Source organism: Neovison vison, chromosome 8 (genome assembly GCF_020171115.1).
Source record: "Neovison vison isolate M4711 chromosome 8, ASM_NN_V1, whole genome shotgun sequence".
Lineage (NCBI taxonomy): Eukaryota > Metazoa > Chordata > Mammalia > Carnivora > Mustelidae > Neogale > Neogale vison.
This window is the reverse complement of record NC_058098.1, coordinates 113,397,340-113,541,518: the sequence shown is the minus strand read 5'-3', so window position 1 is coordinate 113,541,518 and position 144,179 is coordinate 113,397,340. Positions and strand designations below refer to the sequence as shown.

The 144,179-nt window shown below is 40.2% G+C and overlaps 1 protein-coding gene and 1 non-coding gene across 4 annotated transcripts; one reads left to right on the top strand and one right to left on the bottom strand.

The window, feature by feature from the left end:
• Positions 1-66,842: 66,842 nt before the first annotated feature.
• On the bottom strand, positions 66,843-123,026 carry ATL2 (atlastin GTPase 2). 3 transcript variants are annotated; one of them, XM_044261723.1, is made up of 14 exons: positions 122,873-123,026; positions 97,457-97,701; positions 83,119-83,253; positions 82,750-82,854; positions 79,196-79,246; positions 78,840-78,896; positions 77,132-77,224; positions 75,392-75,530; positions 74,501-74,628; positions 73,261-73,317; positions 71,456-71,527; positions 70,365-70,796; positions 68,647-68,661; positions 67,978-68,550 (listed from the first exon to the last, which is right to left on the bottom strand). In XM_044261723.1, exons 1-14 carry the CDS (start codon positions 122,988-122,990, stop codon positions 68,443-68,445), a joined length of 1,755 nt encoding a protein of 584 aa, XP_044117658.1. In that variant the 5' UTR covers positions 122,991-123,026; the 3' UTR covers positions 67,978-68,442. The 3 variants fall into 3 exon arrangements, with proteins under 3 accessions (XP_044117659.1, XP_044117658.1, XP_044117660.1); XM_044261724.1 differs by lacking the exon at positions 68,647-68,661 and having other exon boundaries at positions 66,843-68,061; positions 122,873-123,025; XM_044261725.1 differs by lacking the exon at positions 97,457-97,701 and having other exon boundaries at positions 67,998-68,550; positions 122,873-122,923.
• LOC122916568 lies at positions 107,750-107,932 on the top strand. The gene has a single exon (XR_006386226.1). It is a non-coding gene; the product is annotated as a U2 spliceosomal RNA (small nuclear RNA).
• Positions 123,027-144,179: the final 21,153 nt, after the last annotated feature.

The window sequence follows — 144,179 nt, the reverse complement described above, 5'->3', positions numbered from 1 at the left end:
TTTGTATTTAGGAATGAATGAGTACGCATGGGTGTGTTTGCAAAAGCATATTTGCTTCAAAACATTTTCTAGTAACTGCTGACAACAGCAACCGTAGGCCACTAGACACCAGTTCTCCGCATCTTGAAATGGACTATTTGCTCCCCAGAGCACCAGCTGTTATGCTCCACAGAATCATTCCGGGCCTCCCCAGTCTCTGAAATCTGCATATCTTAACTCTTCCTCTCTGGCCTCATCTGTCTCCCCAGCTTCCCTGCTCCTGTCACGCAAAGTTACTCAATACCCAGTAGGAGCTAACCAGAGCCAAGGAACCACGTTCCCACGGCTCCCATCTTGACATTCACTTAGTGTGGCTAGGTTCCTCTGCACTGCCACCCTGGGTCACAGAGAGGGAGAGATCTCCACATTTAAATCCCCAGCTTTGGGAACCAGATCATTCCTCCCCCTTTGTCCCATACCAGTCACTGTTGCACCTGATTGAACCCCTTCCCCACACATTGCTCTCTATAGCCCAAAACATGTGGTTTCTCTTTGTGACCAAATCTCACAGCAGACTGTATGCAATTTAGAAATATCACCAGCACTGCTTTAACTTTTTCAATCTATTTAGAGCTCAGGTTAAAATTTACCAAACTAGGGGTGCCTGGATGACTCTGTCAATTACGCATGTCTCAGGTCATTCTGGGATGGAGCCCCACATCAGGCTCCCTGTCAGTGGGGGGCCTGCTTCTCCCTCTCCTTCTGTCCCTCCTCTCTGCTCTCTCTCTTTCTCAAATAACTAAATAAGATCTTTTAAAAGAGAAAAAGAAATCTACCAAACTAGCTCTTTTATCTGCATTATCTTCCATAGTCTTTGCTCTTTAGGGCCTTATTTCATACCGTTTGATCCTGTGTAGGAAACAAGCTTTGTTTAAGACAGTCAGATTAAATAAATCTAGTCTCTCTATCTTCCTCTATAAAATAGTGATGACACTGATTTCCTGCCTCTTTAGGAGTAAGGAAATCTGTATAAAATTCCTAGCATAGAACCTGATTCACAGCTGATGCTCAACAAATGTTAACAGCAACCATCCCTCCACCCGCAGTGTGACTGAGATAAATTCAGATCAGCAAGTCACACTTTGGAACGACATTTCCCAACCTTGGGAGCAGAGAGCGGTCCCCTGGAGAGCTCTAAAAATTAGTTGTGTGGGAGCCATCATCCCCACCCCCCCCCGCAGCCGGGGTGCTGACCTCCTTTGTTGTTTGTTTGGATCTCAGGCATTAGCATTCCTAGACTGCAGCCCCCACCACCAGACCAGACATCTGGTTTCCTTCCTCTTGCTTCTCTCTCTGCTTTCCACAAGTCTGGGGGCAATTTGTTACACAGCAATAGACAACCAGTACATTCCTCATATCACAGCATGGCACGGTTATATCTCTTTCAGACAGATTTCCATTTTTGTATGACTTGTTTCCCAGGAAATAAGGTGGTCATTAAATTTGCATGACTGATAAATTAGTGTCTGGTTCTATGACTTTGATGTGTTGGCCTGCTCTGTTAACTGTAGTAAAAAGAAAAATGCATGCCTGAGGCCACTTGGCAAGGGAAGGAGGGGCACCTGTGCTACTCTGCGCCCTGGCCCAGGCTGCATGGGCAGGAGCATCCCACCTACAAGTTCCCGAGCCTGCAGGAGCCCTCAAAGGACCTGAAGTCAGTGACTGACAGGGCAGCTCAGACCCTGCTGTGGACTGAGCTCCTTAGAGGCCTGGGCAGGGTCCTGAGCAACCTGCTTCGGGAAACCCCCCCTCCCCCATCATATACCCACACCCGAGAACGACCCACTGGATCCAGGTGTCCATGGGGGAACATGCACCAAGCTGCCGTCCATCTATCCATCCATCCATCCACAGGGAGAGGAGAGGCACACCGCACCACAGGCCAGCTCTACCAGGCTGACTGCCCCTAACAGGCCATCACCAGTGAGGCCGAGCTGCCTCACTGCCACCCACTTCACATGCCACCCGACATGGCAGGGCCCACGTCACCCGCAGGACCAAGTGCATCTAGTGTGGCTTCTTTCAGAAGGCCTGCCCTGTGGGCCACATTGTTGAAGGCCCTAACCTTGAGTTCTCCATGGAGATCCACCAGGAGCTGCTACACAACGGGGGGAAGTGCCTTAAAAATGGGGCTTCAGGGGAGGCCAAGATCATGGCCAACATCCAGGCCCACTACCTCTGCTGTGGCCGCCCTTTACCTAGTGGCCCGCAACCCTGGCTGCCAGATAAAAAAAGCTCTGCCCTCGCCCCACAAAAAACCAATGCCATCTTTAAGCAGTCATTTCCTCTCATCAGTGGGGCCATCCTGAAGCTTCATCTCTCCTTTTTTAAAGATTTTATTTTATTTATTTATTTGACAGAGACAGAGATCACGAGTAGGCAGAGAAGCAGGCAGAGAGAGAGGGGAAGCAGGCTCCCCAATGAGAAGAGAGCCTGATGCGGGGCTCAATCCCAGGAGCCTGAGATCATGACCTGAGCCAAAGGCAGACGCTTAACCCACTGAGCCACCCAGGTGCCCCTGAAGCTTCATGTCTTAAGAAACAAAAGATGAACTCCCCTCTTAAGAATATTGGATAATCCTCAGTGGAAAGCTCACCATGGAGCCTTCTTTGTGTTCACTAGCCCCCTTCCTACCTGATCAATAAACACAACCGCAGATGCCCATGCATTCCTTCTGTTCTTGGAACAGCTCCTACTTCTTCAGGACAGCTTAGCTGACTCAAAACTCCCTGTGTTTCTTCTCTCCTGAAACAAACACAAATCAGTACTTTAAAAGAGATGTGTACTTACCATTTTTTTAAAAGAATACCTACGCATCCTAATAAACTGTTCGATTACATTCACCTTTCTATTTCATTAGAAATATATCTTTATATACTTATTGCTTTAGAGTATTATGATGAGTGTGTGGCCTCTCACACACCCTGTACCAACTTACCATCATCATATTCATTATTTGATGTTCACATGCCTTTTTTTTTTCCAGTCCCACAACTGGACTCAACAGACTTCCAAGAAATTCTAATTGCTTTGAGAAAGGAAAAATATTAAACACAACAGTCCAAGCTTCTTGTGTGTGTGCTGCAGAGAAGGGCCAGGCCTTTAGCCACTGTTGCTTGGTGCCATTTCAATATCAGACTGATTTTTCCCTTTGAAACTTGAAAAGTTGAAACCCACAGGGCATTATTTTAACCACTGTCTGTTCATCACACTGGTTTTTGCTGTGCAGCCATCAGTTGAAACGCAAATGAAGGTAAACCTTCTATTTAAATCCTTCTTCATGAAATTTTCCATTCATCAAATAACTGAAAGCCTAAACCACTGATCAGGTTTTAAAATTGTGATCAGGTTGTAAAATTGTGAAATTCTCTCAATTCTGAGAAGTAGTTTGAAATTACACTGAAAAATACCTTGCAGTCTCTTAGGAACAGACACTAACTGTGGTTTCATCAATATGCAAAAAGCTACAGAGAAAATGATGACCTTGTATCAGGTCAACCCTTCCTTAGAGTTCTTCCTTTTAGGGTCAAGGGGCCGATCTCATCACCCCACATGGTCCCCTCATGGCCAGGAAGTGCCCATTCACCTCCAAGTTTACATCCAAACAGTAGTTTACCATAGTATTCTTAATCGTGTTTTCTGAAAGAAGTACCTCAACATCGTATTTTGGCCCAAGATAACTACAAACATACAAAAGAAAAGGATCCCATATCATCTGGCCATTTATGGACATAGTACTTAGGGGGAAAAAAACTTGAAATTCTCTGTCTCATACATGAAGAAAGTCCTCTGTAAGAGCTCTTGTTGAATTATAGCTGACAATAGCATGGACAGCCCAGTAACGCCACGGAATTCTTTCCAGATCCAGTTTCATAATTCACTCTCTCCCATGTGTCCTCTTTTATTACATTTAGAAGACTTTCCTTAATAAGGGTCACTTATGGGATCTTAATTGGGGATGTGAGATGGAAAAAGCTTAATAGCTATTCCAGGACTTGGACATTGTAGAAAACAAATGCTGAATTATAAAAACTCAAAATTTAGCACTGAACAACTTCCTTGAGACACTAGACGTGCTGCCCCAGGAAAGATGCTTGCTCTCTCTGAGCCTCAGTGTTTTCAATTGTCAATTGTTCAATGGGTTCGGTCATTTGCAATCATTTCTATTATTTTCTAAAGTCCCTTTTAGGTATTGTGAGAGATGAATGGATGGATGCATGGATGGACAGATAGAAAAATGATTGATGGGTGGGCAGATAGATGGATGGGTCTCCTCAAAATCCATTTGTTGATGTCTTAACCCCCAGTAGCTCAGAATGTGGCTGTATTTGGAGGCAGGGTCTTTAAAGAGGTAATAAAGACACAGTGAGGTCATGTGGGTGGCCCCTGGTCTGTTAGGACTAGTGTCTTTATAAGAAAAGAAAATTAGGATACACACACACACACACACACACACAGAAGATGGTCATTTCTAAGCCAAGGACACAGTCCTCTAAAAAACAACAACAAAAAACCCAATCCTGTTGACACCTTGATCTTAGACTTACAGCTTCCAGAAATATGAGAAAATAAATTTCTGTTGTTTAAACAAGCCTATGATACTTTGTTATGGCAGCCCTAAAAAACTAGCATAGGTAGATGGAGGGATGGATGAATAGACAGACAGATAAATAGACAGACAGACAAAAGATAATCTGGACCAGAGACACCTATTGTTAGTAGATTCTGGTGTTTAGAGTGGGCAAACCAAATAAGAAACATCCCCTTTTGTAATGCTATCCTGGCAGAGTCAACAATCTCTGTAGATGTGTTATGTATTACAAACATTTTGGTTGCACTTTCAAAATATAAAAAGATAATCAGTTGTGAACCCCACGGCCCCACTTTTTCAAGCCATCAACTCTTTCTACAAGCTCATGAGAAAATTATGAAAACAGGAGACTCCAGAGTCATGAAAACTTTTTATTGCCAACTAGACCTTGGGCCTGAGCCTTAGCTGATCTGGGCTGCACATGTACACAGAAAGGACTTCTGCCCAGAAACCTTGAGAGCAGCAAGACCAAAAGCAGTAGAGGAGCCAATTTGGCCTCCTCCCTAAGGCTCACACTTTCACCTCAGCCTAAGGTCTAGCAATTTGAAAAAGTCAGGAAGGGTGAACCCACAGAACAAGAGGAACAAGATCTCTCCTCCCGAGGGCTGAGAGCAGGTTGGCCTGGGCTATCCTCCCCTGTGTTCTACCCTGTTCCTGCTTGGCCTTCCCAGAACAGGATGCTCCCACACGTAATACAGCCTTAAGCTCTTTGTACCCCTCGAGAGGCCTGGGAGCAAGATTCCAAATGTGAAGAGAAGGATCCAAGAAAGAGGCCAGAGTCAATGACATAAGTATGTAAATGCCTTTAAACTCCCCTAAAATCTCCCCAGTAGTAGCCTCCCCCTTGATATGGATCAACTCCTTTTTCCCAATCATGGAGCTGTGAGAATAGAGTAGAAAACAGAAGGAGCAACCTGGAATAACACTTAATGAATGAAAATAAGAGGTCATTACCAAGAGGTTTCACTACCAAGATGTCTGTTTTTTCACTAGCAAATATTCAGGGCCTCTTCAGGCCAGGCACTGTTCTAGGTGCCCATCCCACTGGAGCTTATACTCTGGTCCTGGTAAGGAAGTGAGAACAAAGTGTGGCACCTGAGAGCCTGGCAATAATGAATTGTCTTACCTCTCTTCTGGACTCCACTACCCCTTCTTTGAATCATTCTTTTCATGTTGTCTAACATTGGCATCCTCTGTCCATCTTTCCCTCTAAAGTCCTCTGGAAACAAGGCTATGTTTCATTCACTCGAGGGTTGTCAGTAGCTCCCAGCCCAATACCTACTCACATGCCATTGGTTAAATGTTTGTGGCAGGAAGAAAGGGATGAAGAACAGGAGGGAATAGGGGAATTTCTCATGGCTTGCTTCTGAAGACTTTTTACATGTTCAAGGAAGAATCAACTTTCAGTGATTATTGGTTAATACATTTTGAACTCTCCACCTCAAAACTGCCATATATGTATACTATGGACCAACCCAATGGAAATAGATGTACATTTTATATGTAAATGTCCTTTCTTAGAGCAGAGAATAAGTCAGCCAGGGGCTCTCAGAAACAAACCATACTTCTGTATCACCAAGAGTGATGATCTCAGCAGCAGCAAACTAGGGTCTTGGGCACTGCACGTCCTTAACATGGGAGACATTCATTGGAGGGGCTTTCCCAAGTGTTATTTTCACAATCAGATTAATATAGGGGATTTTCCTTACATTTGTGTGGAAACATTTTATCCTGAGGTAGAACATTCAAACTCCACCACTTACAAATAAGCTACAGCCTTTCCTCTAAGTTGTCCCTTGGCCTTCGATCTCATCCCAGCTGAAGCAACAAGTACGCTTAATTTTGCTTTGTTGTCCTTCTAATAGAGAAAGCACTTCAGGTCAAGAAACTGAGAGAATGTGAATGCTGACCCTATGTGTCTTTGATTATTTGTGGTTTCCTATGTACTTACCCTAGTGTGGACTTTCCCCCTACCCATTCCCTTAACCCCCAGGGGCTTAGGATTCAACCAAAGTATTGTTCTAGCCTTAAAGGAATGGCTTTATTACTTATTTAAAGCCATGAGAGGCCAAGCAGATTTCAACAACCACAGAATTCCATCAGGAGTCCACATTTCCCAATCACAAGTCTGAGGAGCTTTCCCGGGGCCATCGGGCACAATGCTGCCTCCTCAGAGGGCCCATGGGCCACCCGAGATGGATGGTTGTCTGTGTCACCCTTTTTTTTCCCCCAGCCAACTGTCTTTGAAAGAGAGAAAAAGAAAAGTTCTCTGAACACTCCCATTTCTTTCCCAAATATTCCGTTGAATGAATGCCTTATTAGGCCAAACCCAATGCTCTGAGGTAAGAGCTGAGTGCGGCATTCTGCACAAAAGGGGTCTCAAAAGAGCCAGTGGCGAGTGTGAGGAAAGCACACGTGAAAGGACTTGGCGAGGAGGTTCCCATCGGCAGCTGGGGGTCCACCACTGCCTCTCCCATTTGCAGATCTGGGCTGAGCTATGCATCACATTGTTCCTGTAAAGAAAAAGCGGCTGTTCTCCCTCCCTGAGTGCCCCTTCCCTGCTCCCAATGGCTGCGATCAACAGCCCCAAGACCCTAATTACCACAGCCTATTAGAAATAATGAGACTTCCATGGCAGAAGCCAAGGGTAAAAGCGACATCTCACAACACGAAAGGTTACTATCAACATATACTGCCAGTGAGTGCAAAGGGCATGTCAATTGGTGGCTCATTACCGCGGGCTGACCCATGGGGAAAGTGTCATTCTGCAGAGAGGCTTTCTCAGGATGTGGCAGCAAAAGTTACAAAAGATAAGGACTTGCCTGTGGAACACGCTCAACTAATGAGAGCTGGAAATTGTTTGAAACATCCCGATGACCTCACAGATGGGGGATGCTGATTAAGGTGGCTACATGAGGCTCCTTTCTTGTCTGACAGCCCATTGAGAAGCTTTGGTGAGATGTGACTAACCGGCCGTGAAGGTGTCTCCATCTTCCCTGACATGGTCCATGCTTTGGGCAAAACAAACATGAAAAATAAGTCTAAACTGACATGCATGTTTGAGTTTAGTTTTCAGAGACATGTTTTGGGAAAAGAGCACTGGTGGGGCTGTGAGTTAGGATTCCTTTATGGCGAAGAGGGCTTGTGACTACTTGCGTGACTAATCGCATGACTGCGCTGGGGGTGAGCCAACGGCAAATTTAGGTCTTGAACACTTGACAAAACAACTCTACTGTTCTGTGGGTGAAATTCTATGGTGCTTCATGTGTAATTAAATGAAAGTTTCACAAAAGTCTACACCTCAGTCATTCAATGCTGATATGTGGCACAAAGAACAGATTTTGGCACATCAAAATACAACCATGGAACAATAGGAAAATGAAACGGGATTTTTGTCTGCTTTGCCAGACATTTTCTGAGACAGAGACATTCAAAGAAGAAACCCAGGAGTTCTCTTGACCTTCATTTAGAGTCTGAGACTCTGAAAAGAGTTCACACTACGGATGCTCTGCCCCTTTCTCATTCTACAAATAAGGATGAGGGTGTACCTCAGCCTGTTTGTCTGAACTCCTTCTCTAGAAAACCCATAAGTAACACCTGCCCTTTTCCACCTCACTTAAAATTGCAAGAATCACTCATGTCTTGCAAAAATAGTCAGATCTCAGAAAAAGAGCTTATCACTGAATTAAATAAAGTTATACCAGGGTTTTTATAATGAGATTTAGGAAAATTTTGTTCAAGCATTTCTAACTGGTTGTACTAGTTACAAGTTGTTTTATAAGAAATAATCACAAAACATAGTGACTTAAACAACAACAAACTTGTATTATCTCACATAGTTTCTATGGGCAACCTCATACAGTTGCAGTAAGAGGTGGACCAGAGCTGTGATATCGTGTGAAGGCTTGTCTGGGGGTGAAGGATTTGATTCCAAGGTAGCTCACTCACATATTTGGCAAATTAGTGTTGTTTGTATTCGGAGGCCCTTCAGTTCCTGCCGTATCCTCTCAATAGAGCTACTTGAACATCCTTACCACACAGCCATTAGCTTCCCCCAGTGTGATAATCCAAGAGAGAGAGAGATAGAAGCCACAACTTCTTTAATGACCTAGCCTTAGAAATCATGCACCATCTTATCCACAATATCCTAGTGGTTACACAGCTCAGCATATTTGATGTGGGAGGGGACTACCATGCATATGAACACCAGGAGGCAAGAGTCTTTGGGAGCCATCTTGGAGACTAAATACCACCCCACTTTTTAAAATATTAAAAACATATTAAATGATTTAAAAATATATAAGGAATATGACTGCTGATCTAGTCACCCAGAATTCTACAAAGGAAACAAAACCAAAAAGTCTATGGTAAAATTTCTGAAGAAAATACACTCCACTCAACTAAAAAAAAAAAAAACCTTTTGTACTAACGTATACCTATATTTTGTGCCTGTAAGGCCAAAATGAAGAGATAAATTAAGACATTATTCAAGAGAAGTTAATCTTGGTAGATTTTTAAGAAACAAAGTTTTTTTGAAGCAACTCTCTTGACCCAAAGAGCAGGATTTTTTTTACCTAAAGCATCTAGCAAATTTTATATTCTCCCTTTTTAAGTGTATATCCATGGAGTGGTTTATAATCAATTATTTGCCAATGTACCAAGCAGAAGAGAATTCAAGAGGAACAAGGTGGTGAAAATCAAAATTGGCTAATTCATTTTAGGGAGACACATGTTCTTCACGGAATGGACTTCAAACTTCTGAGGAGTCCCTGTAAGTATGGATATGACCAAAGTTTATATATGTTCTATAGATAGGAGGACTAACCTGATTTATAAAATACATCAATATTTTATCTCATAAAAGAAATTCTTATTTAAGTACTTGATGAAACAGTTTAATGAATCAACTTTTCTTGTTTCTTTATAGAATATTATCTTGATCACCTAGTTCAGTATTATCACAAAATTAGATACGCCATGCTTTAATTTATATCAAATTCCTATTTTCTTAATAAGAACCACAACTTTCTTAAATCTCTTTTTTTTTTGTCTCCCACCGCAACTTCTCTGACTTAAAAAATGGAGAGCTATACCATGTTCAGAGATTAGAAAATGCTACATTATTTAAATGGTAACAATGCCTCAATTCTCCCCAAGATTCAATTCAGTCCCCATTCTTTTGTAGAAACTGACAAGCTAATTCTAAGATTCATATGGAACTTCCAGGAATGTAGAATAGCCAAAGCAATTCTAATAAAGAACAAAGTTGAAAAGCCTATTCTATTTGATTTGATTTGATTTTTTTTAAAAGATTTTATTTATTTATTTGACAGACAGAGATCACAAGTAGGCAGAGAAGTAGGCAGAGAGAGAGGAAGCAGGTGCCCTGCTGAGCAGAGATCCCAATGTGGGGCTCGATGCCAGGACCCTGGGATCATGACCTGAGCCGAAGGCAGAGGATTTAACCCACTGAGCCAACAGGCACCACTTGATTTTAATACTTACAATAAAGCTATAGTGATTCAGACAGCTGGGTACTATCTAGGGATAGATATATAGATCAACAGAAAAGAGTAGAGTAAAAAAATAGACATACTGATTTTTGACAAAAATGCCCAGACATTTCAATGGGGAAAGGAAAGTTTTTCCAGTAAATGTTCAATACACTAAGTATCCATATTTTAAAGATAAACATCAACCCTTACTGACTTACAATACACAAAAATGAACTAAAAAATCCTGTAGCTTAATGTGAAGCCTGAAACTACGAAACTTCCAGAAAACACGGGATATATTTAGAACTTAGGGCAGGAAAAGTTTTCTTATGACACCAAAAGCATTATCCATAAAAGAATATTGATAACTAAACTTTATCAAAATCTAAAACTTTTGCTCTTTGATCAGACACCAATAAGAAAACAAAGAACAAATACAACACTGGTAGAAAACATTCACAACACATCTATCTGATAAAGAACTTCCATTCAAAATATATAGAGAACTCTTATGATTCAAAGTGATATAACAGACTCTCCACCAAAGAAAAGATATAAATGGCCAATAAATACATGAAGAGATGTCCAACATCATTAGTCCTCATTGTAGCAAATGCATAACAACACAAAGTAAAACCACAGTGAGGTTCCACTACACACATACTGGCTAAGATTAAAAAGACTGAGCACACTCAGTCTTCGCAATTATGTGGAGAAACTGTAACTCTTACACACTGATGGTAGGAACATAAAACAGCACACCTGCTGCCAAAACAATTTGGCAGTTTCTTTAAAGTTAAATATACACCTACCATGCTACCCAATCATTTTGCTCCTAGGTAGGTAACTAATGAAACAAAAATGTATGCCCACAAAAAACTATACATGAAATTTCCTAGCAGCTTTATTTGTAATAGCAAAAAAATTAGAAATAATCCAGTTGTCCATCAAGAAGAAAATGGATTAATAAGTTATAGTATATCATACAAGGGAATACTATTCACCAATTAAGGGGATGATTTATTGATATACATAACAATATGACTGAATCTTAAAATCATTGTACTAAATGAAAGAAGGCAGGCAAAAAGAAAAATTTTTTAAAAGGCAGATGCCTGGGCTCAAGTTCCAACTCCATCTGGCTATGTAACATTGAGCAGTGTTCTACTCTACCTATTTTAGTTTTCTCACCTGCTAAATGTGAGTAATAATAATGATAATGATTAATAATAATAATAGCTCTTACTTACTGATTGCTTACTATCTTTCAATGTCTTCAGTTGCAATATGCCACTGAGTCCTCACAATTCCATGATATTTGAGATAATGCATGTTTAGCACTGACCACAGCACTCAACAAATGGTAGTTATTATTTTATTTTTTTACTACTTTCTTGTTAATAATAAATAGATAAATGTCAAGACCCAATTACATCTAAGGCCCTATGGAGTGATACAAAAATAATAAGACTGAGGCCCTATCCTCCAGAATCTAACAATTTGTGATTGGAATCAAACACATACACAGGTAACTGCAACACAAGGTAGCATTAGAAAGAAGCAAATACAATGTTGTGAGCAAGGATCATGGAAATTCCCACAGAGAAACTAGTGCTCAAGCTGGGCCTGGAAGGATGTGGCACCTTACCAGGAAAAGCTGCTGAGGGATGAAGAAACTCTGGAAATAACAGCATGAAGAGAGAAAGCAGGAGCATTGGGAACAACAGAAATTGGACAGTAGCGGAGCCCAAGTTGTGTGAAAATAAATGTAAGCAATGAGGGTCAGACCCCGGGAGAGCTGAAAATAGGAAGGATGTTTGGGCTGCAATCTGAATATATTGGGGTACTCTTGGATGTTTTGAGGTCACAAGTGAGATTATGGTGTGTTTTAGTGGGATTACTATGGCAGGGATATGGCCAAAGGAGAGAGGAGAGGTGGGAAGAGCTACTAGGAAGCTTCTGTGATGAACTAAATGGAGCCTGAACAGAGGTGGTGGCTGAAAGAATGAAAAGTTATGTAAGAATTAATTCTAAGGTAATATCAGATAGATCTAGTGACTAATTACCATGGACCAGAGGAGAGAAAGAAGTCAAAGGGATTCCAAAGTGGCAAACCTGCTTGACTGAAAGGAACAGGAAGACCGTTACTAGACATTCTGAAGTCCAGAATAAGGAAATATTTGAGCAGGATACAAGAAGCACTAATAACAAAGTGAAAAATAAATAAGTCTTGAATTGCATTCCAATTAACTTTTTTGTTCATAAAACAAAACACAACACCCCCTAGGAGGATGAAAAGCAAACCACAGAGTGGGGAGAACCACCTAACAAAGGATTCATTTTCAAAGTATATAAAGAATTACTATAAATCATCATGAGAAAAACAGACAACCCAATAGAAAACCAGGCAAAAATCCTCAAACAGCACTTCACAGGACGATATGTAAATGGACAAAATGAAAAGTTGCTCAACTTCATTAGTCATTGAAGGAATGCAAATTAAAATCCTAATGAGGCAGTGCCAGGGTAGCTCAGTAAGTTAAGCATCTGCCTTTGGCTCAGGTCATGATCCCTGAGTCCTGGGATGGAGCTCCCTCAGCCAGCAGAGGAGCCTGGTTCCCCTTCTCCCTCTGCATCCCCCTACCCTGCTCATGCTCTCTATCTCTCACTCTGCTCTCTCTCAAATAAATAAAATCTTTAAAAATAAATAAATAAGTAATAAAACCCTAATGAGATGACACTACACACTCTTCAAAATAATGAAAAAGAAATAGAAAATACCACATATTGGCAAAAAATAATAGACCAATGGAATTTCCATACATTGCTGGTGGAATTATAAGTTGGCATAGACACTTTAGGAAACCGTTTGGTGAACACGGGCACATAACAAGGCTAGCAATTCTACACCTAGGCATGAACAAGGGAAACACATACGTACACCAAAAAACAAACAAACAAAACCACCCAAACCCTTAAAAGAATGTTCAAAGTACATTATTAATAACAGCCTGAAACTGGAAACCACCTAAATGTCCATCAACAATAGAATGGATTTTAAGAATTGTGATCAAGATCAAAATCTTCTGCACAGCAAAGGAAACAGTCAACAAAACAAAGAGGCAACCCACGGAATGGGAGAAGATATTTGCAAATGACAGTACAGACAAAAGGTTGATATCCAGGATCTATAAAGAACTCCTCAAACTCAACACACACAAAACAGATAACCATATCAAAAAATGGGAAGAAGAGGGGCGCCTGGGCAGAAGAGTGGCGCCTGGGTGACCTGCCTTCGGCTCAGGTCATGGTCTCAGGGTCCTGGGATCAAGACGCGCCTCAGGCTCTCTGCTCAGCGGAGAACCTGCTTCCTCCTCTCTCTCTGCCTGCCTCTCTGCCTACTTGTAATCTCTGTCTATCAAATAAATAAATAAAACTTTTTTAAAAAATGGGCAGAAGATATGAACAAACACTTCTCTAATGAAGACATACAAATGGCTATCAGACACATGAAAAAATGTTCATCATCACTAGCCATCAGGGAGATTCAAATTAAAACCACATTGAGATACCACCTTACACCAGTTAGAATGGCCAAAATTAGCAAGACAGGAAACAACATGTGTTGGAGGGGATGTGGAGAAAGGGGAACCCTCTTACACTGTTGGTGGGAATGCAAGTTGGTGCAGCCACTTTGAAGAACAGTGTGGACATTCCTCAAGAAATTAAAAATAGAGCTTCCCTATGACCCTGCCATTGCACTACTGGGTATTTACCCCAAAGATACAGATGTAGTGAAAAGAAGGGCTATCTGTACCCCAATGTTTATAGCAGCCATGGCCACGGTCTCCAAACTGTGGAAAGAACCAAGATGCCCTTCAACAGACGAATGGATAAGGAAGATGTGGTCCATACACACTATGGAGTATTATGCCTCCATCAGAAAGGATGAATACCCAACTTTTGTAGCAACATGGAGGGGACTGGAAGAGATTAAGCTGAGTGAAATAAGTCAAGCAGAGTCAGTTATCATACGGTTTCACTTATTTGTGGAACATAAAAAATAACATAGAGGATATGGGAGAAGGGAGTTGAGGGAAATTGGAAGGGGAGGTGAACCATGAGAGACTATGGACTCTGAAAAACAACCTGAGGGTTTTGAAGGGGCGGGGGGTGAAAGGTTGGGGGAACCAGGTGGTGGGTATTAGGGAGGGCACGTATTGCATGGAGCACTGGATGTGGTGCAAAAACAATGAATACTGTTACACTGAAAAGAAATTTTTAAAAAATTGTGATATATTCACATAATAGAATATTATACAGCAATGAGAATAAATAAAGTATCTTCCTGCAAGAACTTGGAATGATATTATATGATGTTGCGTGGAAAAAGATAGTTGCAAAACAAATAAATATGATTCCATTTATATGAAGTTCAAAAACAGGAAAAACTAATCTATTGTGCTAAAAATCAGAATTGTGGATATTTTGGGGGTGCAGGGGAAAAGGACTTAGAAAAAATCAGGAAAGGTGTACCTGGGGCACCGGTAATGTTCTGTTCCTTGGTCTTTATGCTGGTTTTGTAAAAATTTTACAAAAATTTTTGTAAAAATTCCTTAAACTCTATGCTTATTATTTGGTGTACTTTTCTGCATTCCTGTTATACATTAATTAAAAATGTATCCCTGAAAAAGCAAGTTTGAGGGTTAGGTGATGTAGTTAGAATCAGAAATGATGATTTCTGTAGAAATACAGATGTTCCACAAACAGGAGATGTGGACATGAGTGGAGATAAATATACATGTGTCATTCATTACAACAGTCATAGATAATGACAAAGGAAAAGAAGGGAAGAAGCTAAAGAACAATCTTGGGAAATGTTTACCAATAAGTGTTGGAAGAAGAAAAATAGAGAAAAACAAAGAGGTAGGAAAGGGTCAAGAAATGCATGCACATAAACCAAAGCAGAACAGTGCTTCAAGGAGGAGAGGAGCAGCTCAGAGCAATAGCAAATATAGCACAGTGGTTTGGAGCATGGACTTTGGAGCCAGAATTTCTGGGTTCAAATCTTCCATTTCCTCTTCTGCCAAATGGAGTTACAAATGAATACCACCACATCAGGTTAGTTCATCTGAGCAATGCTAGCATCTACTTATACAGAGTCCCAAGAAGTGTGGGAAAGGCTTTAAGTCTTAGTAAGGCCTGCCATTTTAAGACCTGAAATGAAGCCATTTTTGGAGCGCAATGGGAGAAGGGGGCAGAAATATGGTAAGAAAGTAAATACAAAGAGTGCATCTGTGATGAACACCCAATGTCCCTAACACTATAGGTGGCTCTTCCAGCTTCCTAACATGACATAAAGAGTCTGATTAGTCTCTTCAGTTACCAAGTACTTACTTGTACTCCAGACAAGAGAATGAGGCTACAGGTTGGCCAGGGTCCCCATTAGACAGGGACCTTCAGGCATGTGGCCCAGGAAGAAACAGCGGTTTTCTCAGTTGGTTGAGAAGTTTGAATTCAGCATACTTATCTCCTAGAAATAATGCAGGGAATATAATTCCTGTTTCTCAGATTAAAAAGCCTCCCCATTAAACACCCATCCCAGGAAGGAGAGAGGAGAAGGAGAAGTTCTAAACAATTGTACATAAGAGCCAACTTAACTATTCTCTCTGAAGTTTCTTTTCCAGTTGTGCCATTGATTGGCAGTCCATGAAGTGAAACTAAGTTTTGCTGTAACTAAGTATTAACATATTGATGTACTGATATAAGTATTGATGTAACTAAGTACTGTTCCTGTCCTAACTTTCCTGTTATTTCCAAGGGGCCCTCAGCCACTTACATCAGTTCTTTCAAAAACACATCTCTGAATGAGATTCACTGAATTTCTTCGGTGCTTCTCTGTTCTCTGTGAGCAATCAAAGATATCTTTCAAAAATGTCTTTTTCGGGTGCCTGGGTGGCTCAAGCTGTTAGGGTCAGCCTTCAGTTCAGGTCACGATCCCATGATTGAGTCCCACATTGGGTTCCCTGCTCAGTTGGGAGCCTGCTTCTCCCTCAGCCTACCACTCCCTCTGCTTGTGCTCTCTCTCTGTCAAATAAATAAATAAATCTTTTTTTAATGTCTTTTTTAATGGCATTGAATTCCTTAAAATTTCTTAGATTCACTGAAATTCCTACATCATTCAGGAGGCTTTTGTGTCAATGCTGATAGTAACCAAAAAAAAAAAAAAAAAGAAACCTAGAATGATCATCTTCATCTTATATGCTGGCAGATGGATCCAAAGAAGAAGAAGAAGAAAAAAAAAACACTGGATAATAGAAATTTGCCTTTCCTGAAAGGTTCATTTGTGTTTTTAGAAATCTTGCTGTTCTAAGAGTTAGGGTAGGAAGGTTATCCCCATGATTTTGGACAAGTTAAATCCTTTGGGGTTTCAAGTAAGAATAAGACTGGACCATAGAGAACTCAAGTAGAAACCAAAAGAGATGATGTTATGAAGAAATTGCTACTCTGAACTTTGAGCATGAATTCCTATATTTTTTCTAGAGAGTACCAGGACCACAAATCATAAAACTTGATTTAAAAGATCCTTTGACCTGAAAAACTCCTTCCTAAGAATTTATTTTAAGGAAGAAGTTCAAGAGAGGCCAAACAAAAAGCTATATATGGGAAGATAATTTTTCAGTGTTATTGCTAATGGAAAAAAAAAAAAAGTGGGAATAACAAACAACCAATGGAACAAAGTTTTGTAAAATAGGAGGTTAACAGAATAAGTGTTAGTGACTTTTCAAATGGTAATTATGAAGTCTACAAACACACATGGAAATGTTTTCCATGTTTTAAAAATATATTAAGTTAAAAAAAACATAAAAATGTACATACACTGATTACTAACCTGTAAAAAATTATATGAATGTTGGCAAGAAATGGAAAGGAATATGTAAAAGTAAAAATTTATGTTAAGTAAGATTATGAATGGATCTTTTTCTTTTCTCAAAAATGTGCTAAGACTTCTGCTTCCAGAAAGATATAATAGATGTACTTTTCCATTCTTCCCACTAAGAACAACTAAAAACCCTGCACATTATATATAAAGCAAACATAAGAAAACTCTGAAAGGTAGGGAGAAGAAGGCTGCCAACTAGGGATGTTAAGATCCACGGAACAACATGGTGGTGGGTTCCACGAGTTCTCCTGGCTTCTTCTTGGATCCAAAGAAGCTGGCAGCCCAGAAACACCAACAGGTGCTGAAAACAACACAACACAAAACAAAACAAACACAATAGAAGACTGCTCTCTCAAGCCAATGGACTAGGGAAAAGGTGGCCTAGAAAGACAAAAAAAGTTTAGACAATTTAGATTAATATTGTTTTACTCCAGCCAAACAACACAGAAAAAGCTGTGGGCCCACCCTCATTCACACATGCAAAAGCTAAGTGAGAGCCAAGTCTTCCACTCTTGCCAGGTTATATCCAGGCTCCCAGAACTCCTGCTAGGGGTGTTAGAGAAGACCAGTACTTTAGGAAAGTGGTACTTTCGGTCTTGCTGGCCTATAGCAAACATTCCCTCCCCCCTTGTGGGGAGGCTTTCCACTCCCACCTGGTGGTAACATGACCCCTCTCTCTTCCCTAGAGGGAGGTGTCAGAGTCAGGTGGAGAGCCAGGACTTTAATTATCACCCAGGTGTAATGAGGCCACCCTTACCTAGTGTCACTAAAGATGATCTGGAGAGCTGGATCTCCCTCCCCTGTCCAGCAGCTATGAGGAGACATCCTGCCAAGTGCCAATGAAGGCTAAGTGGGGACTCTGGATGGTCTGGGGACCAGAGTGATGTCAGAGAAAGCCAGCTAAAACAGATCACTTAAATAAAATCCAGTGTCTCATAATTAGAAAATGTCCAGGTTTTAATGAAAAAAATCGCTCATCCTACCAAGTACCAGGAATATCTCTAACTCAATGAAATAAGACAATCAAGGCTGTCACTAGGATGAGAAATTGACTAAAATTATCTGACAAAGATTTGAAAGCAGCGTATGTACCCAGAAGAGCCACTAAAAGTTATACAAGTGATACACTTTCAAACACTATAGATAAATCACAAAACAATTCTTTAAAAAGGACAGAAAAATGAAAAACAGAGAAATGAGAAATGGAACAAACAGAAAGCAAAAAATAAAATGGCAGACTTAAACCCTAATAAATCAATAATTACATGAAATGTATATGGTCTAACTACACCAATTAAAAGGTAGAAATTAGCAGAGTAGATTTTAAAAACATGACCCAACTATATTCTGTAAACAAGAACTCACTTCCAACATTATAGAGGCAAATTGAAAGAAAACTGCATGTAAGATGTCACTAAACATGTCTGAGAATGGCTAAGAAAAAAAAAAAAAACCAGCAATGATGCCAAATATTGACAAGATGTGGAGAAACTGAGTCACTCACCCAGTACTGGTGGGAATGTAAAATGGCATGGCCACTCTGGAAACAACTTGACAGTTTCTGAATAAATAGTTTCTGAATAAGCATTTCATTTTCTTATAAAACTAAACCCTTTTCTTTTAAAACTGAACTTTCACAAAATTTAGTCATTGTACCCGGGGGAATTTAGCCCAGAGAAATGAAGGACATTTATACAAAAGCCCATATACAAATGTTTATAGCAGCTTCATTCATAATGCCAAAACTGAGGAAAACACATGTCCTTCAAAGGACAACCGGTTTAAAAAAAAAAAAAAAACCTGTGGTAAACCCATACTTAGGAATATTACTCAACAATAAAAAGAAACAAACTATTGGTACACACAATAAGCTGGATGAATCTCCAAAGAATTATGCTGAGTGAGAAGAGCCAATCCCAAAAGATCACATACTATATGATTCTGTTTATAAAATGACAAAACAACAAAATTACAGACCTGGAGAACGAATGAGTGGTTGCCGGGGATTAAAAAGGGAATGAGGATGAAAAAGAAGAGGGCATGGTCCTAAAAGAGCAACAGGAGAGATCCTTGTGGTGATGGAATGTTCTCGATCTTGGCTGTATTGATGTCATTATCCTGGTTGTAAGGCTGCCTTATAGTGTTTGAGATGTTACCTTTGGGAGAAATTAACTAAGGGGTGCACAGGATCTCTCAGTATTATTTCTTACAACTGTATGTGAATCTCTAATTGTCTCAAAATAAAAAGTGTTTTTTCATGTGTTACAGTCTTTTTTAGAGGAGACTCTTGATAGTTAAGAAAGTAGGTCTGAATCTTCAGAAATCCCCAAATACCAGAAAACAGACCTGGTCATGCAGGCTTTCTCCCACATCACCCTTCCCGGGGAGTCATGCATCCCCTGGCTACATCCTAGGTCCTCCCCACTGCATTTTCAACTTGTGCTGGAGTTTTACCCCTCCCTTGATGTTCCTTTCCACAGTGGGATCCTCGTGTCCCAAGTCACTGTGCCCGGGGACAAATCAGGAGCCCCGGTACTGCCTCAGGGAACAGCAGATGCCAGGTCCTGGGCTGCTCAACTCCACACCTCAGTAAAACACCCAACTGCTGCAAAGAATAGTAAGCACAGTAGTACTAAATGCAGGGATGCCAAGGGCACATCATGTCCTTTTTTTTTTTTTCCCCATACTAAAACAGATCATTGGTGTCTATTCAGATGTGCCAAAGACATATAGAATGCCTGGTAGAATCATTCAGATAAGCTAACAAAGGCCTTCCATTTATGGCACAATTTTCTTAGTCTGAAGTTTGCCTGAATATTTCAGTGGAGAGCTACAGCCACGATCTTTATCTGACTCCATTTGACTTAGAAGTTAAACACTGGGAATGCAAGCTGGTGCAGCCACTCTGGGAAACAGTGTGGAGGTTCCTCAAAAAGGTGAAAATAGAACTACCCTATGATCTAGCAATTGCACTACTGGGTATTTACCCCAAAGATACAAATGTAGTGAGTGATACGAAGGGGCACATGCACCCCAATGTTTATAACAGCAATGTCCACAATAGCCAAACTATGGAAAGAATCCAGATGTCCATCAATAGATGAATGGATAAAGAAGATGTGGTACAGGGGCGCCTGGGTGGCTCAGTGGGTTAAGCCGCTGCCTTCGGCTCAGGTCATGATCTCAGGGTCCTGGAATCGAGTCCCGCATCGGGCTCTCTGCTCGGCAGGGAGCCTGCTTCTTCCTCTCTCTCTCTGCCTGCCTCTCTGCCTACTTGTAATCTCTCTCTGTCAAATAAATAAATAAAATCTTTAAAAAAAAAAAAAGATGTGGTACAGATATACAATGGAATACTATGCAGCCATCAAAAATGAAATCTTGACATTTGCAATGATGTGGATGGGACTAGAAGGTATTATGCTAAGTGAAATAAGTCAATCAGAGAAATACAATTATCATATGATCTCACTGATATGCAGAGTTTAAGAAGCAAGGCAGAGGATTATAGGTGAAGAGAGGGAAAAAATGAAACAAGACAAAACCAGAGAGGGAGACAAACCATAAGAGACTCTTAATTTTTGGAAACAAACAGAGGGTTGCTAGAAGGGAGGGCAGAGGTTGGGTGGTGGACACTGGGGAGGGTATGTGTTGTAGGAGCACTAGGTGCTGTGTAAGACTGATAAATCAGAGACCTGTACCCCTGAAAGAAATAATACATTGTATGTTAATTTTTAAAATAATAATTTTAAAATATATAAAAAAGCAAGCATTAAAAAAAAAAAAAAAGGAGTTAAACACTCATCACAGCTCGCTAAAAGCTCCTATAGTGTTTTCTTTGCTCAGGCTGCCAGAACAAAAACACCAGACACAGGTTGGCTGATAGATGACAGAGATGTATTCCTCCCCCCCCAGTTCTAGAGCCCAAAGTGTCAGCGTGGTTGGGTTCTGGCGAAGGCCCACTTGCGGAATTCTCCAGATAGCTGCCGTCTCCCTGTAACTTCAGGTGGTGGAAGGGACTGGAGCACTCTCTCAGATCTCTTTTATAAGGACACTCATCCTGTGTCACTTGCTGAGTGATTATTTTTATAAAAGAAAAACCAAGAGCAGTGCCTTGCCACTGTCCGGACACCACAGTAGCATCCAGAGGGCTGAGACGCTCTGGAGGCAATTGGGAAAGAAAAAAAATGAATCTCCCTATGGAATCAGACCAGTGAGATGGGGGTCCTTGGCAAGAGCAGGATCAAAAAGACAGCTTAGCTGGCACCTGGTCCAACTGTACAAGGGGCCTGGGGGCTGTCAGTGGCTGAAGGCTCTCTGAGCACTCCCCCGATGAAATCCCAGCTGGACGCCAGAGCTGTTTTTTTAACCCTAACAAGATCTGTCATTAAACGTTACTGGAGCCTGACTTTGCCTCTTTCCCTCCAGGCCCTGCTAGTGGGGGTCAAAGGTCACATCATCCTTCAACACAGGCTCCTGGGCCCCAGCTTTTGTTCACCAGGCCTCACAGGGATGATGGGCAAGCTCCCTCCTAGCCCTTGGAGGCTACACAAGAAACCAGCGAACCATGGTCCTTAACGAACAGGGCCCCTCCAAGGCCAGCCAGCAACAACCACTTACGATATTTACAGCCTTCTGTCTGCACAGATTAAACACAGGGAACAAAAAATGGACCTCCTTTGTCTGGTAAACTTATGTCATTCCTCGTTAAAAAAAATTGAGAACAAACCTTGATTTTGTTGGGAAACAACGTTTGCTTCTAAAGACAGTCTTGGATGAGGCTAGGAGCATTTTTGGGGACAAGGACATCTTGTACAATATTATTAATAAGTGACTGTGTTCTGATAATTTCATAAACATCAGCTGTATTGTTTTCTAGCAACAGAATATACTTTGGCCAAGGGCACTATTTCTCACTTGTTCATTGGCAATTAGTGCTGTAAACAGATACCTTGTGGGAGCATTCCTCAGCGAAGAATCAACACCAAAGGAACAAGATCTTGGCAGCTTGAGTTATCACTTTTTGTTTGAAATGTGGACATTTTTCTAAAAATCCCTCGGGGCTTCGGGTGCTGAGGTTGAGGGAAGCGTTCTGTTCACTATCTGCAAACTGAGAACCATGGCTGTAGGGACAATAAATTTTGGCAGAAAAACCCTCTTCTTTTTCCAGAGAAAGCATATACATGAACCCAATATGTCCATTTAAACCCAGAGGTGCTTTGATTTAAACCAAGTAGGAGACCAAAGCTCCCCGACCCATAACCCTACTTCAACCCACCCCAGCCCCACTGCCCCGACCCACGGGCATTCTCTGAAGAGGATTTGTAGATCAGAGCTTAACAACTGCACATCTGTCAACTGTGTCTGGAACTAGTTGTCAGAAGACTGAGATGCCTCACTGATCATCAAAGTTTCAAGAGCTGGGGAAGGCTCCATGCTCTTCTGTGGCAGGCTTTCTCATCTAGTAAATGTGACTTCCTTATTCCACCTGCCCAATGGGGCTGTCATCAGAATGGAGGTGTGGGGGTCACTACTCATAATGGTTGTTGTATGAAATAACTTAATTGCGACATAATCCACATATAACTTCCCCATTGAAAGTATGCAACTCAATGGCTTCAGTATATACTATAACTATCACCACAATCATTATTAGAACGTTTTCCTCACTCCAGAAAGAAACCCCATACTCAGTGGTGGTCACTCCCCATCTTTCCCCAACACATGTTGCCTTAAGCAACCACCAATCTACTTTCTGTCTACATAGATTTGCCAATTCTGGACATTCATATAAATGGAATTAGACAATATGTGATCCATGGCTACTGGCTGTTATGATGTGGCTTGTTTTCAAGGTTCGTCACTATTTCATATCTTTTTTATTGCAGAATAATCTGCCATATGGATGTACGCGGTTTGTTTCACTGAAGGACATTTGAATTGTTTTCGTGTTTGAGCTATTATGAATAACGCTGCTGTGAACATTAAAAATTAAAAACACGAACAAGGTCTTGTTTTTGTGGACGTGTTTTTTCATTTCTCTTGGCTATACACCTAGGAGTAGAACTGCAGGGTCACATGGTAATTCTATGTTTAACTTTTTGAGGAGCTGCCAGACTGTCTTCCAAGACAGCTACACCATGTCCCATTCCCCCCAGCAGAGTGTGACGGGGTCCAATTTCTCCACATCCTTGCTAACACCTGTTAGTATTTGTCTTCCTGACTGTAGCCACCCATAAAGATGAGGTAAAGTGATACCTCATTGTGATTTTGACTCGCGTTTCCCCAATGGCTTGAAGTGTTGGGTATCTTTTCATGTGCTCCAATGGGTCTTTACATTTACTGTTTCCTTTGTCCAAAATGCCATCCTAGACACTAGCCAGGATAATGGCAGGCAATCTAATAGTGAAAGGTGTGCAGATACACAGAACTCTGCAGGCGTCCATTGTTTTCTGTGTCTGCCAAGTGTACTTCTTATTTGAAACCTTGAAATATTTTTACTAAAATTATGACAAAGATCTATCTCTCCCAGTATCCCCCCACCCTGTATTCCCCTTACTCCATTCCTATGCCTTAAATTGGGCCAAACTGTTGCAACAAGGCTTTTTCTACAAAATTCTCTGAAAAACAGATGAGCTCCAAAACCTAGCCAATAACTTAATTTTTCAGTAAATCCTAGCATACCAGGTCATCTAAATTTCACCAGGCTGCCACTCTGCCCATCCTGCAGGGTGTGATTCACATTGTCATCTGTGTGCTTGGAGCCCCTTGGAGTGGTGCAGTTCTCACCCTGTGAGGCAGCTCTCCCTTCCCCCACATACCTCCTACCCTGCAACACATACCTTTAATAGGAAGTGTCCTTGAGAGCTGTTGTTTAGCCAATCGTGGGAGTGATCTGCACTGATCTAAAAGGCATCTGCAAGGTGGCCAAGTCAGGTGAAGAACAGAGTAACAGTGGCCATCTGGAACTGTTCTGACCATCTAAATGTTGATTTCACAGACTTGCCTAGAGTCATGGTCACTCCTCTCAGTCACAGCTGGTTACTAAAGGCAGCGCTCAATAGCAGTTAAGAGAAAGAGCTCTTTCTGGCACTCAAGGAGTCTTCGTCCAAACTTCTCCCACCGCACACCAGCTCTGTGATGTTACAAAGACTCATCACTCTGAGTGTGTTTTCTCAATTGTAAAAACTACCAATATCTTGCTTAAAGGGCTGTGAGAATGAATAGAACACTATTTAAACCACATTTTGCAGAGTGCTTAGGAAATGTGGAATACTAGAAAGAGAACAAAGAAAGGAACAGAAGATATATTTGAAGTAATAATGGCTGAGAAATTCTCAAAATTAGTGACAGACACCACTCACAGAGCCAGAAAGCCCAGAGAACACCAAGGAGGATAAATATATGAAAATCTATACCCACACATATCAAACCACAGTAAATCAAAGACCAAGGGAAATTTTTGAAAGAAAAGAACACTTGACCTCTAGAGGAAAAAAGGTAAGAATTACACTGGACTTCTCTTCAGAAACCATGTGAGCAAGAAAGAGTAGAGTGAAATATTTAGTGTTGAAGGAAAAAACATTAACCTAGAATTCTGGATCCAGTGAAATTGTCACTGGATCTAAAAAGAACTCTCAGAACTCAGCAATAACTACCTCGTTAAAAAATAGGCAAAAGATCTGAACAGACACCTCACTATATAAGATATACAAACCTTAAGTAAGCATATGAAAAGATGACATTATATGTCACTAGGGAGTTGCAAATTAAAACAACAGTGAGATATCACTGCACACCAATTAGGATGATTAGAATATAGGGGGGAAAACATGACTACCAAATGTTCCACACAAATGCAAGATGTTAATAGGGAAACTAGGTTAGTGGGGAGGAATCATATATATGAGGCCTCTCTATACTATTTACTCAATTTTTTTTTTAATCTAAAACTATTCTAAAAGATAAAGCTATGATCTAAAATTTAAAAAAAAAAAAAACCACACACAATACAAGGTAAATTGAGACCACATGGAACATTTGCAGAATAAAAGAATGACAATGATCAAACAGATTTAAAGCCAGAAGAGACCTTAGATTTGGTCATTTGTTCTTCCAATATTTATTGACCACTTACAGAGGGTCACTCTCTGTGTGAGGCACTACGAGGACAATGAAAACGAGACATCCCCACCACAATACAATCTAAGTGAAAAACGCCAAATGACCAATTTTTGACAAGTACTTCTGTATGGAGTAGGGAGTAGAGAATGCTGAGAGGATAATCACTAAATTAATAACGGTAGTTATTTAGGGATGGGCTTTTGTTTCCTTTTACTGGTTCATATTATTTCATGGTATTTCATGACGAGCATGCTTTGCTATTGTAACTAAGAAAATAAAATAAGAAAAGTCATTTTCCTTTGATTCTATTTGGAGAATCAAATAGATTCACCTCAGAGAGTGCTCCCAGGTGAAGGTGAATTTGGAACCAGGATTGTAAAAGCATATGAAATGGAGCAGTGTGGCTGGGACAAGGTCCTTTCCCTTAGGAGAAGTACACAGTAAGAGAGAAAGTCCCCTGCACAGAAGTATTTTTGGTCGCCCAGAGGACAGATAGCAGTGGTTGCCACTCAGTGGCAGCAACACTTGACCACCATTAATCACAACCAAATTTGTGATCCTGATAGTTTTTGACACTTGTTAATTTCCGCTAAGTTTTCTCTACCACAGTGTTTTCCAAAGGTTATTTTATAGAAAACTAGTCCCCAAGATATTAGTAGGTGGGTTTCTGGGGTTAAATGCTTTTGAGAAATACTGGATTGAATAATGAATAGCACAGTTATTTATAGCAGAACATATCAAAGCCTTTATTATTCTATGGTACAATGTGTGTCTCCAAAACAAAGCATAGACTGTTTCCCAAATTTGTTTGAGAAAAAAATCCACTACCTGCACCACCACCTACCCACCCCTTGCTGTATTCATTTGTTTTGTGGAGGCAAGAGCATTTCATGGACTTGGTATCATCATTTGGTACCCATTTTGAGAACTGTTACTCTGCCGTATGCCACATCAGTGGTTCATGGGCCGTGATTTATCTTGTCAGTATCCCCTCATATCTCCAGCAGCTAGCACATAGATGGCTCATGTAAGAACTTGTCAAATAAAAGAATAATTGAATTTCATTAAGAAAAGCTGACTTGGAGGGGCGCCTGGGTGGCTCAGTGGGTTAAGCCGCTGCCTTCGGCTCAGGTCATGATCTCAGGGTCCTAGGATCGAGCCCCGCATCGGGCTCTCTGCTCAGCAGGGAGCCTGCTTCCTCCTCTATCTCTCTGCCTGCCTCTCTGCCTACTTGTGATCTCTCTCTGTCAAATAAATAAATAAAATCTTTAAAAAAAAAAAAAAAAGAAAGAAAGAAAAGCTGACTTGGGAGTGTGCCTGGCTGGCTCAGTTGGCAGAGCATGTGACTCCTGATCTCAGGGTCACTAGTTCAAGTCCTGCATTGGGCATAGAACTTACCTTAAAAAAGAAAAAGAAAAGGAAATGGAAAAGGAAAACCAACTTGCCACAAAGTTCTACACTTCTTATTGTTCTTCTGAGCTGTACTTTCACTTCCCTACAAAGAAAAGAAATCACCCAAGATCACAATGAACCATCCAATCTGGACAGTCCATGTAGGCATATAAGAAGTCAAAATCTGATCTACTCACCAGGACTCTCTCCCAAGGGTTCTGTCACTTATGAATGAAATTCTCTCCCCAGCTGAGAGTTAGGGGCAAACCAAGGCAGATGGCTCTGTGGTTTATCTTCCTAGCCACTTTCAACAAATCCATCTTGCTTCCCAGAGCCCATTGGGGAAGGCCTCCAAAGAAAACAGCCACTTGGATTATATGAGGGTCACTGCATGATTGTCAAAGCAATAAAGCCTTGCCTCTCCTTTTCCTCTTCTCCATCAAGAGGTTAGTGGGGACATGCTTTCCCCATCTAGCCTGCTAACAACTGCGCTGGAGGATGGCCTGCACATGGATTAGAACCAACTAGAGTCAAGAAGAGGTCACCCACAGTCTTATAAAAAGGGGTGTCCCTGGGGCTGACAGAGTGCATGTTCCCTCAAATACCTCCCTGCTGCCAAACGCTCAGCCCTGTGGTACTTGATGTTCCTATCTTCTGCAGGCTTCTGTCATTGAATGACCAAGGAGCTATTAGCTTTATTGTTTTTTAGAGGCTGAAGGAGCTCATTAGCTCCTCAAAATACAACAAAGGGAAACTCTGTTCCGCCAAAAGTTCAAGCCTAAATTTGAAATCTAAATACTGGAACTTATCAGTGATGTCCACATGCTACAAAATTATAACTTTCTTTAAAAAAAAAAAAAAAGAAAAAACCTGCTGGGGCGCCTGGGTGGCTCAGTGGGTTAAGCCGCTGCCTTCGGCTCAGGTCATAATCTCAGGGTCCTGGGATTGAGGCCCACATCGGGCTCTCTGCTCAGCAGGGAGCCTGCTTCCCCCTCTCTCTCTGCCTGCCTCTCTGCCTACTTGTGATCTCTCTCTCTCAAATAAACAAATAAAATTTTTTTAAAAACTCTGCTGACTATACTGTATTTAAGCAGAATTCCTTTTAAGTCTAGAGCCATTTTATTTTATTTATTTTTTTAAAGATTTTATTTATTTATTTGACAGACAGAGATCACAAGTAGGCAGAGAGGCAGGCAGAGAGAGAGAGAGAGGAGGAAGCAGGCTTCCCGCTGAGCAGAGAGCCCAATGCGGGGCTCGATCCCAGGACCCTGGGATCATGACCTGAGCCGAAGGCAGAGGCTTTAACCCTCTGAGCCACCCAGGTGCCCCTTCTAGAGCCATTTTAAACTCTCAAAACTTTACATATGCAAGAACAGCAAACTGAAAGCAAAAGTCACTAAGTTTACTCTTATTTCTAAAATTAATTTCAACCTTCCTTGTTTTCAGCACTCCTGCCATTGTCCAGACTACTAGATGCAGCTAGAATGAGGGATTTCCAAAGTCACACAGGAAACCTGGACTAAATTACTGAAGAAAAATATGTGCCATTGCTAAGTTTATGGTTTGCTTAAAGTACAGGTTAAAGCAAAGGTTATTAGACACTAATGCTGCACAGGTTTTCTAAATATTCTATATTGCCAATGACAGAGCCAGATGTGAATCACATCAGGAAAGACATGTGTGATGGCGTTTTCCTAAATGCTTGTGATGAACTGTAATTTGCAAAGGGGAAGATGGCAGCTATGTGGTGCCACAATCATTTCTTCCAAATACCATTTTCATCAGGGTATTTTCTCCTCAGGGACAGTTGCAACTCCCTTTTGTGTGAAATCTAAAAACCCTATTGAAGACCTCAGTCATCAGCCTGCCTTACCTTGACGCAATTGAAAGGGAGCCCTGTGCCCCTGGACAATCTCTCTACTTTCCTTCCACGTATTTGCTTAGGTGGCTACCTCTGTGGAACCCATGGCTCTAACATCCTTCAGAACCTCATTCAAACCTCATCATGTTCAAGGAGCCTCCCTGCCCCAGCCCCTCTCCAGGCTCATCATTCTCCTGTATTTGTTATTCCCTATAGTTATCTATACTTGTCCTCCTGACTATTGGTGGCTGCCACTGGAAAGCTTAGCATCGTATCTGTGGCCCCCTTAAAGCAAGTGTGTGGAATGGACTCCCTGGTGTGTATTTTCTTTTTTTTTAAGATTTTATTAATTTATTTGACAGAGAGACACAGCAAGAGAGGGAACAGAAGTAGGGGGAGTGGGAGAGGGAGAAGCCGGCACCTGCCAAGCAGGGAACCCAATGTGGGGCTCCATCCCAGGACCCTGGGATCACAACCTGAGCTGAAGGCAGACACCCAATGACTGAGCCACTAGGCACCCCGTATTTTCTGTCCTTCCTCCTTCCTGTCTTCAGGGAACAATGTATGTCGCCACCCTTGATCTTCCTTTGCCTCTTCATCCTTTCTAAGTGTTACCTTGTTCTAGCTTATCTATTTTTACATGATACTTTCCATCCTCTCAGGACCAAAATGGGAGTGTCCATGTGACTCTGCAGACTACATTAGCATGTGCTGTTCTCTCAGAATGTCCTCCGTGAGTGTCTGAGCTCCCAGCACTTTATATACTTTGCTGAGGAAAAAATTACCTCAGAAGGAAGTTATCTTCCTATTCTAATTGTTTTCTTGTATCTAGTTATCTTCAATATTCAAATTTTTGAAAATAAAAAATTTTTGCTCCTTTAATCAAAAGATCAAATGTGCAAGATGTCTCATATATGTATTATCTATTAACCAGAATTATCACCCTATGTTATACATGAAGAACCATGGAATCAGAAAGGTTAAGTGGTTAGCCCAATGTCACCCCGCTAAAAAGGTAGAGTAGAGACTTGAACCTAAGTCTACCTGATTCCAAATCCCATGACTTTGTATTTCCTCAAAGTGTCTAGCTCTGTTAACAGGCACTCCACGGTTTATACTAATTGATTGTTAAAGTATCACCAGGAAAACTTAATCCATAATTGAATAAAACACTGGAGGCAAAACTATTGCAAGTTGAACTTGTAAAGCTGATACAAACTGGCTTCATAAAGACTGTGAGTAGATCCTAAGCAGGTCTAGCTGAGAAAGACAAGTCAGATATACTAAAGTAAGCAGGGGGTAGGGGGTAAAGAATACAAGAAAGGAAACCATGCACTGATGTCCAAGTTTGGACACAGAGAAAGAATAGATGTGGCACACTGGTTTGGGTGTAGGCCCAGGGCAAAACTGATCCAGCTGTGCAACCGTCCCAGCAATTCTAGCCCAAAGCCTGGATTTCAATAAGGATAGCCTTGGTGGTTATCTCCTGAGGGAATCTGATAAAATGGAATAGACAGACTTTGCATATCTGAAGCCAGAATACAGAATCTTTGTTCACTAAGAATCTTTACACATGTTACCTTCTTGTAACATTTTCCCAACTCCTCCTATTCCATGTTTATGTAATGTTTACCACATGGTAGTACAAAGATGTGTCTACATCTGTCTTCCCCACGAGACCATCAGCTACTCAAGGGCCATAAAATAATCTTTTGGAAATATCATACATATGTCACTTCTTCCCAAACTGACCTAAAGATTGGATGCAATTCCAATAAAAGCCAAATAGAATTGTTGAAGAACTTGAAGAATTGTTGAAGAACTTGACCAATAATTCTCAAATTTATATGGAGGAGCAAAGACCTAAGAATAAACAAGGCACTCCTGAAGAGGACGATCAAGACTCATTACAAAGCTGTTCTAATGAAGACAGTGTTGTAGTAGTATAGTTATCGACAAATTGCCCATGGAATAGATTAAAAAGCAGAGAGGAGAGAGGGGGGTGGGTCTTTGAGATACAGGGGAGAAGACATTGCGAATCACTAAGGAAATAAGGATTTCATCAATAAGTGGTGCAAGGCCATTGAGAGGAGAGGAGTGGCGAGGAGAGGAGAGAGATTAAACAGAGAAAGGAAAGGGGTTGGGTCCTTGAGATACGAGGGAGAAGGCACTAAGGAAACAAGGAATGAATTCATCAACAAATGATGCAAGGACGATCGGTTTTCTGTATGGCAAAGAAATCCTATAATCAAATCCTGCTTCACACCAGCAGAAATGTCAGATCCTAATGGATTTAAGACTTAGATATAACCCGTACCCCTGGGGTAAATAATACATTATACGCTAATTTTTAAAAATGTGAAAAAAGAAAAAAAAGATATAAAAGGCAAAACAATGTAAGAGAGCATCTCCAGAATCTGAGAGTGGTGAAGATTACTTTAAAAAATACAAACGAGGGCCACCTGGGTGGCTCAGTCAGTTAAACATCTGCCTTCGGCTCAGGTCATAATTCCAGGGTCCTGGGACAGAGTCCGGCATAGAGCTCTCTGCTCAGCAGGGAGTCTGCTTCTCCCTCTGCCTGCCACTACCCCACTCTTATTCTCTCTCTCTCTCTCTCTCTCTCCCACTCTTTCTCTCTCTCCCTCTCACAAATAAATAAATAAAATATTTTAAAAATAATACTAATAAATAAAAAGTACAAACTACAGTGGCACAGTTGGTTAAACAGCCAACTCTTGGTTTCAGCTCAGGTCATGATCTCCTAGTCACGAGACTGAGTCTGCTTGATATTCTCTCTCCCTCCCCTTCTACCTCTCCCACTCATGCTCTCTTTCTCTAAAATAAATAAATCCTTTTTTTTAAGTACAAACTACAAAAAATAAATAAATAAATTCTGCTACATTCAAATTAAGAACATCTGTTTAACAGATTCCATGATGAAAGTGATCAGAAACCCCACAAACCCAGAGAAGATAATTTGCAACATGTATAACCAATAAAATGTACATAAAGATGATTTATTCTTTTTATCTTCAAAGTCTAATAAATAAATGAATAAAGCCCAGTAGAAAAATGAGCAGAAGACAGAAACGGGTTCACATAGCAGGACACTTTTCAGGCCCACAGATGCATAAAAGAACAGCCTCATTAGTAATCAAGGAGACACTAAGACACCATTACATTTCACCCAATGGATAAGCAAAAATTAATAAGTCTAACACTGTCAAAGTCTTGGTGACAGTGTGAATCGACCAAAATCTTTATATACTGTTGGCAGAAGCCAACTGGTACAACCACTTGGGAATACATAAGTTGAACACTCACATACTTTATAGCCGAGCAGTTCTACCTTAAAGAAATTCTTGCACACATGCCCAAGATTCATATGATTCTACTTCTAAATATAAATCCTAGAGAAGCTCTTGCACAGCATTTACATGCAGGAACATTCTTTTTCTTTTTTCATATTCTTTTTTTTTTTAATTTTTATTTTTTATTAACATATAATGTGTTATTAGCCCCAGGGGTACAGGTCTGTGAATCGCCAGGTCTACACACTTCACAGCACTCACCATAGCACATACCCTCCCCAGTGTCCAAAATCCAACCACCCTCTCCCTATCCCCCTCCCCACAGCAACCCTCAGTTTGATTTGTGAAATTAAGAGCCTCTTACGGTTTGTCTCCCTCCCGATCCCATCTTGTTTCATTTTTCATGTAGGAACATTCTTAGCAGCACTGTAATAACAACTGGAAACAACCCTTGTCTGAAGTGACTAGAGAATGAATAAACAATGATTTATTCATACACAAGAAAATGTGGGGGAAAAAGCAAGTGAAAAAAAGACTAGGTATAGTACAATACCATTTTAATTAACCAAGCAAAATTAAATAATACGTTATTTGATATTGTATACATATCTTTTTAACTTATCTTCTTAAACCAAGCATTCATAGAAATCAAATTCAAAATGTTGGTTATTTCTAGGGCATGATATAGGAAAGGAGCCCACCAACAGAAGAAATGGTATTAGCTGTGTTCTCCTCAAAGCTCACAGGTCCTCTTTTTGTTATTATAATCATCACTTACCTGTGTGATATTCATATTCTTTTGTATATATCAACTATTATGTAATAATAAAAGGAAAATCTGGTGGCCAGGCTTTTCTAAGAACACAGAAAAAAGATCCTTCCATAGTGCATGATTCTGCCTGTGCTCAGATTTGCCAGCATCCAGTGTTAGAGGCAGACAGGGCAGTGAGGTCATGCAGTCCCGTTGCTACTTTTTTTTTTTTTTTTTAAGATTTTATTTATTTATTTGACAGAGAGAGATCACAAGTAGGCATAGAGGCAGGCAGAGAGAGAGAGAGAGGAGGAAGCAGGCTCCCTGCTGAGCAGAGAGCCCGATGCGGGACTCGATTCCAGGACCCTGAGATCATGACCTGAGCTGAAGGCAGCGGCTTAACCCACTGAGCCACTCAGGTGCCCCCCGTTGCTACTTTTACAGATGAGGAAACTGAGGCTCAGAAAACACAAGCCACTGCTCCATGATCACCTGACAAAGGCAGGAGCCAAATCCAGGTTTTCTGACATTTCCTGCCTTAGACCAAGTTGCTGGGCCATACCCTTGAATCTGCTGGATAATAACAAGAAAACTCCAATCTCCTTTATCTTTGCTTCTCTGAGACTGACACAGGTCTGACAATTTATGGGCCCTCAATATATTTGTTAACTATGTATCACAGAATTCTTTTTTTTTTTTTTAAAGATTTTATTTATTTGACAGAGAGAGATCACAAGTAGGCAGAGAGGCAGGCAGACAGAAAGGAAGGGAAGCAGGCTCCCTGCTGAGCAGAGAGCCCAATGCGGGACTCGATCCCAGGACCCTGAGATCATGACCTGAGCTGAAGGCAGCGGCTTAACCCACTGAGCCACTCAGGTGCCCTGTATCACAGAATTCTTGATGGATTGTCCACAAGGTATCTCAAAAAGCAATACCAAGTACTTTCCTCTCCAAGGTCAATGCCTTCAAACCAAGATTCCGGGGAGTGAATCAGAAGAAATGATCAGTGACATGATCTCTGCAGCAGCCACGGATGCACCTCCCAGCCACCCAGCTTCGCGTGACTGACTTGTGTAGCTTAAGGTGCAGAATTCAGGAGAAAGGAGCCAAACCCTATGAATTGTCTTTGTTGCCTGCGAGACAAGGAGTTGCCAGGATCTGCGGTTTGGCTGTGGAATGAGCAGTGAAGCACTTTCTCTTCCATTATAGCTGCATAATACACTGGCTGATCCCATGCCAGGTTACTAAGTTCCTAGCAAGGCAGGGGTTTCCATGTAAACTTCACTGATGGCATCTCCAACCCCAGGGTTCCCTAGACCCTGATTCTGTGTGGTGAAAATTCCAGGTATAATTATTTTTCCTCCCTCATTCTTTCTAGACCTTCCCTATCACCAGAAGGCTGAGCCAGAGCCCTTGTGTGTGGAAAATTTGTAGTCAGCCTCCTTCTCCAGCTCCTGTCTAGAAGACAGCTCAGCATAGGCTCTTGATTAAAGCAAAGCTGTAGGACTGGCCTCCCCTGAGTGATGTTAGGGTCCAAGGTGTCTCAGGGTGCCAGGGTTTCCTGACTGCAGTTAACCATAGCCAGGATAGCAGACTTTACCTCAACACCTTCTGGAGTGTCCTGGGTTGACACCCCCAGAATTTTGAGTCTTCCCATCCAGAAACATATCTCTCCCTTTATTCAAATTCCCCCTCAATAAAACTTGTTATTTTCTTCACCAAATTCTATTCATTTCTCAGTAACTATATTCCTATGTATGCTCTGTTTGGGGTGACTCGGGGCAGCAATCTGACGAGATCGGGCACGTTCAGGGTGGTATGGCCATAGACTCGGGGCAGCAATCTAATGAGGGACGGTAACAGACTGCTTCTGAACCAAGGTGCCCGTTGGCTGCTAGGAGTTTCAATGATGACGTTAGCCAGGATGGCCACCCTTCATTTACTGAAAACAAACTACTTCTCTCCAGCGAAGAAGCACCATCTTCCTGCGATTGGGTTAAGACCTGGTACTTACTCGTATATTTCTGGTTTGTACAGGTCTTCCAAGAGTCCTTAGAGAGGACACTGACTACTGCAGTGGAAGCTAGAGCACGGTTCCTCACACTACAGTAATGCCAAGAGCAGATGTGGCCACCAACTGGTCACCGTCTTTGACCCAGGCTGCCTTGGTTACCATGCATAAAAGGGGCTGTGGGCAGATGGCAGGAAATGCTGGATTCTCAGCTGAGCTCCCTGGGTTGCCCTCCCTCTGCAGACCAGTGAAACTTTCTAATTTGCATTACCTCTCCTGTGCCTTCAGGATGCATGGGCTCTCTGGCTTTGAACCCAGTTCTACTGGGTCTATAAGGCATAATTTACAGATGATGCATGTATTTGTGCTTTTTGTTAAATTGAGTTTTTAATGTCAACACATTTGGGCCTACACTTCTGTTCTTTCATATTACTGATCCTGATGATCCACCTTTAAGATCTGATTTCACAGGAAATGCTATCCAGACACAGACAGAACACCTGTTGTGTGCAAGAGGAAGTCGTCATTTGCTAGACCTAGGAATGCAAGGGGCAGGCAGGAAGAGGCAGGGTTTCTGAAGCTGGGGGAGGTTCCCTAAGCAGCCCACCAGCATTTTGCCCTGCCCTACCCATGCTTGGCTCCTTTGCCTCTCTAAGAATGCAAAACAGCCAGCTCCTCTTGAACTGTTTTAATCTGTTTCATTCATAATTCCACAGAAAACTTCCCTTATAATTCACAAAAATAACAGTTCTGGTACTTTTCAAAAGTACCAGACATCAGGGTGGAAAGCGGAAAGAGTATTACGTATGGATTACAAAGAGCTGTTCCCAGTCAGACCTTACTACGACCACCTAAATGACCTTGAGCAAGTCATTTGACCTACCTATGCTTCATCTCATCTGAAAATGGGAACAGTAATACCCACCTTATACGACTGTGGTGAGGGACAGATGATTCTGCCAAGAGTTGTACAAACACTAGGTATTATACTTTTACTCTAAGAATAATAATAAATGTACCATAAATATCTTATTTCAAAACAAAAATTAGTGATTATATGCAGACAGAATATAAGAGGTTATGATAACATTAGAAAATCACAACAACAGGAGGGTATGTGCTTTGGTGAGTGCTGCGAAGTGTGTAAACCTGGCGATTCACAGACCTGTACCCCTGGGGATAAAAATATATGTTTATAAAAAATAAAAAATTATTAGAAAAAATAAAAAATTATTAAAAGAAAGAAAGAAAGAAAGAAAATCACAACAACAAAAACAATAATAATACCGGTTCATATTTCCTGAACACATACTACATGCCAGGCACTTTGCTAAAGCCTTCATATAAAATAGCTCTAATATTCAGACAGGTAATATTATTCACCCATTTTTACTGAAGGAAAAAACCATGCGTAGCACATTTTAGTAACTTTGCCAAGGTCACAAGTCTTCTTAGTGGCAGAGCTGGGATTCAAGCACAAAATGTCAAGTCTTGAGCCTTACTTGTTTCAAGAAGCTTCCAAACTATCATGAAAAGTAAAACATATTTGCAAATAAGACATAGTCACAAAATAAATAAATCAAATTCACAAATTTAAAAATAAAGAAAAGGTATACCATGGGTAATACCATTGATTACCCCAATATGTGGTTTGTTTCCTGGCTCTGGGTCTTTGTGTTCACAACCTCCCTTTGTCTGGAGCACATTTTTACTCCTCTACTTGTCAAAATACTCATACTTCAAGGCACAGATAATATGCTACTTTCTCCATGAAGTCTTCCCAAATTCTCAGTTCGCCTTCTCTCCCTCTGGCTCTTTGTTTATAAGTGGAGGAGGGGAAAGTATCCTAGACAGAGGGAGACATGGGTAAAGAGGGCCGCAGCCAAGAGACAAAGCACATATCTGGGTAATGTATTTTGTGCAGCTGGAATGCTGGCAAAGTAAAGGAAGACATTAAAAAGTAGAGGCTGAAGGGCTCCTGGATGGCTGTCAGTTAAGCGTCTACCTTCAGTTCAGGTCATGATCTCAGGCTCCGGAGATTGAGTCCTACGTCGAGCTCCTTGCTCAGTGGGAAGTCTGTTTCTCCCTCTCTTTCTGCCCTGCAGTCCTGCTTGTGCTCTCTCTCTCTCTCTCAAATAAATAAATAAAATCCTTTAAAAATAATAAAATAAAATAAAAGTAGGTACTGATAATTATCTCCTAGTATTCATTTGCTCTTCTTCCTTTTGTTAATAAAACCCCAATTTTATCCTGGCACATGGCTACCCAGCTAGAGACTACAATTCCCAGCCTCTCTTGCAGCAAGATACAGACATGTGACTAGGTCTGACCCAATGATGCATAATTGACATGACTTGCTACTAAAGCACCATGTAATATCCTGAAGACTAAGTCCCCTACCTGAGACTTCATTTGTTCCTTTTCCTCCCAGATGCAAATGGCAACAAGTACAGCCTTGAACTCAGATATGGAAGCCATAAGTGAAGGATGGCAAAGCTGCCCACCACACCTGGACACTCACCTCTACACACGTGACGAATGAAGAAACTTCTATCTTATTTATGTCAGGATACTTTGGGTTCTTGGGCAACCTCCAGAACCACAAATTTCTGCTGTCCACACCCTAATTAATACGGAGCCCAGCTTTATAGGGCTCTGATTCCAAACCAAATATATGGAAAATAGTTCACAGGCAATAGGAAACCTTTTCTTTTTTTTTTAACTTGAAACATCTGTATCCACACAGTGACCTGGTAGCATGGTTTATCTTTCTTAAAGAGCATTAATGTATTAAAGGTGAGCCTTCCTACCAACTGCATTTCCAAATTATGTTAGTTAGAACTTGAGGTCAGAATATGTTTGCCTGGATCACATAGCAGAGAGCTATACTGGCTTTATTGAGAGTTTAGCTTTCAAGACTATAGAAAAGGAAGAGGAAATACATGGAGAGGTGAGGAACATATGTGGCTGAGACAATTCCACCAAGGAACTATTTTCCCTTAGGCTTCAGTAAAGTGCTATTCTCAGTTATTCTAGAATAGGGTTACTCTAAGAAGAGCAAGATCTACACCACTGGTACCCAGCTAACATCTGCCATTTTACTTCTTCTATGCAGAACACAGTGAGCAATTAGACTGAGACCTAGAGTAAGATATCATCCATGTGTTTTTTAAAGAAATGGGTATTTCAGACAAACAAATTTTTCTGCTATCTGAAGCTTAAGTTCTCAACTGTTTTATCATTGGCCAACAATTAACTTTGTGCTATTGTTCCCAAGAGGATCATGAACAAAACCGAAAACACATGTACTAAATTGGTGGCAGTAATTATAAGAAAGTGGGCATCTAAATAATCCATCCTTTTTTAGATTGTCATTATAAAAAACACAAAAATAAGCATCTTCTAGAGAATCTGGGGTCAATCTATAGTTGTCCTGTTTGAGAAATTCAGGTATATGCAGCCAACATTTTGAGACATGTGGTCTATTAACCAATCATTGGTCTTTCATAAATCTTGCCTTATAAATATATGTTCAGGATATTATTCAGCATATGTTGTATGTTAAATATTTCTAATACAGTTTTATTCCTCATGGATCTGTGGTGAGGGAGGAAAACTTTAAGTGAAAAGCAAAAATGTGTAGTTCTCAAATCACACCTACATCAAATCAGCAAAAAGTCAGGATACTATTACTTGAAGATAAAACAGTCCATTGACTTATAGGGCACTTGCATTCTTGGAAAACTCAATGTATTTTATTACCATGTAAAAAAGTATTTGTATTTCTAAGTAAAATGGAGTTCACATCTACATTCAAGCAATTCCAAGTGGGTTTTTACACAAATGTGCAGAGAGATTAGAAAGTCGCATGGCAGATGTAATTGTGTTTGCGATATGCAGGAACGTGCTGTGCAGGGCAGGGTGACCAGCACCGCTGACCCCACCCACTAAAGGTCGTTAGCAGCCCCCATCGTCCCAGAAGTAAAAAATACTCCTAAAATTCTCAAAGTGCTCCCCTAAGGGGCAGTAGCGCTCCCACTCGGTACCACTGTCAGAATGCCAGTCTTCCTGGACTCACTTCCTGGGGCTATCCCACTGCACCTGCAGGGCCCCGGCGGGGGTGGGGGCATTAGAAAGCTGGCATAGGGGATGTGTTTAGACAAATTGCTTAGATCCAGCAGGTGCTAAGCCTAAGCGTCCCACCCTCCCAGGGAAAGGGTTCTCCCACATGGAAAGAGGCTGCACAGTGGAGCATTCTCATTTTGAGTAAACCTTCTCTGCACAGAGCCACCCAGCCCTGGCTGGAGGAGGCAACTACCCAAGTGCATTTTAGCAGCACTGATAAGGACCATGGCCCCCCAAAGCTCTTTTTTTCCCAGCCTAAGGGAGAGCCTGGCAGGTGATAGGGAATGTGGAGGCAGTGGGGGCTGGGAGGTAAGAGGTCTAATTCTGATAAGAAAAGAGGGGGCGGAGGGCAAGGAGACAGTGTGGACATGAGATGCCCAGTCTAGAAGAGTTAACTTGTGTCCTTTAAGGCGAGGGCATTTGTTCTTTGTTCTGCCCTCCTATTCTAGGGACAGATCTGGGTGGCCTATGTACAGGGAATATTTGCAAACAGCATGTCAAAGGAAAGTGGAAGAATCTTGCAACCCAAGATCCCCACAAAGAATTAACTCTCCAGTTAACTGTAACTCTACAAATAGTTTTGTTTAACTGAAACCATGTCATATCAAAGATTCAAATGTCTTCTAAGCTAAGCATACATATCTGCATGTCCTCAGGAAGGAGGGGACACAGGACTGGAGTGTCAAATAGGGGAATAGCTGTGAGGCACCTCTCTTGTCTTCCATGTTTTGCTCTGTAGTCACATTCTCAACTCAACTGCTATCCTTGGCATTCATTCAGCTCTGTTCAGGCTGGTCCCAGGGGTCAGAGCTGCCCTCCTGCCTTCCTGCTGATAGTCACTCAATCGCACCTCACCTTGGGAATCAGACAAGGCATTACACTTGGTTGAGGGGAGAGCAACTGCCTCAACTAGTGTATGAAATAGAACCCCCCAAAAGAAACCCAACATGTGTTAAAAACAAAACAAAACAAAAAAAACCCGAGTAGGAAGTGACTTGTCAAAAGGAATATAAAGCCATAAAGACTACTTAGTTTCCAGAGGCACCTGGGTGGTTCAGTAGGTTAAAGTCTCCGCCTTTGGCTCAGGTCATGATCCCAGTGTCCTGGGATTGAGCCCCACGGATTAAGCCCCACATCGGGCTCTCTGCTCAGCAGGGAGACTGCTTCTCCCTCTCTCTCTGCCTGCCTCTCTGTCTACTTATGATCTCTGTCAAATAAATAAATAAAATCTTTAAAAAAAAAAAAAGAAGACTGTTTAGTTTTCAAAACTCCTTGTGTCACCTGTAACCTTTCAAAAGAATACTTTACACTGTAGTTTTTTAAGGCCATTCATTCTTGAGATAGAACTATAATAATACGGAAAGACCTCTAAGGAATATTAAGTGAAAAAAACAGATTGTAGAACAGTATTTTTAGTATGATCTGATTACATATATCACTTAGAACAACCTTACTAATTAGGTTGCTTAGATCTCCCATATCCTTATTTATTATTATCTGCTTGCTCTATTTTTTAAGATCCGTCGGTCAATTCATAGAAAGACTAAACTCGGGTGCCTGGGTGGCTCAGTGGGTTAGGCTGCTGCCTTCAGCTCGGGTCATGATCTCGGGGTCCTGGGGTCAAGTCCCGCGTCGGGTTCTCTGCTCAGCGGGGAGCCTGCTTCCCTCTCTCTCTCTCTCTCTCTCTCTCTCTCTCTCTGCCTGCCTCTCTGTCTACTTGTGATCTCTGTCTGTCAAATAAACAAATAAAATCTTTAAAAAAAAAAAAAAGAAAGAAAGACTAAACTCATTTTACAGAAGGTAGAGAGGGGAGGAGTGTAGTCCACGTTACACAGGCTGGTACTGCCTCTTAATCTTTAAAGCCCTTTCCTTTCTTTTCACTTTGCTCAGATTTTTCATTTATAGCCTCTACTCTATATTCAGCAGTGTCTGTTTTCCTTCATGTTCCTTCCAATATAGCTTAATTTCAATCCTAGGGGGGTTTTTGCTTTTTTATAAAATTCTGGGCTCTGTGCTTCTTGAAGATAGATGTTTGGCGGCTTTCTCTATTTCTTTTAATATAATTGGTCTATATTGATATTCTATCTTTCCTTAAAACTTACTTCATAATTTTTATTATACCTGTTCACATTTCAGCAACTTTTGTTATTACAATCTATCAACCTATCCTTTGTATCTCTATTTTGGGCTTTTGCTTTGATTACTTTTGAAATTATTCCAAAGTATTTGACATCTTTTTTTTAAGATTTTATTTATTTGAGAGAGAGAGAGAGCAAGAGAGAAAGCATGAGCAGTGGGGGGAGGGTGCAGAAAGGCAGAGGGAGAGAGAGAAGCAGATTCCCCACTGACCAGGGAGCCCAATGTGGAGCTCAATCCCAGGACCCTGGGATCGTGACCTGGGCCAAAGGCAGACACTTAACTGACTGAGCCACCCAGGCGTCCCAATTTAGTCATATTTTTAAACTTTATTTTTAAAGGAATTTTTGTTCTGTTTTGTTTTGTTTCATTTTAATATTTTATTTATTTATTTGACAGACAGAGATCACAAGTAGGCAGAGAGGTAGGCAGAGAGGCAGGCAGAGAGGCAGGCAGAGAGAGAGGAGGAAGCAGGCTCCCTATTGAGCAGAGAGCCCAATGCGGGGCTCGATCCCAGGACCCCAGGAACATGACCTGTGGAAGTTTTTAAGTCCACAGCAAAATCAAGTGGAGAGTACAGAGAGTTCCCACACACTTCCTCTCCCCCCCGCCCCATGTTTGGCCTCCCCCACTATCAACATCCCACACCAGAACTGGTACATTTGTTACAACTGATGAACCTACACTGACATATCATTATCACCCAAACTCCATAGTTTAAACAGAGTTTACTCTTGACAGTGTACATTGTATGGGTTTTGACAAAGGAATGATGACATATACCCACCATTATAGTATATAGAATAGTTTCATTGTCCTAAAAATCCTCTGTGCTTCACCTATTTATCCCTCCCACCCCACCAGCCTCTGGCAACCACTCATCTTTTTACTGTCCATAATTTTGCCTTTTCCAGAATGTCATATGTATAGTTGTCATACATATAGTATGTAGCCTGTTCAGATTAATGAATATAAATAATATGGATTTCAGGTTCTTCCAAGCCTTATAATGGCTTATAGTCTCTTTTTTTAAGATTTTATTTATTTGACAGAGAGAGAGAGAGGCAGTGTAAGTAGGCAGAGTGGCAGAGAGAGAAGGAGAAGCAGGCTCCCTGCTGAGCAGAGAGTCCTACATGGGGCTTATTCCCAGGAACCTGAGATCATGACCTGAGCTGAAGGAACACGCTTAATAGACTGAGCCACCCAGGCACCCTAGTCCTTTTCTTTTTATTCCATTGTCAGGGTACACCATAGTTTATTTATCCATTCACCTACCAACAGCCATCTTGGTTCCTTCCAAGTTCTGGCAATTATGAATAAAGCTGCTATAAACATCTAGATGTTTATAGCACTGTGTCTAGGTGTTTGTGTAGACATAAATTTTCAACTTGTGTGGGTGAATAGCAAGGAGTGGGATTGCTGGATCATATGGTAAGAGTACATTTAGCTTTCTGAGAAACCACCAAACTGTCTCCCAAAATGGATGTACCATTTTGCATTCCCACCAGCAATAAATGAGAGTTCTTGTTGCTCTACACCCTCTCCAATATTTAGTGTTGTCAGTGTTTTGGATTTGAGGCATTCTAATAAGTGTAGTGTTGTTTTATTGTCATCATTTTTATGAGCAAGACTGCAACATTTGTTTTGGAGTGTGTACTTTGCTAGATACTTCTTTTTACTTTTCCTTTCCTTTTTTTCTCTTATAACATCTTTGTATAGTACATCCTTTTTTATTACCTTTTATAGAAATAGGTGATATTTTCCTGTATCAGCTTTCTGCTTTCTTACTTATGTTACTTCCCTACCTAAGTCAACCACTTAAACTGAAAATGACAGCATAGAAGGAAAGGAAAAAATGAGCCCCCCAATGTTCCTCTTCTTCTCAGGCCCTCCTTACTCATCAGAAAGCCAAAGGTTGAGAGCATAGATAGAATGTGTACCTATCAAGAAGTAAAGTGTAAACAGCTAATTTAGCTGTGTGCAGCGCTTCTACTGTTCTGGTTAAAACAAAATAATATACATGCACGTGCAAGCTACAAAATGTGAACTCTATGATTTGGGTGATTGTGCCTGCAATTTCGATGCTCTCATAGTTAATAACTTATTTTTTTAAGATTTTATTTATTTGACAGAGACAGACATAGTGAGACAGAGAATACAAGCAAGGGGAGTAGGAGAGGGAGAGGGACAAGCAGGCTTCCCACCGAGCAGGGAGCCTGATTTGGGGGTTGATCCCAGGATCCTGAGATCATGACCTGAGCCAAAGGCAGATGCTTAATGAGTCACTCAGGCGTCCCAATAATTTATAATTGACATTGCACAATATAAAGATGAATGGTAAAATTCATGCTAATAATATTAAATTTTAATTTTTCTTTACTTAGAATAACATTAAATAGTAATGAAAAAGATCACGACTGGTTGAGCGAACGCAGGAAAAAGTTAACACTTCATATTTTAGGACCTTGAAGAGTACTTTTCCCCTGATTTTTGAACAAGGGCCTTGCATTTTCATTTGGCAGTGGGCCCAAAAATTTATGTAGCCAGCCCTGCTCAGGAACTTAGTGCTAAAAAAAGGCCTTAGAGATGATCTAGTGCAATCTCTTCATCAGACAAGGAAGATGAGGCCCAGAGAGGTTAAGTAACATCTTGCTTAGAAACTGAAAGGGGGGTAGAATGAGAGGAACTTCTTCCATCCTCAGACCTTGAGGAATGAACTGGGGCTTCACTGAAATGTGCTAAATCCCCAGGGACTCACCCCTCTCTGCTCTGTCCCTGTGTAGGTTCTCTGGAACCCAACCCCACCCATGATGATCCTGGCTTCCCCAGAGCCAGCCTTGTCTTCAGGGCTGGAGGACAGTGGAGCCAAATCCCACATTCCATGTGCTGCTGCATATTCTGGCCACATTCCCACCATCCTGGATTATTCCCTAAGCATCATCACTTACATTCAATAGCCAGACCAAACCTTATGCCAGCCACCGAATGCCTCCCACCTGCTCTGGGCACCTGGGGACTTTCAGTGGACCTGTTTTCTATTCTCAAGAATATTTGGTTTGTGGACCTGTTTTCTATTCTCAAGAATATTTGGCTTGTGGACCTGTTTTCTATTCTCAAGAATATTTGGCTTCTAATAAGTCCACAAAACCTGTACAGTTTGGGAAATAAACTATTAGAGGTGGAGTTTAGGGGAGCATGGGGTGTGATGTAGTGTCCTGAACCTTCCTGCCTTAGACCAATTTCTTCCTTCCTATGAAGGCAACATAGAGAGGAGAAAAAGAGAGCAGTAGGAGAAGGGAACTGGGAAAGATGTGATGTGTTTTCCTACTGCCCTGGTGACATTCTTGCTGTAAGGCTTGGGAATGTTGACTTTGAAAGAACAATTTCTTCCCAAGGCAACTGATTAAGTCATATAACATTAGTCTTTTTTCAGATGTCCCATCTTCTGATAGTCCAGCCAGCAGCCCCCCACCCCCCACACACACTTAATTTTTTCTTCAAGGAATAAGAAAATAGGCATTTTTTCTCAAATTACAGTGAGATAATTTTACCCTCCCTTACAGTCCTAGAGCCAAGGCACTCCCAAAACACAGCAGAGCAATGTTTGAAAGGACACCATGTACCAGTTCATTGTTTTGGGTGTAAACACGATTTTTGAACTCCACCCTGCCTGCCTTCCACCTAAATTAAAACCCTAGAAGGATATTTTCTTCGAATGTTGTGTTTCCTGGGACTTCTTCGTGTTGCCTGAAAAGTATTCCTCTCTAACCAAAACATTTCCGCACAGACCACTGCGAGCGGTGGACTGCAGAAGCAGATTGGGCCCCTGGCTGCACAGCAGGGGAGAACGGCCTCCCACCCCAGGCCCAACATTCCCTCCACTAGCTTTCCAGCCCTTCGTGCTTTCTCAAGGATGGTCCTTCCCCTGCCACCAGCCACAAGGTTTCACAAAGAAAGACCACAGCCTCCACTCCTGGGCTGTTGGGAGGGGGGTGCTTCTGGCTCCACTTCCTGACCCTCTGGCCCTTTGCCGGCCCCACCCCTTCACTCATGGGCCCTCCTAACAGACCCTTTGCTTTGGTCTGATTGGGTCTTTCTCCACTGACTCCTGAGCGCACTTCATGTTCTCGCTCCTTCCTGAGCCTTCTCTCCGCTGGGAACTCAGTCCTACCGCCCTGCCTGGTTCTCTGACTCCTGGTCAGAACCTGTGCCACACGGCTGGCCCCACACAGCTTTCTCTTTGCTCTGAGGAATGCTTTAGAGCATTTGAGCAAGGCCTGTATTCTAGCACATCACCTTTTCCTCTGCCGCTTGCTTCGCCCAGACTGGAACTCAGGATTAATGACTTGTCTCTTCCGCCTCTTCCGCCACTTCCGCCCAAACGCCTTGTGCAGGACCTGCATGCAGGCCCTGGGGCTGGGATTGGCGGGGGGTGGGGGTGGTGGTTGGGTTTGGCCGTGTCAGGGACAGCTTCCCACTGTCAGCCCGGCGCTCTCAGTCAACACACCCGCACGAAGGCCCAGGTCACACACGTGCTGGTAACTTGGATTTCAGTTCGGTGCCTGTCTTCCAGGCGTTCCCAGCACCCCTCCTCCATCCCTGGAAAGGCCACCGGGAGGCTGTCACACCCCAGTGAGATCTAAGAAGCCACGTGGGCCACTCTGCCCAGCTGCAGAGCACCAGGGTCTGCTGGGGAGCTTTGAACAAATCCTGGGATTATTTATAATTGAAAGTCGGACTTCAAGCGCCTGCTGAGCCACGGAAAGGCTTTATTATTCTCCGCGCCCGTGTGCATCTTGGGGCCGGCAGAGCTGGAGGGGGGCCTAGCCCTCGCTCCCCTGTGGCGCTCACAGCCGCTTCCCATTGGCCTCAGAGCACGGGTGCCATGGGGGGAACCCGGGCTCAGGGACTGAAGAACCCCCTGCACCGCCCGGACACTCCTGATCTGGGTGGGCATCGCAGAGCCGAAGGGCCGGCTGGACTGGCTTCCCCCTGGCTTATCTCAGCGGAAGCCTGCAGCGTCTGTCCCCGCAGGGCTGGAGGCCACTGGGAGAGCCCTGGGGGTAGCCTGTGGTGGGGGTGGGGGAGTTTCTGTTTCCCTGACCTATGCCCTTGACCTCTAAGGCCACCCACAACTACTTGAGCTGCAGAGCCCTTTCTTCCAAAGACCTTACCAGAAAGCCAGCGAGGACAGCCCACCCTTGTGCCCTCCGGTTTTCCTCCCACCAGGCCAAGGTGTTTGCATTTTAGTCTCCTCCTTCCGCTCCCTTCCACTCCGGACCAGCAGAGGTACCTGGCACCTCGGCGCCCAGCGTCAGGGAGCAAGCCAGCAGGCAGCCCACACTTGCCCAGGCAGGAATGGTGTTTATGGAAAGCGGGAGAAGACAGGCCCATGGACGGCGTGCGTTAGTCAGTCCTCGTCCCTGCCAGGGGTAGAAGCCCAGTGCAAACAAGCTTCATTAAAGGGGGCTTTACTGGAAGGCTCCTGGGGCATCCGCACAGGTATCCCGGTTCTCGGTGAGAGAACTGGGCCTCGCCGCCATAAGGACCCCTCCCTCTGTCTCTCCTTACCTCCACATGGCTTTTATTCTCTCCAGTGGACATACGTTTCCTCAGCGTGACTGAAAACACAGCCTCTGGAACCCAGGCTCGCAGCCTCCGGATTAAGATGCTGCCACCCTTAGCTCTTCTCGGAAAACCATCCTCAAAAGGGCCTCTGATTGGCCCAAATTCAGTCATGTGCCCAGCCCTGAACCAATCACCATAGCCGGAGGGATGGACGCATGCTTACTCGGTAGCCAAGAGCGGGGAATGCTGGGATTGACAACCGCTAGGAACCCCAGGAGGGGGCACCCGGAGAGGTTTGCCCTAGAAAGAGGGGCACCTGTTAGGTTAAGGATGGTGAACAGCATAGGTTCTTTTTTTTTCTTTTTTTCTTTTTTTTTTACATTTTTATGTTTTATTTACTTATTTATTTGACAGAGAGAGATCACAAGCAGGCCTAGAGGCAGGCAGAGAGAGAGGAAGGGAAGCAGGCTCCCTGCTGAGCAAAGAGCCTGACTCGGGACTCAATCCCAGGACCCTGGGATCAGGACCAGAGCAGAAGGCAGAGGCTTTAACCCACTGAACCACCCAGATGCCCCGAACAGCATAAGTTCTTAACATTTTGACAAAGACTTTCTTGGAAACAGTGCCTTAACCAAAAGAAATGTTCCGAATGAGTTCAACCTCAAGCAGTGGGCCCAAAAAATTAGAGATTGGGGCAAGCAGAGTCTTGCCGAGGCTCTCAGACCACCCACCGAAGGAGACTTCCACACCGGTCCCTACACAACCTGAGCTAAACCCAGGCATTAGCTGGGAGCATGTGTGTTGCTTTTCCTTTTAAATTTAATTCAACTTGAAAGGGCTCTTCATCTTATCTTGTGCAAGTGAGCAAGGGAGAGTGTGTTGGTTCAGTGGTGCAATAAATAACCTCTCATTATGAGAAATGTGATGCCTCAGTCCACTAAGCCATTTGGTAACCATAATCTGACATTACAGAAGCTTTTCTTGAGACCAGAGATATCTGAGCCACTTCCCTTTTCAAACAACCGCAGCTAATGGCTTTGCGTGCTATTAGTGGAATGAGTCCAAGCTATCTTTGATTTGTGGCCACTTGATTGGGTCCTGAAAGCAGAGGCTCAGCTCTGTGAGGACGGATAATTGCCTGGGAACACTGCAGAAAGATACAATTCCTGTGGAGTCAGAGGGACCACAAATTTAGAGAAACTTAACTCCCCTGGAAAGATGAAAACATTTGTAAAGTTTTCTCACTCCCATGCTGGCCCCTTCCTCACTCTGATAGCTCACTTCAGCCCTCTCTGCCTCTCCAATTTTCCTGACTCGGGGAATGTTTTCTTAGAAAGGAGGGGTTCTTCTTGGATCCTACTACACCAAGCCAGAAGGCTTTAGAAAATGAGCCAGCTGTCCAGTCTGGCGAAGGGGATCAAACCTCCATATCCTTAGGCAAAATGTTAGCCCTCAGGGTGCACCTAAGCCTCTGCCTATGAATTTCAAACTGACTCCAGCTGCTACAGGGCAGTTAGAGTGGGAGGACAACAGTGTGTGTGGCCACAAAGTAGAGCTTCTCTTACTAATAGGAAGAGAGACGCCATTTTGCACAGCAAACTTGCATGACTCCCCACATGTGTCTGGGCTCACTTGCACACCCAATTTAGAAGCCTTGGTGCTCTGTGTTCTAGAAGAAAATAACAATAAAGCTCAACACTGTGCTAAGCATGCTCCCCAGGTTGAAAGAAGGACTACCAATGGGACAGCATTTGAGCTGGAAACCCAGCTTCATTTGCAGAACCAAAACAACCAAAGGTTATCTTGTGCTTAGAAGGGACTTTTTCTTTTGAATAAACTTTTGATTTTGGAATAATCTTAGATTTACAGAAAAGTTACAAATATAGCACAAGAAGTTGCCACATACCTTTCACCCACTTTCCAATAATATTAACATCTTCCATTATGCTTCATTTCTCAAAATTAAGAAACTAATGTACCATCAACTGAACTCCAGACATTATTCAGATTTTCACCAATTTTTCCACTAATATTTCAAGATATCACATTGCATTTAGTCATCATGTGTCCCTAGCCTGCCTGATCTGTGACAGTTTTTCGGTCTTCTTTTCCTTGTTTATTAAGACCTTGAAATTTTTGAGGAACACTGGCCAGATGTTTCATAGAATTCACTCCATTTGGGTCGTCTGATACTGTCTCATGAGTAGAGTAAGGTTATGGGTTTTGAGGAAGACTACTCAGACGTGAAATGTCCAGGAAACAGATTACTCAGAAGTTACAACCTGAGCTTCTGTCAAACCAAATCATAGTTTGTTCTATCTGTATTTTTAAGAGATTGTGTGCCAATTTGGTGCTGACTTTTTTCAATTCAGATTTCTAGCTGTTCTTAAAACCTAGAAAGAGCTGATGACTGGGGGCTCCCACGGCATTCAGTGGGCACTGAGAAGCCATGACCCCTCCCATGGCATGTGTCCTTTTTGGGCCCTACCTGTCCCATGGTCTCCCCAGCTCTATGGCCCACTATCTGCTGCTGTTGGTTATCAAATCCACAGTGTTGATCTTCTACACCAAAGAGGTGCTTTCTATATTTCTATCACAACAGAAGTGGACCCAGATGGCTCCACACTTCAAGAAAAAGAAAGCAAAAGCAAGAAATATGGAAAGGGGAATCTCAAGGAAACCGCATTTTTCTGATAATGGAAAAGAGCATGAATGCACACTCTGAAAACTACATGTGATTTTTTTTTGTAAAGATTTTTTTAATTTATTTGACAGACAGAGATCACCAGTAAGCAGAGAGTCAGGCAGAGAGAGAGGAGGAAGCAGGCTCCCCGCTGAGCAGAGAGCCTGATGCGGGCGGGGCTCGATCCCAGGACCCTGAGATCATGACCTGAGCTGAAGGCAGAGGCTTTAACCCACTGAGCCACCCCGGTGTCCCTACATGTGATTTTTGATGAAAATTTTCTACCTGACATAGATCTCACCATTTCTTTGGCAACAGAAAGGAGTGTGGGTCAAGAAGGAAACCAATTATGAGGAAAGTGGATGAGTTAGGGGAAAGAATGTTGAAACCTCCCCCGTGCTCTGACTTACTCCCAAGACCCTTCTATAGACCAAATTCATATCATTACACAAGGATGTCCCTGTCATCTAGCCACAGCCATCCAGTACAGTCTGCACAGACAGGTCTAGCCTGGACAGGGATTTCTAGTACCACCAATCCCACCCCAGGACCTGTGAGCAGAGAGAGGGTCTAACCATGTCTTCTCTATCCTTGCTAACATACGACTTGCTAGAAGCAGAGTCAAAGTCTGCCTGATTTTTCCTCTATTGCCCAACCCCGCTGTCCACAAGTCAGTCGTCCTTTACCATAAGAGCTAGAATTCTGAGCCCCAACCTCCCCACCCCAAGCAAAGTGACAACAGGTTCCTCAACTCCTCTTCCTGGTCCCCGCCCCATCACCCCAGCCTTGCAGGCTGTAAGATCTGGAGAATGTGAACACACCAGGCATTGAGGTAGTGACCAAGCCAATCTCCAAGTCTCAAGCACCCCACTCATGTAATGAGTTCTACCCAGTGTGTTGCCAGAGCAAGCCTGAAAGGGGAGAACTCATGTGAAAGGAGTGAGCACTGGAGCAGAAGTCAAAGGATCTGGACCAGGTCTGGATTGCAGTGCTGTGTAGTGTCAAGCAAATCACCTGACCCCTCTCAGCCCTAGTTATCTTAGCTAGCAAATGATATTTTTATCTGCCTTGCCAACCTCCTGATTTCTGTGATGTGGAAAGATGATCAAGCCACAGAATTAGCTTCCTGACTTGCTCCCTTTACTCCCAAGAGCAAATTTTATCCTTCTGTACTGTTCACAGCAGCCCCACTTTCTCTACCAGTGCACTTCCATCACATTCCCAATTTGTTTATGCACCCCTACTCCTAATAGAACTGCCTTGAGAACAACATACTCTTATTGGAACTTGGGACCTGGTACTGTGGTCCCTACTCCTGTTCTTGGTACAGGCCCTGTCAATGAATGTTGAGTGAATGAATTAAGCAAGCAAGCAAGCAAATTAACATAGCGTATATAAAAAGAACTTTGTAAACTATTGGGCCTTATCTCAACATGAAGAGCTAGCGATGGTACAGGGCTAGTTCCTGGGTAGCTGACCTGATCAACCAAGTCCCCTTCTTAGAGAACCTCTTCTGACCCCCAGCCAATGGTTATTACCCGACACTGCCTTCTGTTCAAAGCTGATTGGACCAATCTTTTGGCTGACCAGTCTGTCAATCTACTGGCTGAGAAGCTGCCATTCAGACTCTTCCAGTCTTTGAATTATCACAGGTATTTTTAAAATCTTGAAATGAAGGTAGGTGATTGAACAGAAGTGGTGTGTAGAGCCATGACTGGGGCAACCATGTTGGTCCAAGAAGCCATCAGAGGAGATGGAGAAATAGAGGTGAGAGAGAGCAGCTGAACCTTACAACTTACAGAGGGCAATCTCTGTTCCCAACATTCCAGTTGCATTTCCAGTCTGGTTGCAGTTTGTGTCTTATGCTTGAATGTTTAAGAGATTTTCCCTTGATGTTGTATAATAAGTCCCTCGTGAAAATTGGAGTATCTGTTCCTTATACCCAAATAATCTTCCATGTAGACACTGAGCAAACAAGACACAGTCTCTTGTTAACAGATACAGAATTACCTACAGGGAGAAGGAAAAGGACACAAGGCTAAGATACAAGCAGCTACCTGAGGCATTTACCTCAGATATTTCCTGTGGCCCAGGACAGACCCTGTATCCCAAAGTTGATAATGGGACCTCCTAAGAAGCCTCAGAGATACTTCTCTCTAATGGCGGGGGAGGCTGAGCCATAAGCCAGCCAAATATATATAGAGAGAGATTCCAAAGAATTAAGCATCAGCCTGGCATGTTATTGTTGGAGCTGAAGGCCAACAGTTAGCAGCCAGACCAGAAGTCTCCCGGAACACTGTGTGGCGATTGGCTGGCTCTGAAGGGCTGGGAATCCACCAAATCAGGAGATGGCTATGTTCACAATAGGCAAAAGTGCAAACAAATCAGATGAGCAAAGCGACAATACCAGGAGGAGACATAGCCAACTCTGGGCCTGGCTGGTGGATCCTGGTAAGAAAAGATTCCTCATCCAGGAACTGTAAGTAACTCAGATGGTGTTTGTCAGAAGATTATGAAACACTGTGGAACTTTTGTTTCCTGTAATTTGTCTGCCTCAGAAGATTTTCTTCTGTAAGAGGCAGAATCATTGATTTGGTTTGCCTGGGTTGAAAATTCTCAGGTTTCCAGAAGTTAAAACCAAAAGAATTGAAATAAGAGTCTCTATATTGGTTTTATCCTTATTCACTGAGAGCACTCTAATTTCACTCTTCACAAACAACCCAAATCTTATGCTTTTCCAAACACTCAGAAGTTGAAAATGTTAGGAAATGAGCATTTATTGAATACTGAACGTGTGTCAGGCCCTGAGCTAAGTACCTTTCATGAGTCAAGTGTGAATTTAATCCTCCCTGCAGGATCTCCAAAAGTTATTATACCCATTTCAGTATAAAGAGAAAACTAAAAAGTTTTCTTTAAATATTTTATTTATTTGACAGAGAGAGAGAGAGAGAGAGCAAGAGAGGGAACACAAGCAGGGGGAGTGGGAGGGGGGAAGCAGGCTTTTCCATGGAGCAGGGAGCCCCATGCAGGGCTTGATCCCAGTAAGCCAAAAGCAGATGCTTAACCAACTGACCCACCCAGCGCCCTGAGAAAACTGTAACTTAAAGAACCTAAATAGCTTGCCCAAGGTTCCACTTCTAATATGGAGCCAAACTGAGATTCTGACAACGTGTCAGTCTGTCTCAGCTTCCTGATCTTTCTGTGGCACAGACTGCCTCTCTGACTGGCCTTCCCAGGGCTTTAATAATCTAAGTGCTGTAAAGAGAATTTCTTTGGCTGATTATTGAGTCCTTGTTTCTGATCTAGTTTTTAATGACAATCTTGGTCAAGAATGTAGGAAAATATCGAAACCCTAAACTTTTATTATCTTTTTTTCTAACATCATTTAAGATTGTGAATCCATCTGGAACTTATTTTTGAGTAAGGTGTGAATTAGAGGTACAGCCTTATTTTGTCTTAACGGACACCCACATACACCTGGTATAGTAGATTTTCTTTTCGAAGCTTCTTTTTCCCACTGAATTGAAACGGTCACCTTTAGCGTTCATTACGTTTCCATATTCACTGGTTTTACTCCTGACTTTCTTCGTCCCACTGATCTATTCCAGCACCATTTTCCAGCTGTCTCAGTCTCGCAGCTTTAAGTTGGACTACCTGGTAATGCAAGGCACCCTTCTTAAATTCCTCTCAGGTGTTTATTCTTCCATAGGAACATTAATATCTTTCTGTCTACATCCCTCCATGAAGGAGGGATTATTATTATTACATTATCTGTGTCCCAAGATAATGATTTTTATTCCTTTAATTTTGAATTACACTTGTATATTAATATGCATCATTAATAAAGATTGACATTGCAAATTAAATCATATATTGGTATGTTTCCCCATTTTTCAATCTTGCCTTATGTCCTCTGACATGACTTTATAGGTTTTTTATTAAGATATGTCTTTTATGCTTCTCATCAGATTCATTCCTAAGTATTTTGCTTTTTTTTCTATCAAGAATGGGATTTATTTTTATTTCTAACTGGTTATGCTCATTAAGAGAAAAGCTATTGACCTTTTTACATGTTTATCTTATCTATACTAAATTCTCTTCATTCTAGTAGGTTATTAACATCACTAAGTTCTGAATGTATGTTTATAGGTCTGCAGAAAAGGATTATTTATTTGATTTTTCTCTAATACTTTACATAATTTAATGCTTTATTGCATCGGTTAAAAGTTTCAAAATAGCGCTGAGTGATGATAAAAGCGTTAGTGGTCTTCGTTCCTGATCTTAAAATGGCTTTACTATTTCAAAGTTTACTATTAATATTACTTGGGAACTACTTCTACCTTTTTTTCATGGCCTCGGATAGTTTAACCCACCACAGTCTCATAAATGCTGACACAAAACTCCTGGATCAGAGACAAGACAGTTTATTACAGCAATAGCAACAGTGAGAGATCCCAGTGTTTGTGCCAATCTCTTAAGCCCCGATTCCCACAGGGCAACATGAAGAGGGGAAAAAGACACCTGCATATGAAGTGGTTGGATTAGCAAGGCAAAACCCTGAGTTTAAGGAAACTGATTATTTTACAGTGGGCATGAAGCACTCCTGCTCATGGAGTGGGACATACTCTCTGTCTTCCACTGTTATAACTGCCCCTTACTCTGAAGGGATCATTTTCCCTTTCATGGTTGTTTACAATACAAACATCTTTGAGAACATAGTCCAGAACAAGGAGCAGTCAGGAGCTCATTCACGGATGTTCAAAAAGGTGAGAGACCCATGGAAAGTTATTTCCCAGTGACGGATAGCTGAGGCAAAATGGACAACACCTTGGTGCTCCTTAATTCTTAGGCAGTGGGCATATGAATACCATTACATTATTTCTAGCTTTCTTCTATATTTCTATAAACACCTGCTCCCACCCTCCAAAAAAAAAAAAAAAAAAGGAAAAGAAGCAAGAAGTGTCTAGTAATAGAATAGCTACGTCAAAATATGGTGAATGTTCAAAAAATATGAGTGACTTCCCTTTAAGGACACTGTGGAACCCCAAATTGGATGAACAGGGCAGTGCAGGGCCCTTCTAATTCAAAGAATCTAGAATATGAAATGGCCAAGTCTGAAGGCATTTCAGAGTTTACTTACCTACTCCTACTTACAAACCTTGCATTTCCCATCATATTCATAGGAAGGCTAGAAGACAGATGACTGGAAATCACACACACAAATTTTGAAAGAACTCATGGCTGGGATTATCCACGTTTCTTAATCTCTTTAGTCTTTCTTTAATGAGGTCAGTGGGAGGACTGTTATTTATGCTCCTAAAGCACTGGCATATGAAAAATGCCATGGGCATAGGAAAGTCAATGTGAGCAAGATAAACATGATGCTGTTCCACAGAACTTACTATCTTGTGGGGAAGATAAGTAATTCCACAGAATATGAGATGTGATTGGCTCTCAGATTCACCGGAAATTGATTTACCTCCCTCCCCTTCCACATCTACTCACCCACTAGCTCTCTACGAAGCCATACCCAGAGAGACTTGGGGCTGTTTTCTTGTGTTTGTCCCACCAAGTGTAACTGGAGGGCCAAGGAAACCGTAGGTTAATAAAAGATCCAATAAGGCAGTAATTGGGGAGCGGGGGGGAGGCTGTCTGCTCAGGTGATTCTAATCTGACTCAGATTTTCCTTTTCAAAGGAAATTCTAATATCTTCATACCTCAAATGAATACTAATTGCTTTGAAGCACCCACCAAATCTAACATAGCATTAAAAAGTCCAAAATTAGAATATTCTCTTGAGGTCTTTGCTCAAGATTTAACACCCCACATCCCTAATCCTTTCTTTTCTGATACCTCTGATACCATTCTTGTGGCCATTACAGTATGTAAAACACACATGCACACACACATTTGCTTTCTCTACATTTCTCAAATCTCCTCTCATTCCCTTTCAAAATCTGTGGATATAGACCTACTGTTGCCGAAATAAGAACAAGACTGGCTAATGGGCATCATGGTTTCTTTACCCACTCTCAATAACAATAAAAAAGCAACTACCGGGGCACCTGGGTGGCTCAGTGGGTTAAAGCCTCTGCCTTCAGCTCGGGTCATAATCTCAGGGTCCTGGGATGGAGCCCTGCATCGGGCTCTCTGCTCATCGGGGAGCCTGCCTCCCCCTCTCTCTGTGCCTGCCTCTCTGCCTACTTGTGATTTCTGTCAAATAAATAAATAAATTTTTTTTTTAAAAATGCAACTACCGTTCCATTGAGCAAATACCTAAATGAAAATTCATAGAAAAAATTAATATCAAATCCATCGAATAATCTTTATTTTTTAAAGCATTCAGAGTAGAATTCCTTCACTAAGCAAGCTTCTCTCGCAGCTCTTCCAGAAAAGCATTTGCACTGAAAGGTAAAATGCTTGGCTTTTTCTCGAATTTGTTACCAGCGGCTCCCCCAGTCAGGTAAGAAATGAACGGAAAACCAGATTCCAGTTTCCAAAGGTAAACTAGTAACAATTCTGCTCTGCAATACCAGAAATGCTAGGCTGCCACAGATGATTCTGAAAGACGGACTTCATCTGCCCCCTGCTGTACTCTAAGTGAATGACAGGACTTCCTAACCCCAGGAGATGGGGCCAAACTAGGCAGGCCCTGGTGTCCCTGGTAGAATACAAAGGCTGTGCCAAGAGGGCCTGTGCCTGGACTTCACCACTGTGCTCCCAGCATGCAGTCGGGTTGGAATATAGCAGGCACACAAAAGGTATGTGCCGAATGAGTAAACATACAGGTTAGGAAGATGGGCTTACATACTCTGCATAAGCCTCATACCAAGAGCATACTGGCCCAAGGGGGGGGGGGGGAATAGTGCAAATGTTTTGTGATTCTTTCCTCAGAAGTGTTTGAAATAAATTGGTAGCAATCAGCATGCCTATTGTTCTCTAATAATTCCACTGGGCTAAACAAGATAATAAAATTGGAATATTCAGGCTTTTAAGGGTAAAGGCTTATCAAATCCATTGAACATTAGCTTTTCTAAGTGTTACTGCTAAGAAATGAATCTTTGAGAGCTTAGGATCTAAAAGCCATGAGGTAAGTATAAATATAAATATAAATATAAATATAAATAACTACATTTTTTTCTCCAAGATGGCAGAACAAGTTGAGAGATCATAAAGTTCTCTCTGTATCTTTCACCCTTTTCTCCAGAGACCCCTGTTTCTAGCAGCTCTCCAGTGATCACCCATGTATCTTTCCAGGAGTAGTAAAGGCAAGGATGAGACAGTAGGCATCATCTTTAGTTGAAGATAGATCGGATATGAAAGAAGTCATGTTAGGGCTAAGATTTTGACATTCGATACACCTTTGCATCTACCCTGGAGAAGCCTAGGTTTCACTGAGAAGTCAGCAAGTATATGCACCACACTTCCACAGGCAATATAAGTGCGTGCCAATGGATGGGACATAGAAAATGTCCACGAACGAAATGTTTTCACCAGGGAATTTTTACCAGTTGAGAAAGGCACTTCACCAGTTCAGGTTCCTTATATCATATCACTAAGTAAGCAAATAAAATAGGGGCTAGGTGGAGGGTGAGCTGAGCTCATTGATCATGGCTACTAAGGGAAAACAGGATTGGTGCTACAGGAGACAGGAAGGAATGTTTGGAACCTAGGGGATCCTCCTTGCCCTACCTTGTTTAGGGGTGTAAGTTAACAGAGGTCTAGAGCAACTCTAGAGAAGTACAGGGCCACCAAGGGCGCAGGTCTCTCAGAATAAAGGTTTGTGCTGCTCTACCAGGAAAAGCCAGACGAAATAGTGGCTGATGGCAAAAGAAACACAGATTGGACAAATATCAACTATGGCCATTTTTCTCCATCTTTGACGAGCTGTGTGCATAAGCATGTGTGCTAATTCTTTCTTTTCTCTCTCTCCCCAACTCTTCTATATAGTCTCCACTGACTTATTTTACATTTTATCCATAGGTGATAGGGTATTAAGATGGGATTTTAAATTAAAGAATGAACATCAAACCAAAATCCTGAATTTAGAGTTTAGATGTAGTAATTTAAAGTTTAATGCTTCCCCTTTTGAAAAACAAGTACTACATTTTGTAAAAGAGATAGTTGCTTCGTGTGAAGTAGACTGGAGATTGATTTTTTCCCACAGCAGTTACTACATTCTAACAAACCTTACAACTCACTTTACTACACTTATTATTGTCTGACTTCCCGACAAAAGCTGATGTATTTGTCTCTTTTGTTCATTAATGTTTCCCTCATGCCTTTACCTGGGTCTGACATATAGTTCCTGATAAAAATCTGTGGAGTGAATAATTCGAATTATAGAATGAGTAAATGGGTTATCAAGCGAATGAACAAATATTGCTTCTACAACTGATGTACTACAACTACTACTACTTCCACAGCCCTCCTTCTTGGCCCTTTGAAGTTCACTGTCTGTATTCACCTTGCAAAATTCTGCCTGAGCAAGAAGTGAGAGTAAGAGCAGGAAGTTACTGAGCCAACAGCATAATGTTTCCTTATCAAGTATAAAAGGCTATTAATTCTCAAATGTAATTTTTTGAGAGGGGGATGGGAGAAAGGGAGGGTATAAAGAGGGTTCATTTGTTCATATTCAAAATGCCCTGATCAATGGAACCCAGTGATTCAGCTGAGATGCACAATTCTTGAAGGATTAAGAGACAAGGTAAATGGATCCTTCACTTTTGAGGAATCTGTGAGGTCTATAGAGCCTGTACCAGACAGTGAGGGTAATGCCCATGAAACATTAGCTCAACTTGTAGCGGATGGCCAGCAGCTTTGGCTGTATGAAACGATTTATAAGATTACCAGGAAAATTCGAATGTTGACTGGATATTTGACACGAAGTAATATGTTAGTCTTTCAGAAAAAATAAGAGTACTGTGGTTGCTAAAAATCAAAGTCTTAATGTTTTAGAGATACGTACTGAGGTATTTATGATTGAAAAACACAGTATCTGAGATGTCCTTCAAAATAACTAAGTCTGGGGGCGCCTGGATGGCTCAGTGGGTTAAAGCCTCTGCCTTCAGCTCATGTCAGGACCCCAGAGTCCTGGGATCAAGCCCCGAGTCGGGCTCTCTGCTCAGCCCAGGGCCTGCCGCCTCCTCTCTTTCTGCCTGCCTCTCCACCTACTTGTAATCTCTAATCAAATTAAAAACAAAACAAAAAAAAACCTAAGTCTGGGAATGGGGGAGTGGGAGTGCATAGATGGAATCAGACTGTGTGCTGGCAACTAAGCTGGGTGGTGGGTACACGGCAGTTCATTATACTGTTCTACTTTGTGTGTGAAAATCTTCATCTTATCTTTAAACATCTCCTTATTGACTTTTAAATTGACTTCTCATTTGCTCTCCTCCCCCTGGCACCACACCTCCTTAGTCAGGAGAAACAGAGTCCATAGGTACACACATTGACACCACAAACAACCCAGAAATGATATCCTGACATTTACTCAACAACAGCTATTTGCCAACACGCAAGGAGTCAACTTCCCTGGGAAATATTACTGAAGGCAAACCAGTGTAAAGCTTACCCAAATAACCTCCTTAATTTTTTTCTCCTCCCTGGAGCTGCTTCTCCACTATTCTACCTACATTGTTTTTGAAAGATTGAGGAGAGTTTTGCTTAATGTATGTATAGTCTCTTTTTAAGCATGCCAAATACTTTTAGTTAGGTATAGTTGACATAAGACTGTTCTTCTCAGTATTATCCATTTACTTCTCAAGACCCCTCCAAGTCTGTGGTATGAGGGTGTTTACATGACCACTTGCTGTGGCAGAGAGACCTGCAGAGTCCAAGAGCTCTGTTAAACAGCCTCACTCTAGGCTGCCTGGGTGGCTCAGTGGTTTCAAGCCTCTGCCTTCGGCTTGGGTCATGGTCCCAGGGTCCTGGAATTGAGCCCCACATTGGGCTCCCTGCTAGGCGGGGAGCCTGCTTCCTCTCTCTCTCTGCCTGCCTCTCCGCCTACTTGTAATTTCTGTCAAATAAATAAATAAAGTCTTTAAAAAAAAAAAAAAAAACAGCCTCACTCTGTATTTGAAAGGAGTGTTTACAGTTCTGACAATTCGAGTTGTTAGTAATACTGTGTTCTGACTCTACCAGGAACACTTCTCAAGTTGACAGCTGGCAGCTGAACAAAGAGAACCTGTATCCTTGGGAAGCTAACATGCTAATACTGGGAGACGTATTATATGCAAACAAATACATTATGTTACTGAAAAGAAAATGCTAAAACAGAGTGAAGCAATAGAGCTACTGGTATTAACAATGGTTAGGAGACATCTCTGAGGAGGTAACTAATGTTTGGGTTGAGATCCATAAGAAGGGAGACTGGACAAAAGAATGTTCCTCATGGAACAAGCATCGAAGCCCCGAGATCGTCTTCACGTGTTTAGGGGAAAAGTCAGTGTGACTGGAGCACAGCGACTGAGGAAAAGGGACAACGAGCTCAGAGCGACATCCATGGGCCAGCTTCTCAGCTAAGGTAAAGACATGAGTTTTATTTTGGCATTAAGGGGAAATCACTGGAGAATGAAACAGCACAGTATGACCTGATTGGCTTTTTAGAGAAGAGTGGTTCTGACCACTCTGGGGAGAATAAGATCTAACAGGGTGAGGAAACCAATTTGAGCTTATGACAGATGACTGTGTTATCACCGGAGTTGCAGCAGACAAACTGGAAAGAAATCAGATTCAGGGTATGTTCTGAAATTGGACCAAGAACTCAGGGTGGGCTGAATGTGGATATGAGAGAAAGAATAGAATCAAAAAGAGCTCTTAGACTAGTGACTGAGGCAAAAATGCTTTAAGCATACTCAGTTGGGGCTGGAAGAGATAGTTCTGGTCTTGGCATAAACTGAAGCGGACATACAAATGGAGATACGGTGTAGTTCAATAGAGTATGGTGGGGAATACAGGTTTAATAGCAGAATCACCAATGTAAAGATGGTGATTATGGGATCCAACAAAGGACAAGGAGTAAGAGAGAGAACAATGAGGTGAAATAATCACAAATGTATTTGAATGAAGGTATAGTCAACTATGCCAAATGCCACTAAGACACCGTACTTTAAGACTGACTGCTAGCTTTAAAGATGTCTTGTACCTTAATCCGAACTGTTTCCATAAACTGGTGGAGGCAAGCCAGCTTGGAGTCAATTTAGATGAGAAAGCAGAGGCACTGTGTGTATATAAATCTTCCAGAAAAATTTACTGTGAAAAGTAAAAAAATAGAACTGTAGCTAGAAGGGACAAGACAGGCTAAGGGATGGGGGGGGTTGTTTTTTGAAGTTGAGTGAATCTAAGGAATGTCTGAAAGCCAAAAGAAATGATGCAGTAGCAAAGAATTTGATGATGCGAGACAAGGAACAAAAAGGCTATTCGTGGGGCGCCTGGGTGGCTCAGTGGGTTAAAGCCTCTGCCTTCGGCTCAGGTCATGATCCCAGGGTCCTGGGATCGAGCCCCGCATCAGGCTGTCTGCTCCGTAGAGAGCCTGCTTCCTCCTCTCTCTCTCTGCCTGCCTCTCTGCCTACTTGTGATCTCTGTCAAATAAATAAATAAAATCTTTAAAAAAAAAAAAAAAAGGCTATTCGCAGGGTCTAAGTCCTCATGAAAATGGATTCCAGAGCGCACGTGAAGTGCAGACCTTTGATAGAACAGGGACACCAGCCATTGTGTAAGAGAGAAATACAGAATGATGCGGGCACATTCAGTCACACACATAGGTCAATTGTGGCAAGATAAAAATAATTGTCTTCTTGCATGTATTCTTCTTTATGAGATGTAAGGTGAAGTCATCAGTGCAGAATTAGAGTAGGGAAAGGGTTTTAATAATCTGAAGAACAAGAAGGTATACAATAGCCCCTCAACATACCAGAGACGTGTGGTGTGGTCAGGTTATTTGGCCGGACTGAGCACCCATTTCAGAAATGCGGTCATGCCATTTAAGAAACTTTAGCCACCAGGCTTCTGCCATCTTCTGTAGTAACATTCAGCTGCTAGAGAAGAGGTATGAGGAGTACCACAATGGTACAGTACCACAAGAAAGTATAAAAAGGAATGAGCATCGTGCTGAACCGATGCATCTAAAGAGGGTAAGAAGGAAGTAAGGGGGGGGTGACATGCACAAAGCAGCAGTGGGGCCAAAGGAGGAGATAGAGTGAAATAATTTGAGATGTCATGACAGGGAGTAATGGAATCGAGAAGCTGAAAGGATGACGGATGACTGCTGTCAAAAATCTAGCCAAAGTGTGGGGAAAACCAGCCTTGAGTGAGTTGCACCAGAGACAGTCTGGGAAAGTGGGAAAAAAAGGAAAACAGGTTTCAGTTCAGGAAGAGAAATAAACACACAGAGATCAAGTTTTAGGAAAATTTGCTAACAACAGACAGTGGATTATTACAGAGCACCAAGAAAGGGGCAAGAGAGCAGGGAAGGGTTAAGGCTGGGGTAGGTGTAGGAATGGTCTGTCCTACCTGCACAACAGAACCACCTGCAGAATGTTCGGGATACTGAGGCCTGGGCCCAGACCACCTCACAATCTCCCATGTTGTTGTGTCAATGAGGTTATGATCCTGATACAAAAATCAAAGTTGAGAACCACTGGCTCAAGTGGTATGTGAAGCGGTGTGGAGATAAATGACTTCATTTTCTGAGATTGAAGCGGGGAGATAAGTACTGAGGCATGATGGGGTCGGTCCTAGAAGCACTGGTGACAGGACGGTATTCTCAAGTACTGCTGGAGAAGCCAGAAGTTGGTACGAGACTCCCAGAGGACAGTGATTTTACCTCTAGGAGTTTGTTCCAATCTCCTGGTTAAGAGAGGTGCCTAAGATGCAGGTACAAGGTCATCCCTGCTGTATTATTAACACAGCAAAAATGAAAATGTCAAAAATGCAATGTTATGGAATGTGAAAGTGTCACTGTAAACAGTAACAAAATAACAGTAACAAAATAAAATGTAGCCAATGAAAAAACTTGCAATATGATTTACTGTCATGATAAAAGATTCAGGATATATTAAACAGAAAATGCAGTTTCAAAAAAAGCATTATGTATATAGCAGGGTATCCAATCAAGAGACCGACTTTTACACACAGAGAGGTAACAAACTGGAAGACCTTTAAGAAAGGTTATCAGTCTTCATCTCTCCCAAGTTCCAAGTACTAAGGATGATTTTTTTTTTAATTTTTGAAAATTTCTTGCACACAGTTTACATTGATAGAATGTAGGGGGGGTATTTTAAAGGAATGGGTTTATAATCAGTCCCAATTCCTACTATTTCCAAGGAGAATTTGGTCTATCTGGCGTAATCTGTTGCTTTTAAGTATTAAGAAAAATTATCCCAGGAGTGCCTGGGTGGCTCAGTTGGTTAAGCCTCTGCCTTCAACTTGGGTCACGATCTCAGGGTCCTGGGATCAAGCCCCGCATCGGGCTCTCTGCTCAGCGGGGAGCCTGCTCTCCCCACCCCCCGCCCGCCTGACTTGCTTCTCTGCCTCCTTGTGACCTCTGTCAAATAAATAAATAAATAAAATATTTTAAAAAAAAAAAAGAAAGAAAAGAAAAATTATCCCAAACTTGGAAATAAACAAAAGACAGTATACCTTGTCCTTTCAAACTCCTACCGGGGCACTATTTAACGTGCCTACCAACGGAATTTCTTACTCTAGGGCAGTGGTTCTTAAAATGTAATCCTAGGAAGATCCTCCTTTTCCAACTACATAACTATGTGAGGCCAGATTTTCTTCATATACTTCAACCAAAACAACATATTGCAACATACGAATGTGGAAGCTGATATGAGAATCCAGCTGTCTTCTAAGCCAGTTAAGTGTTCTATTTGCAAACATGTAAAATAATGCCTTTTTTCCCAGAGAGACAGAGGTATAGATGTATTCTCTCCATTTTATAAATGAAGCAGTGGAGGCTAAGCTGTCACGTAGCATTTACCCAAGTTCACAAAGCACGAAAGGGTGGCGCTGGGCCCAAAGCTCAGTTTTAACTCTAAGGTCCATCTCCTTTTCCTGAAATTAAAATGTAAGTATGCTTCCAAGTTTTTAGGTAGTCTTCACATTTTGTGACTAGAAAGTCTAAACTAATGCTCAAACAGTCCTCATCCCACCCACCTTAGCAATAGCCAAGCTTCCAGAAGTCATTTACCAGACTACTGGCCAAATAAAGGCAGTACATGGAGCATTAAAACAAGACAGATTAGGGGCACCTGGGTAGCTCAGTGGGTTAGGCCTCTGCCGTCAGCTTGGGTCGTGGTCTCGGGGTCCTTAGATTGAGCCCTGCATCGGGCTCCCTGCTTGGCAGGGAGCCTGCTTCCCCTTCTCTCACTGCCTGCCTCTCTGCCTACTTGTAATCTCTGTCAAATAAATGAATAAAATCTTTTTTAAAAATGTAAAAAATAATAATAATAAAATAAAACAAGATAGATCAAGAGCGTACATTTTCTATTCCTGCTTCCCAAACACCCTTCACATTTTATTATCTGACTCTCTCACCAATCCTGTGGTAGGGGAAAACTCCGAAAAAATAATAAAAACTATTAACAGCAACCCAAGGTCTAATGTTCTCTTCTCAATACCCCATCTACCCTCAGAAGAATCAATGCAATCACACGAGCATGAAGAATTACTGAGTAGCCTAGGAAAATTCCGTTACATGGAGGGAAAAACTTACAGGGTAATTGTTTTTGTGTAAAACGAAAATCAGGAGTATGTTTTATGCACATATAGACACATGTCAGTAAGCTCAGGAGTCTTTTCAACAGCACACCAAATGGTTACCGCTGAGGTGCACTAAAGAACAGGACAATTTCACTTCTTGTTTCATATGAGTAATATAATGGGTGATTTTCACCTTGTTTCTGTATTAATAAAACCGTGTTTCCTCCACCTTTTGGTGCTTTATAGAACACCATCAAGACAGAGCTTTTGGGGCGCCTGGGTGGCTCAGTGGGTTAAAACCTCTGCCTTCGGCTCAGGTCATGATCCCAGAGTCCTGGGGATAGAGCCCCGCATCAGGCCCTCTGCTCAGAGGGGCGCCTGCTTCCTCCTCTCTACCTGCCTCTCTGCCTACTTGTGATCTCTGTCAAATAAATAAAATCTTAAAAAAAAAAAAGAAAAAAAAAAAGAGCTTTCATCTTGAGTAGGAAGGTTACTCATCTGTGTCTGAAACTTCATACGGACTGAAACACCACCCCCCCAGGTGTGTAGTAGCATCCTCGTTTGCAAGCCTGAGCTACACCTGATACTTTCTTTGATAACGTGCTTTCCTACCAACGTCACAGGGAGGGCTGTCTTGCAAATGTTAAGTGGAAGCGCTTTCCTGGGCTATACAAAGGCTGCGATCCCCTCTTCTCAACCTTTCTGTACATACCTTGAGGCACTTCTGACCTGGTCAGCTGCGAGCTTTGGCTCCGAAGAGCCCAGAAAGTCACGAATCTAAAAGAACGAACAGGAGTTGCACTGCACAGAAGAATGTCAAGAGTTGATCAATTCCTCAACCTACTCCAGCAAAACCTTATCTGAAGGAGAAATCCCTAGGATCTAAGGCTTGCGTAGAGAAAAGTAGCAACCGTTCTCTGTGGAAAAGCCCTAATTCAGCTTTGTTTGCCCAGGAGGCCTATTGGAAGATTCCCCAAAGTTAAGTTCCATGACTGAAGCTCCAAACTGAATCCAAAAAAGTCATTTGGTTGGAAAACCCTGTGAGATCAGTCAACACTGGCCATGAGAAGATGGCTGCCAGAAGCACAACCCACTGCTCTCCAGGCAGATTTTTTATCATCCCACAAATATGACAGGAAAGGGAAATCAAGTACACAGGCTGACTCTGATCGAAGTTTGGGAATTCAACCACCAATAAAGGCTAACAGTGTTGAGAAGAGACCCAAGCAACCTCCACTAGCAGGTAAGCAGCTAATCAAAAAGCCAATTCCCTAGTTAGTTAAAAGACTAAGCAAGTGCTTACAAAGACTTTGTGAAAGGCCATTTTGAGTATTTATATAGTACACCACTAACAGCAACAGCCACACTGTTTACTGAAATTTTGTGGTATATATTTTTAATAGGTTCTTAACCAAGTTAAGACCAAACTTTTTAAAATCCCAAATAATGAAACAACATAACTAACATCAACAGCACTTACACCTTCAGCAAGGATGAAGCCCCTAGACTGTCCAATTCTGGAAATAACTACAGCCAAGTCCAAGTTATGAGTTCTCTGAAAATAAAACCCTCACAAGTGAAATAATGCTATTCAATTCTACAAGTAGAGTAAGTTCAGTGAAGTGAGGACTAGCTGTCTTCATGAGAAATGTATGACAGGAGTGCCTGGGTGGCTAAGTTGATTAAGTGTCCCACATTTTTTTTTAAGATTTAAAAAAATCTTTTAAAAAAAGATTAGCAAGAGAGAACACGAGCAGTGAGGGAGGGAAAGGGAGAAGCAGGCTTCCTGCTTGGGGAGCCTGATGCAGGGTCCATCCCAGAACCCCGAAATCATGACCTGAGCTGAAGGCAGATGTTTAACTGACTGAGCCACCCAGGCACCCAAGTGTCCCACTCTTGATTTCGGTTGAGATCGTGATCTTGGGGTCATCAGATCAAGCTCCACATTGGTCTCACTGGGCACAGAGCCTGCTTGGGACTCTCCCTCTCCCCCACCTTCCACCTCCACCCCCCAACCTGCTCATGTACTCACTCCCTCTCAAAATAAATTTCATATATATATATGACAAACTCAGTAGCAGGGTTGTGAATGATTGTCCCTTCCATAAAAGTAAATTATTTGTGTCTTAATTAGGAAGATAAATCACTTGTCATTAAGTATTTCTTTTAAAAACCTTCCATATTAAAAAAACAAAAACCTTCAATATTATATGGGTTACTACAAAACTGTTCCACAGAGAATATACTAACACCAAAGTTTCATCAGTCAACAGTTTTGAAAATGTCTTTAATCCCTTTTATTGCTTCTTACTTAACCATTACTTTCAGAGTCTTCCAGCTGAAACCCAAATAAGAAGAATTTTATCTTCTTTGCGGAAAACACATTCTCCAACAAGAAATACTAACAAATCCATGGTTGAGATTTCGCAACTCTTTTGTTTTTTAAAAAAGGTAAGCTCTGTGTTTTTAACTGCAGAAGAATTGCTATTATACAACAAACTTTTTATTTTTTCATTCATAAAAACAGTCCACAGCATTCATAAAACAGGGTGTTAGAAGAAATAAAAAGACCTTTCAAGTGGATTCTTTATGTTTTAAGAACAGATGAGTTGGTAGCAATTTAATACAGATGGAAACAAATACAATCCATATAAAAACAGGATTTGAAAGGAGAAGGGGAGGAGATTATACCAACCGAAGTAAATTTAGAGCTTTCAGGCATGCAACTCAACATCTGAATTTTCTTCACTTAAAAACCAAACTAGGTGCTTTAATAATAGGTGTTTATAAAGAAGGCTACAAAAATATTACAAAAATGTTAGCTTTACATATACCACGAAAAAAAAAAAAAGAAGAAAAAGAAAAGCAAAGAGAGAGAGGGACAAAAGAAATTAACAAATCCCCTGCTATACCTAGCCTAATCACAAGTTTTCCCCAACAGAGACAGACAAAGAAAAATAATTTTTACAAGCTTAGCTTTGGGTACAATACCTTAGAGCTCTCACTTGGGTGTTTCCTGCTCATGCTCTTTTCAGTATGAACAAACATGGTTTATGTAATGGAATACATACTTGAAGGATTCCTTAAAAAAGAATCACAAGTTTCATTTTATATATACAACAAATTTTTAATTATGTACTGAAAATAAATTACAGGAAATAACTTTAAAATGCAACAGAGGACAAAGTCACGATCAACATTCCCACTGAATTCCCTTGGGGATGGGGGTGAGATTGCAGTGCTCAAGGAAGATAAATATCACAAATATATCAAAAACTTCAAATTGTCTATGCATTCACACACTGACATGAGCCACAAACATTCCTTCACAGGGACTGTACTTAGCCTACCACAGAACCAGATTTTGCCATAAACTACAAAACTTTTAATACAAAATCGTATTTATATATTTATAATTCATATACATGCCCTATCTGTGATTTTAGAAAATAAAAGCTACACACTGTACAGACACTCTTAACTCATAGCTGTAGGCAACATTTTTGGATGGAATTTCTCCCCCAATAAAATTAATGGCATATTTTATGTACATGAAGGCTAAACTGCATAAAGACAGTTCAGTTTCCCAGATATGCATCTCCTTTTAGGGCAGGTTTATAAATTTAAAAAGGCAAGACAAATGTACACCTCAGAATCACTTTCTTAGCTACAAGAGTTGTCATGTAATTTCTGTGAAATTTCTGATACATGCACTTATGTAATACTGGTATTGAAGGCAATAAAGCAATATATACTTTTAATGTAGTGGCTCAATAAAGGCTTCATTGTCATTCTGATCTGATTCTTGATACAGTGATTCATAACTTCACTAAAATTAAAATTTCAATGGGATACTGGTGTTAGACTCTAAATAGATTTCTTAAAATATTTCCCTGAAATATCCTTTTACACAAGACAAATTTCACTAACATTAGATTAAAAGGAAGAAAAAAAATAAAAGAAACATGGCACAAATGTGCATGATAAACTAACGCTCCTCAGCCAATCTCCGTGTCTTAGGAGCCAAGAACAGAATGCTTAAAACCAACAAACAATTTTCACACTCTGTGGCAGCCATCTGTGAAGCCAGTTATACTAAACTACTTCTACAGTTGATTGTAAACTTTGGTTTATTTTTATTTGAGTTCTCATTGTACAGCAAGCATGAAAGAAAGGGAGAGTGGAGTCCATGAGGAGATGAACTGTCAGTCTGTCTTTAATCTGGCATGATGAGACACCTGGTCAGTCAGGCCTGCTTTGATAGAGTTTGTTACAGACTGCCTTATGTTTTCCTCCATCAAATTATCACCCAGGGGCTTCAATACCTGTGGTATGAGAAATGTGCAAAACAAATAAAAACATGAGGTAAAAAAAGAGTTACATATAAAAATAGATATAAAAATTCAATTCAAAGCAATGATGAAAATAACCAGGAATGTGGGAAATAAAAAGATGCTTCTCCCAAAAAAAGTTATGATGCTACAAATAATGCAGTTAGACATTTGATAATGCAACACAAACTACTTTTCTCCTAATCAAACCATTTACAATTCCTAGGAGACGGATGTGCAATTCCATACCCTATATGCAGCATCAAATCTGGTAAGTATACAGCATTTATGCAGACCGGCCCAGACGGTCCTGCTTATTGTCCTACATGTATAAGTGGGAACACTTCAGATAAAGAAAAAAGTTAAAAATACTGTCTAATTTTTCTTCTTGTTATTGTTGGATGACAGTCTCTGTCGCTGTGCTGATGAAAGAGCACGATGGACCATTCGACGTCTAGTAACTTCAAACAGTTTGGAAAACACCTAAAACATGGAGTGATTCGTTAGGACAATGACTGAGAGTGCCTGAAGTTAAAGAGTTTAAGACTAAAAGAATCTGAGACTTTGTGGGTTTCTCACCTTCCTGGGACTCCTCTGAAGCAAAAGAAAAGAGAAATGCAAGAAAATTTAGGCAAGGTTTGTTGACACAGCACAGATCTTTTCTGACCAGTGATGAACTTACCGTAACTACATTGAAAATAATTTTACACACTTTAGATTCTTCTATTTAATTGTTTTGTAATAATGGAACCTCTAAAGTCCTAGAATCAATGCTATATAGAAGGGGGACTGGCTTTCAAAATAAGACACTGTATAATGATTAAAATTCATGCTGCAAAAAATCAGTAATGGTCAAAAATTTTAAAGTAGGTAATTTTTTTAAAAAGTGAGGTTGTTGATAGCTTTTAATCCATCTTCTAGCAGAAGGTATCAAAGGGATATGAAGAGAGAGATTTTTTGAGATAAAGGGTTAAAGTTAACAAATATCCAAACACAAGCTTCCAAATCAGATCCGAATAAATCGAGCATTTCTCTGAAGAATAAATACAAAATCCAAATTAATATAGTGGGTCACTTTATAATAATGACATTATTATAAGAAAAGTCAATACCCAATCAACCTTCCTCAAAAAATGATTTTCTTCTTCAGTCTTTACATTTAAAGCCAAACCAACATGAACCTGCATTTCCTAGATCTTCAAATAAGCCCAATACCGCACTTGCCCAGAAATGGTATCTGAAAATGCCTATTATACTGTCCATCAAAATATCTGCAGCTTTCATCCTGATCCTCGACATGATGCTCAAGTATTTCAAAAATATCATTTTAATGACATCCCTGAATGGAATTTTCTGAACACAGGCAATTCCAGCACACAGTTGGCCAATATACAACATGGCTTTCCTTAGTAGATTCTTGTCAGGCCGGACTCTGAATTCTCAGAGTTTGAGGTAAAAGATTATGATTAAGAGAAGATGGTTGGGTGCCTTTGGCTCAGGTCATGATCTCAGGGTCATGGGATCGAGTCGCACATCGGGTTCTCTATTCAGTGGAGAGCCTGCTTCCTCCTCTCTCTCTCTGCCTGCCTCTCTGCCTACTTGTGATCTCTGTCTGTCAAATAAACAAATAAAATCTTAAAAAAAAAAAAAAAAAAAAAGAGACAGAGAGAGAGAAGCCGGTCTCTCTGTGGCACTTCGCTTTTTGTTCAATAATGTTTCCATAGCAGAGACGTCAAAATTCCTTTGGTAAAATAGCAGAGATGTCAAAATTCCTTTGGTAAAAGAAATCCCTATAGGATTGTTACTTGTGCATCAGTAAATCACCAATATTTTCATGGAAGGCAACAAACACCTCAATGCCATCCACTATTTTCCCTCAAATATTAAGCATGTATTGCTTCTTGCCAGTATTACTACGAAACTTCTTTTGCTTTCCTAAAGCACTACACTTTCAAATTTCTTTTCCTTACACTGACTAGATTTTCTTTCCTCTAAGAAAATAACCCTTAGATACTCTGGCCCTGCCCATGGTCTGGCGTCATCAGGCCTATGACTAAGAATCTACCCAAAGGATATTACAGATTTCAGCCAATCAAAGCACACTATAATTATGACTTGAAGAAAAAAAATTCTCCGGTTCATACTTTATATTCAGATTATACAACCAAACAAAACAGAAAACATCCCTTTCACATTCCTCATGTAAAGGAAAAGCAGGTGTGCAAATACTGCAGAAGGGTGGTAAAGTGTCACGGGGATGATATTAGTCACTGAAAAACCAAAAGATAGATACCAACCTGTTCCCATAGTGTTTCAGCAATCTGATCAATCATTGTTCCAATTTCTCTGAACTCCCCAGAGTATTTTACATATGCCCAAGTACAAAGAGATGTCAGTGCTAACCCCATGATAAGGTTACACAAGACGGCTATAGAGTTTAGGCCAATGAAGCCAGTCAGTCCTGAGATTATATACATAGCAAACATGACTGCAAACAGTGTGGCAGGAGTACGAGCAGCATAGAAGATATTTTTGCCATCATTGTGCTTTATAAAATTTGCATAGGTTTCTTCAATTTCAGCTTCAAGCTGGTCCTGATAACGATGGCAGAATTCATCTCCACCCATTTTCTTCACTGAACGAAACTGTTTAATCGCCACTTCCTTGAGATCCAGGTGTTTTCGCTCCAGATCTGAAGGTGCAATGTAAGGCTTGTCCCCACCACATACCTGTCCAGACAGGATTACAGAAGGACACATTACAGGCTAGAAATAATGCACACATGAGAGCAGCTCACTGCTCACAGTTTTTAGTCTCAAAAGTCAAGCCACCTATATAGTTAAGTTTTAAACTTTTTCAGAATACCTCATACATAATCATAACTTATTTCTTGTATGTTTAACTGACTCGGGCAAAATAAGCCTTCCAAGTATGACTAATACCAGTAAAGACAAAAACAATTACACTGTAATCTGCAGCTGACTTCATTTGACCCACCAACACACCATGAGAATACAAGAAAGACTGCTGGCAGAGAGCGGGTAAAAGAGAACACAGAAAAAAGGTACTTTAATTTCAAGTTAGCAAGGTTAGCAAAGAAGATGCTATTGGCCTTAAACTAATATTACATGAGAAGCTACTAATAAGAGTGCTCTGAATCATGTGTCAAAACTATTTTAGTACAATTTATGTAATAACTTGCCACCTGTACCCTGCACTCTAACCATGTGAATTATTTTCTTAGTTTATTTCCAGCAGAAATGATGAAAGGGGAATCAGTGAATGATGTAACGTGACAATGCATAAGGAACACAAATTAGCTCAATTATTTTAAAAGTAAAGATCCTCTATCTCAGTCTAGTGTCAAATTTAAATGTTGGTTACAAACCTGCTCCATACTTTTGCAATAGATCTCTCTTGCTCCTGCTACCGCAGCAAGATTATTAGCTTCAGCTGTTGCCTTAAAAAAAAAAAAGTGCCAATTTTATGCAAAAGATACTCAAAGGCTCTATAAATGCTGATTAACACAATAAATTATATACAATGAACAAGCCTAAAAATGAACCAGAGAAAACATTATCAACCTCCAGTTTTCCTTTCCAATGGAAGGAACACAAGTATAAAAGATAAACCAATTGCCTCTAACAGGACTTCTAATAGGACTATTTGTTTCACTTAGGTTTATTAAAATGGGTATGCAGGGGCGTCTGGGTGGCTCAGCTGGTTAGGTGTCTGACTCTTGGTTTTCAGCTCAGATTACGATCTCAGTGAGGGTCATTAGATGGAGGCCCACACTGGGCTCTGGCTCAGCGCAGAGTCTGAGATTCTCTCTCCCTCTCCCCGCCCCTCCGGCTTGTGCTCTCTCTAGAAAAAATGAATCTTTAAAGAAGAAAAAAAAAGAGTTTGTAACAAACACCACACATGCTCAATAAGTAATAGAAAAATAGACACAACCTTAAAATTTGTCAAGCCTCCAGATGTATAAAACCAAGAATTACTGATAAGCTTGACGTCTCGTATCAGTATTACACAAAGACTTTTTAAATCCACAAAAACTGCTTACTGCAGGACTTTTAGAAGAAAATACTGTTTAATCTACTATAAAAATGAGAAATTACCCAAAATGGCCAATCTTTAAAAATAGGAACTAAATATGTATCTGAAAAGGATTAAACATAAATGTGGGTGAAACATTAACAGTATGAACACATTGGTATAAAATTTACTAAGAACAGATCGACATGAATGTAACACTAATTATTCTTGATTTCTTAAATTAAGCTGTTTTATCTTTTTTCAAAAAATGAACTAGGTTGGGGTACCTGGGTGGCTTAGTCAGTTTAAGCATCTGCCTTCAGCTCAGGTCATGATCCCAGGGTGCTAGGATCAAGTCTCACATCTGCCTCCCTGCTCAGCGAGGAGCCTGCTTCTCCCTCTCCCTCTGCCACTCCCCCTGCTTGTGCTCTCTTATTCTCCTTGCCAAGTAAATAAGTAATTCTTTAAAAAAAAATAAATAAATTTAACTAGGTTAAAATAACACTGTCCCAAAAGAACACCTTAAAAAAAAAAAAAAAAAGATTTATTTACTTACTTGACAAAGAGAGAGAGCACACACATGTGCACACAAGCAGGGGGAGCAGTAGAGGGAGAGGGAAAGGCAGGCTCCTCACTAAACAGGGAGCCCATGTGGGGCTCAATCCCAGGATCCCAGGATCCCAAAATGAGCTGAAGGCAGATGCTTAACCAACTGAGTCACCCACGAGTCTCCAAAAGACACCTTTTAAAAAACAGGGAGGAAAAAAAAGGGGAAAAAACCTATATGCACTAGAAGCACCTCTAAATCATTAATATCAAGAGGAAAAATAAGCCTTATTTCAAACATTCATTGTCAAAGTCTCCAAAAACTGAATAAATCTGGTTTAGACAGGTCCATTTTTAGCCAACTCCTGTAAAAGAAATTTTTCTACACTCTTCCAACAACTGAAGAGAAGATACTGAGAACTCTTATTTCTGATAGCCTATGTGTATGCAAAGTCTGCAGTCATATAAAAACTTCAGGACCCAAGACATGTATTGCCTTAAATATTTGAAATTTATCTGCATGCAAAGAAGCATGATGCCATTTCCAGTATTTATCTCTAAACCAAAGACTTTTCTCCTTCATTATAAATTTATGTACAACACACACACTACCTGAAGCATGGACTTTGGATGTGGAAGTTCCTCTCCTTGATAAATTTTAATGTAAGCCTAAAATACAAAAGACATTATGTTGACAGGGCAAACAAATTGGCTCTACAGAAGGAAAGTCATTAAATATAAAAATAATTCATACTTTGAAAAGTCTAGGAAAAAAATCCTAAATAAAAAAATAAATTGAAAAATATAAAAGGAAAATGAAGACTGAAAAATCATATACTCTCATTTCCACAGTTAACCCTATTCTCAACATTATTAAAAACACATGCTGCAGCACCCTGAAATAAGTAATACATTTTATGTTAATAAAAAAATGTTGCAAGAAAATTGCTAAATTATATTCTAATGTTTCTAAATGTAATTCTAACAACATTCAAGTTGTCTCATAGTTAAAAGCTATATATACAATGCCATCTACCTTATGAAAAGAAATCCATAATTCTCCCCTCCTGCACTGTCTTAATTAGAAAACACTTTTACTCAGTATTTCACTTTGACCAAGTTATCCAGTTCAAGAAGAAAAATTACCTAATTAATGCTTTAAAAGTAAGAAGATGAAAGTTTTTAAATAGTTCATAATAGGATTGTTCATCTCAACTTTTTACTGCCTCTAAATTAATTCATAACTAAAGAAAACCAGTATGAAAGTTACCATCAACTGTCCAATAAATTAACAAAAACACACTCTTATGTCAATTGTTCCCTTCCACCTTCTGTAACTACTATGATTAAGAACGCTGACAATGGTCTTGCTCTGGTAAGCAAGCAATGATGACTAGAGAAGAGCACAGAGAAAGAAAAAAAAAATCTATGTGTAATTTACTTGAACTCAAAAACCAGTTTTGTACTTTCAACTGCTCTTATCAAATCCTCAAGAACTCAAGAGAGAAGGCTTCTATGAGAACTCAAGATACAAAATTGTACTCCCAATATCTATCATCATTCACAAATGATAGAATGATATTACAATTATATGGTGAAGGATCTTCTCTCTGTATCAGAGCTGGAGAAAAAGTAGGATAATTCCACAAACAAAATCGCTAGGAAATACAAGTTGTCTGCTATAATTTTAAATATCCTTAAAAAGTGATACAGTCAATTCAAAGCAGAAAAACAAACTATAAATTTCACTTTTTTGCTTTATAAAGATAAATACATATATGAACATACATATGAGTTTTAAGTCAGCGGTATTTCTAAATGAGGCAAAGTCATTTAGTGGGAGTTTTCCTACCTTAAAGTATTCTACAAGATCTCTACAAGTGACTTTAGATCCACTTATCTCTTTTTCTACCAAATTCTCAGGGGCAAGCAGCAATGGAACCAGATTTCGAAGCTCTCGTTTAAAGTCTTCATCAATATCTAGCAGACATGAGATAAAAGTCAACATGTTAGTCAAAAAAAAGGAGAATTAAAGGAGTCCCTATTGGTACGAGTATATAAAATTCTATTTCATGAAATGAAAATATACGGTATCTATTACTTAAGTAGATTCATTTAGAGAATCTCATCCAAAGACATCATATCTCATAGAAAAAAAATACACTCTGCTACTCCATTTTCCTCATACCCCAATAATTCTTTAATCTCAAATAAGAAATAGTGGACTACCAAAATAAATTTCATCTCCTTTTCAAAAGGCAAACAATTCATGAAATTGTACTAAATTTTAATACTAGAGTTTGTTTTTTCCAGCTCTACTGTGAAACTTTCATTATTCCTCCAGCCTTTTGCCATCACACTCCAACCCTAAAAAATATTCAAAAAACTGTATCATCCCTAAAACAGAAATCTGATTACATGAATATGATATACTGGTAAAACATTTTACAGACTGCAAACAGATGAAATACTGAAATACTCTCAGTCTTTGGAATTTTTAGAACAACAGTGCTGAGCAATAAACCACATAATAATAAAATACGCTAATCCATACACTAGATGTCTGGGACAAATCAACAGAATGCTAGACAGACCACACAGAGCATTAAAATCACCTCCTTTACAATGCATCAAAATGTCTTCCAGTAAAAAAAAGAAAATTTAAGGAACCATGTACTTCTTTTTTTAAACTCTCAGCCTCTAATATATAAGTTTTGATTTTAGCAAGAATGGGAATTCCCACCTTTCAATCTCCCATCAAAACTAGGATTAGTTGCAACTTTAAGACCAGGATGTGGCAAAAGGAAGCAACCAAGATTTGAGAAACAATTGTGAATGTGCTTCCTTACATTCTGTAGCTCTTCATGTTGATTTTGCTTTACCTGAGGGTAGAAAGAGACAAGGTGAAGGTGCAAACAGGAAAAAGAAGTTTTAAAGAAAATATACACACGCTCACAAGTGGGCACACTTACCTCAGATGCTACTCCAGATCGGAGTTTTTTGACAACAAAAAATTTTACTTAAGACCTATTTCTGACCACTTAGGTAAGACTCCATTTTGTCTTAAAACTAGAAAAGATGTTTTCCCCCAGGTAAGCTCCCAATGAATGAAACCTGGGAACTACCTAAATCTCCATCAGGAACAGAATGAAGAATCTGTTGTCTATTCATATAGTAGAATACGACATAGCAATGAGAATAAATGAATTAAACTACATGCAACAATATCTCAGAAACATAATATTGAGCAAGAAGCTAGACACAAAAGAATACATGTTGTATGAGATTCCTTTCATAAAAAGCAGACACAAAGCCTGTTGGCTGTCAGAAGAGAACTGAAGGGTTTAGGAGGTAGTGGATGAAGACTGGGTACTTCTGGGTGCTATTACATGGCTTTGTTCATTTGCATAAATTCATCAAGCTGCACAATTATGACCTGAACACTTTGCTGTATCACTTACGATAAAATCTTATCTTTGAAGTATGTAATTCTAAGTATGCCTAATAGGCTGTGTGTTAATTTCTTCTGAACAAACCAGAGGAAACTGATGACTGAAATTATCTCTGACAATAGGGTCTGGAAATGCCTTTCAAATATCCAAAAATGAAGAACTGGTTTTAATCTTCTTTTAGTAATAAGAAAATTATATTATACCCTATGTTTCTGAATGTGGTTGAAAAACTACATGCATCATCCTATAGGCAAACAAAATTTTATTTACCAAAAGAGAAGACCCTACTACTTATGAATTAAGGGATTTTCACATTAACTTTGGTGTATGTGAGTAGATGGGTATATCTTACCTGAGGGCTTCCCCAAGTACTTCTACAGGAGGATATGTTTAGGAACAAAGGGTCACGCTGGTGAGGTTATTTTCTAGGAATGCTTTAGTGTAGCATGTTGCATGGGCCAGGAGTCTGGGTATTTGGGTCCTAGTCCCAGTTACCAACAATTAGTTAAGAGATCAAAGGCAAGTCACTTTTCTAGGTTCAGTGACATTATATATCTTAAAAAGAAAACTGAATTAGATGATGTTTAAGATCCCTCTTCTAGCTCTATATGCTGTCACTCTAGAAAACAGTATTTTTTGGAGAAAGGACCTCACATTGTCTGTGTTCAATGTACGCACATGACATTATCCAGTCTATCCCAAATGTTCAGAAGGTCAGCTGGGCCAGAAAGAGACACGAATGAAAGCAGATCAAAAAAATTAAGTCTCCTTCAAACTTTTTTCCTTTGAATATTGATTTATAGTTGGTTCTAAGGAGAAATACTTGTTCCTTAATTTCTATTCAAGGGCACTGGCCTCTTTGGCAGGATACCAATTTACTGCTCATCAATTCTGTATGGAGCCACCTGGACTAACATATGCAATTTATGGTGGCGGCACTTAGAAACTGGAAGTCTAAGAGCAGTCCAGATGGCCCACTCCTTTATCTGGCTTGGTGCTTATGCTCTCTTCACTAGGAAATGGGGGCTTACCTGCAATCTCTTTTCAAGGAATTGTTTTCCACCTTCCAAACCATATGAATGTTCATAAGGATAACTCCAATCCCGAATTAAAAACATTAATGTCTACAGATAGAAAAAGGTAGAAATCATTTATTACAAAGTTTGATTTTTAAAAAAATCACTACGTTACCAATTTAATAATCATGCACTCCCCTAAATAATCCTTTACCAGAAATTATGATGACCAAATGATTAATGCTGCTCACAGTTCTAGCAAGAGCCTTCTTAAGCCTGTAACACTCCCACCCCTACACCAAGCAATTGCTTCCATCTGAGAACTTCATGGTATATGAAAAAGAGTCACCACAGGAAATAATACAGGTTCTTTAAAAAATGAACAAAAGCACACAGATCATAATTTTAAGTCAAGGCTGTATAACTGAAAGACCAAATAATCTATTTCTAGACCAACTGATTCTCTTCACAGAAATTTTACTCATATATGCTTATGTTTCTCAATCTCAGTGCTACTGTTTTCTAAACCAGGTAATTCTTAGATGTGCATGGCTGGATGGCAAATAGCATTTCTGGCCTCTATGCACTAATGCCAGTATCATTAACCTCCCTCCAAAACTGTGACAACCAAAATGTCTCTAGACATTGGCAAATGTCCCCTGGGTGACAAAATTAACTCAGTTCAGAAAAACTGACGTCAGACAAAGAGAGTTTATTTCATCCATATATACAAATAAAGCCATAACCTGCCCCATATCTCATAAAAGTGATCACTTAAGGGGGACAAGAGGGTAAGGTGGCTGGGTAATGGACACCAGGGAGGGTATGTGTTTGTGGCGAGCACTGTAAATTGTATAAGACTGATGAATCGCAGACCTGTACCCCTGAAACAAATAATACACTGTGTTAATTTTTTTTTAAAAAAGTGATCACTTGAGCCACATAAGACTGAAGCAGGATCGATGTAAACCCACCAACACTAAGAATCACCAACAATGCTGTCACCCAGAAAGGACTTCATACACTGAGAAGTAAACAGGGCGGAGTCATTCTCAGAGACTATAACATACTTGACTAAATAGTACTAATGCCAACTTATAAATTACACTTACTTCAACAAAGAAACTATCTGAAATTAGCTCTGCTTTTTTTTAATTTAAATCTCTGTCACAACAGGACTCCACAGAAGCAAGCAGAGCATATGTTTCTCACATAACTCCACCCAAGTTTATTTCTGACTTAGTATTCTGTACCTGGCATTTAAAAGGAATAAAAACATACAGGGATTGAGGGGGTAGGAGGGGAAAGATATAATAAATTGTGAAACCTCTCTGTATGAAACCAAATAAAGAATAACAGGACTAACCTCAACTTGTAATATACCACACACATACACACACAAAAAACTAATATTTTGTGATAGTTCCCCAGGTAAAAAGAAATTTACACGACTGTCTCAAGTTTAGGAATTGAATAACATCTAATTAAGAGTAACATCAACCTCTCAATCTAAGTATTAGCAATCTAACTATATTCATTTGTTCTATTTCCTACTGTTAGTCTACTACTATTAAAGTGGTAATAGCATTAGTTTCAACTCTACTGAATCTGTTGCTAAACAATGAGTTTATTGTAATATCCTCTTATCTTCAGACTCAAAAGATAAGATGGCTTGGCAGCTTTTTACATGTAAGTTTCTAAAAACGAGAAAATACTTCTTTACCTGAAATGGTTTCTGGTAGATTTCCTCCATTGCAAGTCTGCCGTACTCTGTAAATAACTATTAAAGCAAGTTATTTAAATTAATGCCCCCAAAGAGACTGAAAGAATTGTAAAGCCATTCTATGTCAGAACAGATAGAAGCAGAGCCTTTAAAATCATCTGAAAGTCAAGCATTTAATTTTCTAACAGAATGGATATACCTTAAAATTTCTTCTAGTTAAGAAGTTCTGTATCAGTTTAAAACCATATTAATATTGAATTTTCTTACACTGTAATAGGCTTCTAGATGCAAAGTCACAATTAAGTAAGAATTTTATTTTCCATTCTTTGGCACACATTCTTTTGAGAAATACATACTTGCAAGTGTTGAAGATCATCTTCTTGAATGTTCTGAGACAGATTATATACCTGTTAAAACAAAATTGTGTTTTTATTCATTTTTTTAATACCCACCTGCGTATAACTTTACTTGCAGATATGAAGATTATTTTATATGTCAGCACAAATTAATCACTTAGTCATTAGCTTAACCAGTGGCACAAGAAAAAGGATTTTCTCTTTCTTCCTAATGGGATAAAACATTAACGGGAAAGCAGTGGTAGTAAATTATGTAAAAACTATGAATATATAACATTGTGGTCTAGAAAGCGGGAGACATTTTTACACTTGATCTTAGCCAAAAGGCCGAGAAGCGATAAAGCGGGAGACATTTTTAAAAAGTATATTATGTAGTAAGGTTTTTTTTTCTCCTTCTCAAAGTTTCTTCATGTTATGACATGACCATTTTGAGTGAAAATTGTTTCCACAATTATTTTTCTAAGTTAACGAATGTGAGGGGCATAATTCTACAAAGATATAGTCCTCTCTGGTATAATTAATTGTGTGTCTGTGTGTTTGAATGGATGAATGGATGGATCAACAGATACAGTTTATAGTTATTTGAGGGGTAGACTTGACTACCATCAAGTCTAAATGGCTCATCTATCTTAGTAATTTAAATTGAAAATTTTAGGACAGCTGAAAAAAACAACAGTAGGTGGCAGTCTTGCCCTTTCTATAGAATGTTTTAGGAGGCTTGCCAGGGCAGAGGGCAGAGCCCAGAGCTGAAGGTCTACATGCTTCAAGGAAGGGAAACCAGAGAAAAGACTGAATTGCAGAAGAGGTCCAATCCTTCTGAATCAGGTTAAAAAGTGAAACAGGCAGCTGCAAGAGAAAAGTGGGTGTCCACAGATGTCACTTCTGCTGAGAAATAACTTATGTTTAAGAAAACAGGGTTACTCCAAAGATGGAACAATTTGTTCTAATGGCAAGTAAGTGATAATCTAGCTGAATCACTTGGAGGTCAAGAATATAAACAGCCAAAATAGGACAGCAAACCTAAAATGACATTCTCAGCTGACTATTTCCATACACGGTACTTAAAAAGTAATTAATGACTGAGGTGATTATACTAGAGCTAAACTTAAAATCTGAAAGCATGACTACCTATTCTTACCCACGGGGGCCTTAGCTTTTAGAAAACAGGTCGAGATACTTTCATTTTCAGGGTCAGGTTGCAAATGGCAAAAAGAGAAGATTTACTTAATAGATGTTCAACAATTATTTGTTGAAAGAATAAATGACAAGTGATCTATCAACCAGATAATGTATGTAAGGAAGAGAAATGTAGACTCAAAGATGAGGGGAAAAAAGTGAAAATAATTTTCACCTTCATTATTTATGGTTTACGAACTGTTTTCTTATCCATTACCTCATTTAGATCTTATTTCTGCCTCCACACAACCATCGCATGCAAGATGGGTAAAAATCCTCATTTTACAGATTATTAAGTGGCAGAGTGGCTTTAAGCAGTTGTCCAAAACCAGGCCTCCTATACTATTATAAAGTTGAATAAATAAACAAGAGAACACCAAGGTACAAATTTCAGGACAGAGAATTCCCTCATTATAATTTAAGGCAAGCCACAGAGGCAGCTAATCTGAAACGCACAACCACTGGCTTCTGCTTGCCTCAGGAAAGCAGCTGCGCCACCCTGCAAGATCAGAGGAAAATGGCAGAACAAAAAGGAGAAAAGATACTGTAGGGGTCCCCAAAGCATCACTTAACTGGTAGCACCAGAGCTCCCCAACTATCTAAGAAAACAGAAGTCAAGTTGAAAAGTACTCTTTTTTTAATCTCATAATAATATCCAAAATTTGCTTTCCGTTCTGACAGCTAGATACTTCAAACTGAGGAAGGAAGGAAATGGAACTTATCTAGACTGGACATATACTCCAGATATGACCAGAAAGTCATACAAAAATTCCAAGACACTGTAACAGTTTCACCTATGATCTACCATCAATAAGAAACATCATCTCAGGAGGAGCACATACTTCTATTATTCATGTATATACTTCTGGGCTCATCATCACCAGTTAGAGCTAACCATCATACTCAATAAATTCTTTAGCCGGAAGAGCATCAACCACAGATGATCTCAGGAAAAAGAAAGTAAAAAGAGATACAAAATGACATGTGGTAACTTAATTCAGTCTGTCAGCCTAAATTATACAGAGAAGAGATGGACTAGCTTCAAAAGACTAGAACTTGATAGAATACCAAATACAATTAAAAGTACAGACTTAAGGGAAAACAGAAGGGATTTTACTAAATTAAACAGTTCCTGTAAGTCCTTAGTATATAACAGAAACAGTACATACATTTCCTAAGTTAAATATGAATTAATTCTTCGACCTCTACCACCATTAGTTCAAATAATCAAGTATTAGTTGTCATACATACCAAGTAGAAACTAAGTTAATAAACTTGAGGTTTTTTTCTTTATTGGTTTAGCCAAACATAAAAGATACAGATATACTCTACACCTTAATATATCTTGGAACCATATGACTGAATTCAATTAAAGACAGCATGCAATATCTCTTCCTTTAAAATAAAAAAATTTTTAAAAAGCATAGGAGTGCTTGGATGGCTCAGTACGGTTAAGCCTCCAACTCTTGGCATCAGCTTGGATCATGGATTTCGGGGTTGTGAGATCGAGCCCCATGTCAGGCTCTGCGCTCAGTGCAGTCTGCTTGAGATTCTGTCTCTACCTCTACCCTACCCCCCTTTCATGTGCTTTCTCAAATAAATGAACAAATCTTAAAATAAATATATATATATATATATATATATATTTATATATATATATCATGCCAGGAACTGGCTATTGGTTTATTACTTCCAAACCAGTCAAAAAGTATGAAATTTCACACTGTGAACCAGAAAAGCATGGAATATAAATGACCAGTAAGAAACATAAATAACTCTAATTTTAATCCTTTCTTTTTTTTTTTTTTTTAAGATTTTATTTATTTATTTGACAGAGAGAGATCACAAGTAGGCATAGAGGCAGGCAGAGAGAGAGAGAGGAGGAAGCAGGCTCCCTGCTGAGCAGAGAGCCCGATGCGGGCCTCGATCCCAGGACCCTGAGATCATGACCTGAGCCAAAGGCAGCGGCTTAACCCACTGAGCCACCCAGGCACCCTAATCCTTTCTTTAATCAAAAAAACTTTTCTTTCAATGTGGATTTTTTTTTAATTTTTAAATTCTAGTTAGTTAACATATAGTGTAATACTGATTTCAAGAGCAGAAATTTAGTGATTCATCACTTATATGTAACACCCAGTGCTCAACAAAACAAGTGCACTCCTTAATCTCCATCACCCTTTTAGCCCATCCCCCACTCCTCCCCTCTAGCAACCCTTAGTTCTCTATAGTTGAGTCTTCTACAGTTCAGTTTGCTTCCCTCTCTTCCCGCCCCCCCTTGACCTATGTTCATCTGTTTTGTTTTCCAAAAAACATTTTAAGAAAGAGCAAAGGTATTAGGATTATCTGAACTGATCATACCACAGCATTTCATGTCTCACCTGGACAGAGCTAGTCATGGTGCTCAGAGCGAACACCGTTGCACAGTCTTTGATAGTTGACTGGCTATCAAAGGCACCCTGGGTATCCATTAGCAGCACAGCCACCTAGGAATTTAAAAGTTTAAAACACTAAGTAAAATACTCACCAATAGTGACATTAAGACCAAATTTAAAATGATAAATGCCAAAATCAGTAATTAAGAAAAGTAAGCTAAATATCTCACACATTTTCACATAATAATCCATATATGTTATGTTACAGTTATCAGACATTAATAGTTCTGTGTTGTTTTGATCTTTAATACCATGAAAAAGCTCAAAAAATAATATTAAAGAAAAAAAAAGTAAGAAATATGAACAGTATTTTACTTTTGTTCCATTAGGTCTGTCGATCACAAATACTTCATTCCAAACTTGTATGCCTGTTGTTTCTCTCTCACAACCACCTCGCCATGTAAAGCCAGTCAATGGTTCATTGTTTCCACCAATCCAACTTTGGGAATCCTGTCAAAGTCAAGCATAAATGTAAAATAAAACAAAAAATTAAGAACTAAGGAGAAGTATAAGAAATCACCCATTCTTTATTTTACAGATGAGGCATGTAAGTACATCAAGATAAAATACACCGTAACATTACACATGTAGTTACAAAAGCGATCACAAGTCCCATCTGAGGTGTTTTGTCCTAAAGTTGTAGTCTCCTACAAACTGAACCTTCTCAAATCTCGTATTTTTCACTCTTTACTTTTCTAGGTTAAGTGAGGTCATACCCACTTTTCCCCATTTTGAAGATTTGCTATGTTTAAAAATCATAAAAAGTAGATTCCAGCTATTGTGACATCTCCTCATACATATAAGCAAAACTAAGTTCCAGAAAGAATGGCTGTCAGAAAAGCACTGCTCTCTTAGAATAGCTTATACTAAAATGTTTTCACACTGCCTTAATTTTCTCTTTAAAATATATCAAGTTTAAAAATAACCACAACACTTGCTTGGAACCTGATTCAAACAATCCAATTGGTGTTTTGTGTGTGTGTGTGTGTGTGTGTGTGTGTTTAAAAAAAAAAGAAAGAAAGAAAGAAAAGCCTTTTTCAAAACCAAAAGGAAAATCTGATCCCAGACATGGTGTTTTACTAGGCAGTACTTGATTGCTTGGTGTGGTAACAGTATTGTTAAGTAATACTAACAATAGCAAAGTTAAAAAAATACACCTGGCATTTGCTTTAAAATATTCCAGCAAAAAATGAAAGGGCAGGGAAGTATACAGATGAAATAAGACCAACAAAATGTTGACACATACACTGGGGTTCAGTATACTATCCTATCTTTGGGTTAAGTTTAAAATTTCCCACAATAAAATGTTCTAACTAAAACCACAGGGTCAAACAGCTATAATTAAACACTGTGAAATAATATAAAAGTTCATATACTATAAGATAATTATCTGGAAAATTAATTCTGGAACATAATAAATGAGTAAGTTCACCAAGTATCAAGATCCCTATACTTTAGCCCACATACCCTTTACTCAAAGAACCCCACAGGAAAAATTCCTGTTTCAGAAATACTTCTAATAAGCTTAGATACATAGTCCAAAACAGATCACGAAGCGCACATTACCACTAAAGATGTTTAGGGTAGGCTCAATGAGGGATGAAGCAATTTGTGAAAAGCAGATTTAAAGTGGACACCTAAATGTGAAGATCAGCCTTAAACTTCAAACTATCTCTAATGATTATTATTCCACAAAACTCCCATCCCCAGTAGGTTACCAATCTTATCAATTATAAAATTCTCTTGGACTCTTCTTCACTTTTCAGTATCTTAAGGCCCCCTTGGCTCTCTATTGGTGACAAAGCTGCCACATGGCACAACTCCATTCACATTATGTACTTAGGACTTATGCTTCCGTAGGGACCCTTCACAGGATTAGAGGAATAATGGTACCCCCTAAATAAACACAATGGTGGTCTTGCCCCTGGACTGTATTTTAGATGCTCTAAATAGGTTTTCCTGCACCTCCATGCTATGCTCTCCAACCCATTCCCCCAAAGTCACTTAATTTTCTCAACAAGAAATGGAATCATGCTACTGTCCTAAAAAGTCATCTTCAGGGGTGCCTAGATGGCTCAGTCAGTTAAGCACCTGACTACTCTTGGTTTCAACTCAGGTCCTGATCTCATGCATGGTGAGATCAGCCCTGAATCAGGCTCTGCACCCAGCAGGCAGTCTGCTTGAAGATTCTCCCCCTCTGCCCCTCCACCCCACTCTCTCTCAAATAAAATCTTAAAAAAAAAAAAAAAAAAAAGTCATCTGCAGTTCCCCCATTTACCTATAGAACCACCGAGAGATCTGTTGCATACAATCCACCTTCAATTTACTTTTCCAACCTCTGCTCCTATATACCCTGTAGTCCACTAACACACAACACAAATTTCTACCATACCAAAATGACCACTATTCCAAATATGTATGTTGTTTAGCTTATCTATACCTTTGTTCCACCTGTTCTCTGCCTGGCCTAAGCCAGCACTCAAGAAACTCCAACTCTTCTGAACTCCTAAAAAAATACTGCTGACACTACAGGTGATTATCTTTACAACATGGCATTGCGCTGCATTTCTTGAGTTAAGTCTTAAGAGCACACACTATAAATCCCAACTGTTTACCGAATAGCTCCTACCAAAGTGTCTTATACCATTTTTGGCTCTCACATGTGGCTTCTCATTCCCTACTCAACAAATTGATTACTTTTAAAAGGTCCAACCTATATGTGTAATTTAAAAGAATCCACCCTTTAGATAAATCGGTTTTTATTCTGCATTTCACTTATCTGTCTTATTTCTCTATCTCCTCTATGAGAATGTAAGTTCCATAAGGAACGAAGTTTTGCCTGTTTTCTTCCCCCTCAAAACACAGAACAGTATACCCAGGACACAGAATGATGCCTGGCTATAGCAGGCACTCAAAATATATGTTCAACAAATGAACACATAAAAAAATTTTAATTACTAAGCTTAACAGTGTGTTTCCTTTGGAGCATGGGTAAGAGATATGGAAGAAATATGTCCCTTTTATTATTCCTAAAAACAATTACACAGAGAGCAATTATCAATTTTAAAAAGTAGATTGACCTAAATCACAGGCTAACATGTTTGTTAATTTTACCCTCTCAAAAACTTTAAAAAAGAATTGAGGTCTCAATAAAAAAAATTCTATTGACTATATATCATCTTTTCTTAGTTGACCCTGTAATAGAATGTTTAAAAACCACCGATTAGTCAATAAAATGATGAAAAAGGAGCGCCTTGGTGGCTCAGTCAGTTGGGCCTCTGACTCCTGGTTTCAGCTCAGGTCATGATCTCATGGGTCGTAAGATCTAGCCCCAAGTCAGGCTCCTACAGGGAACCTGCTTAAGATCCTCTCCCTCTGCCCTTCCCCCCAACTAATGTGCATTCTCTTTCTAAAATAAATAAATATTTTTAAAGGGAAAAAAAAAAAGAATGACAGGTTTAAAACTTGAAGTTAAGAAGTCTATCACTGGGGCGCCTGGGTGGCTCAGTGGATTAAGCCGCTGCCTTCGGCTCAGGTCATGATCTCAGGGTCCTGGGATCGAGTCCCACATCGGGCTCTCTGCTCGGCGGGGAGCCTGCTTCCCTTCCTCTCTCTCCTCTCTGCCTGCCTCTCTGTCTACTTGTGATCTCTCTCTGTCAAATAAATAAATAAAAATCTTTAAAAAAAAAAAGGGAAGAAGAAGTCTATCACTGTATCATAAAGAATACTGGTAACTTCCATAAAATACATTTATACATTCACTCAGCAAGTACTCATTGAATGTCTACCACATTCCAGCTACTGTTCCAGGTTCGAGGACTACAGCACTGCACAAGAACATATATTCCTGACCTGCAGGAGCATTCCAGTGAATTCTAGAAGCAGCCTCACTGAAAATAGATACTGTTTGTCATAAGGTACTAAAAATAAATCTAAGAACTGAAAAACAGTAAACTGTTGCCATTTACTACTGTGGAGACAAAAAAAAAAAAAGCCTTAAAATTCAAAATTCCAAAAATAATCTTAGTACTCCAGTAAAATAAAAGTTCTTTAAAAATCTTAATGGTAATAGGTAATCTGAAAACACCTGAATTTTAAATATAGTCCAATACTAGAGTGAATAAACAAACGTAAGGTCTTGCCAAAAGACTTACCAATGTAATGTAATTGTCAACAATAAAGAACCCCTACCTACTCTAAATAATAAGAAACAAATTCTTATTTTACCATAGGAAAGGTAACATTCCCTAGCAACAAAGTAAAACAATAGCTAGGTACACTTTAAAAAACACAAGAGCTGGTAGTCCAGCCAGGTGTGCATGTGTCAGAACACACACAACTCCTGTTTGCAGACCCACATACTTCAACGGATGGACTGGAAGAATAAAGGCCATAATAACTTACCATAGCTGTGAGGAAAAATGACAAAAGGGATGAAATTAAAGATTTAAGTAACACTACAATGAAAGAAAGAAATCCTTCTTAGTTGAGAGACATTCTCCACAAATGCACCATGGATGAAAATCTTAATCTTGTAAATCTACCTAATTTAGAAGGTAGGTTATAAACGATCAACACCCAAATTGTGGATACAATATACACATTCTGACCACCAAGCATCATTTACTATTTTCGTATCAATATGTAAGAATACCCTGCAAGTCCTAGAACAAATTAAGAAACATTAGAGTCTTAGAACAGTTTAAAATTATCTAACATCTTACCTAAGCCCATGTCTAAGTCCTCCTCTCTTCTGAGGCTAGACAAATAGGTAACATTATGACTGACCCAAATCACAAGCTCAGACAAAGGACAACTCTATCTACTTAGGTACACACTCAACAAGAATTAAAATAAAAAATCTACGGTTAAAAAGATATCCTTAACTTTGAAGACATTTTAAAATGTCCAATTACCAACAGACTTCTAGCTAATCTCCCATAGAAAATGACAGGCTAAGTCTAAAATTCATATGGAATTGCAAGGGACTTAGAATAGATCACCTTCCTTTATTATTTTTTAGAACAGACAACCTTAAAAAAACAAAATAAGAGGACTCTCACTTCTTCATTTGAAAACTTACTAAAGACCAACAGTAATCGACAGTCTGGTCCTGGCATTAAGAATAGATATATAGACCAATGAAATAAAACTGAGAGTCCAGAAATAAACTCACATGTCTATTATCAACTCATTTTCAACAAAAAGTGCCAAGACATTCAATGGAAGAAAGAATAGCCTTTCTAATAAATGGTGCTTAGACAACTGGATAGGCACATACAAAAGAACTGAAGCTAGATCATTACCTATTTCTATTAATATTATTATTATATACTCATATATAATAATTAGTGAAAGGTTATATTAATAGTCATATAATCACAGCATTAGTTATAACCCAAAAGGTAGAGACCCATATGTCCATTAACTGATAAAATGGATAAATAAAATCTATGTCTATACAATTAAATATTAATCAATCTTAAAAAGTAATGAAGCACCATAATGCTACAAGGTATATGAACCTTTGAAACATTACGCTGGGGGCACATGGGTGGCTCAGTTGGTTAAGCATTTGTCTTGGGCTCTGTCATGATCTCAGGGTCCTGGGATCAAGTTCAGTGTCAGGCTCCCTGCTCAGTGGAGAGTCTGCTTCTCCCTCTCCTTCTGCCCCTCAATCCCCACTCATCCTCTCTCTTAAATAAATCTTTAAAAAAAAAAAAATTATGCTAAGTGAAAGAAATCAGTCACCAAAGACCATGTATGGTATGATTCCATTTATGTGTATGTCCAGAACAGGCAAATGTATAGAGACAGAAAACAAATAGATAGTTCCTTAGGGCCAGAGATTTGGGGTTGGGGAAGGAGAAGTTATAGTTAAAGGGTATAGGACTTCATTTTTCTCATTCTGAGGTGATAAAAATGTTCAAAAATTGATTGGGATGATAGTTGAACAACTTTAACATACTAAAGACTATGAACCTGTGCAGTTTAAGTGCATGTATTATATGGTATGTGAATTATATCTCAATAAAGCTGTTAAAAGAAAAGCCAAAAATCAAATACACTTAGTATACAAGCTTAACAAAGACTCCCTGTCAAACAAAATCCATCAAAATACTACAGAAGTCTAGGAAGAAAAGGAATGTCCACTGGAGGAGCTGCTGTATCTCTCCATGTACTAGTGCAATATGTCATAAATCCTATGGCTGGAACATTTTTTAAAATATTTCATTTTTAATTAATCTCTATACCCAAAATGGGACTCAAACTTTCAACCTCAAGATCAAAGAGTCTCATGTTCTACTAAGCCAGCCAGATAACCCTAATCTTGCTTTTTTTTTTTTTTTTTTTTGAAGATTTCTTTCCTTAAGAGAGTTAGCAAGTGTACAAGAGTGCAGGAGGGGAAGAGAACGGGAGAGAGAAAATCCTCAAGCAGATGCTCCACTGAGCACAGAGAAGAACACCGGGCTCAATCCCAGGACCCTGAGACCATGACCCCCAGCCAAAACCAAGAGCGGCCGTTTAACCCAACTGAACCATTCGGGTGCCCCTAAACTTCCTTTCTGATTAAAGGATTATGGTGAGCATTACTGAAGTGTCTATACAAAATGCATCCTATTGGTTACTTAAAAATATGTGTAAGAAAGTAATGTTTCACAGTGAGAACAAAACATTGCCTAAGTTCAACATAAAATTGTTTGGGAAAAGGAGGGAAAGCAGAAAGGAGTTAATGACTTCTAAAAAGTATTCTTAAAAATTATTCTTCAAGGGCACCTGGGTGGCTCAGTGAGTTAACCCTCTGCCTTTGGCTCGGGACATGATTTCAGGGTCCTGGGATCAAGACCCTCATCAGTGTCTCTGCTCAGCCGGGAGCCTGCTTTCCCCTCTATCTCCACCTGATGCTCTGCCTATTTGTGATCTCTGTCAAATAAATAATCTTTAAAAAAAAAAAAAAGTATTCTTCAGGGGCTCAGTGGGTTAAAGCCTCTGCCTTTAGCTCAGGTCATGATCTCAGGGTCCTGAGATCGAGCCCCACATCGGGCTCTCTGCTTGGCGGGGAACCTGCTTCCTCCTCTCTCTCTGCCTGCTTCTCTGCCTACTTGTGACCTCTCTGTGTCAAATAAATAAAATCTTAAAAAAAAAGTATTTTTCAAAAAGTTAATATTAATATAAAAGGAACTTAAATTACACAAGACTCTTTAACTCCCTAAATATCTTAAAGCTGTGTTTGAGTAATCAGTATTTACATTAACAGTCTATTATTTCAGATATCCTTCAATAAATGACCTAAATGAAATCAAGCACTTTAGAAACAGTAAATTTTAACTTAAAAGGAACATAGACTTCAAAATGGAAAAAGATCTGTTGGGACAAATAATTTATGTTCTCCCAAGTCCAAATATATGATGATATAGGTACCCTAATTTTGATGATAATACACACAACAGGCAGTACATACATTCAGGGCTTAAAGTTAGAGAGGTGTTTTCGAAGACTACAAATGACAGCACATTTTTCAGGGAACAGATTCAGGAATGCAACCAAGAAAGTCTCTCCCAAAACACTGCTATAAGTACTTTGAACAATATATTGTAGACTCCTCCATCGCCTCTGCTTCCGATTCCTCTAGCTTTGGCAACATTTGGTGAAGTTTTTCTAACTGAAATTACTCATACTAATTTTAACCTGCACATGAGAGAACGGAAGATTAGTTTCAACCCAGAAATCAAAATCTAGGAGGATAAAAAAGTCAGTGTGCAAATGAAAAAAAATAGTTCACATAATAGTTCACAGATCACATAACCTCTATACCCAACCCCTCAGCTTATATTCAGGGATAAAAATAAGCCCACCAACGCTTATTTTCCTTTTTGAAATTCTGATCAAATTTTGCTGGCTTCTTGCATATACTGCTTCACTTGCATTAAGTGAAATATACAAAAGCTTATTCAGTTAAATAATTAAATGGATGGGCTAAATTTCTACATTAAATGTGGCAACAGTTTTATAAGCATGAATCTATAAAGAGTAAGATGATGGCTTAAAACTTAGAAAATGCATACCTATCAGAACAGCTAAAATTAAGAAGACTGACAATACTGTTCATCAGATGTATTAAGAATGTAAACCTCTTACATTGCTCATGGAAGTACAAGTTGGTAAAACGAATTTGGAAAAATTTTGGCAGTCCCTACTACAGTTAAATGGGCATTATGGACCTAGCATTTCTACTCCTGGGCATATATCCAACAGAAGTATGTATTTATTTTGCCAAGACTTGTACAAGAAAGTTCATGGTAGCTTTATTCGTAACAGACAAAAATTACAAATAATCCGTGTGTCTATCAAAAGGAGTGAATTGTGATATCTTCATCCAATGCAACACCACTCAGCAATAACAACCAACAATTACTGATGCATTAATAACATGGAAAAATCTCTTGGATTCAATGTTGAATGAACGAAACCAGACACAAGAGTGCATACTTTACGATTACATTTATGTGAAGTTCAAGAGTTGATAAAACTAATCTACGGTGATGTAATCAAGATGGTCAGACTCTCAATGTTAAAGATAGGAATACCTGGCAAAAGGAGACAGCATTCTAGAATGCTGGTAGTGTTCTCTTTCTTGATCCAAATGGCAGTGGTTACATAAGTACAGATACATTAAAAACTCACTGGCTATACTAAGGTTTATGCACTCTGTTGTATGTAAGTTACACCACACACAAAAATAATAATAATAATAAAATAACCCTAGGAAGAAATTTTTTTAAATATTGTTCTTCCTCTAAATGCATTTTATTTTGAAGATTTTATTTGACAGAGAAAGAGAGACAGTGAGAGAGGGCATACAAACCAGGGGGAGTGGGAGAGAGAGGAGGCGGCTTCCTGCAGAGCAGGGAGCCTGACACAGGGCTCAATCCCAGGACCCTGGGATCATGACCTGAGCCAGATGCAGTCACTTAACGACTGAGCCACCCAGGTGCCCCTCTAAATACATTTCCTTCTTAGAAAAGAACATGAAACAAACCACATTTTTCTCCATGCGTTCAAACATCTCCCACGAATCTCACATCTCAGACATTGTTAGCTTTAGGAAAAAAAGATGAAATCAAGTTCAACATCTGATATGGCCAAGTTAGAGATATCTGTGCTTTTGGCAAATTATATGCAGCAGCACATATGATCCTTAAAGATAGTTCTTATTACTGATCTCTGGAAGCCATTCAGGGAACAACTCTTTAAATAGTAAAAAATAAAAACTAAACTACATACAGTTTCCCTTAAAATGTCTTTGGTAATTATGCTATAAATGGAGTCAAAACTCTACTCATTAAGCACAGATACCAGTGGGGAGCAAAACAAGTTAGCAGGCATGCACTTCTGTCAGTCTGTCTCAACTACTGAAGTAAACATTGAAAAGTGACCATTTATAAAAGAACAGTTCAGTGTAGGTATGGAAAGGGACCCAACATCATTTTATATAGTGGTTTTAAGAATAAAGACTTTGGAATCAAACTGCCTGGTTTGGATCTTACCCTTGCCAGGTATGTCCTTTGTGCCTCGATTCTACAACCATCAAGCTGAAATACTAAAAGACTGCATAGGGTTAATGTGAATACTGAGTGAGATAGTACCTATTAAATACTCAGTAATCAGAATACCTAGAATTCGGTAATGATTCAAAAACTGTTATCTTAAAAGATAATCTATACTTTCTCTTGGAAGAATACATCATCTATGAGCTGCTCTTACCAAAAAGTCAAACCTGAATCTGATCAAGTCCTCAGCATTAACACTCATAGGACAAAGGAACATGTGAAGCATACCAATGGAATAAAAATCAGACTAGGGAATCTCTGTAAGACTAACAACCAGGTTCTTCAACAAATTAACTGCCAAGAATAAAGAGATGGAGGGAAGCCTTAAAAAGAGTTTAAAAATGCTTTAAAGGCCACCAATCACAATGTGGACCTCATTTGGTTCAATCTTGACTCAAACTGTTAAAAATTTAAAAATTAAAACATCTGAGTCAACTGGAAAGCAGATCCCTTCTATTACCTAACAAGGAATTTGCTTTTATGTATGGTATTACTGTAATGTCCAAAAGGCCCCTTATCTTTAAAAAGAGATATATACTGAAATACTGACAAATGAAATTATGTATCTGGACATACTTCAAAACAACACATAAGGTATGGAATGAGTTGGGGTTTAAATAAAATGAGATTGAGTTGATAACTAAATACATGAGCACTCATTATACTATTACCTACTTTTACATGTGTTAAAAATTCTTCATGTTTCTTAAAAAACAGAGAATGATATAAAACTGCAAGCAACACTATACACAATTAAGATTCTATCCAGAAGAGTTCAGTAACAGCTCCCACCATTGCTTAATGTTTAATATGTCCCAAGTATTAAGTTTTACAGACATAACTTAATTCTAAATTAAGTTGTGACCTTCCTAAACTGATTCCTGAAACTGAAATTACTTTTACATGATAACTTTTGATACGACTCTTATGGGATGATTTCATTCATGTAAAGTTCAAAAATGGGCAAAACCAGTCTGTGGTATGACAGTTTAGTATAGCAGTTACCTTTTGGGGTAGTTATGAGCTGGGGGGTAAATATTAAATGGAGGCGATATAACAAGTGGAGGGTAAGGTTCTATATCCTCGTCTGGGTAGTGTTAATATGGATATATATATATAAAAATATATATATATGTAAAATTTCAGCAAGCTATACACTTACGATCTGGGTACTTCCCTGTATATAAATTATACTTCAGGAAAAAAAAAGAAAAAATGTATTTACCTGACTATTCCCCCAACAATCAAATCAGCATTAGAAAGGGAAAGGTATAAAATACTTGAGTGTATATACATTTAATTAGCAAGGAAAAGTCATTTCTCTCTCCCACCATTACCACCTATTTTGTCTCTCATTACAGATTTTCATCTTCTCTTGTATAACTCCCTACTTCTATAAACGAAATCATGGTTTTTTAAATACTGACCTACTGGGGGGGCCTGGGTGGCTCAGTGGGTTAAGCCTCTGCCTTCGGGTCGGGTCATGATCTCGGGGGGCCTGGGATCGAGACCCAAGTCAGGCTCTCTGCTCGGCGGGGAGCCTGCCGCCTACCTCTCTGTCTACTTGTGATCTCTATCAAATAAATAAAATGTTTTAATAAATAAATACTGACATACTAGACTTGATCGTTCTCACATAAATTTTTTGTAATTATTTCATCTGTAGCTTTTTGAGAATGACTTTTACAAGTGATAAATATTCTACTTACAAATTATTAGGTTCACCAACAATAACTGAATTTCTGTGGTATTCCTCATATATGGCATTCATAGCAAATGTCGTTAAGTGATATCCCTCTAAGTTCAAAATGTTTCTCACATTATGAATTCAAGAATTAGCAATTTTAGTGACCCTCTCCATATCTTATATTTCATGGTAAAAGTTTAACTATAGTAATTGATCAATTCCAATACACAAGGGGATTTTATTCTAGAAAAATGTTTAGTTCACCTCTTAAGTTTACAAAAGATGACTAACTTCTTTCCTCCTATACTTCTGAAAATCTATTTTCAATATACAAGTGGCAGCTCAAAAAAACACACACACACACACACAAAGAAGCTATTTACTTCACAAGAATGAGACCTACAAATCAGGATTTCCCCTATAATTTGGAATGTTTGATAAACACCTCAGAATATTCTTAGTTTTAAGAACTTAAATACTGGGACGCCTGGGTGGCTCAGTTGGTTAAGCAGCTGCCTTCGGCTCAGGTCATGATCCCAGCGTCCTGGGATCGAGTCCCACATCAGGCTCCTTGCTCGGCAGGGAGCCTGCTTCTCCCTCTGCCTCTGCCTGCCTCTCTGTCTGCCTGTGCTCGCTCTCTCTCCCTCTCTCTCTGAAAAATAAATTAAAAAAATCTTAAAAAAAAAAAAAAAAAAAAGAACTTAAATACTGAAGTTTTCATTTTTGTCCAATAGAAACAAGCTCACATTTAAACTTGTATTATTACTTTATTAACTACTCAGAATGAGAACAGTCCTCTATTTCTAAATCATGAAGTAAAATATTTATATTTAGCTCCTTTAGTGAACTGCACCCTTACATAAATTGACTCAGGTCAATAAAGAGGATGTACAAAGTCAGTGTAAGCCACTACTCATCTCCTACCTTCTTCAGCTGGCATTCCACCTCTGCAGGCAGATATGGTTCATGAAATAAATTCAAAACTAATCATTGTGACTTCTCCTTCTTTACTTTCATTCTCCGAGGAAAAGCATGACCCACCACTGAATCAGTGTAAAGTAGAGGCATGCTATCCCAAAAATCAGACAATGTTTAATGTCATTTTTAATTAACAGAATATTATTATTTATACCAGAAATTCTATATGGAAACCTTATCAATGAAAATTAGTATCGACATTTCAGCTTAGAGGCCACTAACTAGGTATATAACCTCACTCAGGCCCTCATAACCTTCCTGTGGCTCCAGTGTCTCCCCCAGGAAAAGGGAAAGCATTATTTCAGAGACTGCAAAAACATGACACTGTGTGGGCTGCTACTCCCCCTCTGAACAACCACTACTAATAGATCAGAGATGGATTCAGAAATGGCACCTGAGGTGAAATTTATCTGTCCCTGCTAGGCAAGTGATCTACGCTTTCTTCCCCTTTGAAAATTTGTCTGTGACCCACTTGGAATTAAATACATTTGCACTAAACAGATCAGACATACGTGTATATATATATATATATATATATATATATATACAATATACACAAGCTAATTTAAGGAGTTAGAACCTCAATTATCATCTTTAAATGGACACTCTATCTTTAAATGGACACTCTTTTTTTAGAGTATGTCACTATTTATTCATTTTTCTATTTCAGGTGTAAAACTATGAGAAATAATCAAGTCTAAATGGATGAAATACTGAATCTTTCTCAATTTGCTAAACATGCACAACAGTGTTATTTAATTTGAACTACATTCTTAATACTGAGGCATACCTGACCGAGTCTGAGGCAAATCCTATGACAACAATTTACTGAAAAGCTTCCTGGAAAATCAACTAGGAATGTTTACCGTGTTACTTACCTTAGGGCAGATGCACACCCAGTTACAGACTGATATAGAACTCGTAAAGGTGAGCACCCTGACATGTGTTTAGACAATTACATAATTCTGTCAAAGTGCTATTTCTAGCATCTTCATGTAGTTTCTGAATGTCAAACGCCCCCTGTAGAAAGTTCTTCTGCCTAAGTACTCCATTCCAAATTTCCAATTCCTCCTTCTTTGTCCCTATCAAATTCTCACCCCCTCAACCCAACTCTCAACTGTTAGAAGAACACTCTAATTCAAGTAATATTATTTTGTGCTTTTTTTTTTCAAGGGAGAAAGCCAAAATCAGGGAGGGAGAGAGAAATAACAATTGCTTAGTACCATTAAAAAGTGAAAAAACTGGGCGCCTGGGTGGCTCAGTGGGTTAAGCCACTGCCTTCGGCTCGGGTCATGATCTCAGGGTCCTGGGATCGAGTCCCGCATCGGGCTCTATGCTCAGCAGGGAGCCTGCTTCCTCCTCTCTCTCTCTGCCTGCCTCTCTGCCTACTTGTAATCTCTCTGTGTCAAATAAATAAATAAAATCTTAAAAAAAAAAAAAAGTGAAAAAACTGTGGAGAAAGGGAGAGTCATTGGTCAAAACAGAAAATAAATGCTTACTATGAGCCAATTAATGTGTTAGGTGAGGTAGATGTAGTAATTAAGGTAAGACTCCCTCCTGGCAGAGATTAAACTGGCTAGGAAAAATAAGTAACTAAAGCAGTATCAATGAAACAAATAACTTGTGCCATGAAAGTTGGATATAACATAGTCTTAAAAATCAGAGAAGGTCTCAGGGCAACCTGCTGGCTCAGTCCTAGAACATGCAACTCTTGATCTCAGGGTTGTGAGTTCAAGCCCCATGTTGGGCACAGAGTCTACTTTAAAAAAAAAAAAAAAAAAATTTAAGGGAAGGCCTGCTATGCAAAGCTTAGCCAAGAATACACCAACATTTGAGAAATGACATGAAACACTTGAGGAACTGCAAAAACTATAGTATACCTGATACAGCTCCGACATTATGAAAAGCTCTGGAAGCCACACTAAGGAACTGGACTTGATTTCAAAATGTAATAGTGACTGAAGCTGACTTACTTGAAGAGCACAGGTGTACTTTTACAAAAGTTTCTATCAGCCTACTTCACACATTGTTAGAAAGGTGATCAAGAAAGGGAAGGTGTGAAGAAATCACAAAAAGGGAGAAATGAGCAGTACATCAGAGACTTTGGGGTATACTTAAGACACTGCAGGTCAGAGCAACAATGTCTCTACAGTAGATGCTCAGTCATATGCATCATCGTGTACTATAGAAAAAAGCAATTATGGAGATGAGGAAGAATCAAACCTCAAACAAACTTAGATTGCTGTCTTAATGAGAAGTCTTAGCAAGAACCGGATTTTTGTAAAATTAAAGACACAGCTCTCACTGTTTTTTGTCTATGATTTTTAAACAAGGTTGGTTGTTTTTAACTGGGTTCAATTTAAAAGACACTATTCACCTTGTTATACATATATCTAAGCATGAAGTCCAGTAGAAATGATTTCCCTTTACGAAAAGCTCCTGCCACGGATACCACTACTATGTTAAGATCTCGTATGTGCTCCTGTAGCAATATCTGCTCCAAAGCTTCTTCATCGAGCTCAAAGTTATGGTCATCTTCATGAGCAAGAACAATCTGCACTGGACATGGTTTCTTCATAACCTCATCAGAGTTTACTAGGTCATCATCTTCATAATTCTCACCTAGAATTAAAACAAGAGAAGGGGGTTACTTGAATTCCTGCATTACAAACTTCTCCTAAAGCATCAAAACTAAACAAAATTTCAAATAACTTCCCCTTTATTCCAGATCATCTAAAAATAGTTATAAAAAGTGATGGCCAGGGGCGCCTGGGTGGCTCAGTGGGTTAAGCCGCTGCCTTCGGCTCAGGTCATGATCTCAGGGTCCTGGGATCGAGTCCCGCATCGGGCTCTCTGCTCGGCGGGGAGCCTGCTTCCCTCTCTCTCTCTGCCTGCCTCTCCATCTACTTGTGATTTCTCTCTGTCAAATAAATAAATAAAATCTTAAAAAAAAAAAAAAAGTGATGGCCAAGTCATATTGGATTTCTCATCCCCTCTATAACAGGATCAAGAATATTGCTAAGAGGGGCGCCTGGCTGGCTCAGTGGGTTAAGACTCTGCCTTCAGCTCAGGTCATGGATCTCAGGGTCATGGGATCAAGCCCCGCATGGGGCTCTCTGCTCAGCAGGGAGCCTGCTTCCCCCACCCCCTCTGCCTACTTGTGATCTCTCTCTCTCTGCCAAATAAATAAATAAAATCTTAAAAAAGAAAAGAATACTGCTAAGATTTCCCACTATATATATAGATAAGCAGCAATACTGAATACAACCTCTACTATTAAGTCTTAACAGCTAAACATGAACAGTAGCTACTTCTGGAGCACGCACTATTTCATAAACAACTTCTGCTACTACTGTATGCACACAGAAACTGATCTGTGATCTGTGTAAAAGGAGGTTGGGGGGATCGATTTTATCTGATAACTCAGAACCCAATTTTCCCTGTGGGCACCACCTGGAAATTACTCTAAATTACAAAACTTAAAACAGGAAATGTAAATATTGTTTGCTGTGAAACTTAAATGGCTAAGCTAGGGTCCTAAGAAGTTTCTAAAACTCACACATCCAGTAAAGCTAACAAGTCCCTAATTTAGTAAGAGTAATATAATAGCACACTTCCCTTATTAAGCAAAGCCCCGGATTAATATTTTAATGGAAAACACAAGAAGAAGAGTCAGTGAGGTATAGAGTTATATCCTACAGTTTCATCGGCTTCTGGGCTCTTTTTCACCAAAGACCACAGCTACCACTTCAAAAATCACTTAACTCCCCAAAACAGCTATATAAACTCTTCCTTTGTTTACCTAGGACACTAAAAGAAGGTAACCTTTGCAGAAGAACTTTACTCAATAGTAATTAAGAAATAACTATAAAACATGAAACGGCAGAGACAAGTTCCTCAAGTGTAGGTTTCTGCTCTTTTAAAAACAAAACAAACAAAAAGACCTAATAGCTGGTTTCAGAGTCTATACCCCTTAACTGGCTTTCTTCCCTATCAATGGCCTGATCCCACACAGTAACAACTTACTCCTGGGGACCTTCTTTATTACCCTTTCCCACATCAACGTTTTTAGAAGACTCTCCCCTTGAACCTGTCTACTAAATGCCCCTTCCCAATCTATGGAGACATATGGTATCTATTGTGTTCAATGCAATGCAAAGAGTCCCTTCTCTTCCAGGAAAACAGTCTACTGAGGAGGGGAACATTATTAGCCAACAATCCAAGAACACCTTATCCAACTAACCACTATTCTTAAAGATTATTTTTCTACATTAATTGATTTTTTTTCTCCTTACAGAAAGAAATACCTAGCTTACTTGATTTGCAAAAGCTAAGAGCCTTTACTTCCATGTCACAAGGCCACTTTCACTGTACAAATCAAAAGCAGCAACACTATTTCAAAATGAGCTGCAAACAGTGATGATATAAAGAGCAAGGGATTTCAAAGGAGAATCTTTGAAAGTAAAAGCAATCAATATTTAATTAAAGAATACTATCACTTCCAGTTTCAACAGCACACAAATATAGAGCAGTACGTAACTGGACTCCCTTTTTGCCCCCTCCTCTAATCCAGTCTAAATTCCACAAAGTAGCAACTAAATAATACAGGTAAATATGAGTGTGATTAAATTACTCTCCTTAAAATCACTGTTACAGAGGATTAACAACCAAAATCCTACACATGTCTTATAAAATCCTATACTCACTGCCAAATCTCTCCTGCCTCATTTGGTGCTACCCTCACCTCAATAAGCTACAAAAATAGACATGCTAGCCTTTTTTCAGATCCTTATGCTATTAAAGCTCTTTCTAGACTCGTATTTCACTCACGATATTCCTCTGTCTAGAATATTCTTTTCCCCATCACTGCCCTAATCAATTCATGCTTATTCTTTAGGTCTCAGTTTAAACATCATTTCCTCAGGAATATCCTTCCTGAGGCTCCTAACCAAGTTTAGTCCTCCTATCCTCCCCCAATCTTTATCCACCCATCACTTGAATATTTATATAAGTACTTAATTATTGTATGTTCCCCCCTCTAGACTATCAATCCTCTGTTCAAAACCTTCAATTAGCTTCCCACTGTAACCAGAAAATAGAAAAAAAAAAAAACAAAACAAACTCTAAGTTCCTTACCATCACCTCCACAGTCCTGTGTGATCTGGCTCCTCCTACAGTCTAGTCTTCTCGCTGTTCCTTGAACAGGCCAAACCTGTTTCCCACCTTAGAATCTTTGTTCTGGGGGCGCCTGGGTGGCTCAGCGGGTTAAAGCCTCTGCCTTCGGCTCAGGTCATGATCCCAGGGTCCTGGGATTGAGCCCCGCATCGGGCTCTCTGCTCAGTGCAGAGCCTGCTTCTCTCTCTCTCTCTTTCTCTCTCTCTCTGCCTACTTGTGTTCTCTGTCAAATAAATAAATAAAATCTTTAAAAAAAAAAAAAAAAGAATCTTTGTTCTGTTTTCTCCTGTCTAGAACGCTCTGTCCCTAGAAATTCAGGGGGTTTAATTCTCCATCATCAAGGTCTCAGCTCAAGTATTATCCCCTTTTTTTTTAAGACTTTATTTATTTATTTGACAGAGAGCGGTCACAAGCGGGCAGAGAAGCAGGCAGGAGCAGGGGGGCGGAAGCTGGCTACCCACTGAGCAGAGCCCAATGCGGGGCTCAATCCTAGGACCCTGAGATCATGACCTGAGCCGAAGGCAGAGGCTTAACCCACTGAGCCTCCTAGGCACCCTCAAGTATTATCTCTTAAATGTGGTCTTCCTTGACTACTCAGTCTAAATTAGACCCCTCCACATCACTTTAACAAAACAGGGTTCCCCCCCCAAGTCCTTCTCAGTATCTAAAATAACCCTTTTTCATTCGTTTACATGTGTACCTTGTATCTCTCCCACCATAATATATATGTACCACAAAAAAAAAAGGATCCCAAGTACCCTGCTGACCACTCTCTCTCCCAGCACCCCGAACAGTGCTTGGCACCTAGCAGGTGCTTAATAAATACTTCTTGATTGGATGAAATTTACACATTTTACTCAGGAGTTTTACACCTGCCCCTATGTATTTTATGGGCAAATGTGACAATCACATAACTAGTTTGGGAAAATACTTCCGGCAACTCAAAAGTAGTGTATTTATTACAAAATTAAAATTAGAAGTATGAAGTTCTGCCAAGTAATACACTAATTTAAAAGAACCGAAAATGAATAAAGTATGCTAAAATGTCATGACCAAATTTGGATTGCAGATTTTGTTAAAAATGAACAAATAGTCCTGCTCCTATATAAAAGCACTAGTCTCTGAAAAATAAAACAGACAAACCACTTGGCAGGAAATTTTTATTAACTTGAAATTTCACCTAGATTAGTTGACTATAGTTACCATGTAGCCAGTTTTTATTAGCATGGATAAAGACAGGTACCTAAGATATACAGGCAGCAGATGTCTACATATCGTCACCATTTCTAGTCTACAGACTTCTGAAGTGCCGCAAACACATTTCAAAGGTATAATGAAGCACAATGACATGGTTCACTAAGTTTACTCCCCCATCATGATTTCTCTACCAAATTTGTACTAACCACAGATAAAGTATACTTCATTCATCACTGATACAAGCAACTGAATAACTGTAATGTACATTAGACTACTTGTAAACCTTAACATACAGTGATTATCTAAATTGGAAATCTTTTTAAATTTACCATTACTCTGAGATTTTAAGCTGAAGTTAAATGTTATGCAGAGAACAGTGATTTTAATTCTATTTCCATTTTTTAGTGTCAAAAAATGACTGAAGGTGACTTCAGACCTCCAATAAATTTTCCTGATTCACTGTTCCAAGTCAGTTCTTCCCCCACTCCAACTCCCAAATGGATCTTTCAAGGTCAAAGCTGAAAGATACCTACCTAGAGAAAATCAAATGTTCCTCAAATATTTCCCCATGCCTTAATGCTAAGCATACTTAACCTCTATGTCACAAGGGCTACAAAAAGACATTTACTTTAGTAAAAAAGATCAGTAGTTGTCACTGGTTGAGGGGGAAGGAGACATGACCAGGTGGAGCTTGAGGATTTTTAGGGCAGTTAAACTATTCTCTCTAATGCTATAGACATATGGCATTATACATTTGTCAAAACCCACAGAATATGCAACCCCAATAGTGAAGCCTAATGTAAACTGTGGGCTTTGAGTAATAATGAGGAGCCAATGAAGATTCATAAACTGTAACAAAATGTACCACTTTGGTCTGGAGCAGGGAGCCTGTTGATGTGTGGGGACGAGGGAACATGCATACTCTGTGTTTTCCACTCAGTTTTGCTGCGAACCTAAAACTGCTCTAAAAAAGGAAATCTACAAAAAAAGACACTTGTCTTTTTGATCGCTCTTTAAACATACTTTATCTTAAATCTGCCAAATTCATACATTCAGCATATACTCCAATGGCAAAATTTACACTTCAGGACTGACCTAGATCCATCTGCCAGCTTCCAACATAATTATAAGCTAAGGCAATAAAAAGATGCTACAAATCTGCATTACAATAAAATGTTACTAATGTTAGATATTTCAACCCCAAACTAAACTTGTAGAAAGAGAACCAAGTAAAGGGTAATTCACTTTTCAAATGAAATGAAATGCAATGAAAAGTGTATTTTAAGTTATTATTCACATTCCAACTAAAAATGTAAAACAATCTGCATGGAAAGTAGCATGGTTCAGTCTACTCACTATTTACAAAAATTAGCAGTTTGACAAAAGCATTTTTGTGTCTGGTACTTGGCCCTCAATATTTATACTCTATAACCAAATAAAAACCGTATCTAAGTATTCAGAAGTTTATTCTAGCTTATTTTTTTTAAAGCCTTAAAGAGATTATACCATAGCAAACCTATTTGTAGGAATTTTATAAGAAAATAAAAGATGCTAACAAAGATGAACAAGTTTGTTGAGCAGCATTATTTGTGGCAGTGAAAACTAATGTTGAGGGGGCGCCTGGGTGGCTCAGTGGGTTGAGGCCTCTGCCTTCAGCTCAGGTCATGATCCCAGGGTTCTGGGATCGAACCCCACATCAGGCTCTCTGCTCTACAGGGAGCCTGCTTCCTTCTCTCTCTCTCTCTCTCTCTGCCTTCTCTCTGCCTACTTGTGATCTGTCTGTCAAATAAATAAATAAAATCTTTAAAAAAAAAACACAAAAAACTAATGTTGAGTGTGGAACTCCACTGGAAATAGACCAAACGGTTCTTTTAAATCACGTGGACATATGACATGGCTTAAAAACACATCCACACATTTAAGATATTAAGGATATTTAAGGCATCAGTATAAAATAAGTAGGAAAAAGGTAGATCACAAACTATTACAACTCACCCCCAATTCTGTTTTGCTTTGTTTTTAAAAAACATTAGGTACCTTACAGAGATAAAAACAAAAACAAAATAACACTTGGGACTTTCTCTTTCAGTCATTAGAATAACTGTTGGCCCTCTGCCACAAACTGTAAAACTAAGCAAAATATATGAGGCATCTTTTTTCAAGGATGGACAATAATCATAGAAGAGTAATCCTTGATAGAAGAAAACTCACAAGGTGAGCCCCATGATCACCACGCCCATCTCTCACTTAACCCTCCCACTCTCTGCCTAGAAGCAATTGCCTAAACATAGCGTGGGGAACCACAGCACAAGTATCTGAGCTCAGGGCTGCTAAAGCAGTTGGAAACTGTCACACACAAAAGAGAGTTAAAGAAGCTGTGCAGAGGTACAGCCCAGAAGATTCACAGGTACAGAGGAACACAACACTATGCAAAGCTTACCAGAAAGCTGCTACTACAGGGTTGAAAGACGGAACAAGAGACACCAAAAATGACAGTACTGGCATACTTTGGCATTCTGGTCCAGCTGTGATGTAAAGATCTTATGAACACCTCAGGCACCACAAAGGCATAAAAGAATCTGATGGGGAGGCGGGCTACAGAATAGATAAAACACTACGGCCATTAGGTTGATAGTCTCTGAATCTGGGAGATGTATATACACAAGTTCCTTATGTCATTCTCATCATTTCCACACATATTTGAAAATGTCCATAGTAGAAAGTTTCTTTTAAATAGGGCTAGGGGCACCTGGGTGGCTCAGTTGGTTAACTGCCCAACTCTTACTCAGGTCATGATCTCAGAGTCATGGGACTGAGGCCTGTGCAGGGCTCCAAGTGCAGCAGGGAGTCTGCTTGAGATTCTCTCCCTTCCTCCCCCCTCTCATGAGCACGCTCTCTCTCTAATAAATATATCTGGGTGGGGGGGAGGCAAAAAAGGTAGTGAGGCTAATAAAGGTTTTATTAGGAGATGAAACAGATCCAAATACAAAAGACAGAGATGCAGGTCAGTGCTATTAGAAATACAAAAAAAGTCTGAAAGATTCTGTAACACAGCTTTCTCAACCTTTCTTCTACTTCCACAGCCCTTTAATGATTGGGAGACACAAAGGAGTGCCATGGAGGATTTTTTTTTTTTAAGTTTTCAAAAATACACAAGTTCAAGCAACTGTAAAGTTCTATGTCTACTCTACCACTCCCATCAACCCAACTCCCCATTAGAAAAATTCATCTAAACACATCAATCCTTGCCTCGTAAAATCTGAAAGCAAAAACCCTAAAAAACTCATTATCAATTGGCTAACTAAAAGCAGGTACTCTTTCCTAGGGAAAACTGAAAAAAATGAGATTTAAAATCAAATCCATTAAAAGCCTAAAAAGACAATTTTAGGACCAGATGGCTACACTGGTGAATTCTACCAAACATTTAAGGATGGAAAAAAAAATTTTTTAAAGGAAGAAACTATACCAATTCTACAAAGACTCTTACAGGGGGAGGGAAAAAAAAAGAGTATTTCCCAACACATTTTATGAAGACAGTACTATTACCCTAATACCAAAACCAGACAAAAACGTTACAAGAAAAAACTACGAACCAATAGCCCTCATGAACAGACATAAAATCCTTAATCAAAATCCTGTATTCAGAATACATAAAAAAATTCTTAGTTGTTTGATAAGAGCAATTCCACTTTTTTTTCAAAGACTTTATTAGAGACAGAGAGAGAGAACATGCATGCACACATGCATGGGGAGAGGCAAAGGGACGAGCAAACTCCCTGCTGAGCAGACTCCTGACACAGGGGCCTAGATCCCAGGATCCTGGGCATGACCTGAGCCCAAGTCAGACGCTTAACCAGCTGAGCCACCCAGGCACCCCCTAGAACAAATTCCACCTTAAAGTGGATGAAAGATTTTAATAAACACTTCAAAGAAGACATATGAATGGTCATTAAGCACACGAAAATATACTCAATACCATTAGATGTTAGGGAAATAAGAATTAATACCACAAGCAGATACCACTACACACTCTAACAGCTAAAATTTATAAGACTGACAAAACAGCTGGTGGGGAGCAAATGGCACTCACATATATTTCTGTTTAGAGTACAAAATGATACAATCACTTGGAAAAAAAAAAAGTTTTGGTAATACCTTATAGAAAATCAAACATAGTTTAAATAATCTCTATGCCCAAGGTGGGGCCTGAATTCATGACCCCAAGATCAAGAGTCCCATGCTCTACTGACCTAGACAGGAGCCCCAATTAAACATATATTTACCATACAACCTGCAATCACACATCTAGGTACTTAAAAGAGAAATCAAAACATATGACAACAAAAGACTTGAAAATGAATATTCATCATAACGGCCATAAACGAAAAAAAAAAAAAACCAAAGGTCCATTCACTGGAAAATTCATCAATTGTGTTAAACCCATACAATAAACTATTACTTGGAAATGAAAATGAATTACTAAAACACACACTAATACAGATAAATCTAAAAAGCTATAGGGCGCCTGGGTGGCTCAGTGGGTTAGGCCGCTGCCTTCGGCTCAGGTCATGATCTCAGAGTCCTGGGATCGAGTCCCGCATCGGGCTCTCTGCTCAGCAGGGAGCCTGCTTCCCCCCCTCTCTCTCTGCCTGCCTCTCTGCCTACTTGTGATTTCTCTCTGTCAAATAAATAAATAAAATCTTTAAAAAAAAAAAATCTAAAAAGCTATATACTAAGTGAAAGGAGCGACACATATGAAATTCTAGAAAAAGTAAAACTACAGTAACAGAAAGCATATCATTGGCTCCTGGGAGCTGAAGACAGAGGAGGAGAACTGACTACTGCTACAAACTCAATGTGCATGTGTCCCCAAATTCGTATACTGAAGCCCTCCGTAATCCCGGATGTGATGGTATTTGGAGGTGGGGCCTGTGGGGTGATAATATAAGGTCATGAGGGTAGAGCCCTCATGTATGGAATTAGTAAGGGACTTTAGAGAAATGATCTTTCTCCACCCTGTGAGGACACAGCAAGCCTCTTCTTGAGGATACAAACAAGAAGAGAACTGAAACCAAATCTTCTGGCACCTTGATCCTAGGCTTTCCAATCTCCATTATCTGAAAAATAAATGTCTGTTTAAGCCATCCAGTCTATGGTAATCTGTTAAAGCAGCCCAAGCTAAGGTAATTATAAAAGGATGCAACGAGTTTTTTGAGATGATAGAACTGCTCTGTACCATGATGGTGGCAGTGGTGGGGGCTACACAACTACAAATTCATCAAAACTCATTAAATTGTACTCAAAAATCAGTGAATTTTATGTAAATTATCGCAGTAAGGCAGATTTTGAAAAAAAAAATCAATGCAGCCTATTCCCCTTAGCACTTTTTTTTTTTTTTTAAGATTTTATTCATTCATGAGAAAGGGGCTGGGGTGAGGGGGGAGCAGACTCCCAGCTGAGCAGGGAGCCCAACCCCCAATATCATGACCTGGGATCAACACAGATGCTTAACTGACTGAGCCACCCAGGTGCCAAACCACATAAATGAGAGGATAAAGCAATACAACCAATTTATTGGTCATTTTCCAGAACAAAAATATTGTAAATAATATTGTCCTCTTCAAGGAGTATTGCCCATGAAGGTTATACTCCAATGGGATGAAAAACTAGAGCTGTCAATTCTGACACTGCTCAAATTCAATTTAAAATGTTTTCTCTTGGGTGCCTGGGTAGCTCAATGGGTTAATAAGCCTCTGACTTCGGCTCAGGTCATGATCCAGGGTCCTGGGATTGAGGCCCACATAGGGAACTCTGCTCAGCAGGGAGCCTGTTTCCCCCCTCTCTCTCTGCCTGCTTCTCTGCTTACCTGTGATATCTCTCTCTCTCTCTCTCTCTCTGTCAAATAAATAAATAAATAGGGGCACCTGGGTGGCTCAGTGAGTTAAAGCCTCTGCCTTCCGCTCAGGTCATGATCCCAGGATCCCGGGATCAAGCACTGCATCGGGCTCTCTGCTCAGTGGGGAGCTTGCTTCCCTCTCTCTCTTTCTGCCTGCCTCTCTGCCTAATTGTGATCTCTGTCTATCAAATAAATAAATAGAATCTTTTATAAATAAATAAAAATCTTTAAAAAAAAAAAAAAGTTCTCTCTTGACCTGAAATTAGGAACTAGAAAATATAATTCTGAGTGTCTCCAATGGTGACAAATATACTCCTCTGTGAATGAATTCCTGTGAATCCACTACCTCACCATGCCAAAATATTTTGGTTAGGAAATAAAAAGGTTATTAGGAAGTAACTAATTGTTTCTCGGCCTTTTGGCTAAGATCAAGTGTAATATTTATTTTCTTAAAGAATTCAAAACAGTGGGACGCCTGGGTGGCTCAGTTGGTTAAGTGGCTGCCTTAGGCTCAGGTCATGATCCCAGAGTCCTGGGATTGAGTCCCACATCGGGCTCCTTGCTCAGCAGGGAGCCTGCTTCTCCCTCTGCCTCTGCCTGCCATTCTGTCTGCCTGTGCTCGCTCTCTCTCCCTCTCTCTCTGACAAATAAATAAATAAAATCTTAAAAAAAAAAAATAAAAATAATAAAAAAATAAAGAATTCAAAACAGCTTTTTATACTGGGGAGGTAGGACGTTTTATTATTATTGTTACTCCTATAAATCCCACAATCTGTTAAGGCATCAACAGATTATGCATATGCCTCCCAGAATATCTATGTCAAGACCCATGAGGACATTTAAGTTCTAACATGTACGCTTAAAAATTAGCCTCAATACTCAAAATTCTATCTAAAATATCACTCACAGGGGCTTTAGAGATCAGGCAGCCAAATTCACTAATTTTACAGGAAAGGAAAACACAGGACTAGATTTCCGTTTGCAGCAAGAACTGGGCTAGGTCTTCTTATTAATTTTGTGATTTTCCTCTATAGCAGTGCTTCTCAAACTTTTAACATGCATATGAATCACTTGGGGACCTTGTTAAAATGCATATTCTGATTCAGTAAATCTGGAGGGGAGCCTAAAACTGCACATTTCTAACTTCAAAATTGATGCCAGCACTGTTGGTTTCTGAACCTAATGAAGAACCATGGATCACCATATTTTACAGTGTTTAGTAAGTAAACCAATTTTGTTTTGTAGTTTATGTTTTTACAGAAGGAAAAAGTTTTCAAGCTAAACTTTAATCCTGTATTCTTCCTGAGAGACTGCTGATACTCGGATGTAACTAACCACTCCAACCTAGCCACTGAGGATTCTGGATAAGGTGAAAAAAGGCAGTGAACAAAGACATCCCTACTTTAAAAATGTAAGTGTAGAAAATGTTTTTTAATATGTTGACATGATATATAGCTGGAGTTGAAAATTATTGGTCTGTTGGTCAGGAGTCATCATCAGTTCACCTGAGGGAACTTTCATAACAACGCTGGGCTTCCCTCACCCCTCCCCCAGACAGATGCAGCCCAGAAGAAGAATACTGACCGACACACACTTGGATTTCAATAATACAGGGTTTTTTTTTGGAAAAAGAGAAGTAGAATCAGGGACTTCAAGTTTTAACTGGGTGGCCCAGTGGGTTAGGCCTCTGCCTTCGGCTCAGGTCACGATCTCAGGGTCCTGGGATGGAGCCCCGCATTGGGCTCTCTGCTCAGGGGGAGCCTGCTTCCCCCGCTCTCTGCCTGCCTCTCTGCCTAGTTGTGATCTCTGTCAAATAAATAAGTAAAATCTTAAAAAAAAAACAGAAAACAGAAAACTCACAGGTTAAACTTCTCTCATACAAAACAGAAACTACAACACAAATTGCAAAAATAAAAACTTCAAAGATTTCAGAAGACCTATTAATAATGTCAGATATCAGATACTTTCCCACATTAGCTTTTCCCCTTTTGCTAATCATTTTGCTAAGAATGTTTTTAAAGAGTATCTAATGTAATTCATCTCCTTCCTTCATTACTGTCAAATTAAGAGATACACAAAAATTGTTTTCTTAAAAGATTCACATATTACTTTCCACTTGAAAACTACTATTTCCATAGTAACCAGCACTGATGTCACGGAATTTTTGCTGTTCCCATTTTAATATGAGGCATAAAAATGTTTTTAAGAATTTATCTAAACAGATTAAGAAAAACGTAGAATAGATTACAAATGTACAAGCACAAGGTATTTTCCCCAAAGCTTATCTCCAAATATCAAGCAGTTCTTAAAGCATACCCTTTGGAAAATGTAAGTGTACTCTGAAGAAAAAAAATTTCAACTGAGGTTAATTTAAATTAGATAGCTTAAATGAGGATGCAGTTTATGAAGTCAATTTTGTTAGCTAGTTAAGAGATGCTGGAATAATGGCTCAGGGGACTCTTAAGCAACAACACAGAAATTTAGAAAAATTCTACTTAGGATCAGCAACAAAGGTTTTTCTCAATTTCTTTCTAAAGTTAAGTCCTGTAGAAAATCTCACTCAAGTTACCCCAGGGGTCTTGCATCTGTTCTTAAGCACTTTTTTTGGAGGGGGGAGGTGGGAAAGATACACTTTTGTTCTGAAGTCCTAGTTTTTAAAGAATCAGAGTACACAATACTGAAAAAATTAATTTTTAGGGAAGTTATTTATATGCTAAAGGAATTTTTACATACATATGAACAGGAAAAAAAAAGTTTCCTTGTCCATGAAGTACTATTAAGAAATGGGGCAGGGTGGGGGAGGATCTGAAACAATCTAAATATTCATGGATAAATTAACCATGAAATAGAAAGCCCAAATTAACAAACAAGATATAAGTGTGTCAACATGTATAAACTTCAAAACCGATGTCAAATGAAGAAAACAAATCACAAGTACATCCTCTGGGCCACTTACTAAAAATTGTTAAATAAAGCACAATACTGTGTATCATTTATTTTAAAAATACATGTAAGGGGGTGCCTCGGTGGCTCAGTTGGTTAAGCATCCAACTCTTGATCTTAGCTCAGGTTTTGATCTCAGGGGTGTGAATTCAAGCCCCACACTGGGGCTCCATACTAGGTGTGGAGTCTACTTGGGTGGCTCAGTGGGTTAAGCCTCTGCCCACGGCCCAGGTCATGATCCCAGGGTCTTGGGATCGAGCCCCGCGTCGGGCTCTCTGCTCGGTGGGGAGCCTGCTTCCCTTCCTCTCTCTCTGCCTGCCTCTCTGCCTACTTGTGATCTCTGTCTGTCAAATAAATAAATAAAATCTTTAAAAAAAAAAAAACAGATATATATGCCAACTTCAAGAGTGTGTGTGTGTGTAGGAAGGGAAGAAAAGAAGAAAAAGATATTGGGAGAACCCTTCAACTTGTAAAGTGACATTTTATTTTTTGTTAAAAATGATTCAAAACAATTAAATACTATGCATTAGATCTAGGCAATGGGAGCTTAGACATCTATAATATTCTCCTTTCATTTTTGTAAGTTTGAAATATGGTACAATTGTTTTTAATAAAGACTTTTAGGGGCGCCTGGGTGGCTCAGTGGGTTAAGCCGCTGCCTTCGGCTCGGGTCATGATCTCGGGGTCCTGGGATCGAGTCCCGCATCGGGCTCTCTGCTCAGCGGGGAGCCTGCTTCCTCCTCTCTCTCTGTCTGCCTGCGTCTCTGCCTACTTGTGATCTCTCTGTCAAATAAATAAATAAAACCTTTAAAAAAAAAAAAAGACTTTTAGATTACTTCAGAATTTACTTCACAGAAAAGTCACTTCTAAGTATTGAATGACTCCATGACTTTGGGCCAGGTACCGTGAGAGGAACAACAACAACCCTGCAATTTAGCAATTATCCCCAATTCAAGATTAGAAATACGGACAAAACTTTTTAAAAAGAAAAAGCAGTATATGCATCAAGATTTCTATCTTGGGGGGGGCACCTGGGTGGCTCAGTGGGTTAAGCCTCTACCTCCAGCTCAGGTCATGAACTTATTTAGGGTCCTGGGATGGAGCAGGGAGCCTGCTTTTCCCTCTCTCTTTGCCGGCCTCTCTGCCTACTAGTGATCTCTGTCATACATAAATAAAATCTTAAAAAAAAAAAAAAAAAAAGATTTCTATCTGGGCTTTTATAACAAGTCCATGCTGTTTCCTCTATAGCAAACTTACAATGTTACAAGATAATTCTTATAAAAAATCATTGTTCCCCAGTAGCACAGCCACAGGAAAGGAGACACAAATCAGTCCATTATTTCTGAAAAGATGTTTATCACTTAAAACAAAACCCTGATATCAGTTCATCTATCCTTATAAAGCAAAAAATGACAAGAACAGATTACGTGTGGGCTTAACAAGTTTGATTTTATGTCATTGGGAGAGGTAAACTGATAAACATCTAAAATTAGAGATTTTTAGATCCTTAAAGTCCTGGATTAAACTGGAGTCCTGGACAAAAATAAATAGAGTAACCAAAATAATTAAAACTACAGATACACATGTCTTCCTTGATAGATCAATAGGAATTTTAAAAAAAATATATGTCTGCTATAGCACAGTCTAGCTGTAATTTAATTATACATGGATCTGAGTTATACTGACAATATTTAATTAGCCAACACCACACCATAAAACAGTGAGTCCCATGTACACTAAAGCTTAAGAACCAGCTGGGTGGCTTGTTTGGAATACACTCTTGGATCTCAACTCCAGAGCTGATTCAGCTGATCAGGAGCGAGTCCAGGAACCTGCATCTGTAAAAGCACCCCACTAACCACCACCACTGTCATTCCAACGCAAGGGGGTTAAAGGACTAGAAGTAGGAGTGCGTAAGTCTTTATTCCTTCAACAAACACTCACTAAACACCCACAACAAGGTTCTAAGAATTGCAAGATTCACTAGTGAACAAATTTTTTTAAAAAGTCCTGCCCTCAGGAGTTTATTACATCCTAAAGATGAGAAAATAGAAAACAAGAAAACAAATAAATGACATTGGCTAGTGTTAAGTATAGTACAGAGAAAAATAAAGCAGGTTAAAGGAAATGGAACAGGGGCTTGCTATTTCATGAATGAATGATCAGGCAAAGATTCTCTAATAAGGAAACAGTTGAGGAGAAAACTGAAAGAAGTGACAGTATCTGGGAGAATGGGTAAAAACATCATTAATAACTTTCTCACTCTTCCAAATAATGTATGAAATAATTTTAGGGGTACCTTCTACTATAGAAGAGGGAAAAACACGGTCTATTCTGGGTTAATAGCTACATAATACCTCTTTAATCCTCAATGTCATTTTGTTTGGTAAACTATAAGTTTCCCTGTTTGCATAAAGGAGGACTATGAGGTCCAGATTAAGCAATCTGCAAAGACATATATTTCCTAAGTAATCAAATTTGTATGCACACTCAGGTCCTTGTCAAATCCATCATCTTCCAACTATGCCAAATGAGCATGTTTGTTGAATAAACTCAAGAGCTGAATTGTTACCTGCTCAAGATATCTAGAAAGCTAAAAAAAGTTACCAAAACCACAATTTGTTTAAAAAAAAAAAAGAAGAAGAAGAGAGGGATTTATTTCCTTTAAAACAAATCTTAGCATACAGCTACTTTTCCCTCTTTCCAAAAATTTGTCAAAATTTATTTATATTGTCAGCAAAGCATTTATACCATCCCCCAACATGTGGGAAATAATCTTTTTTCTCTTCATTAGCTTTCTAGAAGGGCAAATTTTAAATTGGAGACTTTTAAAATATAAGATGCAATAAAATTGTATTTGCCCATCTTTGGTAAGATATGCATATATATTTACATGTAAATAAATGTGTGATTCATTGTTTCATATGGTACACCTACACAAAGGGTCATCAATAACTGAGGAAGGTCCCCCACCCCATCTACTTCAAGCTAGAATAACTAGAGAGCAAGGCACTATACTTGATACCAGAGAAATGCAATTTGCTGGTAACAGTCCTTACTCTCAAGGCTCCAACACAAACAAGTATAAAAGAACAGTAAAGAAAGCACTACATTAAATTATTTAGCTAGTGTTATCAATGAAGACATCCTCTGGAGAAGGCTGCATCTCTCTGAGCCCTGAAAATCAAATTAAGGCTAACCTTCAAAGTTTAGGCTAAGAATACTAGGCATTATCCTGAGAGACCAGGAAAATTTTGAGGCAGACGAGTGACAGGATCACAGCTGTGCTGCAGAGATAAACCAAAAGTGATGAGTGTGTAAGATGTATAATGAGAATCTAAAAACAGAGAAATCAGATATTAAGTAACTAGAGAGCGTAAGTATAAGGTGAGCAGCCCAAAGTCAGGACGTGACAGTAAAAATGAAAAGCAATGCATGTAAGAGCTAGCCAGTTCCTCTTCAACATCTCCCTCTGAACTAGGCAACAGGATACACTAAATTATTCCATATTTCTATAAGGAATATATTCTTATAAGCCTTTATAAAACAACAATACACTAAATTTCCATTTCCAAAAGTAATTTTGGCAGTTACTCTAAGGTTTTCTAACACAGGGTTCAGGTATCCATCAAAACCAGAGTAGGTTTCCTTGACTCAGGCAAACCACTGAATCATTCCCTTTTGGCCCCCAAATTAACTCAGTAGTGAGTTAAAGATATTAAATCCACAGAAAAGCTACTGAAATTTGGGATAATCAGTTAGCAAAGGAGTCATTAATACACAGATCCAGGCTTAAATTTAGAATAAGGCTTTTATGATAAATCTCAAATAGGTTATCTGCCAAGACTCTAGAAATAAGATGCTACATTCCATTTTGCCACAACTCTCTACCTTAGATGGCTCATTATAGCAGCACTTTATTTATTTAAGAAAGAGGAAAGAGAGAGAGAGAGAGAGAGAAAAGAGGGAAGGAGGGAGGAAGAAAGAAAAAAAACTGATTATCTATCTGAGAGTGTGTGGGCACAAGGCGGGGGAGGGCAGGGAGAGAGGAACAAGCAGACTCCCCACTGAATTTGGAGCCTAACAAGGGAAGGGCTCAATCCCAGAACCTTGGTATCATGACATGCGCTCAAGTCAGATGCCTAACCAAATGAGCCACCTAGATGCCCCTATAGCAGCACTTTAAAAAAACAAAGTATACACTCAAACCAGGCAAAATTTCTACTAACAAAAGAGCTGTAAGAAGAAAGGAATAATGCAGACAGACAAACCTCCTTCCAAGAAGATAGATGTGACTAATCTAAAATAACTTAAAAAACAAAAGGGAAAGAATGTCAGAGATTCTCATTATACTCTTCCTTTTATCCTTTCTCTAGTTTGGCAACTTTTAGAGTACATACACATCAGGATTCTTTGCAGCAGATAAAAGAGATGCTCAAAAACAGGTAGGGGAACACATCTCCATAGTTTTTAAGAAGTCACATTTAGGGCTATGCAGACAGTTTTTCCAGGAATCATCCAGTTATTTAAATCAGTTCTTTGCTCGACTTGGCTACAAAAACAGCCCATATTCTCTTTTTATTACACATGCTCTACCACCTTCAGTTACTTCTACCTAACTGCTTTTAAATACCTTTTAAGTATCCCTTCTGGAAAAATTCTTAGAAAGGAGAGACAAATCCTTAAACTATTTTGTAAAAAACCTTACCATATACTGCCTTTTTCTTCACACAAGAGGTATATCCTACTCTCTGCCTTCTAAAACCCACCCATTCTTCAAGGTCTGACAAAGACCATCCTCCTCCTTGAAGTCTTCCTCAGTAACACTAGCACACAGTAATTCCTACTTCTGAAATTATAAACTTAATGATACACTTTACTAACAAATATGCACAAGGTCTATCTGATCTCCCAACTACATGAAAGCTTAGAACAGGGCTCTGTTCCTACACTTTTCTACAGAGGTACTCATTACAAGCAACTGAAAAGCCCTTTCATAAGGTAGGTGGCTCAATATGTCAACTGATAACATCAAGGGAAAAAAGCCAGTTCTTTGTCTAAAAATGGTCTTCTATCAGCCTGCCCTCCTCCACCTCTTTACTCCCAAAGAAAACTAGTGTCTTTACCCTGAAGAAGTGGTAACTCTGTACACTCAAAACAAGGCAAGTGTTTTTAAGACATTTTCTTTTCATCTTAAACTTCCAAAGTAGGGTCTTTTTTTTTTTAGTTAAAGAAGCTGAAGCTTGGTGGTGGTTAACAATCCATACCAAACTCCTGGGCACCAAAACAGATGCCCATACCGTCTGCCATTGAAGAGTCGGGAATAAAAAATTCTTCAGGAAGAATTTGAAACAGTTTAAAAAAAAAAAAAACACCTCTGGCAGCATACCTAAAAATTCAGAAGAGACTAGCACAAGTTGAAAAGTTGCCAATTTATTTAAGAAAACATGGAACCATTTAAAAATTTTTTCAAAAACACAATATACCCACAAAATTAAAAAGTCAAACATGAAAAAATCCCTTATGTACAAAAGGGCTTTTACAAAACAGTAAGGAAAACACTGAGAGATGGTCCAAGAAGATGAAAATGCAATTAATAAAAAGAATACACATTCAGGGCACCTGGGTGGCTCAGCTGGTTAAGTGTCTGCCTTCGGCTCAGATCATGATCCCAGGGTCCTGGGATGGAGCCCCACATCGGGCTCCCTGCTTCTCCCTCTCCCTCTGCCTGCCACTCTGCCTACTTGCGCTCTGTCAAATAAATAAACAAATCTTCTTACAAATGCATATTCAGTTGACATTAAAATTTAAACATCAACTGTAATCGAAGAAATACAAATGCAACAGTAAGATCCTCTACCTATGTGTTAGCATTCATTTTTAAATAACAACACCCACTTGTAAACAAAGTATTTGCAAACAAGTGCAAACCTAACCCAAACACAAGATAAATCAGAATTTTCTGAATGGACTGGCTGATGTGTCTTCAATATTGAAAGGTACAGATGGTACAAACAAATACTTTTAAGACTTTATCCTAAAGGTCAAGACTTATCTACAGAAAGGCTTAGCCAGCATTATTCACAAAAAATAACCCTGTATCTAGATGAAGGATTAGTTTAGTATGACAATGCCATTTTAAAAATCATGTTGAAGAGATTATTTAATCACAAAGGGAAATACAATGAATGGAAAAATAAATTACAAAATTACAGTAAGATCCCAATTTAGAAAACATTAAATTATGCATTAAAAAAGGATATATACTACAAGATGTATACCCTAATGCTAGCAGTGCTTACCACTAGTAGATATTTTTACTTTCTTCTTTATTTGTATTTTCCAAAATGTCTACAAAGATTTACTGCTTTTGAAATTAAAAAAAAAAAAAATTAAAACTCTCACTAGGTATAAATTACCTATGACTTGTAACAGATTAAGAGCCATGATCACAAGCTCTGGTCAATCACAAGTTTAGCTGTAATTTAAAGGCAGTAAGTTTCTATCTTAATATCGAATTGTTAGACTTCTGGCAACAACAACATCGTTCAACCTTTCTGAGAACTTTCAGCCTACACTTCTGAATTTGTGAAAACAATACCCAAGGCCACTGCCATTCTCCTTCAATAAAACTCCTCTCAACTCTAAACAAACTCTGCAGATCGTATTGTATTATCTATTTTAAAATTAAAGTGCTGATGAAGAGAGTGATTTCTGAAGATGTGATTAAAAACTAAGTTCAAAAAAATCTTAAGAATAAGGGTGATTCATGTCAAAGTTTCTCTACAACTTACTTCAAAAACAACTCCCCCCCCCCCATAAAAGTAAACTTAATCCAAGTTTTAAATATCTCATAGGGGCGCCTGGGTGGCTCAGTGGGTTAAAGCCTCTGCCTTCGGCTCCAGTAGTGGTCCCGGTCCCGGGATGGAGCCCCACATCGCACAGGGCTCTCTGCTCTGCAGGGAGCCTGCTTCCTCCTCTCTCTCTGCCTGCCTCTCGGCCTACTTGTGATCTCTGTCTGTCAAATAAATAAATAAAATCTTTAAAAAAAAAATTTTTGAAAAAAATTATCTCATAAACCCATTCATTCAAATATGAAATGAGAAGCTCATTTAGCATGCCAATTCCACCCCCCTTTAAAAGACAGTTTCCTTGGGGCGCCTGGGTGGCTCAGCGGGTTAAAGCTTCTGCTGGGATCACGCCCCGCCAACGGGCTCTCTGCTCAGCAGGGAGCCTGCTTCCTTCTCTCTCTGCCTACTTGTGATCTCTGTCTCTGTCAATCAATCAATCAATAAAATCTTTAAAAGACAGTTTCCTTATAGAAGTCTTAAAGTTTCTACTGTGCCTTCACAGATTAGCTATTTAATAAAAACAAAAACAAAAAACCTTTAAGTTTGCTAGGGCAGATTATTAGCTACCAGGAAGGAAAAAATGTTATTACAGAGCTAATATTAAAATCCAGCCCTCCACCTCTCTCTCTGCCTGTCTCTCTGCCTACTTGTGATCTCCCTCTGTCAAATAAATAAATAAATAAAATCTTAAAAAAAAAAAAAAATCCAGCCCTCCATTCTAAATCCATTCTGAAGATCAAAATAAGTTCACAGAATTCAAAAGTTAAAACATATCCTAATCCCTATTCATGACACTATATGATTACATGTAAGGGGAAAAAAGCTTTTAATGGGGTTCACAATTTGTGTACTTTCAAGTCAATCATTCTTTAGGCATTTTTGTACAAAACAGACTCCAGTTAGATTCTGTGCATTTACTACCTGAAAGGTAAATGCACTCTACTTGAAAACTGCCATGACCTTAAGAAATTACTTCATACTGAATCCTATACTGGAAATAAACAATTTCAGAAGACTATTTTGCTATGATTAATTCTCTAAAGTGCAAGTTTATTGAAATAAAGACAGCTGAGAAGTATGAATGTATATTTTTATCTTATAAAAACCAAACAAAGGTTTTTCAGGTCACATATTTTGAAATTTAACTTTTTGTTCAAAACAACAAACATTAAAGTAATACTACCATCAACAGAATGTCTGCCACTGGGTTAATAAGCACTTTTATCACATTTAATACTTGCAATACCCCTAATCAGGAACACATTATCAGCATTCTACAGGTAAAGTTAAAAATTTACCCTCCACCCTTGCCCAAACTAAACCTCTGTCTACACTGCAGGGAAAAACATTAGAAGAAACTGACAGGAAATATGCACATAGATACATATAATAGCATAAGTAGTCATATAAGCACATTCTTACATAAGCATTACAGTCTCTTACACACAGACAACTTTACAATTTATAAAACATCTGTACCTATCTCATTTCTTTCCCACAACAGTCCTATTACAGGATACTATCACTGCTATGTGTGAGGGGCTTCAAGGCTCAGAGAGTTTATTCACTCAGCTTTTGATTCCTTTCCTCATTCTTTTCCATTGCACTATCTTGACTTCTCTATAATTAAAAAAAAACATTGCCCCCACAATAAAAAGAGTGAATGTACTCTTGTACATTTAAGTAAATGATCCTTAACAAGCATCTTTCATAAATTTACACAGCTCACCAAGCTATTAGAATTACTGGTTATTCTGACTTAGAGCATAAACAAAAATATAATTTGTATGAATAATTTTCATTAAGTTGGTTCATTAACAAGGAATCCCCTAAATCCTACTTGTACTGGCCAGAAAACTAAACCCCAAGTCAAAAGTGCATACTATCTCCTTGGGAAAACAAAGTACATGTATGCTAGTCTTTTGTGACTTAACAGTTGCTTCCAACAGATATCATCTGCCCATAGAATCAACTACCTACAGCCATCTGTCCCACAGTAGAAAGTGAGGATGGCTACTTAATTAAGTACATATTTTTAAAAATCTACCTAAGTTTGGCAAATATGTGTACACCTAAACACACGGAGATATGATTACCAATAATTGAAAAAATCATTTGTAAGTTATCTTGGCTTTGTACTTCGTACTCCTCAATGTTCTTAACAAGCAGAATTGTTCTACTTCATTAATTCTTCTTTCTACAACTACCTTTTCCCTTCTTTAAAATTTCCCACTCCACTTAGTAACTCGCTCTAGCTTTACTTATTAACTGCCCCAGCTTCTCATTAGTATGGTTTCAGACATCACTCATTCAAACAGTTTTACCAAGACATTTCTAATTATGTATGTGATAAGAAAGCATTCATCCATTCTTTCTATAGGATGGGTATTGAGTGATAAAGAGAAGAACATTAATTAGGGTTCAAGCCAGATGTCCAAGAAAGAATTCTTGAGACATCTTTGGTGCAAAATGGTGATTTTACTAAAGCACAAGGACACGGGGCGCCTGGGTGGCTCAGTGGGTTAAAGCCTCTGCCTTCAGCTCAGGTCATGATTTCAAGGAGCCTGCTTTTCCCTTTCCCTCTCTGCCTGCCTCCCTGCCTACTTGTGATCTCTGTCAAATAAATAAATAAACATCTTTTATTTTTTAAAAAAATCACAAGGACAGAACCCATGACAGAAACAGCTGCACTGGGGAACACAGTAGTATAGCCCATTACATACTTTCAAGTTGGGAGGGAGTTAGGGATAGTGGAAGTCTCTAAGGAAACTTTTGGAAGCAAGGTTTCCAGGACCTTGAGGGAGCTAGCTATTGTTGGGAAAAGATCATTTATTACTGTCTAATAAAACCTGAGTCATGAGACCCTTCAGATGTATACTGGTGGGTCATATGCTTGGAGGATGATTGCCAACAAGTATCTTGGGAGCTTTCGCTTACAACTGTGTGTCAAACAGGTCTTCCTATTGAGCATAAACAAATTTTTAAAATGCATCTTGCTAAAAAGTATCAGAACTGTAAAAATATGCCTTGAACCACAGCATGGAATGAGGTGACAAGTACTCTTTAACAACTGCTTAATATCAAACAGATGGAAAAAGCACAATTTTGGAAAACTTTCTAAACAATTTCAAGAAAGTTACTTTCATCTATGGATATTTAAAAACTTTATCCTCAAGTTAAAACACACTGGCAAACTAAAATCGAATCCCAAAATAGGTGCACCCAACTTAAAGCCAGAATCTCATTTTAAATCACCGTTTATTTTCCCTATAATAAATACCTCTTTACTGTATGTAAAACAGCTCCTTCTTCCCCAAATAAATAATTTCCAAGAGATTTAATCCTACAAAGCCATTAAAGTACAAGATTACATAATGCTTTATAAAGACCCTACTTTCCTAAAGAAAGTAAGCATTTCTCTTAAGAGACACAAAGCACCTTCCTAAGACTAAACCACTATGGCACCTGACTGACCCCAACTCAATTCTTCAAGTTTACTTATTCAGAAAGCAGAGGGAGACAAAGAGTTTCTTATACAAACTCCAAGATAGCTGAGTTCCTACTCATTCACAGCTTGTTTGCTCTGACTAAACACAAATCTTAAGAAGTAGTTTTATTGGGATTTTAATGCTGTACTGAGTGACTACAGAGAAATGAAAAGGTTTTAGGGAGTCATTTGATAGGTATGGTTATCAAGAAAAGGGCTACCTCCAAGAGTGGGGGGAAAACATAACACACAAAAATCTGAGTAGCAGACAGAATGTTTAATAAATGGTGGGCCCTATTTATCAACTCTTAAGAATCACATCTCTTCTCAATGTACCACAAAATAAAAATGATGTTCATAACCATGACCAAATCATGAAGTTACACTTCTCCTAATAAGGCAAGTATATAAAACACTTTGAGGGGTGCCTGGGTGGCTCAGTGGGTTAAGCCTCTACCTTCAGCTCGGGTCATGAACTGAGGGTCCTGGAATGGAGCAGGGAGCCTGCTTCACGCCCACCCCACCCCCCCCACCCCCCCCACCCCCGCCTGCCTGTCCGTCTACTTTCGATCTCTGTCAAATAAACAAATAAAATCTTAAAAAAAACAAAACCAAACCACTTTGAAACTACATCTAAAATGATTACGTTAATAAAATCTTTTAAAATAAAATAAAATGATTACATTAAAATATATATAAGTAAGTTCAAGACCAAACACACACACAACACACACACCCCTAGGGTCCAAAATATCCAAATCAATCCATCAGCATTCCAAAACTAATTACTTGAGAATTCCAACCAGAAGAGATCTAAGGCAAAACCTCTCTTCTCTGGTGTTGTGTTGTGTTGGAGATGTGTGTGTGTGTGTGTGTGTGTTTCTATGCAAACAGTTCTGTCAAGTGCTTTTGTTGGCAGGCAATAATAAAATAAGCTTTATTTCCTGTTCTTTATCCTGTATCAAAACTCTAGTCTGTCATCACCTCTGACATATGTTCAGCACATCCAAAGGTTACCATGAATGATGAAATATATTTCACATAAACTTTTCTAACTGAAGTTAGTCTTCACGGACTAACTTATCAAAATGTTTCACATTTCATTTCACAAAACCTTTATCAGACTGTGGATAGAGGAATCTGAAGACCACAAATTCACATTTAGTGTCGTTTATAAACTCTTACGTATTCCATGGCCGTACTTACCTAACTGTAAGCTTTTACTATTTATAAGCCTTTGAAAAACTTTATGCCTTTAAGTACTATCAAAATTCTCAATCAGGATTACATGCGTTCAGTTCACACCAGCGCGAAAGATTAAATGCTGAACTCCTAAAAATAGGGGTGTTATGAGAGGGACACACAACACTCCGCTGCCAAAGCAAACGCGTCTTGGAGAGGGCAGGGGCGCTCCTTGTACACGTACAGTAGCAGCTCACATTCCGCAAAACCGGGGAGCTAAGGATCAGGTGACTTCACACCCCAGACACTTGGGAGTCTGATCGGGCCTTACTATACCGTCTAAGTGACGAGTAAACTGCTCGCAACCCTAGTTTAACAACTAAATCTGGACTTGCATCCTAGCCACGCGAAACCCGCGCCAATAGGTTTGCGGGCCGAGGAGCCCCAGAACCCGAGCCCCGGGTCACAGCACTGGCCTGCGGACTGCGGTTCCCTCCTGGAAGGGAGTCTGGAGAGCTTTCCGACCTGGCAGCGAGGTGTCTGCTCCCCCCGCGCGCTCCGCGTCCTCCTCCTCCGTGGGGTTCATAAAGCCCCGGCCACCCTTGCCTCCCTTTCTGACAGAAGGACAGAGAGCACTGCCCGCCAGGAGACATCGCCCTGCAGCGTCCGGAACTCTCCAACACCCAGACGCGGCGCCACCGACCTCCCCGCGCCCCAGGTCTGCGGCCCCAGCTCAAGGCCGCCCCCTCAGGTCGGGGCGGACGCGACGGCAGCCACGCGGCGGGAGGGCAGGGGGCCGGGCCGGGCGCAGATGCGCTCGCAGCCCGTTCACCCGACAGCAGCGGGAGCCGCTGCCCCAGGACCGCCCTTTCAGGCCGCGCGCCGCGGAAGCTCGGGGCGCGGCAGGAGCTAGGCCCGGCGGCCGTCAGACGAGGCGGCGGGAGGAGAGCTGAACCAGCCGGGGCCGACGACCCCGCCGCCTGCGGCCGGTGCCCGCGGGTCCGAGCGGCCCGCGCCTTGTCCCCACCCGGGCCCTGCGGCCTCCACCCCGCCGGCGCGTACCTAGGAAGGTCGTGGACGAGACGTGGTTAACCCCGGTGCTTGGGTCGCTGATCCCCCGCCGCCGCCGCAGCCCCTGGTGCGGCTGCTGCCTCCGCGCTGCCTCGTCCCCCTCCGCCATCTTGTACCGATTTAAAATTAACTCCCCACTGACGTCAAACGCCGCCGCCGCTTTATCAACCTCCCGGGAGCCGGCGGAGCGCCCGCGGGTCCTAGCGCCGCCTTTAGCCAGCGTCTCCTTGTCCTCCCCACGCCCTCCCCCGACCCGCCCATCGGCGCCCTCGCTCCGCCTCCGCCCTGCCCGCCTGCCTGCCAGTCGCTAGGTTTCCCTGATTTTTCCACTGCTAGAAGGGATTGGGCGGCGCCCCTACCGCGATCGCCTCGCTCCACAAGGCTCTGAGCTCAGTACCACACCCCCTTAGCGCTGGGCTGGTCCGTGTAAACGCAGAAGGGATCTCCAGAGAACCAAGTCCCTCCTTCCCTGTTCAGTAACCCAATTCTTTTTACTGCTCTTCTTCGTAATCGTTAACTCGTGCCCTGCACCTGCGGTTGCTTCGCACGCCTTCATTTCTCTTTTTTATCCTCCACCTTCTCCTCCACAGCTGTTCTCCCTCTCCCTCTCTGTCCCCTCTCCCAAGCTATTGCTCTGCTTTTCCTTTTGATCTTTCCTCATCCAAGTCCCTAATGTTGCTTCCCCTCTGGAGACCATCCTATGGTTTGTTTGCAATAGTTCCCATCTGCTTAGGAGACCCTCCACCTATCTTCCTGACTGTGCATACCCTTTCCTTCTCCCAGTACCTGCAGGGACAAGTCAGAAAGCACTGTCATCAGATAATGAATTGTAGCAGGTCCTTTACTATGATGAACCCTCTTGTGAGAATCCAGTGATATCCTGTAGAAAGTTAAGTCACTTTTTAAAATTAATACCAGCCTCTGGAAGCTTTTGCGAAATGCGGTCTCTTTTCTTTTCGATTTTTTACCACATCACCAATGCATTAAAAAGTCATTTTCTTGGTAAAGATAGGTGTCCAGTTGTCCAAACTGCTGTCTTGGCCAGGTCTTTTCCCAAGTCTAAAAATCAGGGCCTTTCCTCCTGCATAATCTCTAGAAAAGCACTGTTGTCCTAGAAGCTTCCACATGCCATTTTATCAGGGTTTCCACTGGGCTGTTGGTTTATTCATCTGTTTTCTGTCTTTATGGAAAGGGATTTGGAGCTGCTCCTGGACTTCTACTCCCTGCCTCCTAGTTCAGTGCCCCTAAGCTTCCAGCCATAAGCCTGGCTTGATGATGGATTTCCTTTCATAATCTCCCTATGTGGCATCTATTTAATGTTGCCCACAATCTGCTTTATGCAAGGTATCATCTTGGGCAAGAAGATGCAAAAATGAGTATTTTTGCCATCAAATAATAACGTTTCAGTGAGAGCTAGCAGTTAACTTAGTACTCAGTGCACCCCATCATGGACCCCCAGGGACCTAAGGCTACACCCCTCCTCTTCTATTGACCTAAATGCTTTCTTTTACACTATTAGACACTAATTGCTTCCTAGGCTGCTACTACAGTGCCCTGAACAGGGCCACACAGCTCCTGAATTTAAGGGGTATAGAGAAGCCAAATGCAAGTATAGTCAAGAGATTGATCATTATCCCACAGTTGCCCCAAATCTATGTGTGTCGAAAAGCCCTTCATTTTTCCCAGTCAGCTATCCCTCTTCAGTTACTCAGTGCAGTGAAGCCTCAGTGTTACCTCAGACTTTTCCCTCCTCTCTCCTGCACTCTGCACCAAACAAGTCTGTGCTAAACTGGTTCTGATTTTTTTTTAATTTTTTTTAAAGATTTTATTTATTTGACAGACAGAGATCACAAGTAGACAGAGAAACAGGCTGAGAGAGGGGGAAGCAAGCTCTAAGCTGAGCAGAGAGCCCGATATGGGGCTCAATCCCAGGACTCTGAGATCATGACCTGAGCCAAAGGCAGAGGCTTTAGCACACTGAGCCACCCAGGCGCCTCGAGCTGGTTCTGATTTCTGAATCTCTCTGCAAGTCACCTCCTCTCCATCCTCTCAGCCTCCCTCTTGATTCGGCACCATCATTTCCCACTACACTGAGGTAATATTGCGTGGGCCCTTCTCCTGCGGGTCCTTAAGTTTTCTTCAATGCAGATCGGTTAATGTGATTTCTCTGCTCAGGATCAAGTCTAAACCCTTCTGAGTGGTTGACAAGGCCTTTCACCTATGTACCGAGCTTCATTTTTCACTACTCTGTCCCTTATTCCTCTTTTTTTTTTTTTTCATTTAACAAATGAATTTTGGCACTGTCATGTGTGCTGAACAACAAATAATGAACATGGCAGACAAAACTGGTTTACTTAGTTGTTTGGTTTTTTCCTTTCTACAGCCCACACAGACCCCTCCAGCACAAGAAGGTGCGTTTCAGGGGCTCAAGGATCCATCTTATTCAGAGACACCTGACTGGCTCAGTGGCAGAGCATGTGACTCTTAACCTTGGGTCTTGAGTTCAAGCCCCATGTTGAGTGTGGGGATTAGTTTTAAAAAATTCTGGTTCTACCACTGATGCACCTAATGTTTCTAAACTTCCAGGTCCTCATTTTTAATAACTATACATAACAATATTCTTATGGGATCAAATCAGTGTATTTCAGAGCCTTTTCTTGATTGTTAAATAACATTTATGAAAGGTACTTTACGTATATGTTAAGTCATTTAATCCATAAAACAAACCTAAGAGGTAAATGCTGTTAATATTCTCACCTTACAGTTAGAAACACTAAAGCGCCAAGTGGTTTAAAACATGCCTATATGGGGGCACCTGGGTGGCTCAGCTGGATAAACATCTGCCTTGGGCTCAGATCACGATCCCTGGATCCTGGGATCAAGCCCCACATCTGCTCCCTGCTCAGTGGGGAGCCTCTTCTCTCTCTTTCTTCTGCTGCTTTCCCTCTCTCTCAAATAAATAAATAAAATCTTAAAACACACACACACACACACACGCCCAAGTGCCATGACTGGCGTTTGAAGGCAGGCAATCTGGTTCCAGAGTCTATGTTTGGACCCACTATGACAGTGCTCAGTATATACACTGTGAGTTCCTAGAGGGCAGAAGCTGTAGCTTATCCACAGCAGGTACTTTGGGATTCTACCTTCGATTAGTGTAAACTGTATTAAAAACAATTTTTCCAACTAAACAACTTTAACACGTTTAAATCCTATTAATAAATGGGCAAAAGATGTCCACAGACAATTAAAAAAAAAGTGTAATAAAAATTAACCTTAAACATATGAGAAAATATTCAGTTTCAATCATAATAAAAAAAAATGCAAATTAAAATAACATTGAGACACCATTTCTCACCCATCAGTTTGGCAAAAATTCAAAAGCTTATGATGGCACTGTTTGGCAAGGACATGAGAGAATACAGGCACTCACACATTGCTTTCTCACTGAGAAGGCAAAATCGTGTAACCCCTATGGAGAGGAATTTGGCATTGTCCACAAACTTCATCCGAATTTACACTTTGACCTGCCAATCACACTTCTGGGTATTAACTCTGAAGGCACAACTCCAATAATACCAAATAAAACCAAAACAAAAAAAACAAAAACAAAAACAAAACATTTGCACAAGGTTATTCACTGCAGCATTATTTGCAGTTGCTTAAAATATTAGAAACAAGATATCCAAACATAGGTGATCAGTTAAATAAACTATGGTAAATACTCATGATGGGGCAATTTGCATCTGTAAAGAGAGAAGAGAAAGATCTCTTTGAATTGGTATGGAGTAATTCCCAAAAGATATTCTTTTTTTTTTTTTTTAAGATCTTATTTATTAATTTGACAGACAGAAATCACAAGTAGGCAGAGAGGCAGGCAGAGAGAGGAGGAAGCAAGCTCTCCGCTGAGCAGAGAGCCCGATGCGGGGCTAGATACCAGGACCCCAAGATCACGACCCGAGCCGAAGGCAGAGACTTTAACCCACTGAGCCACCCAGGCACCCTCCAAGAGATATTCTTTTTTTCTTTTTTTTTAAGATTTTATTTGACAGACAGAGATCACAAGCAGGCAGAGAAGCAGGCAGAGAGTGAGGAAGAAGCAGGCTCTCCGCTGAGCAGAGAGCCCGATGTGGGGCTCCATCCCAGGACCCTGGGACCATGACCTGAGCCGACGGCAGAGGCCCCAACCTCCTGAGCCACCCAGGCGCCCCTCCAAGAGATATTCTTAAGTGGAAAAATCAAACTGTAGAATAGCATCTGTAGTATGCTAACTTTTGTGTAAGAGGGAGAAATAAGAAAACATGCCTAAAGCCACTTATCTGTCCAAAAGGAAACTCAGAAAGGTTAAACAGAAAACGACAGCTCTCTCTAAGAGAGGGTGGCAGAGGGAGTAAGAAGGAATTCAGAATGGAGTGACACTTTCCTGAATCCTGTTTTATATAGTGTTGACTTTTGAAAACGTGGTCTACATGATCAAAACATAAAATTAAATCAAGGACAGGAAGGAGTTACTAAAACTAAAAGCAAACCAAATAAATGATTGTAACAGTATCTAAATGAAGAACAGCCACACTGAAGAGGGGAAAAAAGAGCCAACTAATCCAAGTAATTTACAAACACAGAATTGGACTATAAATATTTCTCAGTCTTGGTTGGGATGGGGGAAAACAGCAAACGAATCCTGAACCTTTTCTAGTAGGCTTGTTTTTGTAGAGGTATGGGCAAAGCAATTCTGAGTTTATTTTAGATGTATTATAGGTAAGTACATGTATATTTATATTTATATGATATATATAATATTGTTATATATTATATATGAACAATCCATATAAATATATTTGCATTATATATATATTAGATATGAGTAAATAAATATATTTTATATGAGTTATAGATGAGTAAATGTGTTGATATTGTTGAGAGCTAGGGTTCTCAATGGGGAAGTAGGAACATACAAATAATGAAAAGGGAAAAGCAAAGTGGATCCTATGAGATGTATTAAATTGGAGTTACTGATATGGACTGAAGATTTATAAAACGTGCACAAATATACATGTGTTTGCAAGTGTACGTATGCTTGCATATGTATATATGTATATATATGCATATATTTCCTTTTCCCATCCACGTAAAAGGCCTATAAGCAAAGATACCCAGGTAGCAACGATCATACCTAGTGCCCAATCTTGGCCTCAAATACCATTCCCTACTAAAAGGAAGCAGAAGTCCATGGAGAAACCACTGGTTTCAGAGCTGGAGCAGGGAGGAGGACAAGATGAGCCATGAGCATGATTTTTATGTCAGAAGATGGAGGTACTCAAAAAAAAAAAGAAAGATGGGCCGTGTCAAAGACACCTAAGGGGCTCCCACTAGCCAAATTTGAAACAATTTGAGCACTAAAACAATTAAGGACAACACTGAATTATAGAAAATCGGGAAAATAAGAATCTATGCGTCTATACCAATGATAGATTAGATGGGTAAATAGAGAGATGATAGATGGATGGATGAACGGAGGACTCTTGCTGACAGCAGGATGCTGGGGGTTGACTGGCAAATGTGGAGACAGTGCTAGAGTTGAAGAGTCATCAACTGGCAACGATGGTAGCAAAGAGTGGGTCAGACAAGAATCATCCACACGTGCCAAGTCTAGGGGCAAAGATTTGATGACGAGTCAAATATTTGCATGTCTTAAAGTTTCTCTTCACATTTGCCTATTAATTGCAAGAGAAAAATAGAAACCAAAATTAGACAACACTTTGAGTAGGTGATTAAAATTAGCATCGCCAGAGGTGCCTGACTGGCTCAGCTGGTAGAGCATGTGACTTTTGATCCCCGGGTCATTCGAGCCCTACATTGGGTATAGAGCTTACTTTAAAAAGAAAAAAACAAAATTTAATATCACCAATGAGGACACAGATGGACATCCTGTGCCTCCAGGTGTAATGCCCCAAAAGAAACACAGTATCACTTACGCAGTATGCCAGTCTGGAATGGACCTAACCATGAGGGAATCTAAGACAAACCTAGAACAAAAAAACATTCTATTAAAAAAAAGAGGGGACATATTCTTCAAAAGCATCCATGTCACAAAAGTCAAAGAATGACTGCAAAACTATTCTAGATTATTAACTATTATAAAATAGTCTAGACTATTAATGGAGGCTAAAGAGACATGAAACTAACTAGATCAGATATTGATCTGATCTTAGACAGGACCCTGTACTGGAGGAGGAAATGCAATAAAGGACACTAGTGAGTCCATTACAAAATTGGAATATGGATGGTAGATAGAAGTATCACATCAATATTAAATTTGTAAAAGCACATTTGTATTTATACAAAATACATACAGGAGTATCTTAGAGTAAAGGGCCAGTGTGTATAAAACTTCCCCTCCTATGGTTTAGAAAATATTAGAGAGAGAAAAGGCAGAAAAAAAGAAAAGCAATGACAAAGCAGATGGGGCAAAATATTAATAATAGTGAGTCTGGATACAGAATATATAGGTGGTCGATGCTTATTCTTATTCTTGAAACCTTTCTGTAATTTTGAAATTATTTCCAAAATGTATTTGTTTGGGTTTTATAATTTTTAAAATGTTAAATAAAAAAAATTTAAATTGTTTCTTTTAAAGGACAAAACATCATCTCTCTTTGATTGGATCAAACACCGATAACAACTTACAGTTCATGAGATGCCTGGGTGGCTCAGTCCATTAAGCACCTGCCTTCAGCTTAGGTCATGATCCCCGGGTCCTGTGATCAAGTCCTGCATGGGGCTCCTTGCTCAGCAGGGAGACTGCTTCTCCCTCTACCCACCGCTCCTCCTGTTTGTGCTCTCTCTCTTCCTGACAATAAATAAAATCTTTTTAAAAATTTTTTTAAAAAACTTACATTTCATGTATCACTATGCAATTATTAAAAACGATCGGCACTGACAACTCAGCAGTAAAAGAAAATTTTTATGTCAAGCAGGAAAAAATTACATTACAACTACGTAAAGACATGTGTGGACATAGAAAAAACTGGAAGGAGGTATGTTAAAAACTGATAGGATGATATGGGGTTTATATTTATTCTCTCACAAATTTTCAGTAATCCTACAAAATTGCCCATAATATTTTAAAAATTACTTTGCAAGAGGCTCATTTGGGTTTCTAAAACATTTCTGTGATAGAGGATAGAAGAGACCTTAATTTCAGGAGGAAGGATTTTAGTTGGACATTCTAATGTCTATGACTTCCTTCCTTGGAAGAAATCTTGGAAAATATTGGCACAAGTCAGCAATAATGGAAAAATTTTAACAAAATAACAAAATGACCCGAAGTCTCTCCAAGTCCATTTCCGATACATAGTTTGTTCCTTTTATATAGAATACTGCTAAAATACCTTGCGATATTCTTCACAATTTATTCTTTATCTCTAGAAGAGAAGGAAAACTCTCAGCATATTCTCCAACCACACAGCCTGGATTTTCCAGCTGATTCTGCTTTCATGCATAATTACCTATTCTGTATGAAATCGTGCATTCAGATGTTTAGTTGTGAATATGTCATCACTATCCTTTTAGGGGAATTGAAGAACTTGCTTCCCCATTTCTTCTACTCCTCTTAATAATTACTCCCTTTTCCTTTCTTCTCACAGAACCTCTAGAAATTGCTTGATTTCCCTGAAAAGTCAGAAAGGAAGAATAAAGCTGATTTACAGAAAAGCCACAGACTCACCCAAATATTTAACCTGAATCAAGAGTTTGTTCCAGTTGTCACACAGAACTAAGGGAATAACCATTTCCATGTTCTTGGCAATATTCTTTGAGCAATTTGAGGTTGTCTGAAGGTTCTAATTCCAGTTCTGGGACTTGAACCACCACCACAATTCAAAGAATGATAACGCTTTCCTCCACTTTCACAGTAATGGCAGGATCTTTATGAACTTGTCAGTTGCATTCTCCTTAGGTCTGAGTGACACGCAGTTCGGAAAGTCTGCTTTGTCAGGACATCACCTATTTTATTATTGGCCTGAAGAATGTAATATTTACAAAGGAGGATGAAAAGAAAAGAAAAAAGAAAAAAAGCTCTAAAAGGATTATTCCACAAAGATTTATACACTTTCATTTACTCACTAAAAAAATTGCCAAGACACACAGAAATAAACAGTTGATAAGTAGGACAGCATAAGGGCGCCTGGGTGGCTCAGTGATTAAACCTCAGGGTTAAACCTCTGCCTTCGGCTCAGGTCATGATCTCAGGGTCCTGGGATCGAGCCCCGCATGGGGCTCTCTGCTCAGCAGGGAGTCTGCTTCCCCACCCCCTTGGCCTGCCTCTCTGCCTACTTGTGCTCTCTCTCTCTCTGTCAAATAAATAAATAATTTAAAAAAAATAATAAGTAGAACAGCATAGACCATTTGCTAAATTGAAATTAATACAGTCAACCAGAAAGCTACTGACGTCCTACTGACCTGTAAATTAACCTGAGAAGTCATTTCACCCTCTACTAGTTAGTGTAGGAGTTTTTCCAGAAATATCACGTAATAGGGCCCCTACGGTTTTCTCTCACTTCAATGCCAAGGAATCCATTCCTATCAGTCTGGTCTCCCGCGTCTTTTCCTTTCCTTTCTTTCAATAGACTTTTCTCTTTTTGGTGTTCTGTGTATGTTGCCCCCTTCCTCCAGACTCCCTCCCCAATCTGTGCTTACTATACCTGAATCAAGATGGGCCAATTTCTTGGGACGCCTGGGTGGCTCAGATGGTTAAGCAGCTGCCTTCGGCTCAGGTCATGATCCCGGCGTCCTGGGATCAAGTCCCGCATTGGGCTCCTTGCTCGGCAGGGAGCCTGCTTCTCCCTCTGCCTCTGCCTGCCTCTCTGTCTGCCTGTGCTCGCTCTCTCTCCCTCTCTCTCTGACAAATAAATAAATAAAATCTTTAAAAAAAAAAAAAAAGATGGGCCAATTCCTTACTTTACAAAAAAGAAAGCAAAAAGAGAAAAAACAAAACAAAACAAAAAAACAGTGATTCCTAGAGAAAACGTTCCCTCTCCTATCTCAGGGATTCTAGCTGAGTTTTCCCTGAAAGGAAAGCACAAGGTACCAAGTCAGTGAGAACTGACTGAAACGGACCCTATGATCTTTTAAACCTTCGTGGACATGGTATAAGATGGAAAGAATGCTCCTCCCAGTAAGAGGTAGAGATTCGGCTGTCCACTATAGGAAACTCTTCCCTTGGTTTAGGAGACACCAGATGGTTGAAGCAAGGTTAGGGTAGGGGACCAGGTAAACAAATATAAAGTAGTGACTACACTAGAAAAGGTGTTGGACATGGCTGAGACTAAAATGGAGATGATTTAGTCTCTGAGAATAAAAAAGTCTGCGTTAGGGGCAAACCGCATCTCTGGAGACCTTGTTGTGTTTTCTAGAAGTATAGTTTAAGCTACGCCATGCTTACGCGCTTTGCTCCTTCATGCGTGTTCACGTTCTTGTACAAGGGTCGCTGACAGAAGATGAATGCACCATTTCCCCGAGACCATGGCGAGTTCTGCCTACCCACAGAGTTGCTTCAGGGCCCAGCTGACAGGAGAGCTGGCTTGGGATCTGGCAGCGTCAGGGGCCTTAGGAACCAGTGAACTTGACCCAATCGCTGACATCCCTTGGTGGACTCCACAGGCTGGGCGGTAGTTCATGGCCACCGATTCATGCCAGTAGTTGCACGGTGACTGTGGCTGGCAAGCTGCTTTACCACCCAGGAAGCTTTCTTTGAGGTTAAACATCCTGAGGGAGAGGCCAGAGACTTTTTTGCAGGAAAAGAGAGAAACTTGAGTAGATGTGGACAAGAATAGGGACTCTTGGTTACTGATTGGCAGGAAGATTTTACTTATATCCAAAGCTGATGAGCCAAGAGTGGTTTGGTTATACTCCCTGAGGGAGATCAAACCAAAACATCAAGGTTCCTCGAGGCTGGTACTTGTAAGGGCCTGGACATCTGTGTGTGCTTCTCCAATACAAGCGTGTTGGTCTCCTATTGAGAATTGCTGGCATCTAAAAAGGTTTGAAGAACTAGGGAACCCGGTGGATGGATGAGTCTCCCCAGACCCCAGCCCTGGGCTTGCTGCTTAATTGTAGGTGTCCATTTTTCTCTAGAGCAAGAGGGAAATAATGACTCTTCTGACCTATGTTGATGCTGAGAGAGAATGACTTGAACTGGGATATGTTAGCATCACTGTGGCTTAGTGAAAAAGAACACCCAACTTTGGAGTTCAGACCCCAGCTCTGCCGCTTGGTGTGGTGACCTTGAGAAAGTTAATTAACCTCTCTGACCCTCAGTTTCCTCTGCTGTACCGCCGTAAAGCTCTCTTCCTCGCATGTTTGTCATGATGATTACGGGTAATACAGATCAAATGGCTGGTACGTAATAAGTGATAGCCGACTTGATTATTGTTCCACTGAAGCAGCTCTTTTGAGTCTGAGACTGAAAGGCAACAATACAATTAATAATAATAATACCTATTCATAATTTCATCTAATCTACAAAATACATCAATGAGACAAGAATTATTGGCATCAGGAGCTTTTGATAAAAGAAACCCAGGTTTTCAAAGGTCACATCAGGGCGCCTGGGTGGCTCAGTGGGTTAAACCCTCTGCCTTCGGCTCAGGTCATGATCTCAGGGTCCTGGGATCGAGTCCCGAATCGGACTTTCTGCTCAGACCCTGCTTCTCCATCTCTCTCTGCCTGCCTCTCTGCCTACTTGTGATCTCTGTCTGTCAAATAAATAAATAAAATCTTTAAAAAATATAAAAGGTCACATCGTTTGTTCAACTCCAGACGATGAGTTGAAGAGCTGAGGTTTAAGTGCAGTTCTCTTTGCTTCCAGAGCCTGTGTTCTCAACCATGTATCTCCAGATTACACACTGGTCTTAAAGCAAGGCGCCGAAAACTCTATCATCATAAGCCATTTCTACAGACCACTAAGTAGCTAGAAGCAGCTTCTGGATGTGGAGGTAGACACCCCTCAAAGTCCAGGACGGGGGTATCATGAGCATTCTGACAAGTACTCTCCTAAATGTGCCGAAGGCAGCTCCTGGAATGACTAATTTCTACAGAATTGTTAGGTGTCTTGCAGTCATTACGATAGGTTAGCAGGAGAAGCAACAAAAATTCAAATCCATGAACTGAACTTGCTTGAGAATACTTGGAAAAGTAGACAGAGCCCGGTTTTTAAATGAAGATCAGCATACGAAAGACAGAAACACTGTCAGGAACACTTTAGGGACGATTATCATATTCTATCACACTTTAAAAAAATAATAATAACAAGGAAGTGGATGTAGCCATCACGGTACAGAAGATGTGCTTGTGGCTTGAAGGAAACACCACCGTGTGCTTTCCATTCCTCTGAGTACAGGGCAGACAATGGGCTTCTCCCTAAACAGCCTTCTGCATACACCTGACATCCTCCCCATCGCCCCTCAGACTTCAGGAATGCCTTTGAAGTGGGAAATCCAGGCGTCCCAGAAGGAATTGCATATTTTAGCTTCTTATTTGTAACTGGAAAGCAGCCAAATCTTTTCTATCTCACATCCAAGCTTAATTCCAAGTTCCCCAAATCCGACTGGCTAGTTGGTAGCCAGAACACTCCACCTTGACAATGCCCTTAGAATCGATTGTCCTTGTTATGACCTATTTAATCCTCCTAGAGTAGTTTTATCATTATATTTTGACAGATCTGCATCTCACCTCAAACACCTCCCCACCACCCCCACCCACCCCGCTACTTCTCCCCTCCCTCATACTCTCAGGGTCTGTCTTCCCATACGAGGGCTCAGAATTGAGCTCCTTCGATTTCCCACAAGCGTGCTTTGCTCGAGCTGAGATGTCGGCAGTTCCTGCCACTGCGGTCTGATCACTCTGGAAAATATTTATCTTTCAAGCTTGTCCTGATCACCTCCCAGAAGGTGAGCTATCTAAAAACAATGAAGCGATTGTTGCTGTAAGGCATTATGTTTGGAGGCAATCTGTTACACCACAACAGATAACCAGAATGCCTATTCATGGTATGATAACAATGCACAAAAATACATAAGTGCCAAAACAATAAACAAGTAAGTAGCAACCATAAACAATGAATTAAAGATGGTGGTAATCACTCCCATAAAGCCCCTTGTTTGCCTCTGCTGTAGAACAGTGGATCTTAACTGTTTGTTGTTGTCATTTTGTTTTATTTGACAGTAATAAAAATGTTAAATGGCACCCTTACAGGACATGTACCCACAGGCGAGCCCAAATATCCATCGTGGTCACCGATGCTGTAGCCATCAGGAGCAGAACCAGGGTTTGCGGGGCCTAAAGCATCCACAAATTGGGGGAACCTCTTTCAAAAAAATTTCTGCAATGAGATGTAAAAGTAAATATTTATCAAATATATATATAAAAGTAAATAAATATATTTAGAATGAGAAATCACAAATTTGGTAAAGCTAACACATACCACCAACATACAGAAAAGTAATATTTTTATTAATGCCCTTTATGGCATATCTTTCTCAAACTATTTTTCTCAAGTTTTGGCTGTTCAGTCTTTGATTGGCTCTTCACAGTATACCAGTATAGGGGACTGCATTTTCTGAAAAGAAAATGGAAAGACAATTTAGTTTTTTCTTCCAGCATAGTTAATAAAGTTCTTATTTATTTATTGAAAGTTTTAAAAAGTCTCCGTCAGCTTTTAACTTTTCTTATTGATGTCATGTGAATTTTGAGGATTATTGTAAAATTTGGGGAGATCTCTATCTGGCCTTTTGTGCAGGACTGTCAGATTCTAGGGCATATCAAGTTATCTTTCCTGTGACTAATCTTAAATTCTCTGACTTGAAAATGTATGCGGCATTTATAGTTGCATATGCCACATTTTGCAGTAGATTCTTGACAGGAGAGAAATTCTATTTCCTTTCTTTTTTTTTTTTTTTTCTTTTTGAGGGGGGTAGGGACAGAGGGAGAGAGAATCTCAAGCAGGCTCCATGCCCAGCACAGATCCTGACGCGGGGCTCCATCTTACGACCCTGAAGCCATGACCTGAGCAGATACCAAGAGTCTGAATCCCAACTGACTGAGGCACCCAAGTGCCCTGAGAGAATTTCCAGTTCTAATTGTTATTGGTGGGGTCAAAATCTTCTTTTTACAATTGTACCCATCTAGTGATTGGATGGATTTACCCCAGACTACGTTTTTTTCTGTACTTCCCAAACATTATTTTCCTTCTACTCTCCACGTACTATTGGAGCCTTTTTTTGTTTTGTTTTGTTTTTCCCCATGTTCCTATCACCTCTGAGTCTAAGAACACAGGACCAGAGAGACAAAGGGTACCTACGTTCTGGTTTGCTCCTACAGGGCTTGAATCCAGGAAGCTGAAGTGTAAGAGACTGAAGGGATTACAGGAAGCAGAGGAGGTTTGGGACCCTCCCCCGTTTGGAACTTGGGGAGGAAAGGGCTGCACAGAGTGGGCTTGCTCCTTTAAGAAATGCTCACACAGGAGTGCATGGGTGGCTCAGTGGGTTAAAGCCTCTGCCTTGAGCTCAGGTCATGATCCCAGGATCCTGGGATCGAGCCCCACATTGGGCTCTTTGCTCAGTGGGGAGCCTGCTTCCCTTCCTCTCTTTTTGCCTGCTTGTGATCTCTCTCTGTCAAAAAAATAATACATAAAATCTTTTTTTTAAAAAATGCTCACTGCAGATTAAAAACAATGGTGCATGGGTGTTTACGTGGCAATGGGCCTTGGTCATCCCTCTGAGTTTCCCTTGGTTGAGACCTGGTTGTCACTGTATATCCCCTGAAGGACTGGGAAGGTAGCTGAGTTGGGAACCAGAGGGCATGCCTGGGAGTACAGTGCTCAACCTAAACCAGGAATCAGATGAAGGTTGTAGGTAACTTAGGCAAGTCAGACAGATACACCACACCAAGGTGACCTGAATCAGCAAAAAAGAGCACTGGGTGCTGGACACACCAAGAACAAAGTACAGGCAGGTCAACTCCAATGGCATGGATGAGTGGAAGGTGCCCAGGGACCAGACTAGCCAAGCGGCCTCATACTAAAGCCCAGTGACACCCCACACAAGAGCCCTGGGACACGGCAGGCCCCCACCCCTTGCCAGATAGTCAACCCCTCTGTCCACAGCCCTGTTCCTTTAGCTATTGCTCTGCGAGGGAGTAGAAAAAAATGGAGCCTAAGATATCAGACTCAGATTTACAAATCACAGGGGAAGATCCCTGAAATCTTCTACCAAGACTTATTAACGATATCTATCAGGTTCTTATATATACCAACACTTACTAACAATATCTATTAGGTTCTTATATATGTCTGGTAATTCATGTTACCATAAAAATATTTTTTTTAAAGATTTTATTTATTTATTTATTTGACAGACAGAGATCACAAGTAGGCAGAGAGGCAGGCAGAGAGAGAGAGAGGAGGAAGCAGGCTCCCTGGTGAGCAGAGAGCCCGATGCAGGACTCGATCCCAGAACCCTGGGATCATGACCTGAGCCGAAGGCAGAGGCTTTAACCCACTGAGCCACCCAGGCGCCCCCCATAAAAATATTTTTAAATCACTTTTTTTTCAGTTAAGCTTCATAATATCTCCAAAACAGAGTACTAGTCCTATACCCATTCTACACTAAGAAGCATGAAGCCAAGAGTAATTAAATAATTTTCCCAAAGCTACCCAGTTTATAAGATAGTAGAACTGGGCTTTGAACTCACAAGTAGAACTCAGGAGTGCACACTTAGAACTACTAAGCTGATTACCTGTAGCAGCTTGAGGACTCTAGGTGTACAATACCAATAGCTCCTTGCGGTTGGCCTGACTATCCCCCAGCACGAGTCCCTTCCTTGTTACCCCGTGACATCAGCGGCAGCTCTCAGAAGATTATGTGATTGCTGCTCCCGTATATGCCGTGTGGCCAGCTTCTCAAATGCAGACCTCACAGTGCTTCAAGGGAGAGTCCCCTGTTGCTGGAGAAGAGCTGTGTGTTCACCATTGCTATTCTGTTGCTACTACACTAGGCCAAGGATGCCCTAATCTTATACCCATTCTCTGCTCCATTCTAGAAGCCTCTGGAGCATCTTAAGGATATGCTCACTCCCAGCACAATATGTGGTGCATATTTTATATCCATGGAAATTCATCCTTAGAAATAATTACACTTGCGGCAGATAGCCCAGAAACTGGAGCAGTTATGGGATCCAGATTGCAACTCTTGACTCTGTGACAGGATCACTTGAAAATGTATTTATCCATCATGCACCTTCATTTCCACAAAACTGAAGGGGGTGCAACACACCGCTATCACTTATAGGCTGGTTGGTTGGCTTCCTCTTGAGCAAGTATTCATTCCTGTTCAACTGTACTTCTCTGTCTGGCTGCACCGTCTCCTCTGGCACCCCTCCCATCAGCATCTGCTTTCCCCCGAGTTCTTACAGACAAAGCCATCTCCTTGCTGGTGCTGACAGTGCCCATGGAGAGAGCTAGGATCTGTGCCAAGCAGGCAGACTGCTGATGCTCCTGGAGCCTCTGGTCCAGTGGGCACCACAGCTGAGGAGATTCCATACCGAGGCAGTGAGATCAATCTCCAAGCAGACCTGCCACACTTTATTCCAAGCAGCTCTGCTTGTGCCTAAAGATTCTTAAAGATGTTGCAATTTCTTCCTCTCACCTCTTGCTGGAAATGCCTCAAAGTCTCATGAAGCCAGTTCCTCTGTTTCTGGTCTCTCTCTTCTAACCGAGGGTCCTCAGCACCTTCCAGATGTTGTGCCTCTCCTCTGCCACTCACTTCTCACCCGACGCCTCACCAGTCTTACTTGTCCTCCCTGCAAGGGCATTGGATATTTGACCAACCCAGCACAAAACAACGCACACTGGTGATCAACATGGGTGCAAAGCCAAAAGGGACTTGAAGGAGAAATATTGTCTTCACTAACTGTATTTTGGCCCTCGCTCAGGAAAGCAGAATTGCCCTATAACAGATGTTAGAAAATACTTGGGAATTTCAGCGTGGGTTCAATATTTTCTTCCTGTTCTTATTTTAAGTATGTAGAACCAAAAACGTGCCTGTCCATCTGGAAAAGAGCCTTTTTAGATTTTTAGCCATGGGTATATTTAAATCTGAAGGTCAAGACCAACAGTACCCTACATTCCAAATTGGAACTCTATCCTCCCAAACATTCATGTTTTCTTTTAGTTCATCCTGAATGACGGTGAGTGACAGGATTTGTCAAATGCAATGAAGAAACACTAGGGGAATCACCATGATGGTAGGTGGGGACTTGCTCTTGATAAGATAAGCAAGTTCCGTCTTACCAGAAGCATTGCTGTTGTAGAGAAGAACACACAATCTTTCAGTCTAATACTTTAAAAAGGAAAACGATTTTCAGAGCAATTTTAACATTTTTCATTATACTTATATGAGAACCGAGGGGCTGGTGGCCATTCTGGGAGTGAGGTTAAACACTCTGCACAGACTAAGACATGGCAACTTCGCAAAATTAAGACAGGAGAGCTCCAGGAAACCACTGAAATTCCACGGGTACACATAGATGCTCCAGGAAGGTTGGAAGGAAAATAACAGGTCTCTGGTGAAAATAAGAAACAAAACAAAACAAAAACAGGAAAAGAGATATTTGGAGATAAAGGAACTAGTTGTGAAGAGTTGAGAATGGGCAGAAGAAGCCAAGAAGAAGTTCAATTTAGGATGGTAAGAAAAGGCTGACAAGCAAAGAAGTAAGTACCCTTTGTGGGTCAGAAAGGAAGAAAGAGAAATTCAGCATCAAAAATTAAGGAACCCCAAAAAAGAGAGTAAATGGAATGTATTTAAGTCACATATGATCCTGGGGAATCTGCATCTGTTCACCAAAAGATCGTGCTCCCAAATCCCACAGCAAGAAAATGAAGAATAAAATGACCTTGGTTTCTCTTCTATTTTTTCCCAGCATCTGTGAAAGCAATCTGGCCCTCTATTCCCTCTTGGGTTGCAGGGAAGGGGAGAAGCATACAGACAACAAATGTGGGAGGGAAATATAAAGGATAGCAGGATCAAGTATCTCAGTAGAGGAGAGACTTGGGAGTGCTGTTGGGGAAACACCCTAAGATGGTGTGGAATCTGTTGTCGGGGGCAGGAATCTGGTAGACTTGTGCCCTAGGGGGGTCTACACTGGGCTTGTAGATAGTGATCACAGCCCAGAGACAACTTTGTAGGCTCAATAGATCCTTGGAAAATTAGATCTTTTGCTGTTTGATGAGTATGAATATTTTAAATCTAAGACTGTGCCTGGTTCCCCAGGTAGCATACGTGGGGCATATGGAGTATTAGGATATGGTACTGGGCACAAGTTACCAATCTACCACGGTTTCCAAGATAGCTCTTCCCTCCTGCCACTGAGATCTCTGATCACATCTGCAAGTCCAGCAGTTTCCTCCAACATAGACTGGAACATAAAGGGCAACATTTGAATTTAAACTCATAGGCAGCTTCTTGTAAACCCTTTTTGGAGGACACAATCTAATCTTGAAGGGAAACCTAGTCTATTTCATTACTCAAAGTGGAATAATAATTGATAATACATTAGGATGCTTTTAGCTGAAAATAACAGAAAACCCAACCAGGAACATCAGCAACAAAACAAGGAGGTAGTATCTCCTGTAACAGTACGTTCAAGGGTAAAATGATTTCAGGGTCGATAAGCTCACTGTTCAATGACATCATTAAGACAACTGGTTACACTGTGTTTTCCAATTTTCTATTTCTTCCTCTGCTCTTCCTTCCTCCAACCAGAAGGTTGACCTCTGTCCCACATTTATCCTCTACAGTTGCAAACCCGCCACCAAAGTTGTAAGTGCTCCTTAGAGATGCAACAGTGTGAACAAAAGATGGTCTATTTCCTGCCTTGGATCTCTTTTCTTCAGAGGCAATTTTAATTTAGTTTTTTATTTTATTTTAATTTAAGTTTTCTTTAAACTTTCTTGCAATCTCTCTGCTCAAAATTGCTACTCATGCCAATTCCTCAATTAATTTTTGACAAGGAAAATGGCCTTGCTGTGATTGGTTCGATGTAATCAAGATCCACTCTGCTTTGGGCTGAAACCAGCTTTCCCAGAAGCACATAAGTTGTGTTTATAGCTTACCAGATATAAGCATAACTTATATCTTAACATCTGAACAAAGTTGAGATATTATTAGTTAGGAAGAAGGGAGGAATGGCTGATGGAGAGGCAGCCATATTCTTTGTCTTAGAGAAGAACAGCTGTTCCTCCTGCTCCAACAATCCATTTGCCACAAGGATAACAACTGTTCCACCCTCCACCCCTAAATTTGGGTGTAACACTGAAGTAAGGAAGGCTAGGAGCAAGTTTGGATGCCCTGAGACCCAGTCAAGAATTCTACAAGTGCCAGAAAAATTAGTGTTGAGTCATAGCAGCTTATGTGGAAACATACCACCAATGGAGAAGCAGAAGCTGTACCACTGATGGTGAGAAAGGACCTTTCCAAACCCAGTAAGTACCAGTTAGATGTTGCTCCTGTTCATCCTTTGGCCTGGTTGTTTAATAGAAGTCCTGGTTTCTATGAGACCTTATATGAGGCCGAAAATCCAGTTAATCTTATTATCTCACATATCCTTATAATATAGTCTCCCATAACTTAAAGTAACTTTAATAAGTTGGATTTTTCTCTGCGGAAAGTTAATTTAACCTGGAACCCCAGGGTTGGGAACCAAATGAGACCTACAGATTTATTTTATCCTCACATAGTTAGCCTATAAATTTCCAAATTACAAACATTTAAAAATCAAGATATTACATACTTTAAAATCTGGATTTCTGGATTTTTCTCAAAAAATCAGATCTGAGGGGCGCCTGGGTGGCTCAGTGGATTAAGCCGCTGCCTTCGGCTCAGGTCATGATCTCAGTGTCCTGGGATCGAGCCCCGCATCGGGCTCTTTGCTTGGTGGGAGCCTGCTTCTCTCTCTCTCTCTCTCTGCCTGACTCACCTCCTGCTTGTGATCTCTCTCTCTCTGTCAAATAAATAAATAAAATCTTAAAAAAAAAAAAAAATCAGATCTGACCATGGGATCACATCATTGTCTGAAGCTGACTAGTGATTTTCCTCTGCTCCCCCTCCACGCCCCCGGCTTTGGGAGAGAAGTAGATTCTCCAGCTTGCTACAGACTCCATTTCATATTCATCGGCCTGCTTGATTCATCCTAAGTTTATGGCCAGTGGTTACCTACTCAAAACTATACATGGACTTGCCCAATGTGCCTGAATTTGATAAATCCAAGAGCCATAGCCAGCTCAATCTGAGACTGAAAAGCAAATGCATACATAAAGGTAGAGACATATGTGTGTAATGCACGACAGGAGACATACCATCTCCAAGAAGGGCTGAGACATGATGTCCATCCCCTGAGGAAAAACATTCTGAAACTCATAGCCGGGGTGCCTGGGTGGCTCAGTGGGTTAAGCCTCTGCCTTCAGCTCAGGTCATGATCTCAGGGTCCTGGGATAGAGCCCGGCATCAGGCTCTCTGCTCAGCAGGGAGCCTGCTTCGCCCTCTCTCTCTCTCTCTGCCTGCCTCTCTGCCTACTTGTGAACTTTCTCTCTGTCAAATAAATAAATCAAATCTTAAAAAAAAAAACAAAAAAATACCCCCAAACTCATAGCCCTCCTCCCTCTCCCCACAAATCCTGGGAAGCTGGCCAGTCCTGACAGAAGAGAAAGAAGAAAGAATCAAACATGCTATTGTGTTCTGGTCTAGTCTACAACAATCACCATGTCAGGGGAGGCTGGAGAGCACTAGATCTGATTACCTACTGATGGTGATTTCAACTTGCAGAACAAGCCTGTTCCATTAGTGACTGTATACAATTACTAACTGATATGCTTTGGGGATCTTACCACAATATTCTTCTCAGGGACTTCTCACATCGGGCGCCATCTCCTACACACACACACACAGACATATACACAGGTACACATGCACATACACATACACAAATACCATGCTCTTAACTTGATAAGTCTGCTAGCAGGTGGCCCAAATGGACTCTGAAACCTGGCTCTCTTTGTCAGCATTCTATACATGTTTCTCAAGGTCCTTTTTTTTTTCCCTTTAATCCCTACTTAATGCCCACATCACTTAAAACCTATCTTCCTTACTGAATGAATGTCAGTGTCCAAAACTGAAAAGCCAGGGATGGGAGTGGAGGGATGGTTCTATCAATTATTTTCAGTAAGTGCCTAAATCCAAACTAAATCAGAACTGTAAAAATGTACTAACTTAACATTGCAGGGTCTCAGTCCAGAAATAGCCAACATTCAATATGAACAAAAATGTGCATAGCATGATACAAGGCTATATGTTGATACAAGGCTACATGTTGAAATGGACGATTGAGTACAGATCATTTAGCTGATGAGATGACAGAAATAGTTCTTAAAAATTAGGACAGATAAAAAAAAAATCAGCAAAACAGGAAACTAAGTATCATAGAGATTACTGTTGGCCTTTGGAGAAATTGCTATCAAACTGGTTGCAGCCATAGGGAAATTAGTCTGGTATAATAAGATCAGACATTTGGAGTCCAAAGCCCCTCTTCGAGTGTGGTAGGACACAAACAATGCTTCCTCCTGATAATGCAGGGTAAGAAAGTCTTCTGTCTGTTCTACTTTCTGGTGGCCTAAGGTACGTGCCTCAGGAAAATCCTGTTGAAAACAGAAGGGCTCATTCTACCTAAAGAGTTTTGGCACCTGGAATGTAGGCTCTGGGAGAACATCAAGGAATTGGACATTTTCTAGAATTCCTCTCTGATTCTTTCATCACCCTAGGAAGTGCCTGAAAACAGTGATTAGTCAAGGAACTGGGAACAGAGAAATACTGCATAGACCTTGGTGGGTTTGTCTCCATTATCCAGTTCAACCAAATTCAATCAAAACTACTCTGTGCCCAGCACTGCACTAAGGGCTACAACAAATGTGAAAGAAGTTTATGACAAAGATCTTGACTTGAAGAAGCTTGCCATCTTTTTGGGTAGGCTGAAGCTATACATACGAAGGAATCAGAGAACAACATAAGACTATAACTGAGCATCAAAACAGATCTAATCTTTGCCTAATCTTAGGTTTCTTAGGTACCTTTCCACAAATACATTTGTTAAATTATAACTAATTTAATTTGGTATAATTTAATAAATTAAAATCTATCATTGGTCACAGTCCAGCACAGCTAAAACAAGTAGAAAAGATAATGTCAAGGGTTAA

Coding starts and splice junctions, on each gene's coding strand:
- ATL2 (XM_044261723.1), bottom strand. CDS start 122,990: ATGGCGGAGGGGGACGAGGCAGCGCGGAGGCAGCAGCCGCACCAGGGG. Junction 78,897..79,195: donor ATGATCTTCAACACTTGCAA/GTATGTATTTCT, acceptor TTGCTTTAATAG/TTATTTACAGAGTACGGCAG. Junction 77,225..78,839: donor TCTACCAGAAACCATTTCAG/GTAAAGAAGTAT, acceptor TTCTATCTGTAG/ACATTAATGTTTTTAATTCG.